General features: G+C 35.6%; 4 protein-coding genes across 13 annotated transcripts; 2 read left to right on the top strand and 2 right to left on the bottom strand.

The window, feature by feature from the left end:
- Positions 1 to 13,780: 13,780 nt before the first annotated feature.
- LOC106066304 (hypoxia-inducible factor 1-alpha-like) lies at positions 13,781 to 80,260 on the top strand. Of its 4 annotated transcripts, none has more exons than XM_056023257.1 (15): positions 36,314 to 36,438; positions 41,716 to 42,094; positions 48,370 to 48,563; positions 64,827 to 64,972; positions 66,010 to 66,207; positions 67,034 to 67,236; positions 68,145 to 68,251; positions 69,440 to 69,587; positions 70,874 to 71,133; positions 72,425 to 72,514; positions 72,925 to 73,040; positions 74,062 to 74,285; positions 75,628 to 75,890; positions 76,608 to 76,729; positions 77,835 to 80,260. In XM_056023257.1, the coding sequence occupies exons 2-15, from the start codon at positions 42,084 to 42,086 to the stop codon at positions 77,982 to 77,984; spliced, it is 2,232 nt and encodes a 743-aa protein (XP_055879232.1). In that variant the 5' UTR covers positions 36,314 to 36,438; positions 41,716 to 42,083; the 3' UTR covers positions 77,985 to 80,260. The 4 variants fall into 4 exon arrangements, with proteins under 4 accessions (XP_055879230.1, XP_055879232.1, XP_055879233.1 ...); XM_056023258.1 differs by lacking the exon at positions 36,314 to 36,438 and adding an exon at positions 36,492 to 36,626; XM_056023256.1 differs by lacking the exon at positions 36,314 to 36,438 and adding an exon at positions 40,127 to 40,341.
- Positions 80,261 to 84,482: 4,222 nt separating this feature from the next.
- On the bottom strand, positions 84,483 to 90,478 carry LOC106066302 (NPC intracellular cholesterol transporter 2 homolog a-like). The gene is made up of 4 exons (XM_013225287.2): positions 90,209 to 90,478; positions 88,835 to 88,945; positions 86,535 to 86,713; positions 84,483 to 85,563 (listed from the first exon to the last, which is right to left on the bottom strand). Exons 1-4 carry the CDS (start codon positions 90,348 to 90,350, stop codon positions 85,477 to 85,479), a joined length of 519 nt encoding a protein of 172 aa, XP_013080741.2. The 5' UTR covers positions 90,351 to 90,478; the 3' UTR covers positions 84,483 to 85,476.
- Positions 90,479 to 90,590: 112 nt separating this feature from the next.
- LOC106066303 (MAP3K12-binding inhibitory protein 1-like) lies at positions 90,591 to 99,758 on the top strand. 2 transcript variants are annotated; one of them, XM_013225288.2, is made up of 8 exons: positions 90,591 to 90,721; positions 93,496 to 93,656; positions 93,790 to 93,880; positions 95,645 to 95,878; positions 96,346 to 96,434; positions 96,545 to 96,619; positions 97,469 to 97,594; positions 99,319 to 99,758. In XM_013225288.2, the coding sequence occupies exons 2-7, from the start codon at positions 93,522 to 93,524 to the stop codon at positions 97,559 to 97,561; spliced, it is 717 nt and encodes a 238-aa protein (XP_013080742.2). In that variant the 5' UTR covers positions 90,591 to 90,721; positions 93,496 to 93,521; the 3' UTR covers positions 97,562 to 97,594; positions 99,319 to 99,758. The 2 variants fall into 2 exon arrangements, with proteins under 2 accessions (XP_013080742.2, XP_055879242.1); XM_056023267.1 differs by having other exon boundaries at positions 90,616 to 90,739.
- LOC106066301 (speedy protein A-like) lies at positions 98,781 to 106,440 on the bottom strand. Of its 6 annotated transcripts, none has more exons than XM_056023264.1 (7): positions 106,293 to 106,440; positions 103,126 to 103,507; positions 102,289 to 102,347; positions 101,887 to 101,972; positions 99,959 to 100,130; positions 99,456 to 99,669; positions 98,781 to 99,363 (listed from the first exon to the last, which is right to left on the bottom strand). In XM_056023264.1, exons 2-7 carry the CDS (start codon positions 103,499 to 103,501, stop codon positions 99,305 to 99,307), a joined length of 966 nt encoding a protein of 321 aa, XP_055879239.1. In that variant the 5' UTR covers positions 103,502 to 103,507; positions 106,293 to 106,440; the 3' UTR covers positions 98,781 to 99,304. The 6 variants fall into 6 exon arrangements, with proteins under 6 accessions (XP_055879239.1, XP_055879241.1, XP_055879238.1 ...); XM_056023266.1 differs by lacking the exon at positions 106,293 to 106,440 and adding an exon at positions 104,769 to 104,826; XM_056023263.1 differs by lacking the exon at positions 106,293 to 106,440 and adding an exon at positions 104,355 to 104,404.
- Positions 106,441 to 130,864: the final 24,424 nt, after the last annotated feature.

Here is a 130,864-nt window from a genome sequence, read left to right as displayed (position 1 = left end):
AGATGGCTGGTGTGTTATGCAATGATCTCAAATCGAGCCCTGCCCGCTTCCACCCCCACGCCATCCTGCAGGATGTTTGGGCTAGGATGTAATGATGTCTCAAGAGACCTCTGCAACTTATTTAACAAACGAAGTGCCTGTTGCGCTCGTCGCGTAACGTGGGATGTGTAGCTATCTGGCATAAACCACTTGGCTTCCTAACAAGAGAGCTCGAGTTCAAAACCAGTCTCAAGCAGGATTGAGTTTGCTGAACAAGGCAGCACGGAAATCTTCTCCCAGATAAAACCACACACACACAGTGGTCCACGAAGGAAATCGGACCACCACTGAGCATGCTCGGAAGTCTTCTCCCAGATACTCACACACACACACACACACACACTGGTCCACAAAGGAAATCGGACCACCACTGACCATGCTCGGAAGTCTTCTCCCAGATACTCACACACACACACACACACACACTGGTCCACAAAGGAAATCGGACCACCACTGAGCATGCTCGGAAGTCTTCTCCCAGATACTCACACACACACACACACACACTGGTCCACAAAGGAAATCGGACCACCACTGACCATGCTCGGAAGTCTTCTTCCAGATACTCACACACACACACTGGTCCACAAAGGAAATCGGACCACCACTGAGCATGCTCGGAAGTCTTCTCCCAGATACTCACACAAACACACACACACAGACACACACACTGGTCCACAAAGGAAAATGTACCACTGAGCACTGAGTATGCTAAAAGCATGAAGGTTTCGATATATCCGCGGTTCTCAACCTTTTTAGCTCCGCGACCCCCTCAAACAATATTCCACTAGGCGGCGACCCCTAACCATAATTTTTATTTTCGTTCATAGGCCTTGGTCCTAGGTAAATATGATTTAGCTCATGTTATAAAATCGTTATCAAAATGTATATATCTGGAATATTGGAAAAGGAGCAGACATCATTTCCTGGATTACCTGATTGATTAGACCATAAGGCATGTTAGCAGTGTCATTAGATATGGAAATTACCATAAATTTATTAATGAATTTGGTTCTAATTAAAACTCGAACAATGTCTTTTGTCGCTGCCATTGGTAAAGGTGTCAGGTCTCATAGCTCTGGCCATTCTCAGAGCCACCAAATAAGAAGCTTCAAGGGATGCTGTGTTTTATTTATTGTACTTGCCACCTGTGTCAAGTTTGAATTTAAATCAGCCTACAAAACTAAAATACTTAATATCATTATCACTAAAGCCCAGGCGTTAGTTTTGGCTTCATAAGTTCGTCAGATAGAACTTTCATTACAAATAACACATCGGAGTTTTTTCAATTCCTGCTTAAACTATTGAAGTAAAACCCTACTGCAAAGAAATGTCATTTTCAATTCTTAGCATTCATTTATTCGAAGTCCGCGTTCATTTTTCATAAAGAATTTCTTTCTTTCAATAATATAAACTATAATACGATGGCGTATTATTCATTAAATTTCCTTCACGACGGGATTAGATCTTCATCACAGAAATGTTTGATCCAGCAATGATATTACGATACAGATACATTTGATGGACGGCAATTTCAGCCGTTGAAAAATTTATTCTGCAACAACCAAGATGTCGTCTGCAACAACCAAGATGTCGTCTGCAACATCTATTTTCGAATGACAATGATAAAAAAAAAAAAAGTAAATACCAGTGCAAAAAAAATAAACCTTCAAACAATAATGTTACATTCACACCCAAAGTATCCTCTGGAAATGTGTCCGTGCTATAATTGTCACCCCCATCTTTTATTTTATTGTATCAATGCTTGACGATCATTTCAAAATTTATGTTATGCTAATGTAATCTAAGTAATGGGTACTTTATTATTACAAATGTCAATGTATATCAGCTATGGTTTAAATATGCTTGTTACAATACGAAGGGAAAAAATTCATATGAAAAATAAAATAAATGAATGAAACTTTTACAATGGTGTTAGGTGACCCCTGGCAAATGGTCACTCAACACCCAAAGGGTCTTGATCCACAGGTTGAGAACCCCTGCGATATGTAGTTGTTATTAATAAATGTACCCGTCAAGGGCCTATAAAATGTCTAAACAAGATGTTTATTAGCTTCGAAAAGTCATGATTAATTTCTCATAATACTAGAAATAACAACATAAGTTTTCCATAGTACTTAAGAGGTTTCTCGATCAATCTATACTCAATAACAGTGTTTCCCAAACTTTTTCCACAACGGAACACTTCGCACATTTGGAGTATCTAGCTATGCACTACTTATTTTATTAGGTTGGATTTTTTTCTATTTCTTTAATTTAAAAAAAAAGTTTAAAACCATATTCTAAATTAGGCTAATTTTTTCAAGGAATTAATGTTTAAAATATATGTATGTGTGTGGTTTAGAGACTTTTATGGTAGTATAATATCCTGGAAGAGCATAGCTTCTTGATAGTAGGCATCCTATCAGCATTCTGAATGTTTCATTGTGGAGTTCGAATCTAGATCGATGTGATGTTATAGAAATTTTGTGACCACGAATAACTAAAGCACAGTTTGAGAAACATTGTTCTATTATAATCTATAATGTTGGAACAGCTTATATTAGACACAGTATATAGTGGGACAATGCTAGTAGAGAAGTGATGGGAAGAAAGCATCAAGGAACGGACGGGAATGTCAGTGAAAGAGACTTATCTTCGGAATCGAAGACATTAGCATTTCATTCTGTACATCATCATCATCATTCCTTTGAGTTCCTCGTGGAACATTGGGCCTGTTCATACAATACAACACTAGCCCTGACCTGGTCGTGGGTCTATTGAATTTACACTAATAGGCCCACTGGATAAGTAACGGCACTGATATGGTCACCTGAGTCGAATGACCTGGAAATAGGACGGTGGAATGACCTGGTGGAATTTTTTTTCCAGATGAGAAAGATGGAGGTCAAAGTGAAATGGGACAGCAGTGACCACATTGGACCCACCTCTTTTCATCCTTCACCCGCTTTGCTCTACTTCTCTTATTGAAAAAAGGTTTTCGAATCACCCCCCCCCACTCCTCCTCGTGATAGATTTTAAAGAAGAAAAAAAAGGTATAAGCCTTATTTTTTTTTTTAAAAGCCTTCAGCTAAAAACCGTGGAGATGGAGGCGCGAAGCTCTAAAAACTCTCATCATTGTGGTAGTCATTTTGTGTATCCCGAAACAAGTGTGGGTTTGTGCTGGAAATGTGTGTTTGATGTGTAAATGTGTGTGTGTGTGTGTGCAAAAGTCGTGTGTGTGTGTGTGATTAAGGGAGACGGGAGTTCAAGGATGTGTCGAAGCATTAAGTCTCTCTTGAACCGTGACCCAGGAATTTCGGGACAGGGAATTAACGGACGTCCGATACGCCTGACTTGTGTTTCACTCGGCTGATACGATCGTAAATATTCTATTTATTTCTACTGTTTGAATTGAGTCTTGCGGAGCAGGGGAGAGAATACATAAAGGAATGGGGAGAGAGAGAGAGAGAATGTCATTAAATATAATAACATAATTTTTATTATATCATTTGTTTACCTTTTTTACGTAATTTTTTTCTTAAGGCGTCTAAATTTTTTAAGGACAGAATGTTGGTGTTCACTCTAAGGAAACGTGCTATTTAGAAAGTACCTAAACCTAAGTTATTTTTATTCATTTATACGTTTATATGTATATTTGTACTTGCATATAGAGAGTTCCCATTTACATTCTATAATATGGGAGTGTATGGTACTACACTCGTAGTACACAGGTGTAGCGTACTACAGACATATGTGCCATATTTTAAACAACTGTTTTTTAATCGATTTAAAGGATTTTAAAAAAACAAGAACACATTATTACTGGGATGGTAAATAATCAAAGTTCGTCTTAAAACCGCACATGTGCTTCTTTGTGTGACGTACAACCCTTCTGCTGTTCCATCAAAGAGACAAGTGTAATCTCTGCTTCAATAGCCAAATCATCACAGTAATCCGTGGCTCTGAATGCAATGTACTTAGTAATTTCTGCTTTCAATGCGCATGACATTTTTTAAAAACATTAAATGCTAGCAGTGAAAAGGAGATAAATCTAGGGGGAAAAAAGATAACAAGATGAGAGCCAAGTAGACACGGTATAAGAGACGATATAAGAGACGGCACAAGAGATGAGGAGGTTAAAAAATAAAGCTAAAGAAAAAGATAAAAATGTGTGCTAAAAACAACAACAGAAAACTGATCTATAGCCTGTGGGGTATCATATAAAAATGTTTTAGCTGTCAACTAAAAAATGAACTTTAAAAGCCACAATTAGCCTGAAGGTATAGACGTATACACTTACAATTGACACAGGTTCATGCTCTGGTCTGATTGTGCCAACTCTGAGCTCAGCTTGAGAGCCAGCTAACTCGGTATACAAAAGAACTATCAACTATCTTAGAAAGGGACAGAGAAAGAATTCTTAGAAGGATCGCTACGGAGACTCCAAGACTTTACCCACAATGAGAGACGCAAAAGACAAATGTATAACTGATCCAAAAGAAATTTTTAATACTTAAAATATGCCAACTATGTCTTCGTAATCAGTTAAAGGTCTATAATCTTCTACCATCTTCAGACAATGTCTTCCTAAGTGTGTAAATTACTTGCATTTTTTTTCAAATTAAACAAGAGCATAAAACTCAAATGCTATTTAACCTTGGTTAGGCAAATTATAGAATATTAGAATATGCTTCCACAACTGTAGAAAACCTAAAGAAACTAGAACAGGCGCATAATAGAGCCGTGAGATTTATAACAAGCGACGATTCACATTTGATTAGAGAAATACCATAATAATTTAATTTAGAGACACTTCAGGACAAAAAAACTCAAACGTGAAGTAGCAATAATAAATAAAACTCTGAACAGTCTAAACTTTAATTTACATATACAAAATCTAAACCTAATAAAATACTCAGAAAGACACCAAGTGCCATTAGAGAATGGAATGGGTTGCCTGAATCAGCCAGAGAAACCAACAGCTTATCTGAGTTAAAGTCACTGATAAACAAGCATGGCTAGAAATAGATATCATCTTCTCTTTTTGGCATAACGTCTGTAATTTATAAGATAGGCGCATAGGTTACCTGGAGCGTGGTCTACCATTGCACTGAAACTATACGCTGACTAGAAAATGTATGGAATTATTTTTTATGGGTGGGGGAAGCAAAGGTAGTTGGTCGTTGTGCTGGACACATGACACCCTTGTTAAAAGTGGGCCTTAGAAACAGTTGACCTTTCCAGCATCAGCCCCCATAGCTCGCAAAGAAAGGGTCAATCTGCTTACTTGTTTGAACCAACTACAGGAAACAACCGGAATGCCTGACATGTTCACCTCGTCGCCTGCCGGACAGAGGACACATCTCGAAAATGAGGACGTCTGATAAAGACACCTGGTAGTGTGGATAGCACTTTAGATTGTCATCTCGATGGCTTCGGGTTCGAAGTTTGAGCCCTGCCCGCTGCCATCCTGCGGTAGATTTGAACTAGTATAAAATAATCTTCAATTCTGAGAGAACAGCCGAAACATATAAAACAATAACAGCATGAAACAGAGCGAACGAACAAACCTAGATCTAGATTTTATTGACTTTTCTCTCTTTTTTTTTTTTTGGTTATCTTTTAGAAATTGGATAATTCTTCTAGCCTCAAGATGGGTTACCGGACACCTACACGCCCAGAGGACGGCAGAAAAGAGGACAAATCCTACAAAGGAGACTAGACCAAAAAACAAAACAAAGTAAACATGGAAAACTTGGCTTACAGTTTAATTGATGAAAAATAACATATGTCATAGCTGTGATACTACAGATATAGAGTATCCTATTGATCATATCATATTTCGAAGTGTTAGAAGAATACCTCGATGAGTTGATGGTAAGTCAGTTTCTCTCTTCTCACAGATATTGTTGAACTACGAGTTTCTTATGTACAGCTTTACATTTATACCAACACATTTGTTCACAGAGAACTTCTAAAAATATAAAGTGTCATCTTCAGGACCGGACTAGGCTAGTTGTGAAGTGTGGTTCTCCCAGATATTATATGTCAGTGATAAACAGGATTTTTAGATATCTAGAGAATTAGACGGAACTATAATATCGATACCAGCTCAGGCGTCAACTTTCTTTGGCTGACATAGAAGAGAGCATCTGGTTGCATGCGGCATCAGAAAGAGACAGCTGGAGGTCACTCACGAAGGCCGCGGGATACACATTTGAGACCAAAAGAAACTCTGCTGCAGAGGACAAACGCAGACGACGAAAAGAAAATCTAAATCGACCACCTGCGGACAATGGCTATGCTTGCCCTGGTTGTGGCAAAATATGTAGGTCACAGCTGGGACTGCGCAGCAACGGGAAATACTGCATACTTCGCTGATCTTCGGACTCGAAGACTAGCCTTATAATATCGATATATAGACTGTGAAATAATATAGATCTAAATAATGAATTTTAAATCGCTATTATTTTTAACAAACTTAAAAATGGAAACTCTGGTTAAAAAAAAAAAAAGAGAAAGTTCTTTTGACAAGCAGAATTTGTAAAGGCTTACTATTTCATCTTTTAAAACATGTTTAAAGGATAAAAGAATTATAATTAATAAAGATTTATAATAAACTAAAATATTTTCCTTCTTGTCTTTGTCACAGAAGAGTTACAGAGATTATCAAAGGATAAAGTTCACAGTAACTTTTTTTTTTGCACAATATAAAAGATGAACACAATTAGTCATCAGCTACTGTTGTGCTAAATTCATTTTGATGACCTGAGCAGCTGAAAAAAAAATCTTTCTCCAGAACACTTTGTAACGTTCATTTCTTTGAAACAAGCTGAACATTGTTTCTACACCTCGGAGTGCTAATTGAACAAGATCGTTGGATATAACTCAGTGGCGTAGCTAGGTTGTGGGTAGGGAGGTTCCAAATTTGAAAATCCTTACGGACCCCCCAAATGTGTGTTATGTATTTGTTTGCATTAAATATTAAAACGCCATGTTATCTTGCTATTCATGTTATGTAAATTAGAGACTCGTATGTATTTCACACATTAGGCTTATATATTTATTAAGTACAATATCTCATGTCATCAAAACAGTATTAGTAAAAGAAATGATAATGTTGTTTTTTTGTTGCGGTTGACCTTTAAAACTGTAAGTTTGGTTATTTTTTACAAATTTAAAATAGATGACATCTTTTCTCAACAGTAATTAGCCTTTGAATGCCTTTGATGAATGACCTTTCCATATATTATTTTCGTAGTACAATGACATAGAGAACTCTATTGACGTTTTAGTAACAAAAGTTTGCATTTTTTGTCACGAAAAAGTTGTTTTGAAAGTGAGTAGTTTAAACGGTATAACATATATAAAATGATTTTAAGATTTTTTTTTCTATATTTTAAAAAATTTAAAACAACAAATTACATTTTATTTATCTATTCAAAACACAATTGAAATTTTTTTTAGCATGCACATTTCTAATAAAAACCAGTACTACATTTAATAAGTTTTTTTTTTTATAAAACGTGAAGAAAATACCAATTCATTATACCAAGCGGAAAGTGTAAAAGGTGTACTAACCATAACTATTGAGAAACAGATGTGATAAATTATATGAATACAAAACAAAGACTGAACATTGATAAGAATTTTAATTAAATTGCAGTGCTATTCGTACTTAAAATGTTCCTCTTTCTATGACACTTTGATATTAATGACAGAATTATGTAGCCAACAATTAGCTTTATCTAAGTTAAACCCAATTTTAGACATGTAAGATATCCATAAAATTTGACAGTTTCGATATGCAGGGCATATATTCCGTATGGGGGAAAAACTTTTTGGCTAGATGAAAGATGATCTTATTTGATTAAATATAAAACCATATCGAAATGGAGCATTATGCAAGCAAGTCAAAGAACGGAAGCAAGATAAGTAAAATAAGAAATCAGCACTCTGATACATTAAGAACCCAAGACAACGAAATGAATAATGAGTCTAAAAAATGAGAACATGGGCAGACTTTTACAATTTTATTTAAATATTGTATCTTCTGTTGTTCTTATATTGAACATCAAACATAACCTCATGATATTTCAACGAACTTTTGAAAAACAAGAGTCACTTTTAAAAGTTAATATTTATGTACATAAATATATGATATATATGATATAAATATGTCATAAACATAAGTTTTAAACTTGTATGTTATTGCTTTTCAAATGTTGCAACAATTGTTATCCACCATAATTATCCATATGGACCGATATGGTACATGCTTGTGTAGTCTACAGACAAATATACTATAAAAACATAACATTGATAGAAATAAAAAGTAAGGAAATAATTAGAATGAAAATGGAGAATGAAAACCAGGACACCTAAAGGATGAAATATGTCATGAGTTCTCCCTTCTCCTTATAAGTATAATAAGACCTAGAACCTGAGCGACTCTATTAGACACTTGCAGGGAAATGCAGATATTGTTGAAAACCTACAATGACTCTACCAGAAGATTTGGCTATCGTGATGGTGTAAAAGACTTTATATACACCTCAAGGGAAGTAAACCAAAAATTGTCGACAGGTATTTCGAAGAGAAGATAAAAGTGGAACATGATTGAATACCAATATCGTTAATATGAGTATTGTTAGTACCAATTTGTCTGTTAATGCATCTGTGAATTTATTATGCACAAAAAAGGGGGAAAATATATTATCTAATGTACAGCTCCAGTTAGTGTTATGAGTTTATAAAATATTATAAGTTAAATGTTTAAAAGGTTATATGTCTATGGTTTCTATATAATTAATGCAGAGCACTAATTGGTATCATTAATTTCATAATGCCTTGGTTTCTACAATACAAAGTTTGATCTCTTATATTTACTTACATTTACTATTTTATTTACTATTTAGGCCTAAGCAGGGGCGGACTGGCTATATGGGCATTTGGGCAAATGCCCGGAGGGCCACCGAAATGGCCTGATCAAGTTGTTAAAGGTTTTTTAATATTCTTATTATTATTATAAAAGGCCCTCTGAGCGTGGTGTTAAAAAATCTTTCACAGACATTACAATGTAATACTCTTTTGATCGAACACATTTTCCGAAAATAAAATGTAGAATGTAGACAGTGCTACTAGTAGGCTTCATCTTTTTAGGGCCTACATAATTGCTGATTTAAAAAGATGCTATATTGCTTATTAAGATATAGAGTTCACTGTATGCATGCATATCGATACATTATCAAACTTAACAATGATTTTTAAGGATCTATACACCTAGAAATGGATGCCCATCACATGATTTAGAATTTGTGGGCCAAATTTTATAGAAATGTCCGGGGCAATTTTGACACCCAGTCCGCCCCTGGGCCTAAGTATATAAGTAGAAGTTAATCATGTCTTATACTTTTGGGCAATTCATTATATTTTCATTTTGTAAAATGTGGAAAGTTTTGTAATAAAAATAATAAATAAGCACATAAAAGGGGCAGAAAGGCCCAAAATGAGGCATTAAAGATTTCAATTCGCTTTTTTAATAGGCCTATGTCACCCAAATATTTAGAGTCTGCATTATCGTTATAATTTTGTTTGCAATACCTGTAGGTACAGATCAGCTGAGTATGAAGGTTTTCGGAATTAAAACTACTAATTAATAGTTATGAAATAGCGTCTTCGTGTACTGAAATTCACGAAGACTTTTAGAATTGGCAGATTTATTTATTAAAGCAGATAGTTTTAGCTTGTAAGATAAATTACGATACTATTATAATAATAATAAGGCTTGTCTTCGAGTCCGAAGATTAATGAGGAATACAGTATTTCCAGTGGCTGCGCACCCCCAGCTGTGACCTGCATATTTTTCCACATCCAGGGCAAGCATAACCATTGTCATCAGGTGGTCGAATTAGATTTTCTTTTCGTCGTCTGCGTTTGTCCTCGGCTGCGGATTTTCTTTTGGTCTCAAAATGTGTATCCCGCGGATTTCGTGAGTGACCTCCAGCTGTCTCGTTCTGAGGCCGCATGCAGCCAGGTGATCTCTTCTATGTCAGCCAACGAAAGTTGACGCCTAAGCTGGTCTTTGAAGCGTTTCCGTGGGGCGCCTCTGTTACGTCGACCACCTTTAAGCTCACCAAAAAAGACTGCCTTTGGCATATGTTCGTCTCCCATACGGGATACGTGCCCTACTGAAGCTCATTAAGGCTAGAAGCAGAAAATTCATGTTTCTTTCTTTATTTTTTTTTATAAATTCTCTTTAGTCTTTTAGTATATATTTATGACAGTTGCAAGTGTTTATTATTTAAAATATTCATCTGTTTCACAAGAGGGCCTTGCACAATACAACTCGCTCAAACCAAATTTAGGTCTTGCACTGTATATTGTCTTTTTGTTTCTTTATTTTTTTTACGTTATTAGTTTTATTCTTCCAAAAAATTATTGCTATTTAGAAAATACTGATTTAATTTTTTCTAATTTAAATATTTAGAAAGCAGGAGTTCTTCGAAATTCTTTGTTAAAAAGTTTGGGACACACTGCCCTACTGTCTATTTTGTCAGACACAAAATGCCCACTAGCTGATCTTTTCATCTTATATAATACAGACGTAGTTACCAGGGGCGTAACTAGGGATTTGGGGGCCCGGGGGGATCAACCTCTTTGGGGGCCCCTTACATTTTGACATTCGACATATAATGTACGCAAAAATATATACGCCCCAAATCAAATTGGTTCAGTATATCAGTAAACTTAACAAAAAGTAATCAAGACTCTTTTAATGAATAATACCTTTATTTATTAGTTAAATAATGCACAAGTGACAAATCTAAATTGATATCGCTTCACGTCGTGCATTCTGTGCAGCAAAGACATCTATAATATCAACTACATCGATACTTTCTAGTATTTGTGACTTCACTGACATTAAAGCCATGATAAGCCTTTCTTGTGTCATTGTGCCCCTGAGATAGCTTTTGATGAACTTGAACTTTGAGAATGATCTCTCACATGACGTAATGGAAGTGGCCTGAGTTAGCAGTATTTGGAGGAGGTTGCAAAGTTTGAGCACACGTAATTACCATATGAAGCCTGTTTCCTCAATATGTCTATTGGTGGTTGCATTACTGGTTTGTTGATGAAAAGTGCTCGTGCATCAATGATCATTGAAAAAGCGATTTGCCATTTATTTCATCATACAAACAGGAAAAGTAGCACAGTTTGTCATAAGCGGGTCTTCATCTAACAGGTGTCTTGGTTCAAGAAAAAACCCAAAGGTATCCATTTTCTTTCCAACCTCTGAAATCTGCTCTTCATCTCCATATGAAATCTGTTCAGCACTTCTGTCGCAACACGTTTGAATTGCAGTTCTATTGACAGTCCTACATTAGAACTCAACTTCCCATCTAGTCTTTTCTTTCTTCTGGTTGTTTTGATTACAGGGAATCCATAGTATTCACTACCTTCTTTTGCTTTTTCGATGGATTGGTTTTTTGTCAGTTTCTCATCATTTTGCAGAAAGCATGAAAGGGTACTAATTTCTTTAGCAGCTTCCGTATATGCAGTCCAGACTTTTGTAGTTTCTTCTGAACTATATTAATTGGGCGCAAGAGCTTTGACAAGAATTCAAGATAGGCAAAAAATTATTAATTTTCCACTGCATGAAGAAGATTCTTTGCTAATATTAGGCCTATATGGTATTACGTCATTGTTGGTTGTTTATGTTTTGTGCGCAAGAAAAAGGATTCAGAAAATACAAAAGTGGGAAAGATCCATATCTCGTTATGCTCGAGTATAGAAATACTCCGATAAGTGGACTGCCGTATTCACCATCACAACTGCTAACGAGTAGAAGACTAAGGGAATCATTCCAACTGATCCCAAACTATGGAAACCATCGGTAGCTGAAAATGCAGAGACATTACTCAACGAACGACAGATGAAAAGCAAAGTGAAATACAATGCAAAAGCAAGACTACCTAAAGATTATTCTGTCGGAGAGTTCGTCTAGGTCAAACATGGCAGAAAGCAGTTGTCATAAAAAAAAACATTCAGCACCCAGATCTTACATCATAAAGACAAACGGAAAAACATACAGAAGAAATCAAAGCTTTTTGAATAAGAGTTTTGATGAAGACATCTGTGAGTACTATGATACCGATGGAGACAACGAACTGCAAACTGTTGGAACATACGAAACAGACAGTTATAGAACAACGTCTAGAGAACTTGTTGTGCCAGTCAAGACAACCAGAAGTGGACGAATTGTTAAAGTTCCTAGTAGACAGGGCCTGCATTAGGCCACTGCAGCCTATGCGGTGGCAGTGGGCCCCGCGCTTTCATAGGCCCCGCGCTAATTCTAAGTGTACATTATTAAATTAAACCATTATAATGTATATAAAATAACAGGGTTTTCGTGACCTCCTGATTTTCCAGGGCCTCCAGGAAATCTCATGAAAGGCAAAATATACGATTAAGTCCTGAACTTTTTTTGAATTTATTCAAATCTCCTGAAGAATAGACGAAATTGAAATTTTGGGGTGCCTATAAATAAAAAGTGGCATTGCGAGCTTTCATTTGATAAAAATTTATTGCAAAGACGAAAGTAGGCCTATTTTCTAATTAAAAAAAAATAATTTTGACATTATGCTCATCCCTACCCAGACTAGGCCCCGCGCGATCCGTTTCGCATAGGGCCCAGCAAATGCTAGGGCGGCCCTGCTAGTAGATATCACTTTTAAGAACTTTAAAAGGAAGGATGTGATAATAACTTCAAAAGGAATGATGTGCTAATATTATATGATATTACATCATTGTTTGTTGTTTATGTTTTGTGCGAAAGCAAAAGGATTAGATGGAAATAAAAAGAGAGTTTCCATTGGATTGAGGAACGATGAATAGAAGGGTAACAACTCGAGTGTGAAGTTTAATTCTGAAATTATAGACGCCAAACCCGAATAATGGACTATTCTAGCATTATTAAGAATAACTTTTGGATCTGTTATACTCGATTCTGTAAATTTTGATTCCAGGTTAATTAGTGTAGCCATAAAATACTCGACATTTAGATCTATTATTAGTAAAGGTAACAAGATACCTGGAATTCGCTGTATATCATGCAGTTTTATTCGTGGTAACAAAGTTTAAAATGTAAAACCAACTTTTAAAAAACTTTGATCTCTGTGAGAAAATTTTTTTTTTAAATGTCAACAAAGTCAACGTACTGATAGACCAAGATCTAGGTTTAGTCTTTGTGATAAATTAAACCCATAAATGTTGAAAAAAAAAAGACACCCGTTGACACTATTTGTCAATCAAATATATTAATTTATGTATTTACAATAAATTTCGGACACCCATTTGGGGGCCCCCCCTAGGTGGGGGCCCGGGGGGATTTTAAAATTCTCCCCCCCCATCCCCCCCCCCCCTTAGTTACGCCACTGGTAGTTACTTCAAAAAAGAAGACGATTACGACCTACGCGTCATACATGTTAACGAATGGCATAGATGCTGCCAAGCTGATGGCTTACAAACATGGATTTTTATTTATTTATTTTAAAATACATTATGTTCTTTGAAAATTAAAAAAAAAAAGAATTGAACCTTGGAAGAAATATTTAATCTTCTTTTCTAAACAACACCCCATCCTCCTTCTTAGTCCCAAAGCCATTGTGAGTTGAGTGTGTTCTGTGTAAACTCAAACCTTGCACACTACACACATTCGGAACACTGTTGAAGTGGAAAGTTGCCCTGACCCGGAACCGGAATTCTTTATGACGTCTATTGCCATACTACAACATTGAAAGTGTGTTTTGAAGGATAATTTTCATTGTTTTCGTCAACTTCAAACGGTTTTTAATAGTTGGATGGTTCACCAGTAATGGCCAAAGACAAACGAAAGTAAGTAGAAAGTATTATATTGTTGAAACTATTCATAGTTTAGTAAAAATTGATGACTACTCTTAGAAGAAAATCTACTGACCTAATTTCGAATTTCCAGAGAGACAGTAGTCGTAGAGACAAGACTAAGAGTAGAGTAAGAGTGGGTCACGGAGTAAATGTACAGTCTATAGTATGGACTCTAGATCTAAATCTAGATGATAGATACATTATGAATTATAGATCTAGATATGTTCTATATAGATCTAGATATCTAGATCTAGTAGACAGATCTATAACTATAAGTATAACTTAGAACTTAGTCTTCTTAGATCTAGTCTAGATCTATATAATATTATTTCTAGAAGGTTCTGCTTTCTAATTTCTAGCATAGCCATCCTATACTTATACACTCTAAAGTTAAAGTTATAAAGTATAATCTATACCTATAGTATACCTATAGTTCTATAGCCTATGCCTATATTGGCCTATATTAATTATTATTATTATATTTTTATACTATTTATATTATAGATATATATACTATTATATAGTAATTTATTATTGTAGACTTAAACGGCTTGGCTTAATTGAACGTAAGCTTATCAAATAATCTACTCTAGATACTAGATGTAGATACTAGAAAATAGATCTATGTAAATGTAGAATCTAGATCTAGACTGGCTGGACAAAAGTTGTCAAAAGTCTAATAAAAATTTTAAAAATCTGTGAATAAATTTGGATGAATGATGAGAGTCTAGAATAGAAGCGTGGGAAGCATGGTCGAGAGGCTAAGTGCGCTTGAACTTGGCTTGGCTTGGCTACCTAGAAGCGGGCTCGAGGTTCGACACCCGACTCGGGCAGAGTTGTGTTTACTGAGCGCCTAAAGGCAGCACGGAAAACCTTCTCCCAGATACCCACCCCCCCCCAACAGGTCCACAAATGAGATTGGACCAAAGCGCTCTGAACATGCTATAAGCATGAAAGTAGCGCTATATAAAAGCTATAATAATAATAATAATAGAATTAGGAATAATCTAGATATAATATAAAATCTGAATCTAGATCATGGTAGTTTATTTCTAGAATCTAGATCAGATGTATATCTAGTAAACATATATTCCAAAGTGTTTTTGTGTCTAGAATCTTGATTATTCTCGATATAGATCTAATTATTTAATACTAATAATTACAGTATTAATACTGAATATGTTTAAAGTTTAAATCATTGTAATCTATACAGTACTATACTACTCTATAGACAGTTAAGTGTAATAAGGGTAATAGTGATATCACATGTAGTATGTCTGTTATTGTATTATTTTAAAAAGAATGGCTTGACCAATCTTGATGAAAATTTGACACAAACATTCTTTAGATCACAACAGAGACTGTAGTGAATGTCAGATGTCCCTCCCACAACTGGAGGACCCTTACATTAAAATAAAATAAAAAATAAGTAAATTTATTTCTATTAAAAGACACAACTTATTAACGAATCTGGTAAAATGTTTACAGTATTTTCATAGTAAACTTTCAATTTTGTGTGAAAATTAAAAAGTGTTTTTTTTTAAGGGATATAATATCTTGTCATGTTTGATATAGATCTAAATCCAATGCACTAGATCTAGATCAGTGATACACTTTTTTTTTTGTAAAAAAAAATAGGTGCCGGTACTCATTGGTGGATTGCCTAACTTTAACCACTGATAAATTAACAATAACCTTTCAAATACTAGAAAAGTAATATTTTTTCCCCACATTGAAAATAGTGCCAATGCGCAGTACCTGTGCAAATCGTCACAAAAAAACTTCAAGCATTATATTTATGTATATATATATATATTTATATATATATGGCTCATGGCTCAAGAGTTTGGACACCACGTAATGGAAAGATCACTCTATTATTTTTGCAAGTCGGACGGAGTAGAGTTACCATCCGTAATTTAAGAGACAAAAAAAAAAAGAGGGGGGGGGGACAAATAGTCACTAAATAGTAGGGCTGGACTTAACCATTGTGACCAAGAAATCATGGAAAGAGAACAAGTAATCTACTCTGTATTTACCCGTCACTAAATAGCAGAGCCAAATTTGGGTAGGGATACAGATAATAAGTGAAAATTAAGAGTTTGTATTAGAAAACAAATTTTCTTTGCATTTTATTCATTCTTTACAACGTACAGAATTAATTTACGAGCCTTGCGTGTAGTGAGGTCATACAGAATATCATAAAAATTCTATTTCCTACATAGCTCAATAGTAAGAATTACCAAATGTTTCAATCTATCTACGAGAATTATTGACCTCAAGTGATTCTATGGCGTTTTCCATATTGAATGCCACCACAAAATGACAATTTTGTCTATTAGATATATTTCAGGAGATTTGTATAAGTTTTCACAAGATTTTAATAATTTCAGGAGATTTCCAGGACTTTTTCGTATATTTTGCAATTTCAGGAGGTTTCCAGGAACTCATGGTAAATCGACAGGAGGCCTCGGGGAAATCTGTTATAAGTTATAAAATGGTTTAATTTAATAATTTATACACCTAGAATTAGCGCAGGTCCTATGAAAATGCGGGGCCCACTGCGGTCCCATAGGTTGTAGTGGCCGCTGTTCAACTAGTATATATATTGTTACGTATTTCTGAATCTTCTGGCTAGATGTATTAGTTGGCACACAAATAAAAACACTGCAAAGAACTTGACGACTAAACTTTCAGTTTCATATAACTTTAATGACTATTAACTCTAACAATTCGTCACTGTAACATGTAGCGTAGAAGACTGTACAATATCTGTCAGTTTACAGTTAGCTATACTTCGTTGTAATTCATCTCTTCACTTCGTTGCAATTCATCTCTTCTCAACTTCCATCGAGCCGTATTCCACAGAACAGACCAACGACACACTTCCCAGTGTCGCTCCAGGTCTCCTAAAGCTGAACCAAGTCGCACTCAAGTCTACCGAATCAGAGCCGCACACGTCTTACATCGACTGTATCGACTGTAACGGCTCAAGTCCACTGTAGTTCGCTGTATAGACTTTAACGACAGTAGTCCACTCCAGTTAACTCTACCCTAGTTAACTTGCACCGAGTCGTACACATTTCTCTTCCACAGAGCCGCACACGTCTTACATAGTCTGTATCGACTGTAACGGCTCACTCACGACTCCATACGACTGACTTTCACATTAACTCTCTGGCTTATATAGAGTCCCTAATCGCTTGTCCAAAGTTGCACAAACACGGCTAGTATTCTCTGAAATAACACGTGAGGAAACGTCACATCCTGTCTCTATTTATACACGTAGATTCCAGAAAACACTCGATGCAGTGTCATCAAGTCGGGGTCACACGTAGTGACCTTTATCTGTCACTGTTCATTAGTAACTGTCCCCCTACTTAGATCTGTTCGTCCCCTGGAACAACACGTGTGGACACGTCACATCCTGTCTTTGTTTGTACATGTAGATTCCAGGGAACACCAGCTGCTGTGTCATCTCGCCGGGGTCATACGTTGACCTCTACCTATCACTGTTCATTTGTAACACTGCCCCCTTCTTAGATCTGTTCGTCCCGAACAGATTCTACTTCATCACGATACTGATGAAATCGATCGACGATCAATTAGGAAGCTTTGGTGGTTGCCCCCCTTCTCAGAGATGTTCTTTCAATCTGGCAGTTGTCCATCTTCTTTCCATAGAAGAATGGGAGCCAAATCCTCATTTTTCAGCAGTTCCTCACAAATGTTTTCATCAATCTTGGTATGGAAACATCGACCTTCAGATGACTACATTGGGCACTCTTGTCGAGAAAATTCATCAGCATTCTAACGAGTTCGTGCTTCACTGGCTGAGTTTTACATTTTCAAGCATCTTTTTACAGAGCTTCTTCAGAGATAACTAGGTTCATCACACTACAGCAATATTCACATGCTCTTCTTTTAAACAACAGCAACTGACTTGGGTTTGTACGATGTTGGGTTGATCTTCTTGTACAGTTCTGTCACAGATGGTTACTCACTACAGTTCTGACATCTTAAACTACTTCTTTTCTGTCCTTCTTGCTTCTGACTTAATTAGCGTTCTTCTAAAACCTCTGTTATACTTCATCAACCTATTCTCATGAGGAATGTTCTTAGATTATTCATAAGTGGCTTCACACTTTCAACTGATTCGTAAGGCTTTCTTCTTTGGTCTGATGGTTCCGGATAGAATCTTTCTAAAAACATGGGCTGTGGAGTTTCATCAGTGCAGGTGGGGGTCTATCAGTGGGAGAAGTGGTGGGCTTGTTTTCTTACAACATGGGCTATGGAGTTTCATAAATGCAGGTGGGGGTCTATCAGTGGGAGAAGGGGTGGGTTTGTATCTTGATCTTGTTGGAGCCATCCACGTTGCACTCTGCATATGTCGCTTTCTCCGCCTCCTCAATTTGATATTTCTTTGGTTGCGTTGATGTTGTTGTCGTTGTCTTGCTTTCTTGTCGATCCATGCTGATGGCAGCGACTTAGCAGATAGGAAGGCATTGCATTTCATAGCTGTAGTCATCAAGACTGTTGATCTAACAAGTTGCTTCAGCATTATTCTTCGATGGGTGCTTTGCGAATGAGCTGCAAGTCCACTTGAAGGCAAGGTGTCAAACACGTCATCACCTTCATCCGAGTCTGGAGGACTCGACTGTGGGGCAGGTTGATAACATTCAACGTGCAAAGGTCCATCAACTTCAGCATCAGTTTCTATTGTAATTCCTTGACTATCACCAGGGCTTCTCGCGCCTACCTTGATAGCTGTACAAGCTTCTGTTAAGTCTAGAGCTTGTTGGTGTATTTCTTGGCATTCACAGTCTTCTTGTAAAGCTACGTACGTACAGTTCTTGTCAAACGCATGGGTGCAATAATCAAGCTTCGAGTTCCTCTCGCAGACACTGGCAGATAGAAGACAGAAGTCTTTAAGGCCCACAGCAATAGGCTTGGACGCAGACCCAACGTTGTCTTGATCTGTTTGGCTAGTTGAGGTACTCATATCAGGTATATCTGTAGCTAAAGCTTCGGTCAAACTATAGGTCTCTTCTATTGGTTCTTCAGCGGTCTCATTCTGCTTCTCGTTGAAATAGTAACAGCTACCGTCTCTTTTCATTTCTTGTGGGCCACATTCGTTTGGTTTACTATCACAGTCACAGACAGCACAACCATCACCAGTATCCCTATCGTAATTGTCTGTATCGCCACATTCTTGGTTGGACAATTGTTCGCTGTTCATCAATGGTGTAGTTCTTTCATCTGTCGACTCAATCTGATACTGCTGAGTGTTCAGTAGCTGGTTCATCATGATTCTCGTTTGATCTTTTATTGTATCTGTTTGTTCTTCTGTCTTGTTGGGCGTGGTAGCTATTTGTTCATTCTCATTCATGACTTTGATCAACTGGTTAAATGAAGAAAATCTAGTGTTGATTTCTGATTCTATCTCTTTAATGCTCTCGTTCACCGAGTTCATTTTGTATTGCAAAGTTCTCAGGAGCTCCGTCATATTAGGTTTGATTTCAAATTGGCAAGTGTCCGGATTCTCATCTTCTTCCAACAGGGCTTGTCTGAGACGTGCTGTTAGCGTTTCCTTATTTCCGTTAAGCTGTAGACCTCTGTCTCGAAGCTCTTGTCTAAGTTCTTTCATGTCAAGTTCAAATAGAAGTTTGATGGAACACATTCTAGCCAGAAAGATCCCACTTCTGACACCAATTGTTACGTATTTCTGAATCTTCTGGCTAGATGTATTAGTTGGCACACAAATAAAAACACTGCAAAGAACTTGACGACTAAACTTTCAGTTTCATATAACTTTAATGACTATTAACTCTAACAATTCGTCACTGTAACATGTAGCGTAGAAGACTGTACAATATCTGTCAGTTTACAGTTAGCTATACTTCGTTGTAATTCATCTCTTCACTTCGTTGCAATTCATCTCTTCTCAACTTCCATCGAGCCGTATTCCACAGAACAGACCAACGACACACTTCCCAGTGTCGCTCCAGGTCTCCTAAAGCTGAACCAAGTCGCACTCAAGTCTACCGAATCAGAGCCGCACACGTCTTACATCGACTGTATCGACTGTAACGGCTCAAGTCCACTGTAGTTCGCTGTATAGACTTTAACGACAGTAGTCCACTCCAGTTAACTCTACCCTAGTTAACTTGCACCGAGTCGTACACATTTCTCTTCCACAGAGCCGCACACGTCTTACATAGTCTGTATCGACTGTAACGGCTCACTCACGACTCCATACGACTGACTTTCACATTAACTCTCTGGCTTATATAGAGTCCCTAATCGCTTGTCCAAAGTTGCACAAACACGGCTAGTATTCTCTGAAATAACACGTGAGGAAACGTCACATCCTGTCTCTATTTATACACGTAGATTCCAGAAAACACTCGATGCAGTGTCATCAAGTCGGGGTCACACGTAGTGACCTTTATCTGTCACTGTTCATTAGTAACTGTCCCCCTACTTAGATCTGTTCGTCCCCTGGAACAACACGTGTGGACACGTCACATCCTGTCTTTGTTTGTACATGTAGATTCCAGGGAACACCAGCTGCTGTGTCATCTCGCCGGGGTCATACGTTGACCTCTACCTATCACTGTTCATTTGTAACACTATATATAATATATATATATATATATATATATATATATATATATACATTATATATATATATATACATTATATATATATATATATAATGAGCTTACTTTTTAGGTTAGCTAACTGCACTACAAATCACATTATTATTACTAATATTTTGTAGTTTGTAGGATCTATTTGTAAAGTCTAGTAGGTTCTAGTACTAGAATCTAGATCTGACAAATCTATCACTAGATGTGTTCTTTAAAATTTGAAACTTTCTAAAACCCAATAAAGTTAACTTGGCTTAGCTTTATCAGTCAGAATTTGATATATATATATATATATATATATATATATATATATATATATATATATATATATATATATATATATATGTGTGTAATAAATATAATCTAGTTTTGGATTTTTTAGATCTAGTCTAGATTCTTATCAGGATAAAACTGAGGTGAAAACTAGTGATGTGTGACTGAAATGAGGTGGAAATTGTCATGATTTTTTAATATATATATTTTATTGCACAATAGGTCAGATCAAGGCACATAGTAGTCAGATGACCTAGTTTATCTAGATATAATATAGTATTTGAAATCTAGAAACTCTTCAAGTGCCCCTGAACTATATTACTATCATTTATAAGGCTGTAGTCTTTTAGATTCTACTAGCTCCTATCTACTTAACTAGTCACGTGTATGCATTAATTAAATGAATATTTAGCCTCTTTCAGTCGTATAACGACGATAGTTCATCTCATAGAACAATTTTTCATGTGACTATGGAGTCCTATCAAACGAGATGAAAGCCTGGGCGTTATTTATTTGAGTCATAACATAATTTGTTAAAAAAATATATTCATATAATTGCCATAAATAATCTTTAATAGTACATGTAAAATGATTTAAAAAACAATAGGCAGTTATTGTTTTTTTAAATTGATATAAAACACCACCACCATCTCCTCTTGCTACCATAACACTGATCTCTATTAATAAGTAAATAGTATGCATTGATCTTAAAAGTAAAATATCATTTCTAGTTCTACTATTCTTTTAAATTTGTATTCAAATTATCAATATTACAATTATCAATATTGTCTTAGTACTATTTAAGTTATAACATATAATATCAGTTTTCGCATCAACAGGTAAAATGATACAATTTATCTCAATAATTTATCGTTAAATTCTTGGCATCCAAGCATTTTACCACCCAGCAAGACATCCCACTTGTAACAAACAAACCAGACAAACATGATGTTTTGTAAAACCTTTGCAAACAAACCGTACCGGTAATTACAAAGTGTCTAACAGACATTTGTGCTGATTGCCCTGCTTTTCAGTACACTAAAATTGGGGCACTTTTTTTTTCTAGAGACGCGGTGGCTGAGCGGTAAAGTGCTTGGCTTCTGAACTGGGGTCCGGTTTCAAAACCTGGTGCAGACTGGGTTTTTTAATTTCCGGATCTTCTGGTGCCTCTGAGTCCACCCAGCTCTAATGGGTACCTGACATTAGTTGGGGAGAAGTAAAGGCAGTTGGTCGTTATGCTGGCCACATGACACCCTCATAAACTGTAGGCCACAAAAACAGATGACCTTTACTTCATCTGCCCTATAGGCCTCAAGGTCTGAAAGGGAAACTTTACTTTTTTTTTTTTGCCATGTCAAAATCTATTTGCTTTTGTTTTAAAAAATCTTGAAACAGTAGCAGTCTATTAAAAATATATAAATGCTATAATAATTATTATTATTGTAACAAACAGGCTGTAAATACAACAAATGGGTTACCAAATTAAAGCTGGTTAATAGTTTTTAAAAACATTCAAATTGAATATTTAAACAGGAGGTACAAAGGATGTTTAACTTCAAAACAAAATTAGGTAAAAATTGCTGGAGAAAAAAAACAGCTTTAAATGCCATGGTCCAATCTCATTTGTGGACCAGTGTGGGGGGGAGGGGGGTATATGGGAGAAGGTTTTCCATGCTGCCTTATAAATAGCTCAATAGTTGTAATGTCTAGTACAATTGTACTATTGTATAATGAGAAGTTAGTGAATGTGTTATTGGGTTTGAGAATCTTATTGGTTTATTGTTTCCAATTAATTCAAGTTTATCATTAAAAGTTGTAACAAAAAAAAAATAAATCCTAAAACATAGTGAAACGAAAAAAAATTCTTTCTCAAGTGTGTTTAAAAATATTTCAACCTACTTTTTACTAAAAAAAAATATGGATTGGCATACATTGATTTTCTAAAGGCTAATGTAAAATAATTTGAATTCAGATAAATTGAGCTTCTAAAGAAACAAATATAAAAGTAGTAAATAAAATCAAATCTAGTCTAACAATGATGTCAGATTTGGTGACACCTCTAACACATAATATATATCTTCTATAGTCTAAGAAATTTTGGTTCGCTGTCAAAAGTGAGACTAAAATAGATTTCTAAGCAAAAAAAAAAAAAAAAAGCATTTTGTTTTGCTAATAGAAAAGACATTCTGTCCTGAACATGATAATAGTATTTATGACTATCTGTAGTATAAAGTATTTATGACTATCCTATAGTATAAGCCATAGCATTTAGGACTATCTGAAGTATAAGCCATAGCATTTAGGACTATCTGAAGTATAAGCCATAGCATTTAGGACTATCTGAAGTATAATCCATAGTATAAAGTATTTAGGACTATCTGCTCACTGACACAAAGATGTAGCAAAACAAACAACTTCTACTACTTTGCTTGGATTTAGATTATTTCTTTTTTCCCCCTTTAAATTGTTTTTTTTTAAGTAATGTCATGGTTTGTAATGTTATATAAACATTTAGATGTAAACCTTATGCTAATGATTCAAATCCCAGAAATCTAATTATTATTAAATCTTCTATGGCAACATTAGTACATGATTAATTCTTGGTCTATTCTTAGCCCTCTCGTCACCAGATGTTGGGTAGAATCAGAATATGGGGGGGGGGGGGGGCAGTTGTTAAATCCTTTTTTTTATGTTGTTGAAACCTGAAGTCAGTCTTTGTTAGGGTCAACAGCTTTTTGTGCCAGTTACTTACATTATCATCCAGTCGATCAGTCTGACCAGCACAGCCACTCATGTCATTGACCTCGTTATAGAGTTTTTGTTTTCTATTTCTGGTCTCTTGGTTTTGTTACATTCTCTTTAATAGTCTTGCTAATGTGCTCGACGTGCTGGTCTGGTTAGTAACGATTTGCTGACCTCTGATGTCAATGGTTCATTTGTCTGTCTTTCTGTGTCTTCATTTTGTTCATGTTTCCGTGTCTTCATTTTGTTCACCATCCTTAAGTAAATTTATAATACATTTCATTACACTTGGCTAAAATATTTTTAAATAAAACCTGGTTCGACTTTAATAGGAAAGGGAAACAGATTCTCAACTGATTTGATGATTTTGACCGCTTGTGAGAAATAGGAATGCTGGTCAAGTGTCCAATCCTTATACCTCTAGTTAATGGACATTGAAGCAGTGCTGTATGTCTTACTTATTTTACGTTGCATTGAACTGTTTAGCTTTGTGGCAAAGTACAATTTGAGGACAGTAATTTGATGAACTTGCGAACTGGTTTTCTATTTTAGTTTTAACCAGAAGCACGACAACAGCGTGGCCTTATTTATAGTCAGAAGCTAGAATCTTAATTAACCAACACCAAGAACTGGGCACTTTCAGTGTCAAAAAAAAAAAGACACTTGTGTTTTGGCAGCCCTTTGTTTCCATGAGGAAGTTTAGAAATAGCTGTACAGCAATTTGTTGTCTGATTGGGGAAATGGGAGGGGGAGGGGCAATAATAAAATAGATTAGTTGTAATTACCAGGCTGCTGATGTGAAATGTATACAGTGTAGAAGCTGCATGCCTTAGTCACAGGGTGCATTCGGTTTACTTTCTCGACCTTGCGGTGGGGGCACTTAGGGGTGCGCTCTGGAGAAAAAGATAATTTTTTTTTTTGTCCGCTGTCATGGCTTTTTTTTTTTTGTTGTTGTTGAACCTGCCCAGTTCGTGAGTACTTTCGTCCCAGTTCCCCCCACGCCACGTTTGTTATTGTTGTAGATTTATGACACTGCACTAGGTCTCCTTGCTAGTGATTGATTGTTTCTTATGTTTGTGTGTGTGCACGTATTGTGCTTTGGATGGTAGCGCCTCACAGAGCAGGGGGCTCTTTTCTTATCGTGCTACACCATTTCGGGGCGTTCTATTTGTTTTGCTACTTGAAGGGTTGGCATGGCCCCCGCATTGAAATCCTCCAATGCCACCCACGCGATGCCAACCAGTCGCTAGCGGTAGGTTCGGTTCGGACCACCTCATTGGCACGGCCAGATTTATTTACTTGTGGGATGGACTTTGCCTCGAATACAAAAAAAAAAAAAAAAAACTTAATTGAAGTGGTAACGTCTGGGTTTAAAAAAAAAGGGAGGGGTTGAGTTACTTCACGAACTGCCTGAATACTATATTTAGTGTAGGTCAATAACGAGCTTCAGATGAAGGACGTGGCTCTTGTTTGCTCCGCCTCTGGAACTAAAATTTAAATAAGCTGCCCCCCCCCCCCAACACACACCTTCACCCCAAGGCAAAACTTTCTCCTGTTGTAACTCATTAGTATAGTGTGATGAAAGGTTGACCAGGTCGCTGGCATAATTTTGAGACAAAGTGAGGGGGAGGGGAAGGAAAATATTGAATACTTTTCAATCATGTTTTATTTGCGTTCCCCCCCCCCCCCCCCCCCCATAAACCTTTAGCGTTGCCTTTATGAAGTAATGCTATCAAATAGTGCTAATTTTGTTAAAGAATTTCCCTGAAGTCTGTTGATGGATCTTGTGTTTGAAGTGTCCTTGAAATGATATTCCAACGGGTCTTGACTCTCCAATGAATACTCCTTAGTCCAAAACGTAGTTTCTACTTTGTTGACTGCATATAGCGATATTTCAATCCGTCTTTGACCACTCTGGTATACTTCTGTTCTATCGCCAGTTATCTGCTTTCTTATTTCATTAACCAACTTCCGATAAATAGTGATGACAAACTTGCAGGTTGATAACTTTTTGGTCCCAATGTAATTTTAAAACAAATTTGTTTCACGTATGTTTTATAAAAACATCGCCTATCTTTCTCTTTGATATGATTTCAGTTTATTAACCAGCTCTCTATGGTTGAAATACAAATCCTATTTGATCCTGTTTATAGAACCTTTGGTTGATAATTTTCATGTGTAGTTTCGTCCTCTCTTTCCCTGCGCGCTCCCATGTTTAGTTCTGGGAACATGCGCGATCTGACTGATCCTGGATCGTAGTGTGGGAACATTACAGCCCGCACTTGAGAAAGGGAAATATCTGTGCTGTGACACAACGGGCCGCGCCCCCCCCTTGTCATTGGTGTGTATGACAGGGTCATTAAGTAGAACAACCCTCTCTTATCACGCCAATTACATTACTACTAGCGGAAAGAACTTGCACTTTATTTTTTTTTGTGTGTGTTTTTCTAAGTATTAAGTGTCTTCACTTTCTAACTCTAGACTGGGAAGTACAAAGCGCAGAGCAGGAGGAGGACGTCGTGCTCTGGCCTTACAAACTGATGGGCACAGTCTCAATACAGGACTCGAGTATATCGATTCTGATCCGATGTTTGAGTGAATTGATTTCTAGTTAACTTGGCATCGATCTTATCTTCATCTTATATAATATAGACTTGACTTTAAAAAAGATGATTACGTCCTACGCGTTATGCATTCTCTCATGCATATTAACCAATGACTTAAATTTTGCCAAGTCACTGGTTTTCCTGGCTAGCTCAGGCAACCCATTCCATGCTCTAATAGCACTACGGAAGATGGAGTATTTGTACAAATTTGTCCTAGCATAGGTAGATCTTCATTGTCTTGGATGATCAAGGCCAGCAGATTAATCGAACTCTACTTAAAATTCGGTTAAATTTGGAGGAATCACACATATTTTGCATACTAGTTGAAAATTATTCCAAATAATTATTTGAAAAACAAAAAATTGCTGAAATGCGATTTAAAAAATGTATTGATTAATCTCCACCACCGAAATGATTTAGGCTCGATTTTGTATTTCCTCATCAGTGTTAGCACTACCTCAAAGTTTTAGTAGCTCTTAAGTTGTTCTCGGGTGATAGCCATACTTCGAGGCCGCGAACATTTCCGTTATCTACTGGCCCGCAAGAGTCTCGGGGTCAAGTCATCTGTAAACATTTGGGGGAAACTTCGGCTCTCGCCAGCATCCAACCACCCCCTCCTCACCCTGTCCTCGCGAAGTAGTGCTCCCGTTTTCAGTACCGTTTCTCATCGTGTAAGTTTCAAGTGGTTGGTGAGTCACGTGACTCTAGTTTTTTGAAGGTCAAGTGAACCCTTTGTCCTCCCCATTCCAAGGCTGTAGTCTTGCTTGCTGATGACGAGGGCGAGCTCAGAAAGTATTGTTACACTCTGAACAGGTTTCCGTAGCGCTCATTGTTACCCTAAGAAGTTGTTCCTAGTTTTAATAGTTATGGGGATGCATTCAATGGGAGCCGGTGTGGCAAAGATTTTTTTTTCGAAACAAAGTAAGGGGGAGGGGGTAAATTGACATTGATGTAGACCACCTACCTCCTCATTGACTCATTACGCCTTGATCCTACATTACATTTCCTACCAGCGCTATAAAATTAAAATTATTATCGGTATTATATCATCTTTTATTTTCATTCACTTTCTCTTGAAGACGGATCAAACTGGAAAGTAATGGGACCATGAAATCTGTTCAATGTTTTGAGCCTTGGGGTATTTTGGCTTGTAACAGTTCGACCGTTTTTTTGTTTTAAATAAAGTCCCAATTTATGAAGCTGATGGTGATCTATAATGACTGATGCTCTGTATTTCTTGTACTGCCTCATTATTGCAAGAAGTCCTTCCATCGGAACTTTGCACAATCAAGTTCTTCTATTAACAGTCCAGCTCATGATGTTACAAGGGCATGGGGACTGGAACGTCATGTCTGCACAGAGACGGCGCTCGAAATGCTCATGCACGTCTATTTATTTCTTCAACTCTTTACTGAATACAAAGAAACATTTAAGTCGAATGCGGGAATTCCCACTGAAGCCGTAATTTAAAAAAAAAAAGAGAAGTTAACGAAATTTAAGGATTTCATGATTTTGAAAAAAAAAAAAAAGATGAGGGTGAAACCAGTGGTTTCACTGTGTGGCCAATAAGCTAGTATTATTTTTGTTCCCAAAGATATACATAAACTCTCAAATTTCTAGGGGAATCCGTTAGAGCCGTTTTCGAACTACCCGTCCAACTTCCAGTTTTCACCTTTTACCCATGACGAGAATGCATGCTAATAGTAGGAATCGATGAATATTACGAGACCATATTTAAAGCTGGCCGAAGCTGTTTAGTTGATCTCAATAATAAAAGGTTTAGCAGCAACGCGGTAGACAGGATGTACTGATCGTGTAAGTACTAACAAACAGAAGATCAAACTGGGGGAGTTCATTGATGAATTTGGATCGAATGATTAGGAGTTGTTTTTTTCAAATGATGATTATTCTCTTTATTTTTATTAGAACTAAACATCTCCAGACTTCTAGCTTACCGAAGTCTTGGACTTGGTTTGGTCTTAGACCACAGTAGCCTTCGAAAAATAAAGTCCCACAGAAGCCTTTGAAATACTTTAAGGTTTCAACATAGATTCAAAACATGTTTATTCTTTTAGTCTCATTTGTTTCATTCGTAGTAAAAAAAAATTCTTAATATTTTTTTTTTTAATTTCCGTAGTACTGATTAACGGAACGTCTTAGTTGGAGTATTATTAGAATGTTATTCTTAATCTTCCAATCATTTATTTTCATGTAAAGTGTTTTCATTGTATAGAGACACAAAGCAAGCAGTGGATGTTGTGACGGAACTTGAGCAAATAGTTCAAAATAATACCTAGCACCCAACATTTTGGAATATTCCGTTGAACCTTGGAGTTTTGTGCAAAACACGAACGTCTCTCGGTATTTCTGGTTTGAATAACAAAATATCAGACACGGACGTAGATTTTGAATGTACACTAGCCTTGTCAAGTGTTGTATTTTAATTTTTTTTTAAACATCATTTGTTGGACTTTTCAAGTTGGTCTTCTCACTGGCTGTTTGTCTGTTGATGTCTGGGTGATATGTTTGTCTCTCCATGGCTACGTGATTTGGCCGAAGGTCGTAATGAAACCATCCACATTGAAACTTTACATTGTTTTATAGTGTTGTTTTTTTTAAATATTATTATTTTGTAGCAGTCCGTATAGTGCATTGATCTGCCTAAGTTGTTTGGGTGTTCATTTCAAACTAGGCTTTGATTTGAATCACGTTATTTCTATTAATACTGATGTTTATAAATGTATAGACATCGATTATACGCATCTTTAACGCATTTGTGTTAATCAGTGGTTCTCAACCATTTTCAAATACATGTTAAGGTGGGTTTTGTTTAAGTTGACAGAAACATCTACTATAATTTTTTTCTTCGATTTGGAAGTGGGCTGAGTGGGAAAGCGCTTGGCTTCTGAACCAGGGGTCCTGGGTTCGAATCCTGGTGAAGACTGGGCTATTTAATTTCGGGATCTTTGGGCGCCTCTGAGCACCCAGCTCTAATGGGTACCTGATATTAGTTGGGGAAAAGTAAAGGCGGTTGGTCATTGTGCTGGCCACATGACACCCTCGTTAAGCGTAGGCCACAGAAACAGATGACCTTTACACCCTTTGCCTTGTAGACCACAAGGTCTGAAAGGAGACCTTTATTTTACTTTACTCCTCCTGTGCTAGAATCGATTTAGCGACATCTCAAAATGTTCAGATATTAGAACCCATTCAGCTGCCAAACTAGTCGAAACTAAATACGATACCATAAGACATTGATGATGTATATTTGCATACTATGTATTCTATGGCAGCAAAAGTGCTTGGCGATGTCATAGTAGTTTGTCTTGATTATGTATACATAACATGTGTGTTGAACCAAAGGAGAAGATCATGTTTTGATTGAGTTGACCCATGAGAGTGTCTTGTTCTGAATATGCTAAATCTGGTTCCGCTCAGATCTGACAAGTGAGTGTATGCTTAGAACATATATGTAGAGGCCTGTTACCGATCCAGTCGCACACATACAACAAACTTCTAGACGTTGTTGTGCCCTTGAAAAATGACACATAAAGAATGGCTCTAGTTCTTGTTTATATTTTTTTTTGTTCTTCTAGTTGTAATTCAATCTATTTTAACCCATTCATACTCAACCTAATTGTGACTAATATTTATTGAGGTAACTCTGCACCACACCGGATTAAATGGTGCGCACTGGTGCACCGATAAGAACTGGTTCAAGACATCTGTGTTGTGGACGAGAGTTTCCTCCGGCCCAAGAGGAAAAGAGAAACAACCTCTTGGGCTATAGAGTTTAGTTCGTTCTGCCTGCAGTAGCAATGAATCATCGTCCTGACCAGCAAGGAGAGAAACAGTGGAAAGGTCGTTCCTATGGAGTAGAGTAGAAGACATCCATGGCGTGTTGGGAAGGCAACAGTTCCTGAGACTACCACAGAGCAGCACAAATGTCTGCTGAATCAATGGTAGTGGCGACAGAGGCGGCACCAGTCAACTGTGACCAGAGAACCAAAGACCCAGACTGACGTTTATTTTGTAGTATCATATCTCTCACAGTCTTTGTTGTTAATAAAGATTCGTCATCTAAACTTGCTTCTTCGTTCATCCTTCACTATCCCTTTGACGGTTGAATCGTTGGTACACCACACATGATCTGTCAATCTTCTTTCTCTATTCCTAGATGTCATCGCGGGACCCAATAGCTGTTGTCATCCTGTTTCTAATCTCTTCATGTGTCCATGAACAAGTAGCGCACCAGTCTGAGTGTCGTGGGCTTTCTCAATCTCTCCTATGTTACTGATGAGCAATAAATCGTCACTTTAAGCAGTAACGAGTCAACAACGATCCACACTTTGTGATGTGTTGAAGTTGAACTAGCGAAGTATTCACAAATCGCTCATCAGACTTGATTAGTTATTACAATGATTTCTTTGGATGAAAAGGCTAGCTCCAGTTTATGTATCTGAATTTGTATTGAGTGATAACACATGCACTTTGTAAGCTTAAGAAGGATTCGTCACAGATTAGAGGGACTTGCTCAAGTAAATAAACAATTCTAGTCTCCTTCCTCTCCAACTTTTTAGGCTACACGGAGAGAGAGTTTCGTGTGGTCTTAGTTTCGTAAGATGCCACCCTATGGTCTTAGCTTTTGAATTTGTCTTTGAATAAAAGTTACAATTATATTTAGCATTGCAGTAATGGTTAATTTAAGGTTAATACAAGAGTTAGGGTTAGATTGGTATTGTAGTGAATGTGTCATTATAATTTACGATATTAATAGGTTTAAAATTCTCGGTCTGTTTACTTTTTTTTCTTTTTACTCCCGCATCTAAAAAAAAAGTCCATAATTTGTAAGCCAAAGTGAATGACTAAGACATGGTTGTTTTTTTGACCGACTTGCTAGTCTGATGACCGAGAAAACACACACAAAAAGCATGCCAGTTATCAATGTTGTTTCATCTGCCTTTAAAACTAATTGTTGCCAACACAAAATAAATAAAAGTCTAGCATGTCCAGAAGAGATGAACAACAAGAGGTCGCCGTTATGACTGTGATGCGCAATTTCCAAATGTTTTTTTTTTTTTTTTTTCACTTTGGCGTATTCCTCCCCCTACCCCGCTAGCAACGTTTCACCCGTGAAACATGCATATGTAAACAGATGTATATCACACCGGAAGCTGGTCCATCTGTACACTGGATGTTATTTGCTTCACAAAGATCACGCGCTTCTTTGTGGAGATCGTCTGGGGAAATGGAAGAAATGAAAGAAAGAGATAAACAGAATACATATTCTTTTTAATTGACTTTGAAGTTTTCATGTCATTTGCATAAATGTGTAAGCGGAAGTGGTACGGGGCACGCATGCGCCTAGTTCATAAGAAGAAAAAAAAGAGCGTGATTTCTTTAATTTAATTATTTGTTCTTGTTTGACCAATTTACATTTAGTAACTCTTCTTTCTCGGGCGTGCTTCTAGAGCTATGGTGCTTAGAAGGAAAATTTTAAGGAGAGACCATTATCTTTTAATCTCGCCTGCCAATGACGCTTCGGTTGTAACTTTTTCAAGTCAACTTGTTATTTTCTACGTTCACGTTTACGACTCTGCGACTTCGCTTTCCAGCGGTGGCAGCTTTAGAGTTGAAAGCACCTTGCGACTGGAAACACGGAAACCAGCCGCGGAGCATGTCCCGGTCGCACTCCCACTCCCATCTTCTCATTTCACGAAGTGATTGTGCACCGGCCGTGCACTACAACGCAACAGACTGTCCAGCATTTCAGGGCGAACACTGTCATTTACTTTAGTATTGCGATAACGAAATGTCTGTCCCCGAGTCACAGTTGGTAGACTCGGTTGACTTAATGCCCATCCTTGAACGTCATTTCCTATGTGTATATATATATTTTTACACACACTTAACACGTCTTAAGAGGTGAGGCTAACAGCGGTGTGTGCAGTACACATTTGGGACTGATGACAGCTGATAAAATCACGCCTTCCAGTTATTGATTTTTCTTGGTAACTGAAACCGATTTGAAATATCTCTGTTGTCAGGAAGCTACTCGAATACTCTGTATTTGTTTTGTTTTAAATTGTGGTAGTCGTAGAAAAAATATATTAAAAAAAAAAGTGTGAAATAAAAACAACCCATAATATCCGGTTCAATATTTGACCTGCTCAATGGGTTTAGGTTATTGTATAAAATACAAAGGCAAAGAAACACTATATATTTGCCACTACTAAACACAAGATTCTTTGGAATGGTCCAATCAAGTATCAGATAAGAATACCAAGAGTAGTTAGCTTGAATGTATTAGAAAACCAGGGGGCTCACTGTTGATAGAAGGGAAAAGGAGGGAGGGGGGGCTGAGGTGTGACGTTTGCTTACCTGGCTATGAATGTCCCCTATGGACAGCCAGATCATTCGTTGAGATTATAAAGGTCTTTGACCCGGAGCGACAGAAACTACCCCGTCAGTCTTGTTAACAGTTTTTTTTTTCACTTAAAGTTACGATAGTGATAGTTTCAGTTTGTAGTTGACACATAATATAAAATATAGGGAAAAGGGGGTGGGTGGTTGGGAGGAAGTAAACTGCTAATGAAGATGATTTCTTGAGTTTGAAACTAGAAATTGTTTGTTGCTTAGTTGGGGCGTGACTGCCGTGTGGCTGCTGAACCAATGGTAAAACAAAATACCACCATCCCATTGAACCAGTCGCTTATTGGAACTGAAACAAATGCTGTTATACAATTGAGTCCAGTTAACTGAACCAGCTGGTTATTAGAATGAACGTGATGGCGTCCCAATGTGGTCCGATAAACCGGATTTGACTTTACATTCTGCTAGTTTTTTTTTTTTTTTATTAGCCAACCAACTCCTAATCCTGGGCTCTCTTTGCCGATGAAGTCCCTGACTATCAAGCAATTATTCCCAATAACTTTCAGAGTATATGGCTGACCTGGTAGCAGCCAACAGATAATCCAATACAATATGTCCGTGTTACTGTTCAATCTATTGGTTCACGTAAGATACACAATACATTGCTTATAAATGTCTTGGCTGGGATCAGCTCGGCATTTTGACATTTGCTATCTGACCCGGCCTGTCATTGTTTCAGTCATTCCAAACTAAAACGTTAATGGCTGCTTTCTTTTAAATGAACAAATCGTTTAAAATGTAAAATTAATATAGTTACGTTAAATAACATGAAAAACATACAGAATACTTTTTTTTAAATAAATAAAAAAAAGATTATAAAACAGTGTTTCTTTGCCTTTGTATTTTATACAATAACCTAAACTCATTTAGCACGTCAAATATTGAACCGGAGATAACAATAAAAAAAAACTATACAACTTGCTGTTGTAAGTTCGTCAGAGTTGCTGCCCCTGCTTTTATTAATTTACGTTATTTTGAGAGCATTGCATCTAGTTCTAGGATTTATTTGGAAACATTTTCAGGAGCTTTCATTCAATTTGTATATCTGATTGTTTAATGAGCTACACTATTGAACGAGACGGACCAAATGGACATTGGATTTGAAGATTTAGCTTGCTCTTAGCTTCCGTTTTAGGAGAACTTAATGTTTTATTTCTGCACCAATTTTAACATTTGATTTGTTTGAATAGTTTATACAGATTCAGAAACACGGTTAATTTTAAATATGTCGTAAGTTGATCTAAATCTGTGATAACATTATCCGACTCCTAGAATTCAGTTTCTTGTTTTTATCATTATTATTATTTTACTATTTCTATTATTAGCTTGCAAATTCTTCAGCGGTTTAAGAACCCGGATACGGAACTCGAAAACGGCTCTAACGACTTTTCTAGAAATTTGATAGTTGATGCATATCTTTTGGGGGAAAGAATTACTACTAACTCTGGTTAAACTGGTTAAAGTATAATGAACTTAAAATTATATTTGGTCTATTTTGAGCACACATGAATTCCCGCATGTGTTCAGTAGAAAATCACTTGTAATGACGCCATTGCTGGACCACTATACCATATTTTACCGTATAGAGAATCACGTGTAATGACGTCATTGCTGGACCACACGGCACAGTATTTTACCGTAGAGAAAAAATCATGCGTAATGACAGGGGAAAAAAAGGTAGTAATGGGCTGTTTTAAGTTGTGCGTTTCAAATCATGTCTCTTCTCGGTGTCCTCATGTCGACATTTGAGGTAAGCGACAGATTTACTTTGAAATTCTCTGACATTTAAAAGCTGTAACTAATGCCCGAGCAGGAGAGGCTATCAGTGCTGCATCGAGGATCAACCAAGTTGCCACTCGGAGTTTTTATCTTATCTCGATATCACTATCACACACACACACAAACGGCTTTATTTCCTCCTCCCCCCCCCCGGCATTTTTTTCCTTTAAAAAAAGTCTTGCCCGACATTGGAGTGAGTAGTTGATACTCGGTGTTGGTAGCTGTGGCGTGTGTGTGTGAGTTGGGGAATTGGTGAGCAGAACGAAGTGGATGTCGGTAGATATAGAGTTATTTCACGTGCTTCCTCCATTTCTCTCATCTCCGCATCTAATGGGTTGGGGGGGGGGGGAGCCCCATTTGTGAGTGTGTTTGTGAGTATTAAAGATTTAAAGGTGCTATTGCAAGGGGACTTTTTTTTTTGGTAATAGTCGTTCGGGGGTAGAGGGGGAGGGGAAGAGACAACCCCAAATGCGCCGTCCATTAGTCCCGTGTAACGCACGAAAGCGTCCGATGGCGTGACCTCTCTCCTCTCCACGTTTAACAGGTTCCACCAAAACAAACCTTTAGCCGAGTTATCACCCGTGTTTTTTTTTTTTTTTTTGTTCCTATCGTCTGCCGTTTTTATTTCCCTCCAAACCTCAAACCAGTTAATTGGACTTCAATAGCCAGATCTAGCTGCTTGTAAACAAATCTATGGGAATATGTCACTGAAGTCATTCTGGACTATTGTGAACAGTTTTGTTTATTTAATTAACAAAATAGTTTTTGTGATCTACAAGGTGATCTGGGGTGTGTGTGTGTGTTTTTCAGGTTCCCTCCCTTTTCATCGCGCAAAGTTAATCCCCTTGTAGCAAAACATATAAAGCTGGGGAAGCTATATGCCCATCGTTCTTAGTGCTGGTCACATGATTCACTCTTGGTCACAGAAACTCTACCTAACTAGACCACTGTGTTTGAGTTATTATTTTTTAAAATGGTGTCTCTAAAAGTAAATTTTCATTGTGTGTCACATCAGTATTGTTAATACATCCTTTGGCTTCTAATAATTCATTATCATCAAGAGCTCTTGATCTAAAAGAAAGTAAAGTGTTCGCTAGCCGCGACATTCATTATAAATGTCTGTGTTTTGAAGAGTATTGGTTCTAAATGTGTAAAGTTAATGTCTGTTGTTCTAATCATAACACTGAATGAACTACATTCCCAGCTATGCGGGACACTTAACCGTCTTCTTATATTCAATGAAATAAATCTATAAATACTTGCAACTGAAGCTCAGACAAGATTAGATCTATGTACATTGAAACATTGTGTTCGCTGTCTTAAAGTTTCTGAAATTCCAGGGCACACTATTGCACGTCCATTGTTGCTGTCTCTTGTCCTTAAATTTATTTTTTTTTTTCTTGTTTAAACCTCTTAAATAAAAGATAAATTTAGCTGTTTTCGATTGGTGGACATTGTAATTTTAAGGGGATTAATTGTGTTTGTGGACTTAACAATTCCAAGTCTGTGCCAGGTTCACAATATGGTTCAGCAAGCAGACGTAACCATGACCTTTGTTGTGGCCTTGAAAAATTACGCCACCTACTTTTTTTTTTTCCCTTCTGTTTCTGTCCAGACTGAGACTGTCTGTGGCAGAGGATCTAATGTATTCCTACACCTCGTTGGCTTCTGATTACTTGATTGCGGCATTTGGGCTACCACGAGTGTTACTTAACGCCGTGTGCACCCAACCTACTGAGCTACAAAACAAATTGGGACCCTGACCAAACTATGACATTGCGTGTTCTGGCGAGATCAGTGCCGGGCCACTGCGTCGCTTAAAAAAAAAAAAAATTTCGATTCGGATGGATGAGCACGGGGACAGCTACTTCAAAGCAGCTTGAACGCATGCTGCCAAAGTGATTCGGCTTGGTTTGTCTGGTGGTGATGAGCGCCACTACCACCCTCGTGTCTTCCACATTTTTTTTGTAACCATTTATTCATAAAGTTCTCCACCGAGTTTGAAGACGGTGCGGTATCAGCGGTTTCATCTTTCTCTTATCCTGTTTTTTTTTTACTTTACGTTCAAGCTGTGGCTACAGACAGTTGACCTTTGTACCAACTGCTTGCCTTTGCTCATTTTTTTCCCCTCTGTTTTGTGGTCTAGTATTTAGTTGTGCCACTTTTTTGTATATACTTTTTTTTTTATTGTCTTAAGGTAAGATAAGATTGTTTTTATCGAACTGTTATGGAAATGTAGATGATAGATTTCTTTATTAATGGAACTGTGTTTTGATAGATTTCTTTATTGATGAAACTGTGTTTTGATAGATTTCTTTATTAATGGAACTGTGTTTTGATAGATTTCTTTATTAATGGAACTGTGTTTTGATAGATTTCTTTATTAATGGAACTGTGTTTTGATAGATTTCTTCATTAATGGAATTGTGTTTTGATAGATTTCTTTATTGATGGAACTGTGTTTTGATAGATTTTTTAATTGATGGAACTGTGTTTTGATAGATTTCTTTATTGATGGAACTGTGTTTTGATAGATTTCTTTATTGATGCAACTGTGTTTTGATAGATTTCTTTATTAATGCAACTGTGTTTTGATATATTTCTTTATTAATGGAACTGTGTTTTGATAAATTTCTTTATTGATGGAACTGTGTTTTGATATATTTCTTTATTGATGAAACTGTGTTTTGATAGATTTCTTTATTGATGGAACTGTGTTTTGATAGATTTCTTTATTGATGGAACTGTGTTTTGATATATTTCTTTATTGATGGAACTGTGTTTTGATATATTTCTTTATTGATGGAATTGTGTTTTGATAGATTTCTTTATTGATGGAACTGTGTTTTGATAGATTTCTTTATTGATGGAACTGTGTTTTGATAGATTTCTTTATTGATGCAACTGTGTTTTGATAGATTTCTTCATTGATGGAACTGTGTTTTGATAGATTTCTTTATTGATGGAACTGTGTTTTGATATATTTCTTTATTGATGGAACTGTGTTTTGATAGATTTCTTTATTGATGGAACTGTGTTTTGATAGATTTCTTTATTGATGGAATTGTGTTTTGATAGATTTCTTTATTGATGGAACTGTGTTTTGATAGATTTCTTTATTGATGCAACTGTGTTTTGATAGATTTCTTTATTGATGGAATTGTGTTTTGATAGATTTCTTTATTGATGGAATTGTGTTTTGATAGATTTCTTTATTGATGGAACTGTGTTTTGATAGATTTCTTTATTGATGCAACTGTGTTTTGATATATTTCTTTATTGATGGAACTGTGTTTTGATAGATTTCTTTATTGATGGAATTGTGTTTTGATAGATTTCTTTATTGATGGAACTGTGTTTTGATAGATTTCTTTATTGATGCAACTGTGTTTTGATATATTTCTTTATTGATGGAACTGTGTTTTGATAGATTTCTTTATTGATGGAACTGTGTTTTGATAGATTTCTTTATTGATGCAACTGTGTTTTGATATATTTCTTTATTGATGGAACTGTGTTTTGATAGATTTCTTTATTGATGGAATTGTGTTTTGATAGATTTCTTTATTGATGGAACTGTGTTTTGATAGATTTCTTTATTGATGGAACTGTGTTTTGATAGATTTCTTTATTGATGCAACTGTGTTTTGATAGATTTCTTTATTGATGCAACTGTGTTTTGATAGATTTCTTTATTGATGGAACTGTGTTTTGATAGATTTCTTTATTGATGGAACTGTGTTTTGATAAATTTCTTTATTGATGGAACTGTGTTTTGATAGATTTCTTTATTGATGGAACTGTGTTTTGATAAATTTCTTTATTGATGGAACTGTGTTTTGATAAATTTCTTTATTGATGCAACTGTGTTTTGATAGATTTCTTTATTGATGGAACTGTGTTTTGATAGATTTCTTTATTGATGGAACTGTGTTTTGATAGATTTCTTTATTGATGGAAATGTGTTTTGATACATTTCTTTATTGATGGAATTGTGTTTTGATACATTTCTTTATTGATGCAACTGTGTTTTGATACATTTCTTTATTGATGGAACTGTGTTTTGATACATTTCTTTATTGATGGAACTGTGTTTTGATAGATTTCTTTATTGATGGAACTGTGTTTTGATAGATTTCTTTATTGATGCAACTGTGTTTTGATACATTTCTTTATTGATGCAACTGTGTTTTGATACATTTCTTTATTGATGCAACTGTGTTTTGATAGATTTCTTTATTGATGGAACTGTGTTTTGATAGATTTCTTTATTGATGCAACTGTGTTTTGATAGATTTCTTTATTGATGGAACTGTGTTTTGATAGATTTCTTTATTGATGGAACTGTGTTTTGATAGATTTCTTTATTGATGGAACTGTGTTTTGATAGATTTCTTTATTGATGGAAATGTGTTTTGATACATTTCTTTATTGATGGAACTGTGTTTTGATACATTTCTTTATTGATGCAACTGTTTTGATATATTTCTTTATTGATGGAACTGTGTTTTGATACATTTCTTTATTGATGGAACTGTGTTTTGATACATTTCTTTATTGATGGAACTGTGTTTTGATACATTTCTTTATTGATGGAACTGTGTTTTGATACATTTCTTTATTGATGGCAGATTGTCTTTATTGAACCATATATATATAAATGTTCAATCATGATAGTTATAACATCATTTGAAACAAAGAATTTTTTTTCTCGAGTTTACCCATTCACTAACACACACATCTACAAAACACTGACATATATTCTTTGACAGTCCAAGCACTTGGTTCATAGTGAGGAACAAGTGGGTCTCTTGCATCTTTCAGTTCTTGCCTTACTAGCATATGGTCAGCAACGTTCCAGTTCATTCTACTTCTTGGTCTCTAGATAGCGGACTAGCGTTGTTGTTTTGTTACTTATTGTATCCTGACGGGAGTATTTCCCGAGGCCATCTTTGTTGAACTAGACAGAGTCGTCAGTACTTACTTATTTTCTTTATTTATTGACTCTTTTTATAGCCGTGTTCCAGACATTTCTAGACGCTTTAATATTTTTGTTGTTGAGTAAAAGTAAATATTTTAAACCACTTGTCGAAAACAACAACAACAGTGTATCAACAACAACCACTTCTAATTTTTTTTTTTTTTTACCCTTTGAACGGTTAGTCGTAGATGTAATGAATAGGAAAGAATTCACGCATCATTTCCTGGCGGCTTTGATAGAAACGCGTTGCAGTTTTGTAGACCCGAAGTCTACGTCAAAGGAAACGTCTTGTTTTCTTGTATGGTATGCGGTATGTAACTCAACGTAATCGTGTTCTGTTCTTTTCTTGGGAATGTGATTCTGAATAGTTAGTTCCCTTGCACCGGCCGATGGAACGAGATTTTTTTTTTCTTTTTACAATTTCGGTTTAGGAAACCGTTGCTCAAAAAGGTGTTATTTGTCTAAAAATACAAAAAAAAAAAATATGGCTACTGAAATCCAGAGGTGGTTTTACGTTTCGTCCGTCGCCTATCATCGCAGTTCTATTCATACGTCTGTCACGCGAGACCAACGCTAAGTCAACTTTGAAGGTACCAGGAACAAGCCAGGGCCTGGGACCTGTCTTCTGATTGTCATTGGACGCTACATTGGACTGCAGTCCGTTAGATTTCTTCTTCATCATCAATTGTATTATTATTTTTTTTTGTGTGTGTGTTTGCTCCATATTTTGTAGGGATTTGTTTCTATTTCAATAGTTGGATGCCGGTGTTGAAATACAGACGTCATTGGCCGGTTGAGATCTGCACACGCGAAACTCCAATGTTTAATGGAGTGGAAGGCGAGAGGAGGAACTGGAGGGAGTTCATTCCACGTTAGGGATACATTTGATTACATTCTCAGATCGTGTTTCACGCTTAATATTAGGCTGACGGTAGGCTTCTCATAGGTTCATGTGAAATCATTCAATAGAAGAGCTTCATGGCTCTCAGAGGACTGAACGTTTGCATGTGTCTACTTTACAGAACTGAGAGTGGACTTTGTTGTTTAGTTTTACGTAGAGCCTTCTTTCATCTCTAAGGGCGTGAAGTTTGGTCCCGTTAGGTCCTCTCTCTCTTTCTCTCCTTCTCCCTCTCTTCATTTCTCTCTGTGTTCCGCTCTCTCTCTCTCTTTTTCTCTCTTCCTACCTCACATCTCTTTCTTTTCATTCCCCCCTCTCTCTCTTTTTTCATATCTTTCTCTTCTTCCCTTCCTCTTTCTCTTTCCCTACCTCTCTCCCTCCTTCCCTCTCGTCCTCCCTACTCTTTCTTTTCCTATCTCTTCTCTTTCTTTTCCTATCTCTTCCTCCTTCTCTTGCTCTCTCTCTCCCAGTTAGATTAATTTAGGAAATTGAATGTGAAAGTGACTGTTTAAAGCTTCGATTCGTGCATTTTATTTCTAAAGCCTTGGCCTCCACTTCGTGTTCACCTGTTTACTGGCGTTGTGAAACATGTTCAACTCTAGGATTTCATTGAACAATGAACATCTTTTCATTTCACATCTTTTATAACTGTTCGTTAGGCGTAGATCTCATTCCCATTTGATTACTACCGTGAAAGACTTGGCTTATGGAGGACTGTCCCCTATTATCTACAATTAGATCTTTCAAAACAAGTGCTTATTGAACAGATTCTTTCGTTGTCTTTTTACATACAAACATTTATCTCCAGTTCTTACCATGCATAAACATATTTATCTCCAGTTCTTACCATGCATAAACATATTTATCTCCAGTTCTTACCATGCATAAACATATTTATCTCCAGTTCTTACCACACACACACATATTTATCTCGTTCTTACCATACACACACATTCTGGTCAAGCGCTTGGGTTTCATCGTGTCACTTCGCGATGCGTATGTGTAGAAATAAGGCCCTGGGGCTCCCGGGCCTACTCTGTATTCAACAGACGGGGTCTTCCACGGGTCAAGTCTTATTATTATTAGCTAGGAAGAGAGCCTACCACCACATTTGTATATTGATAACATCGCGTATTGAACTATTTCTTTATAGTCACTCTACTCTCTCTCTCTCTCTCTCTCTCTCACACACACACACACACATCAAACACAGCTTTACAATTCATGCTTATATAAACCCCAAATCCTTGTTATATCGAGCTTGAAAACATTAAGTGTTAAGAGCGATAGCATATACCGTTCTTAATGCTATTTTTGTTAAATTTTTTTTTAAATCTACTAACCGCTGACTTGCTGCGATTGTGTTTCCCGTATATTTTCTCCAATTGTGTTTGTTCGCTGGTCTAGTTTGTGGCTTCAGTTCCTGGTCGGAAGGACAACAAAGCCTGCTCATTAAGAACAGTTTCACATTAATGGTTTGGTTGTAGAAAGCCCACCGTGCTATATAGTTTCTAATCAGTCGAGTGTTTTAACAGACTACTCCATTTCCTTGAATTCAAGCGGACTTAACCTCAACTTTGACTGGAGCAGGAGTAGCCATTTAAAAAAAAAAACTGCGAATAAAGCGAATTCTTTTCTTTCTGGTGGTTACCTGTGGATGGATATTTGGTTGCCACGGTCTAGTGAGTTCATACGGTCAATGGATTATATTTATATCGGCCGTGCCTGACTTACCGATGACCCCTAGGTGTGCCTACTAAGTGGACGCCTCTACCATGCCTTACAAGTAAGCTACCTCTTAGTGTTAATTTAAGTTTACTTACTAGTTTAATGTATAGCATGACTTTTAATTGGCATTTGCACGCGATCGCCGAGACGACTCTAGTCGTGTACAGCCCAGAAATCAATAGATCAGCCTATTAGTCTTAAACTGAACGCTTCCAAGCACTTTACCCTGATGTCGAGGTAATCACTAGGTTTAGGTCTTACACTTGTTTTATTGTCGCAGCTTGTCGTATCAAAAGCTTGTTGACATTCATCGTTTCAAATGTAAAACCGAAACTCCCTAGACGTACGATATCTCTACAACAATGTTTCAAACGCCTTGGCTATTATGCGTACAGTGTCGATGAATAGATCTTCGTCTTGCTTTTAGAGTCACCTCTGAGTGGTAGGTTTTCGAATCTCAGTTTGATGATTTCGGTTCCTACCTCCTTTAAAAAAAAATATTCTTATCTTTTGTCAGAATGCTGTTGATATGTTTTGGACTTCCCCCGTCTTTGTGTTTGTCAGACGTGTAGATCTACATTCTTTCGTTTGGCTTGTGTTATCTATTGAAACAATGGACATAGCTGTGTGAAATAGCGTCAATATTTGGATGGTGTCGTGAAGATAATTGGCCGGAAGATGAAGGCCAACGGTTGGTACAACAAAAAAAAAAAGGTTGCATGTGACGTAGCAGCTGTCAACATCGCATTACTTCGTCTGCTGAGATTTTTGGATAACTTCATTCCAGGCTGTGTTTACAAATAGGCTTAAGAGAACTTGCTGACAGCAGACTTGAACAACGCAGACCTGCTGGTGGGCATTGCCCGACACTGCTAATAAAACAAATATATAAATATCGGGATTTTATTACATTAAAAACTGGCTTTGACTTGCAGTAACAGGTCTCAGTCAAACTCATGAAATGAAACGTTTGAGCGTTATGTACCGTGTCTACTAACTTGCTAGTACGAAATTACATCCCCCAATACGTTTACTAAGGTGTAGATGAATTGTTTTATTTGCCTGATTTCGACTGCGACTACAAATAGATTTCATATTTAAAGGCACCGATTCAAATACGAAATGCTTTAATTTAATATGAAGACATGAATAATAAGGTGTTTGTTTTCGAGTCCGAAGACTAATCAGGAGTGCAGTATTTTACGTGGCTACGCAGCCCCAGCTACGACCTACATATTTTGCCACAAACAGCGCAGACATAACCGTTGTACACCGGTGGGACGATTTAGGTTCACTGTCCTCGGCAGTGCGCGGCATTTAGTGTAAAGAGTGGTATTGACCTGCGCCTATCATCACTTTAAAAATACTCAGCGGATGCTGGAAGGACATGATTATATTCCTGTTATTTACTTTGGAATTTTAAAAATATAGTTAGTAGTAGTTGAACATGTAATGCTCGAAAAGGTTTAATTTAAAAATGAGAGGATCTAAAGACAGTAATTCATTAAAATCGTAAATGAAGTTTTAATTGAAAACCCTTTCCTTCCATTCTCTGGGTTCTAGAGTTCCAATCCTGAAAAAAGATTTTGATCTTTGAATTTTATAGTTTTAGGGGAGGTCTTGAGATTGAGTACACTTTAATTTGGTGGGCACACTATATTTCTTGGGTCAGTTAAAGCTCACCCCTTATGACGCGTTACCTGTGTTGACTCAACGCATCGGATTGCTGGCTAACTTAAATTAACTTTTAAAAACATTATCTAAGCTAATTAACGAAAAACAATCATTCATCACTGCCTTCTTTCGTATAAAATAGTGGTCAAAGATTTTTAAATTTCAAAACTCTAATTCCATTTGAGAGTCATGTTTAGTATCTCTCCACACAACAGTCCATGGTCTTGTGTGTCCTATGTCTCTTGTAATGAGTGGGTGTACTATCTACTTTCTGCTCCAGTCACGAAATTCACACATGTCCGTTTCCAATTTCACCCAAACAATTTTTTCCCTTGCTCTTGTAGCCATCACTGTCTTGTTTACTCAGAACCACTTCTTGTGTTACTTCAGTGAAAATAGGGGAAAATGTTTCTAGAATGGGGAAAATGTTTCTAGAATGTGTAAAATGTTTCTAGAAGATCTACTCAATGGAAAAAAAATACTTCTAGATTGCATCTTGAGGCTTAGTGGCCGCGTGGTAAATCACTGGGGCTTTTGAGTTCGAATTCTTGCGGAATAATCCATTAATTTTAACTGCTTAAGTTTGGTGCTGATCTCTTGGCGTCCACGTCACCCAACACGCGACTGTTCACTGAAGTATTTTGTCTGTAAGAAAATATATTGAAAACTTGGTGACATCCTGAAGTTACATTTAACTCGGTTTTTTACTTTCAACTTTATTTTAAAAAAAAACACACACTAATGATCATGTAAGGTTATCTAAGTATTAGTCATGTTCATATTTGGAGGGAAACAAACAAAGAATGTCTATCTTCTTGGTGTATCCGGTGTAGGAGATAAAGACGTGGTTGAGAAGCTGTGCTACTTGAAGAGTAGATGCACAATTAGATTTTGTAAGCTCTACATTTGTGGTACGTTCTAATTTCCACGTGGCAGAGCCATTATTGAAACGTATTTAGAAACCAATGGGGGCCACTAACTAGCGGGAATAAAGGAGCCTGGACACGTAGATGAAGAGCCACGCTTAGAGATAGTGTTCAAATTAGAGCGCAATTCTTTTGTATTCAGTAGGTAACTGTGAACCTCAGTTTAGCGTCCTTGACATGGTGCAAGTTATTAAGACTTAGACATGAAACGATGATACAATGTTTATTACTTATACTTCATAGGGCTTATATATACCGGTCCCCCATAAACTGAAAATTGTCGATACAAATCTTATCAAGATTCTATTTTCACGTATGATTTTCTAAACTTTTGACATAAATTTTAAAAAGAAATTTATCAATATTAGTTTATAGTTTTACAAGGCACTTTATGATGCATCAACAACAAACACATTCACTTCAAGTTTTTTTTTTTGTTTTGTTTTTTTCTTAAACATATACTTTATTCGAGTCGGCCCGCGAAATGTGTGTCAGGTTGTTATCTGACACTCCAACCTGTTAGGCACCATTGCCTAATCGTTTTAATTCCTCCCCCGCACGACACATTGCAGGGAACAATTATTCACGGTGTTGAGAATCACTGCTGACAACAACGAAAAAAAAAGTGCAAACAAAACCAAGAGATAGTTGACCGGGCAATCTACGGCCTCGTCACTGACAGCAGGACTGTCTGGTCACGTTTTGGCCTTCTACTCACAGCACTGACCTACGTACGCCCTTCCGGTGCTGGTCACGTTTTGGTGTTTGTTTGTTTTGGGCGCCAGTCTTTAAGTTGAGCCAATCTTCCAAAAACACAGTGTGGCCTTGTTAGATAATGGCTTGTTGTTACAAACGTACACACCTTATCCCCGGTCATATTAGTTTCAGTTGTTGAAGGGTCTTTATATATAACGTCGAAAACAATACATAAGTAGAACCCCCAGAGGACAGAGGCTTTATCTGCATATATATATACAAACATACATACAGAAATACAATAAAGAACTGGAGGGGTGGGCGATATCAGAAATTAGAAGTCTATGTTTAGAAAAATGATCACATCTCATATAAGTTTTAACTAGTCGATATCAATACATTTTTAGAAATTGAGTCATTGAAGTATCTAACTTTCTGGGGCTTTGGTTCAAGAAAAAAAAAAGATTGTCGATTTCTGGAGACTTTTTTTTTATTGTAACCTACTTATCATTTATTGGCTGTAAAAGAAAACAAACAAGCTTTGTCAGTAAGCTATAGAATATTGTCAAAGGTGTACACGACCGTCACGTGTATCTCCTGACTAAAACAAAAAAGTGTAAGTTTTTAACTAGGATAAAATTGTTTTCATACATTTTGCATAATAAATATTGGTTTGGGCGTGCCCACCATCCGCCCAAAATAACAGTATCCCTAAGTCGTAGAACTAGAATGTGGCCAAGTTCAAATGGTACCACTCACACTGAACTCCACTAGTTCTTGGACTCCCATGCGAGTTCTCACCCTCTTGCCATCGCCGCCGCTCTGGGGTGGGCCTGTTGATTGTGTGGGTTAGGCCGAGACCACATTAGACATAGGTGGAATCTGGTTAAATGGAAGTACAAGATAAGCTCTCTGTGTACACATACGTGTGTACTGAAGTCTTTATAATTGTCCTTCTTGTTTCCTCTAGGACATTGTTGTACACATCGATTGAGCTGCTCGGTTTAATGTGTACACATGTTTTTTTCTTGGTAAAAATGTTCGTTATGAAAAGAGTATTTCTTTATTCTCACAATCATCAACAAGCAATAGTAGTTATAATGAGCTTCCCCCCCCCCAAAGACATTATTAAAATACATACAGAAGTTAGATGTTATTTTATTTATCGCCATTGTACCAAGTCTTTATAATTTCTTTTAATAATAATAATAATAATAATAATCTTTATTATCCATAATGAAATTCGTCTTACAATTTGTGCTTTACACCAAACAAAACATTATAAATATAGAAAACCAAAATATACATTCCCATCAGATTAGAAAGTGATTATTAATCCGAATCTCTGATCGCGTAACATATTGGAGCTTGCTCTAAATTTTTAAATATATTTCTTATAACTGACTTATACAACTGGGCAAAACTTGATTTGCTACGATGACGAAGAGAACACATTAATCTTGGAAAAGGTAAAGTAGATTCAGAAAGAAAAAAAAAGTAAGTGGTCTGGCATTATCTCCAAAATATGAAGAAATGGGATGCGGTCACTGAGGTTCGAATCTCACCGTGTGGTAGGATATCGTAGCTTTTGTTTTTCTAATTCCTATAATTAGCTCACACATACGTCATAGATAAAAGTCAAAGGAAGTTGGTCAAAAGACACTCTGTAAACAAAGGGAATTATTTAGTCGAAGCTAAAATTTCGCAATTAGTAGTACTAGTAGGCTTAGTTGATACAGCCGTCACATGAATGTGGTGGGTTCTATCCCTGTATTGGTCCTTTTATTTGTTCTTTGTCCTCTTCATTTTTCAAAGACAAATGCAATATGAATGTTTATTTCTTATCTATTATTTGACCATAAAGTAGGAATGGATTTACAAAACAACAACAATATATTACTAGTTGATAGTGAATCGAACAGACAGCGGGTAAACAAAAAAAGGTATTCAAGTTGAATGCTGTAGAATAAGTTATCCATAGTGAAACGAGGCACGTGACTTAAGCCTATCACAAGTACCTGTGACAAGATGGAAGATAACAATATCTATTTTCTGCCACATTTTGTAAGCGTTTCTCCACCGAAATGTAGCCTGCTGTGCAGGTGTAGGTTCCGGCTGGCCAGTTCTTATGTCATGTTCTAAAACCTCGCGAACCGTTGAAATGTTTACGTAATTGTAGGGCATATGTGTCTTTCTTTTAGTCGAAGCTAGGTTACTATATCCCGAGTCGTCCTTCCATTCCATAGTAGACACATTGATACGGAAAACTGAAGCCAGGGTAGCGTTATCCCCCATCCGCCCCTTTTGAGACAACCAATTGTAACCGAACCTTTTTGGTTGAATTCCAACGTCTTGCGTTTCGGATGATGTGGTGCGCTTTGCTGAACGCGGCAGTGTCGTCTTGCACCTGGAAATGCACACCACTCTGATTAATCTCTAAACGTTAGGCCAGATAATGTCATTCTCACAACTTGGACAGTTTTATCTTGGAGGATGAAAGAGCGGAGTGCGACGTAACGCGCGAGTTAATGAGACATTTCGCGTCTTCTAATGACTTGAACTTCACGTGCTAGTCTTCTGTTCAAAGTAAGGCCCTGTACTGACAAAGAAACACACACACACACACACACACCATGTATTCTGATGATTTTAAGACGTTGAAGAAAAAAAAGTGTTTGTAACTACGTCAATAGGTCCCTACCTGAAGCCACACTCTCCGAGTTTTTCGAGTTTCTTGTGCTCGAGAATTAAACAATTGAATGAATTTTTTTTTCTTATATTTTTAAATTAAACTTTTCTGACACCACGCATAGCCTTTACAAAATAGCCTTGAACATTCGTCATTCGTAGGTTAATTAACTTATTACACAGTCTTAAGCAGGTGTCAATATACTTTTAGCGACTAGGTATAAAGCAAATGTTTAATTTGTTGTCTGTTGTTGTTTTTTTCTCCATTCTTAATTTTTGAAAATTTAAATGTGTGTTTTTTTTTTTTGTTTTTTGTTTTTTTTTTTCAAAAAAATTATTTTTCTTTCAGGAACACGGAAAAACGTAAAGAAAAATCCCGAGATGCAGCGCGATGTCGTCGTGGCAAAGAAACGGAAGTCTTCACAGAGCTGGCCAGCTGTCTTCCAATCACAGAGAGCGTATGCAGTCAACTGGACAAGGCCTCCATTATGAGGCTGTCCATCAGTATGCTCAAGATCTACGGCATCACCAACAACAAAAGCGGTAAGTAAACCCGCAACTCCTCTAGTGAATTCGCACCCTCCTCAACCCAACGCCTCTGCCTGTGTTTGTTTGTTTGGGTTGACTCAATCAATTATCGTCTGCTGTGGCATTCGCGCCCTTCTCGATTCTGCTGTCGTGTCGCTCTGACCTTAAACTCACCTGGAGGCTTAGCACAAATGCAGGTCTAACTGGCTCACTTTGATGCGCCTCGTTTCGTGGGATGTTTCGGAATACATCGCGCAAAGGAAAATGTGTCTGGTGAGAGCCACGTCCCTTGATGGATTCGGTCGGATTCGGTCAAAAATATTTTTTTGAAAAGCCAAATGTATGAAAGATATGTCTTTGGAAACGGTATAAATCTTTGACCTGTATTTGAAACCCCCAATAGTGTCTTGAGTTTGGAATATTGTAGATGGTACTTTTTAGGGAACATGATGAAAGGTTTGAAAGAGAGTGTTTTATAGCTTCGTGTTGTGTCCCATTTGGATCTACACGAGCTTCAAAATAAAAATATAACGGAGACGTACAAAAAAGGTTGATGTGGAGTAAGGCTGACGTGTCTTCCTTAATGGTCTAATCATCTCAGATGGGGAGCAAGTGTTGCAATGGTAAAATAAAAAATATTAACAATCGGCATGTTATTGTATTCCATGGATACGAGGACTTCATGTCACTCCACTGTGTTAGTGGGGAAGTTGTCTTGGTAGCTTTTTTTTTAATCCAACACGCCATTTAATATGTTTCTATGAAAACACTGAGGGTGGTGACCGAGTGGTCTAGCTTTTTGGCATTAGTTATGGAAATAAAGATGGCCGTGTAGTTGTGCTGGCCATATCGTTGAAAGATGCCATTAAGGTGTTTCAATATCGGCGGGCTGACCGAGTGGTAGAGCGTCTGGCCTCTTGGTGGGAAAGTAAATACGGACAGGTCGTTGTGCTGGCCAGATAACACCCTCGTCAAGCCCCAGCCATGCGAAGAGATGACTTTTGACAACATCTGCTCCACGAACGAAGCTTGTGCGAGTGCAGACTCAGTGTGTTGCTGGCCCAAATCTGGCTCTTGTTCTTGCACAAAGCGTTACAAGTCCCTCTTGATGTGTGACACAGTGCTCTGGCAAAGATCTTATAACAGCAGGAAGCTTCACATTCTCATGTTTGCCAAATATACGTCTAAATATGTCCAGAAATCTGAGTCTTATTTTTTTTAAAGAGTGCGTTATACACACACTTCAGACGACACGACTGACCAGTTGGGGGACTCGAACTAATACAGAAAAGCCGAGAACACTTTGAAGTGTATTGGTAATGAATGGACGAATACTTGATAAAGTTAAATATATTTAATATCACTGTGGGTGTTCAATAAAATACCAATAAACGCAGTTACATAAGTATGCTTATAGTTTGTGAAACACTCTATTAATACAAGTCTTCCTGATATTTCAGCCAGGGCTCTTGTTTCTGTATTAAAATAACAACATTCTAACATAGGAGAGAAGAAAAAACAAAGATGATTATTTCATCCTGAGCTTTGTTTCTGCTTTGCTTAATAACCTTTTGATAATAAAGGACATGTAAACAGGCTCATACAACATTGACTTCTTAAATACTCACGTAAACATACGAAATGTGTACCGTCTTTGGGGGGTCGCCTGGAATGACCTCCCCCTCTGTCTTTCTGTATTCTTCGATCGACGCCCAACAGATAAGAAAAGGGTGCGCGCACATCTGTGAGTGTACATCACTGGCCCCGCCCCATCGCGTAATGTTTATGGCGCATAGCGGAAGGTTAGTTAGGAGCAAACGTTGACCCCCTAATCACGTGCACTGGTTTAATTGGGTCTAATAGAGGAAGGCTGTAGACCCACAGTACACATTCGTTGGACTTAATAGAGATGTGGTTGAAAGGTATTGAATGAAGTGACGCGTAACGTAGACTGATAATAGCCCAAAGGTTCATACAGATCGGGTGAGAATTCGTGTCTTCTTGTCAGATAGTCTCAGCTCTAGTCACAGACCTACATATATGTAATCATTACTGGACGTGCCGATCTCTCAACGCTAATGTCCTGAAACAAGGTGTTGGTTTGTAGCTATATGATGTATAGTTATTGTTGTTGTTTTTTTTTCTTCAAACCTACTAGCCTAGTGTTGTTACCGGTGGTTAACTTGTAGCACCAAACTAAACCGTTGAAGGCGTAATAAGTCTTAACTAATAAAATGTCTAACTTCAATAACTTCCTTATGAACAATAATATAGACAAAATCAAAATCAAAAAATGAAATAAATGTAGTAGACTTTAGCAATAATATTTTTTTTAAACAAAATCTAACTCACTACAATAAAACAACCTTCGTTCTCACGTTCTGCAGTCGTCTCCCCTAACTGACCAAGTGACGACAATGTCACTAATGTTGCATCATTCACAACCAGTCGCTAACCTTTTCCCACCGTCACTATATAAACACTCACATATACACTCCATAACTTATAATATGCTTGATATAGATCAAGTTGTATTAAAATGACAATGCCTTTCGATTTTTAGATCCAGAATCTAGACAAAGATCAAGAAAGATCTATTTAAGTATACACTCTAAAATCATAAGAGGATTCAAAGTAACAGGCTTGAAATATTTACATCTAGGATTGTCGAAACGCGACATTTTTTTGTAGAGGTCTATGGAAACTAAAAGGGGAATGAGCTTTATTTCATAGATTTGCTTGAATCTATAGTTCTGTGATGAATTGCGTCTGTGTTTTAAAATCCGTCAAAATGAGTTTGTATTATTTCTAATTTTTGAAAACTAAGATCATTACTTTTCCGACAGACAGAAGAGCGAGTTCCAAGATTCATAAGGCCAATTCCCTTACTGTGCCTTACAGCTTGAAAACAAAAAAGCTACGTACATAACGATCTGATTATGAAATGTGGCTGTTTCCAGTCGAGATCTAGTATATGTAGGTCTGTGATCTTCAGTGCTCTATTGAAGGCGAACAAGTAGAACAGTAAAGGAATAATCTCATTGCCGTGGGTCAATTTTTATTTCCCTTGTTGTTTTTGTTATGTCCCTACTTTTTTTTTTTTTAGCACAAATTTTTTTTTTTTATAAATTATTGAGTTATACAGTGGAGTCCTTGTAATCACAACTTCGGCAATCCGAAAGTCCGCTTAATCCGAAAACGAAATTATATTTTTAGGAATTATTAAAAAAAAAAACACTATGAAAGAACAGTGAATATAAGTGTATTGTGTACTAGAAATTATAGTACGTTTTAAAGATAGTGTAATAAACCAAACCGAACAATGTTCTATGTGCCATGTTTATGTTATTCACCGATGTGTGATAAAGTGTACTCAGTAACAGTCAGATACTGGTATTTTGTAGGCGCCCTTTGCTTTGTTTCTACCATGTACCAATCTGACAAAGGCACCCGTTTCCTCAATATTCTTTTTAAACCCAAAATGAACGGACTGCAATATAACGCACACATTCCCCAAACACAATTTTTCATCCAGTGAATCGTAGCAGTCCTTAAGAATAAAGGCCTATACAAAACTATCTATCATGATACACACTATTTATAGAATCTAGATCAAGTCTTTATTTAATACGAGTATAATAAAGTACTAGGAATACTAATAGATCTATAGCAAAATGCTACGAATACGAGTATAATAAAGTATTTCCGAACATTCCGGGCTCACATAGGTCTCACCAGCCACATAAGGAGGCATAAAACCCCATTGCAAAGCCCTCAGCCCCCTGGATGACAAAGTGGTCATCATCAAACCACGATGGACGAACTATAATAAAGTATTAGGAATACTAGTAGATCTATAGCAAAATACTACGAATACGAGTATAATAAAGCACTATGAATGCTAGTAAAGAAATTACTCTCCGCGTGTGTTTCCAGAGTGCTAATTAAAAGCCCTGGACCAAATATAGACTAAATTATTGACAGGTCGAGACAGTTACCACTATGTCATCAAGACACTTCCAAGGGTGTTTATTTTTAGCAACAAATGTTCCGTTTTGGTCGTCATCGAGGTCGTTAGGAAGGTGTCAAAATATCCTCTGTGCCAGATGCTAGTTGGCACACACGGGCCGATTTACCGTGGCTTCCAAGCCGTAGATAGCCTGGCCATTGACATGGACATTATCTAGGCTATTTACCTGTTGCCTAGGTCGCCGAGTCTAACTGAAGACGCTTAAAACACGTCCTTTGAAACACGCATACAAACAAAACATTTATTCTTTTATATATCTATTTCGAATAGCTTGCGAGTGCTCGCCCTTGTCTGCATAGGAAATGGGTGCGCCCCCTTTACGTAATTCGGAAAAAAAGCGACCATTTTTATTTTCCCTGTGAGTGTTATCATTGAGACGACGTTGGGTCCATGTCTGGGGAGCAGGGTCTGCCTTATGGCGATGCATAATATTGTGCAATGTACTACTCAAGATCAAGGTCAATTTTTGTTTCTTTCGCTGTATGTAAAGTAGGTTGTCGTTGAAATTCAGATTTAAAGCAATATACCGGTACATGCTGTTTTAAATCTAGCATTACTATTTGGATTACGTCTTCTTATAAATAATGTATGTTGATTATACTATCTGCAAACTCTGCCTCATTTCACCCCCCCCCCCCCCCCAGCCGTTCTAAAACCGAACAGAGCCTCCATGTATGTAGAAATGGCTGGAGCCTGGCAAAACACTCCAGTGATTTCTGACAAGACCTGTAACAGAGCTACGAATGAATCACCTGTAGATAGCTCAGAACCAGGCCTCAGCTTTTGCACTCAGCTGTCACGTCCAGTAAATCAGTGTCCAACCTTTTCCGGCCTAGGGCCCATAAAGATTTAAGACATGCGTGTCAAGGGCCGTATTACTGCAAAAAAAAAAAAATAATAATTATGTAAGCGAGTCGCTGCAGCTTTTTTGTGTACTATGGAGCAGACGTGTCGAATGGCGGCTATAGGAGCATCTCAGTAATACTAGATAATAAACGTACACTAGCTGGGTGCCATTTATCACTGGGTATCACCGAGACAATGGAGAAAATTGTGTGTGTGTGTGTACCATTTCTAGACATTGTAATTAAATTCATAAAAAATTAAATGCTTTTCTCTTAATTCGAATGTTGGAGAAAGTCGATGAAGAGAAGCAAGAAGGATACATAGTATAACTTGTATATTAATAGGCCTATCTTCCTGTTCTAAGAAGTAACCACAATCACCTTGTGTTTTTACACTAGCTCTTGGTTTTTATCAGAATCAGATTTAGACTTGATAAAGCCCTTTGCTATTTAACATATGGGGCCCATTGAAATTGACCCATTTATTCCTTTTTTTTTCCTAAAAAAAATAATTTTGCGCCCCCCCCCCTTCTGAAGCAAGTGGGGGCCCTAAGCTATAAATTGTGTTGCCTATAGGTAAATCCAGCACTGGATTGTGCAATTCATAAACTTTCTAGCTCAACCTTGGGGTGACGTCTTTGGTCTTTTAGTGTGACATGTATAGTCATTGATGTTTAGCTGCAGACGAAATCTAGGCCAATGTAAACATAGCGCTCACACAGATCTCGCACTCACACACACGCACGCGCGCACCGCTCACGTTGCGGCTCACGCACGGTTATGTTGCAATCGTTTTTTTTTCTAGATCACAACAGCAAAAAAAAAAAAAAAGTACCTTTCTGAAGTTACACAATACAATCTTTTAGAGTAAGATGCCAGCACATGGCCCAGAAGTTTCCATGGACTTGGAACTCTTGGGAAAACAGAGAGACTGTTTGTTGTGGAATAATACAGCCTGGCCTATTACCTGTAGGCTGGAATTGCACAATGAGTGCCCTATCTTCTGTAGACAATGACCTTTTTGTTGCCTTCAATCTACGTCCTACTTTTGATTTCATCCCTACACGCGTTTCACTTCAGTCACGTGTATTCTGCTTCACCATCCAGTCTTGTACCAGTTGTGTTCCTAATAATAATAATAAAAGTAATCCTGTCGGTATTTGGACTACGTTTAAAGATCTGGTCTTCAAAGAACCATTCAGGCACTTGGGCCATGGTATGACATGGAAACCAATGGGATTTCTGTGGACTGCATTCTCGTTGACTATTACTGTAAACTGTATGATGAACTAAATCCTTTCTGTCTAGATCATTAAACTAGCCAGGCCTGTACTCTACAGAAATACACAATTTGGATGAACGTGGGGGTCCAAGTTCGTCCCTCGTCTACCCCCCCTCCCCCGACCAGTCTTTGTAAAAATAAAAAAAAAAAGTAGATTTCAATCTTAAAAGATGTTGAAAAAGTTGTGTACATAAGTCAGCTTAGTGACTCCTTGAATGTTATAGAATAGAACAGGGTCATTTTATGTATAACAAAACTGTAACTCAGTGGTCGAACAATACAGACACTAGAAACACATGCAGTCCAAGCTGGAAGAGAAGTAGAAAATTAAACTTCATCATTTCCAGAGTTTTTTTTGTGTTTTTTTTTTAATTTTTCCGTTTAACGTTTATAAATTAACTTAAATTTTGATTGATTTCAATTCTCTAGTGATTTTATTTGAGTAATTTAGAATACATTCATTTCTAAACACACCTTCCAAGGCAGAGCACCATTTAGGTGGAAGGCAGTTTACATATGAGACATTTAGATAGAAAACAGCTTTGACGAGACATTTAGATAGAAAACAGCTTTGACGAGACATTTAGATAGAAGACAGCTTTGACGAGACATTTTGATAGAAGACAGCTTTGACGAGACATTTAGATAGAAGACAGCTTTGACGAGACATTTAGATAGAAAACAGCTTTGACGAGACATTTAGATATGTAGATACGAGAGATTGTTAGTTATTGTCACTAAAGAAGTAATTGCGCTATGTTCGTGACTTTGTAAAACTGTTGATTGTAACAGTCATATTATCATTAGATTAAGAATTCCGTTCATTTCCATGTCTGATCAAAGACGCGACTGTTCAAATACATCTAGATTCGACAGTTTAAATATACCTAGACTCGACTATTCATAGATATCTAGACTCTTAGTTTTGGTTTAATACAATAATACTATTTGCATTGTTTGACGTGTGATGGCATTTAGACATGGCAAGCACTTGACTGGTGCTAGATTGCCGAGTCAGATGTGGCTTATGATGTCATGTCAGATGTGGTGTAGATTGTGTTGTCTGATTTCGTGTAGATTGGGGTATCTGATGTGGTCTGTAATGTCAGGTGTGATGTAAACCCTGTGAAATCTCCACCCCGTAGTATGTATCAGCAGCCCGATAGACATCTCAGGAAACTGATGCACCGTACACCGGCTGAACCTGCGGTCAACCCGACTTAATGACTATACTCACATTGCTGCGATGTGACTTTACTGAGCAGGAAACCTCTGGGAGAGGAGATGGTTCAGAGTTTATCTAGGTCATCACAGATGCTTTGTACGGCTGTGGAAATTTGTATTTGGAAATAAAAGCGGCATGCAAAATTAAAGTGTTACACGGCTTAGAGTTACTAACAAAACTTACCTGGTGAAATATCGCCCCCCCCCCCCCCATGTTCTCTTGTAAACAGAAAGCAGATTGATCGGTTGACAAATTGAAAGGATCATCGCCGATCTGATCACATGACCAAGTGCTTAGAACTCTCGAAGTCTTAGTCTTGGAACCCTAACACGTTTAAGGTTTTAAGTCTATTTCGGTATGTTTGTCAGGTTTAGTAGTTGTCACACTTCATCCACACAGAAGAGTTTTGGGTGTGTCAAATATTGGCTCCAAGACTAACCTGATTCGAAGTGAATAATTGTATACCATTGTACTGGATGCTGCACCTACCCAAAGACTGTTTGCTGATAGGTTTTCATTAAAAATAATTTCAGTGCTGTCTTGTTGGTCGATAAATACAAATATAGAATGAAATTGAGAAACAACGACGGACGATGGAATCTGACTGATCTATTAATTCTAACGGAAATGTGAATTCAATGGTTGTCCATCATTTTCATTTTAAATGTATTAAAGAACTGTGACAGATTTCCGATCAGTTTGTTTTCACCACTTGCTGTTCTTGTTCTATTACCGTGCGATGCAATTGTCAAGGTTGTTTGAACCAAATTCCAAACTATGAAGGCGTCTGTTGTGATGTTAGCATTTCCATCAAACACCGAAGATCTAATGTGGCTGGATTGCCAAGTCAACGTAGTAGACCGAGTAGAAAAAAAAAAAGACCCGGAGTTCCAATCCCATTTATTGCTGGAATGTTTAATAGTTTTTTTAAACAGCAAACCTTCAAGATATAAAATTTTCAATGACATTAATGGACGAATGCAAAGCTAATCAATCGTTGTGTGAACTGAACATTTAAACAGAGAAAGCTTATATTGAAAGCCCTCAACTAGAGCATTAGGTCTTTAAGGAAAACTTTTTTTGTTACCTTTAATACTTTCACATGTTCATAAATCCTACAGTTCGACTGGACACTGGTCATTTTTTTTTTTCATATTTTTTTTGTTTTTTAAATATAAAAGTCTGTAATTTAAACTTTTGATTTTTTTTTTCATAGGCTGACATGGACCTAATTGTAGCAATATGTAGACCCCTCCCCCCTCCCTGTGGAACTGTGAGCTGCATATATTCAGTAGATAAACATGAGGGCGATGTATGTCTCCGTTATCTCACACAGCACGTGCGTCATTTCTGCAAGTCCTTAACTCTCTCACACTTTCTGCCTGCAAGGAATAAAATAAAGGGGGGAATGTGTCCTCCCTCTAGTCTCTCCACTATTCGGTCGTCCCCCCCCCCCCCAACGTCCCCATTTCAAGAAATACTCCTTATCTACCCCCATCCCAGCATTCTATTTAAAGTGTTGCATTCAAAGAAAATGGATTGATTTAGTGTTTTTGAGATCTCTTCTAAAGACTTATCCTTTACATTCATTTATCTACTGCTATAGATTTGGTCATCGTTAGAAGGATTAAACGCTTCGTGCCAACTTCTCTGCAGCTGATTCCCCCCCCCCCCACCCCAGTGTTTATACAGGCTACTTCCCTTGTTTCGGCTAGGAACTACATCTCTGACTGTATATGAGTGACCGTAAAGGTTGGAGCAATGAACAGGAGAGGAACTAACCAATAGCTAGTTCTTTCCGCAAAAACTTCTCACATTTCTTATTCATCTGTCTCTTTCTCTCTCTCTCTCTCTTTATCTCTATCTCTGTGTCTCTCTATCACCCTCTCTCTCTCTCTCTTTATCTCTATCTCTGTGTCTCTCTATCACCCTCTCTCTCTCTCTCTCTCTCTGTGTGTGTGTGTGTGTGTGTGTCTCTCTCTCCCTGTCTCTCTCTCTGTCTGTCTCCATATCTCTTGTCTCACTCTATCTCTCTTGTCTCTCTCTCTCTCTCTCTCCCTCACAAACACTCGTCGCTTTAAAATTCCTCATCTCTCAGATAATCCAGCATTTTGAAATAACGTCTAATTAACCACTGATCCCTTTTTATTTTCCTCACTGGATGTATTTCTAGACCACTCTTTCATTCTCTCTCCCTTGGCTCACCTCTCACCCTTTTCTCTACATTCATGTATTCTCTCCAAGACGTCCAAGAATCAGTCCCTACCGGTAGATAGACCCCGATCACAGTCCTGACGTTATCTTTAAAACTCGGTTAGTTTTCAGATAGCAATGATGTCTACGATCTCTGGACGTGGCATTGGGAAGGAGGGCAGTGTAGGGGAGCAGGTTACACCGATCTGTTGTATACAGGGGGGGGGGGGGGGGGGGCAATTTTCTCATGTGGAGATTGTGTACAACTAGCTGTTGATATATAAGAATCTAATCACGCTAACATGTAGTTTTTCTTATGCAGCCTTTTTTAAAAGCTAATGATATTCTTTAGCCAGGGAGAAGTTTGGTTCGAATCCAATACGTATCGATGTAAGATTTGTTTTGTGTTCCTTTATATACAAGGCTTGCATTGTGGTCACTGGTTCAATTGGTAGATCTGAGATAAATGTGTTGAAACAGTCTGAACTTCTGTTGTAGAAAGCTTGTCTAGAAAGTGCAGTTGAAAGATTCCAATTGCACTCACATTTAGTGGGGTGAAGGCAGTCCTACTTTGTACATACTGTAGTGCTAACAGATACATTGTTTAAAGGTGTGTGTGTATATAAAGTACATTTTTCTGTTGTTACTCAATGATGTTGTCATTTGCTGCCCAACAGTTGCCCACTATTGTCCTCTCCATTGACGACTGTATTCCCACGTTCCACATCCCAGCGCCTCAGTTCTTATGACGTCATTGACTCATTCTCCCCTCCCCCCGGCGTCTCATTGAGTTTGAAAGATACTGTTTCGTTGAAATGTGGTACGCGAGGCATGAATCTAATTATCTCGTCTCGACTGGATGGAAGTGAACTTTGACCCCTTGACTTGAAGTTTATTGAGACGTAGGTTTTTAAAAAATCCAGCTCCACCCCCCCCCCTTCTCTCTCTCTCTCTTTTGTTCTCCTTTACAATAATGTTTCTATTTGAACATACCCAAATAGAAAGTTGAGCTTTTAGATTCAAATCTATCCACAAAATATTTCTAGCAGTCTAGGCAAAAAAAGATTTCTTAATGCGACATTGATTTACGTATTTATTCGTATTCTATACATTAGATATGGATCAATAAAATACATTTCTGACTTAAAACGCGAGCGAATGTAATGCATTAGTTATTGGAAGTGTATTTCGGATTAATTCTAACGCGCAGTCCTTCAGTTTAGTCTCACACAACAAACTCAGCGTAAAGAGCAAGAAAACTGTTCCATAATACAATAGATTCCAGCACACGTTCTAATAGAAAGAATCTGACATACTGGCCAAATAGGGGGGAATGGATAAGCAGTCCAGAAATCCATAATACACTGTAAAATAAACCGAAAAAAAAAAACAACCATCTCTCACACAAACTTCAAGCAAAACGATCAATAGGAGTGAGGAGTGTCACCATAGAATACCGACCATGTCCTCCAAAGCTGCGTATTCTTTCGAGTGACCAGAACAAGACACAGGCCCCAAAACACCCAAGTAGAAGACAAAGTTAAGGAGAGCTGCCAGATCTGGACACCACAGCGCTGTTCATCTCTATATTAGGACTATGGGACTAGTTATTTAAACTTTCCATCATGAGAACGAAGAAGAAAAGGTCACACCCATTCTACCCTAAACACATTCAAGGCAGTTACCGTCTTTTCATTTGACTCTTGTCTTCATTCTGGTTTTGTGCCATGTAGGAACGTCTTTAAAAAAGAGTTGACGATCTTGTGACAGCTCTAGCAAAGCTTTGCTACGTAGCACTCGATTTATTTATTTTTTTAAAAATATTCTTGCAGTTTAGTTGCAGAAAAGATTTTATATCAAGAGATTAAAATAAATTGTCCTAACATCTTTGGTAAACATGGCGGACTGCCTTTTTTTTTAAAGCGAAATGTGAGCACATCGCTAGATATAGAGTGTAAATAAAGTGGAAAGATGTTTCACTAAATTGAGGTCCAGAGATAGCAGACACTGTACAAGTCGTAAAGGTGGGGCGATAACCAGGCAGAGATTACACTTGTCCAAAGATATTCATATTTATGAGCAAGTATCGTCTAACTTTTTGGATAGGCGGCTTGTATGTGCACGTCCGAACGACGTCTATTCAAGTTGAAGGACTGCTCTTAATTCTTTACTTTAATAGCTAGAATGTTAAAACAAGCGCGTGTAACATGAGCCACGGGTTTCAGCAAATGTATAACATCATACGTAGAGTGAATGTGTACGTTAGGTTTGTGTGGGTGTATTTAGTCTAGGTGTAATACCATATATACAAGCAAATGTTTTGATTTTTAAAAAAAATGGATTTAGGTCGACTAGATCCATTCACACTATCTTAACATTCACGTATTCGCTGTGCTTTAGTTTGTTTCATTGTTTCTAATACACTATATAAGTGACTATATCAGTGAAACGCAAATTAAATAGATAGAAACTGAACATTTCTTGAAGCAAAATAGCAGGTTTTGTGCACTTTGAAACGAGACGCTAATATTTTATTTTAGATCAAGACCTAAAAATAAAGTTTCTCTTAGCTCGAGGGCTGGGTTTAAATCCTGACTCTACTGTTAACGATAAATAAACCTAAACACAAAACTTGTTCCCCTCATCTTTGTACACACTCTGATCACGTGATGGAGACAAAAAACCTTCATTGAAAGCGATAGTGAGATGATTGCTAAGATTGTATAACTCTTAGTATTTGATTATTGGTTGTACAATATGGAAACTATTAAAATTGGTGGATCCCAAGTTCACCGATTCCCCAACGACCGATTTGAATAGATACCAAAGTATAGATAGATATATAGATATTACAAAGATCCAGCAACAAATGTATCTCTTAGGCCAGTCAGTAGTCTCTAGTCTTTGAGCTCAATAAATAAATACATTGACATGAAACAATTGTAGCATTGTGTACATCCTTAAGTTTCTAGGGTTAGGGTTGAATTTGTCTGCATAGTGTGTCCTAGCAGTTGTATGATCACATTGGTAAGCATGCCATATCCACTTCAGTATGTTGAGAGCCACTGACATAGAATGCAGCATATAAGATCCAGTTATGTTACCCTCGGGGTCATCGCATCTAGGGTAGGGTCATTGAGACGTGTGTCATTGTGATAAGTCAATTGTAAATCAGTTTGACACTCTGCTGGTCTGAACTATTTGCTTGTTTTTCGGACATGAATGAAATGTCACCAAAGGTCACCTCTCTCCCACTGCCTCTGCCGGAAACATCAACTTATGCGCGCGCGCTTTGTTCAGGCTCTGCTGACCCTGCTGTCTCTATCAAATTGACTGATTTCTGATGCAGGGCACTCGTCATTGGACCCATTACCTAACACCTGCATTGACGTGACACAGCTCCAATAGTCTGACTTTTATTTCAATTGGTTGGCAGTTTAGAATAAAATTAGGACCGAAATATTTCCGGTCTGATGCATTTGGTTTAACTTATAGAATTTAGATGATATCTTTGCCAGAAGCATTGAGTGCTCGACCAACGTAACCGATGTCAGAAATCCACCTTAAGAAGCCAGATTTAGGGAACTGGTTCTCGCTTCTTAACTGCTGAGCAGAAACCTTTCAAAGTCCTTTGCCTGGCGTGGAGTCCAAAGAAAACCTAAAAAGGACGATTGGAAATAAATTGTGAAAGTTGAACTCGAAGATTTCAATATCATTAATTAGTTTGAAAAGTTGACAAAGGATCATGTGTTAATCATCCACGTGTTAAGATTTAAAAGGAAAGTGTGTGACCCAGTAAATAAAACCAGATTCAATATATCAGTTGATCAGGTCTGCACAGCTCTTGCTACACCGCATTTCGTCATTCCCTGCCATTCTGTCTCTCGTGGCTTGATATTTCGTAATACCGGTACCCTACCATTTTTTTTTCACTTCTATGCCCCTGCTTTTTTTTTTTCAACTCAATATTTAATCACTTCTAGACCCCTGCAAGTTTTCACTCATATTTGTATGTATCTTAATCTCTTGCAATGTTCTCAGTCATAAGTGTACAACTGGTAATACCCGACAGTGATGTCCCTCGTAATGTCCTAACTCACAAATGCACCAACTATTTTGTTTTCACCTCATTATTTGTGTGTCATGTGTGAAGCGCCAGTTGTGGAATCACATTTTGTGTGTCGTGTGAGAGGCGCCAGTTGTGGAATCACATTGTATGTGTGTCCTGTGAGAGGCGCCAGTTGTGGAATCACATTGTGTGTGTGTCCTGTGAGAGGCGCCATTTGTGGAATCACATTGTGTGTGTGTCCTGTGAGAGGCGCCAGTTGTGGAATCACATTGTGTGTGTGTCCTGTGAGAGGCGCCAGTTGTGGAAACACATTTAGTATTTATGATGAGGTTTGTGAGCAGTCTAGTTTTTGGTCGTCACGTAAGGGCGTGTCCTCAGCCCAGGTCCCTGTCAGACAGTACGTTCATCTCGAGTCCTTGGGTCAACGTGACCCAGTCGTTTGTTGTACTAGTGAACGAGAGATGGAGAGAGGAGAAGAGATAGGGATAAGTTAGGGTTGCTAGTTGTTTTAGTAGAGTTGCTGTAGATCGGGGCGTGGAAGGAGGGGGTCGTTTCTAGTTCGTGCATGTGTGTGTGTGTGACCTTACCTCCAAGTTGTCTTGACCCACGAACTCACCCCCCTCCCCTCTTAGGAGCCTGCTAAGATGTTTGGTTCTTGACGTCATCCTTTTGTAAAGTTCTCGGGGTCAATCGTGAGCGCAGACGCGTGACCTCTTGGTGCAGGCAATTACAGTTGTGTTTATAATGTCTAAAGTAGGTTACAGCGCAAGTAAGGTCAGTTGCTGGTGTCCTCCACCTTTTTAGGTTTGTCCAGACTCCAACAAGGTGTCTAATTGTCAGCCTCACTTTGTACGCTTTTAAAGCAGCTTTCAACCCTACAGGGGAAAAAAAAACAAATATAAATATATGCAGATGGAAACACTTGAGAAATAGTTTCCTCTGAATTCTGAACTTGTGTCACATTTTTTACAAAACCTATATCAACTCACGCGCTGTCTGTCTGGTACAAACTTGGAATAAGTTATTTCTCTCACAACCATTCTTGGATTAAGTTGAAACAGTGCTGAATTACACATTGGTTAAGATAATACATCAATAAAAAAAATTAACCAACTAATTAATTACTGGTAATTAATTATTTGGTTTGATACCATCGAGGGAAATTAATTCTTCAGTATTCAGATATATGGCTAAATATGTGGGATTTTGGCCCCTTTGATGGTTGTACATGTTATTTCTCCCACACCCATTCTTAGATCAAGTTGAAACTTTAAACAGTTATTTCTGGTACCTAACAAAACATGAATCAATCAATGAATTAACCAATTACTCAATTAATTATTGTCAATTAATTATTTTGTTTGATATAAAAAGGGAAATAACACTACATCATTGAGAGATATTGTTGTTAATGTGAAGTTCTTCCCCTCAAATACACACACACACACACACATATATATATATATATATATATATATATATATATATATATATATATATATATATATATATATATATATATATATATATATATATATATATATATATATATATATATATATATTGCTAGAAATGTTTCCCTAGAAACAATCTTTCTCTTATCTTTTAGTTTTACAGTCAGGTCTGAATTTGATATATTAAAAATATCCATCTCTTTACAACGTTGGTAATGGCTTCCAGTTTCAGTGTATCCTATTTAATAAGGTTAAGCATAAAGATTAACTTCGTCTGAGGCTGAGGTGAAATTTTAAAGAAAACTATTTTCTTGAAGTTAAAAAAAAAAATAAAGCTTTAAAGCAAAAACACCTCAAGGGAGGTGAAACACTCCTGAAGAACATTTTAAAAACTATTGCAGTGCTATGAAACCCAGTTTTATATCTTGATAACTAAGATGATTACAAACAAAACTGCTGTCATAGGCTGGTGTAGGAATAAGCAAAGGCATTATATATGCACTCCTTATGTCAGGAAGGGAATATAGTGGCTCCCAGGTCACCCTACTTTCTTGCTGCTGCTCTTCATGACTCTCAAGCATGGGGTCTCAGGACCTCAGTACACAGGCCTCTGTACATAGGCCTCAGTACACAGACCTCAGTACACAAGCCTCAGTACATAGGCCAGCTTAATATGATTTTACATTTTATTGCTCTTAAAGTAGAATGTATACATGTTGCAAATACTTGCATTCATACTGGCAGCTACCATATTTATTTCACCAATTGTCTCTCATTTAAACAAATTTTGTTCTCTAAAATGCTCATAGAATAGGACATACTATATTTATTATTTCACCACTTAGCTTTACAATTTCTAAAGTACTTAGTAGGGCCTCTGCAGTGAGTATGCCATAGGCAAGAAAGGTGTGCTTGGGAATGGCAATTATAAAGTGCATTTTATTGTTTTAAAACAAATGATAGCTAGAAGAACACTAGAGTGTTTCCAAAAATCCTAGTTAAATGGAATTTAATTGGTTAATCCTAATATTGAGCTCCATTTGTTGGTGGCAACTTGAACTGGGTGGATGCATGGTCATGTGAAATGCTAGACTAATCCTTCAAGTTCAGAAGTGAAGACAAATGTCTATAGATTGCTTTTATTGGCTTCCATTCATTAGCAGTTTCTTTTTGTTTTCAGAGGCTAAAAACTGTAAAAATGCTAAGGGAGAGAAGCTGGACCACTTGTGCCAAAAAGCTTTGGAAGGATTTGCCTTTATCCTGTCCCCTGAGGGCGACATAGTGTACCTGACAGAGAATGTGACTAAATATCTGGGCCTCCAGCAGGTACTTCTTGACCATTTTGTCCTTTGTAGATTAGTCAGCTGGCTCAACCTCCAGGACAACCTACACTGTATATATAATTATTGGACAGGAACCAAGTAGCAAATGTATTTGATAGTTCTTATCATGACCACTATCAAAAGTTCCACTAAGTACATGTCATTGGCTGAGGACCACCTATCATTACTGGACTAGAACCAACAAATCTTAGTGTAATTTTGATCTCTTTTCCTTAAATTTCCTACTTTTTATTTTTGTTATTATTGACCTTGATCATGTTACAAGTCAATCTATTCATTGGATTTGATAGTTCAAACAAATCAACATTTCATGTATATTGTTTTTTTTATATCTGCTGACAAGATGAAGACTCTTGTTGTAGCATGACAGTGCCACACTTTGGTGCATGTGTGTTAAGTTTATCTCACAAGTACCATTTAGATATCCAATCCTCTACTAATCTGCCAGGTCCATTTAGAACCAGTGATTCAAACATTTTCTCCATTCTCTCAAAACCAGACAGAATTTTTTTCTTACCATTTTTTTGTTCTTGCTTTTCTACTTTGAAAAACTTGGCTGTGTGAGATTTAGCTCTTGAGGGAAAATGACCCTTGAAGGATTATGGGCATGATATGGCCTAAATTGTGCTGATGTGCCAAAAATATCAAATTTCAAAATATCTTCTTTGAAATGATTGTTGTCCATCATCAAATGTCTACAGATTGTTGCTAGAAAATTAAGTTTGCTAATTAACTCTTAGACACTCTGCTGCTTTACAATTACTGCTGACAGAAAAAAAATATTGCTTGTCTAATGAAACAAAATTAAAAAGAAAGTAATTTAGATTAGTGACTCTCATAAGCAAGACATTGTAGTGCTGCTATTTTGTTTGATGTAGACTTAGAAACATTTTGTCAAATAAAAATAGTTAAAAGCTGCTTTTATCCAATCAGGATTTTGAACCCAGACATATGACCTACTTCTGAAAAAAATATCTTTGTTAGATATCTCTATGTTGAATGTTGTTTACTCCATGGCAGATTGAGTTAATGGGTCAGAGTGTTTACGAGTTCACTCACCCGTGTGACCATGATGAGATCAAAGAGATACTCACCAACAAGCAAGCCTCTCAGCAAAAGAGCTCTTCTCAACCTGAAAACAAGATATTCTTTCTGCGGATGAAATGCACTCTCACAGCCAAAGGCCGAAATGTCAACTTGAAGTCTGCAACTTTCAAGGTCGGTACCTGTCATAAAGTCATTATTACCCTGCCCCTTCAACTCACCCATCTCAGCTCATCTTTGCATTTGGTCCTATTTTACAGTAGTGAGAAATGTCTAAAAACCATGATCATTAGTTTAAAAGTGCATATCCTTAATGCTAAGGAAATGTGGAATTCAAATATTTTTCTTAACATTTGTCTAAAGCTCAAATTAATTGCACAGAAATATGGATTTTTTATTTTTTTTTGCTAACTGACTTGTTCAAAGGTGTGTATGTGAAAAGGGGGGAAGAAGCGGGTAATTGTTAACATTTTTTAGTGCCAATAAAAATATATCGACATTTTCATGATTCATTTGATCTTGGCCTAATATTGCACCTTGAAAATGATAAAATATGTCTTTTTCAAAACTATAAAAGAATTGGAGATTTTTCATTGAAGTACTAGATGTAGTGAGGCGCAGTGACAGAGTGTTAAAGCGCTTGGCTTCTGACACAGGGTTCGAATCATGGGATTTTTTATTTCGGGTTCTTCAGGAGCCTCGGTCCACCCAGCTCTAATGGGTGCCTGACATTAGTTGGGGAAAAGTAAAAGCGGTTGGTCGTTGTGCGGGCCACATAACACCCTCGTTAACCGTAGGCCACAAAACCAGATGACCTTTACATCATCTTCCCTATAGACCACAAGGTCTGACAAGGGAACCTTTTAACTGTTACTAGATACGTAACCATAACTGAATGATGAAAACTACAGAATACTGTCTCCAATTAACATCCATGGAATAGGTTTAATTTTTCTTTATGGCTTGAGTTTAAATCTCTCTTGTGACTTTCTCCTTGTAGGTTATGAGATGTACTGGACGTTTGGTCACTAAAGAGGCAGACATTGTTGACCTGACCCTGGAGAACTCCTGTCCTGCTGTCCCTTACCTGGTAGGCATTGCCGAGCCCATCCCCCACCCAGTGAACATAGAGGTCCCCCTGGACAGCAAGACTTTCCTGTCTAAGCACAGTATGGACATGCACTTCACATTTTGTGATGAAAGGTTAGTAGGTGTGAGTTCAAGTCCGAGTTTTGTTCAGGTGTGAGGTCAAGGCATGCCCATAATTTCACAAAAGTATTGATTCAATTTGTGTACATACACCAAAATATTACTCTAAAGAGAAAAAAAAAAAATAAAAAAAATTTACAAATGATTCTGACTCATTCAATAGTTTGGAATGGTTATTAGTTCCTAGTTTTATTTATCAGAAGTTGATAAAAATTAATTAATAAAACCTTTTTGCTTGAGAGATTTCAAAGGCTGAGATCCAGAAAATAATATTTAGAATGAAAAGAAAAAAACTAACAAAATAATTTTCAATCAATAACAGCGTGGATAGACAGTTGAATGGGTTTTTTTTAAACAGGAGATAGTAATCACACACAAAATGCTTTAAAAAGGTTTTGACTTTTGGTGTTGTTTTTTTTATCTAAAAAATATAGATTTATGTATTCTTATTGTTTTCGGCCTATTTCTATTCCATCTACCTATTCCATTACTTGTATGATTTTTAGGTGCTTTACACATATAATAGGCTACTTGCTTACTCAACTTAAAATTGTTCATTTGTTTTTTAATGAAATTTAATTTTTTTTTTTTTTATTTGATTTTTTTTTTTTTGAAGAAAAAAACAACACATTTCAATAAATATGTATTTTTAGCCCTGCATGATAACATAACTTATCTAGACAACCTTAAAACGTGGTTGAATGTCATCCGAAGTTTCATATATTAAGAGTAGTTGGCATTTCTTATTATATATGTTTATACAATTTCTATGGTTCATGGCAGAAGATGATTAAATAGATTTCTGTGCCTATTTGAACTTTGGTTGCTATGCCATCATGTCTGGTAGCAGACAAGATAAAAGGTGGGGATGTACCTTTTATAAATTTGACCTACGCTTTCAGAATTGAAGAGTTGGCAGGCTATAACAGTGATGAGATGATTGGCCAATCAATGTATGACTTCCATCATGCACTGGATTCTGATGTCATTGACAAAGCTTTCAAAGATTGTAAGTTTTTTGGGGTTGTTTTTTTTTTTTTGTCATCTACTAGTTTAAAGTGTCAACTACATGAATAACTTTTGTTATGATACCCCAGCTTTGTTGCTTGAATTACTTTGTACATTTTATGTTCATTGAATGAAACTTGAGAAGTAATTGAACTAGTATACCTTTACCTGTGAGGTTCATTGGAACTAGATGTAAATACTGCAAGGAACATTGTGACTGCTGCCTGCCTCAAGTCTGAAGAAAGCTTGAGACACAAGTCTCTTTGATCTTCAGTCTATATTTTCTTTAACTCTTATGGGCACTGGATATTGGTTGGCTAAAGCAAAATTTGATCCGTTGTTTGCTGCCGGGTGATATCAACAACTCTTTGCCATGGAAACATGGACATCTTTACACCTAAAACATTTAGACATCTTTACACTAAAACACATGCATCTTTACACCTAAAGCACATACATCTTTACACCTGAAACATTTAGACATCTTTACACCTAAAAATGTATATTTAATTGAGACTCATTTTGCAAAATGAAACAATATCAGGCTCGTTGGGGTTTTTATGCAATTTGTCTTCTCATCAATTAAGGAATTCTTTTTTTTATTTTTTTTGCACCAATTCAATTACCTTTTCCTTGTTAAGAGTATATTTCTCTAACCTCATTATGATTAGCAAAAATAAAAAAAAAAACAAAAACTTTTGTCCAGTTCTTATCTGGCTTCTGTTGGAAACATTACAAGTTCCTTTGGTTGAGAAATCTGGTGGTTGCTGTTGGGATTCATTTAAACACATGGACATTGATTGAGTTTGTTCTAGAACTAGGGCTCCAGTCACATTTGTTGGCACACATTACCTATATATTACATATGTATTATTTTTAAATACATTTTTTTTTTTTTCATATTTTAGTGGGCTTTTCTTTTTTTGTTCAACTTTACATGATAACAGTATGATGTGAAAATAGGTTGTTTTTTTTAAGACTGTGAATGAAGCTTTAAGTAAAATATATAAAACATTTTGTGCAAGTTGTTTTGCTTTTTTGGAGGTAAAAACAACAAACTAATGGGTAATGTTTAAGAAAGATAACTCTATATAACCTGCTCATTTGTTGTTGTTTTTTAAGGAAAAGAGAACTCTTTATTTACAAGTCTCGCTAAGCTAACAATAAATGAGTTGTTTTCTCTTTCTAGTATTTGCCAAGGGTCAAACAATGACTGGAGCATACAGGTTTCTAGCCAAAGAGGGTGGCTATATATGGGTTATCACCCAGGCAACCATCATCAATAACAGTAGGACACAGAAGCCCCAGTGGGTTGTGTGTGTGCACTATGTCCTAAGGTAAGCAGAAGAGTGAGGTTTTTTGTGGTATTGGAATTCATGAAGTTAGGGTCAAGCTGGAGAGTGTATGGTCAGTGGTAAAACAATTCACATTTAAAATGAATGAACCATATTGTTAGGAACCTGACCTACAGTCACTTGGATGCTGTACAAATATCATCATCCACTTACATTATTTGAATTTTAATTAGGAAGTTCTAATGGAAAAAGTTCACTTTCACCTATCCCTTTGTTGGACAGTTGTGGCACCACACAAGATTTGTCAATTGTTTTTCTCCATTACTCGCTGTCTTTTGCTTTGGATAGAACCTACCTCTTTCAATGGCAGGCCTGTCCATTTTTTTTATTTTGTCTTCCCATCTGCCTCTTTTTCTTTTTCCTGGTACTGTTCCCTGAAGGTAGACTCTCTGCGAGCCCTGAGGACATTGTAATATGGTCATAGAATTTTAATTAGTGTTTTTTTAACAGTAGTTAGCAGGTCATCATGGGGTCCAATGGCTGTAATAACCATGTCTCTAATCTGTTTTTTGTGATTCTGTCTTTAAATGTAATACCTCCGATCTTTCTTAAGCATCTCAATTCCATTGCTAGGATCGTTCTCTTTTGTTCTGCTGTCAATGTCCAAGACTGGCAAGCATATAAGAATGTGGCCATGACCAGGGAGCGCATCAGTCTGATTTTGGATAAAGTTATCAATTCCAATTTGTATATCTTGGACTGATTTTTAGAGTAGTGGATCCCAACCCCTTGAATTAGGGCCCAGTTAGATCAAGCCTCCAACAGGATCTCTTAGATTGTGGCACTATTGTTTCTAGTCAGAGGCTTTCTTATGATGTATTCATATAATAGGTTGCATAAGTTTTATGATATAGTTCTTGATCTACTTTTTAGTAAACTACTGATTTAGAGGTGGTCAATAATGAGTAGTCAAGCAGAGTTTTAAAGCCATCAACATACATAGGATGTTTTGTTGCCAGTGATTTCTCTCAAGGATATACATTAAGTTCTAGATAACCTCAATCCAGATTATCTTGTGCCAGGCCCTGCTTTGTTTGATAATAACTCCACCAATCTTGATAGAAGAACATCAAATAAGGTCTTACATTAGAGCATGAATTCAACATAACCTCTTTCAATGATACTTAAGGTTAAGTGTTAGTGTTCTTGAAGCTGATTTTTTATTATTATATTATTTGATCCTATTACAATAACAATGAAACACATATTTCATTTCTCATGCGTCAGCCTCCAAACCCACCTAATTATCCACACTTGTGAAATTTCAGTTGTATAGAAGAGAAAGGGGCTATCCTGTCCCATGTACAACACAACTCTGAAGCCAAGGCCAAGCAGGCTGATGTACTTCCAGCAAAACTGGAACTGACCCCTGAGAACATGTTCATGCCACAAAAAGTAGAACTTAGTACTGAGAACATTTTCATGCCACCCAAAGTGGAGCTGAGTACTGAGAACATTTTCATCCCTAAGACTAAAGAAATGGACACAGGCTACTTTATTCCTCCAGAACTGAAAAGCACAATGACCTGTAAGTAATGACCTGCTTGCTTGACAAGCAACTACTAAACTTAAATACTGTTGTGCCTGTTTAATACTCTATCTTCAGTATTTGTGATCTATTGTTCAACCTAGTCATTCACATGATAGAACTGGCTTTGTGAGTCTTCATCTTTGTTTTATTTCTGACTTTGACTTAAAAGATTTGTTAAAAGAGTCTTTAAAGTTCATTAAATTTTGTACTTGTAATTTGTCCTAGATTCTCTTGAGTCTCTGCTTTTGTTATTCAATAAATAATCTTCTTTGTAAATATAAACATGCCAAGTCAATTATTGTAAGTCTTAGAAGCTAAGAGACACTGTATCATCTCAAGGATCCAAACACAAAGGGAGGAGCTGACATATCTAATGGAATGGCCCCATGGAGAAAGACTGTGAAAGTGCATTGCAGCTGGTGATCTCTCAGAGAGCTGCAGAGCAGAAAGAGGAGTATTAGAGATAGCAAATATCATGCTTCAACCACCCAAGCATGCCGAACAGCCAGATTGTCTTCTTTCCTGAGGCAGTCTGTTAGGCCTGAAAAACAATGATGCTTCCTATAATAGACTTGTCAGGGCAGCTCTTGTAACACTCTACAGCAAGGCAAGTGTTCTTCAATGGATGGATACCTGCAAACATTAAAATAGAAGGCAATGAAAAAGCAGACACATTGGCCAAAAATGGGAGAATGACTAAACCACCAAAAATGTTACTCTCTACCCAAAAGAAATGAAGAAAAACTAGAGAGTGTCAAGAGACTTTATAGAGAACAAACAAGAAATGGAGACATCTCAGCCAGATTTCAAGAAACACCATGCCTATTACAAGCTGTTCCAATATGATACATACATACAATATTTCAACTCAAAACAGATTGAGTCAACACATGTTCCAGAAGCTAAAAACAAGACTAGTGAAATTCACCTTTGTGGAGCGTCACCAGAGAATGCTTAACCTGTTCTTCAAAGCTGCATACTCTATTGTGAGGCCCAAAGAAGACGCTGGCCCAAAAACATCCCTATAGAAAAAACACTAAATGGAGAGCTGTCACATCTGGACACCACTGCGCAGTTATCCCAGATATAGAACTACTCATCTGAACATAAGAATGAGAACAATAAGAAGACATGTTATCACTATATGTTGTGCCTCTGGGGTGTATAGCATTATTTGAAATTTGGAAATTATATTGTTCATTTAATATTTTTTTTTAGGACATGAATTTCAAGATTTGAATGCTATGTGCAACAAGCTAACTCTCATACTTTGTCTTTTACACTTTAGTTATCAATGATGAACCTGAAGATCTGTCCTACTTGGCACCCAATCCTGGAGATGAGAGTGTTCCACTTATATTTACTTATGGACGGGATGGTTAGTATTAAGTAGTAATGATGCATTCATTTAGTCATTCATGTTTATAACAGATTTCATTCTTGAGTTGCTAGTTTTCCTGGCTGATTATTGCTTGAATATTACGAAGATATACCTGTGTTGTATATGGCAGATATTCATTTTTTAATGACTCATGGTATTTACTTTATCAACCAAATAATCTGTGACATTTCTGAATTTCAGAAAATCCAGTCTGTGATATTTCTAAATGTGACTAATGCAATTATGACTTAAGCCAGTGTCTTAAATTCTTTTTTGATTACAAAGGCAATTTTGACTTAAGCCAGTGTCATGGATTCACAAATGCAATTATGCCTAATTCTAGTATTGGTTGTGTAGGAAAACATTGGCTCTCTTTCATATCACTCATTTATTTGTTTTTATTTCAGTATTGCTCTCCCCTGCACCAGTTTTAAAGAAGGAGCCAAGAACTTCAACCCCTGACCTTTGCTACAGGAAAGATGCATCTCCTGCCTCTCTGATGTCCTCCACATCCTCATCACGGGTGAGTCTGTGACAACAAACCAGAGAGAAGATAAAAAGTACTTATAGACTGACATGTATATATAATGTGTTTGTTTTTGTTTGTTTACCCATTAGCCTGCGTATATTTCTTTTTTGTTTTAAGAGTGTATCTATTTATAGGTTTGCAGTCTAGAATTTTAAAATCCTGAGCCTGATAAACCTTAAAGTATTCAGTTCACTAAATGACTTTTTGTGACTTAGTTCCATATGGTAATGACATTTAGTTCCATACAGTAATGACACTTAATTCCTTACAGTATTGACATTTAGTTCCATACAGTAATGACACTTAGTTCCATACAGTAATGACACTTAGTTCCATACAGTAATGACACTTAGTTCCATACAGTAATGACACTTAGTTCCATACAGTAATGGCACTTAGTTCCATACAGTAATGACACTTAGTTCCATACAGTAATGACACTTAGTTCCATACAGTAATGACACTTAGTTCCATACAGTAATGACACTTAGTTCCATACAGTAATGACACTTAGTTCCATACAGTAATGACACTTAGTTCCATACAGTAATGACAGTTCCATACAGTAATGACACTTAGTTCCATACAGTAATGACACTTAGTTCCATACAGTAATGACACTTAGTTCCATACAGTAATGACACTTAGTTCCATACGGTAATATGACACTTAGTTAGTTTCATGCAGTAGTGACACATCTGACTCTTCTTTTTTTTCCCACAAACTGATAGTTTATTCATATTTTTCTAAGTTACCAAGTGTCTATAATTCAACCCAACTTAATGTTTCCAACAAATAGGCTAACATTTAAAGGAGGATAAGAAAAAAACAATTTTCTTAAACAAGGCATTAGGAGCTTGCCCTCAATTCCAAACTAATAAAACTTTTTTTTGACAAATAACATTCAAAGGCTCAAATTTGAGTTGTAACTGTGTCTGGCTTAGTCATTCTAGACCATACAAACAATAGCTGTCTCAACTTAACCAGTGGTTCGAATAAACTTGTATATATTTAGATCCCCAGCCCTAGTGACTATCTCAGTTTTGCTGTCCCTGGAGATGTAGAGGCCATGGATCAGTTCTTCCAGTCTATCAAGGCAGGGGACAATGACCAGGATGTAGAAGAGATAGACTTTGACATGAGGGCACCGTACATCCCTATGGATGCTGAGGAAGATCTAGGCCTGTTACCGCCTTCATCCAATGTTCTATTTAACCTGACATCAGACATCAACCCTGGGTAAGTGGTCAGATAAAGTCAGCAGTGTGCTGCCTTGATATTTAAATTATTAATTCTTTTTTATTTTAGAAATTTTACTCCAATGTTGAACACTTATTGTCATTAAAATTTAGCTATAGCACTATTTATTGTTGTTTAGAAGGATACTGTATAAATCAATGGTTTTTATTGAATTAATTGTTTCTCCTGCATCTTCTTATTCTCTGCACTTCTATTTGTACATCTGTCTAAAGCTATCCCATGAAACATTTTGTTCCAGTAGGTAGTGCACATCTCTAAATATACTAAAATTTTCTTTGCTGCTTATTAATTCACTCTGTGACTATTTGTTTTAAATGGGGTTAATATTGATCATCAGATATCTGAACCCACCTGTTCTCTCTCGCTAACAGACAACCAGTTGAGCTAGGAAGTCATTAGGACTATGCAAAACTCTTCTTGTAACATAACCATTTCACTTCACACCTTCACCTAACCCTTAATCTATATGACTGTTGAGGCATCATGCGATTGTGGGAAGCGTGGTTGAGAGGCTAAGTACGCTTGAACTTGGCTTGTCTTGACTACCTATGAAGGAAGCTCAAGGTTCGACACCCGACCTGAGCAGAGTTGTGTTTACTGAGCAACAGCACGGAAAACCTTCTCCCAGAAACCCCCTCCCACTGGTCCACAAATGAGATTGGACCATAGCGCTCTGAGCATGTTATAAGCATGAAAGTAGCGCTATATAAAAGCTATAAATATATATATATATATATATAAGATCTGTTGACTGTCTTTCTCTATTCTTCTCTTTTGTCTAGTCTAGGTTCTCTTTTAATGACAGGCCTGTCCATCCATCCTGTCTTTCATTCTTTTATGTCGTCTTTCTATTGCTTTTTCTATCTGCTTCTTCTTATCTTGGTACTGTTCCCTGAAGACTTTGTGATATGGCCATAGAGTTTTAGTTTGAGATTTTTTACAGTAGTTAGCAGGTCATTGTGTGGAGTTGGGGCTGAATTGCTGCATTAATCCTGTTTCTAATTTCTTTGTTGGTAATGCAGTCTTTGAATGTGAAACCTAGGATCTTTCAATAGCATCTCAATTCCATTGCTAGGATCCTCCTCTCTAATTCTTTAGTCAGCGTCCAAGATTCGCAAGCATTTAGCAATGTGGCCATGACAAGGGAGCGCATCAGTCTCATTTTTGTATCAAGTGCTATGTCTTTGTCTTTGAGATTGAGTTTTGCACTGATAACCAAAGCCTCCTATTCTCGATGAAACTTACTATGTCTGTATATCACTATGTCTGTATTTCAGTCTAATAGTTTAATGTTAATGAAATGTTTTATTGTATCTACCAGTTTGTTTGGACAAACAGAGTCGGTCTTTGAGCCCAAGCACTCCCTATTCGATGAAGTCCCACAGCCTCCAAAACAAAGTGTACGGGACATGTTGAGTGGTAGTACCACTGTGGCCAGTATAGAGCAACCACCTGATACTATGTACCTGCAGTTAAAAAGACCTCTGGACATGAACAGCCTTGAGAATGGTCCGCCGCGAAACAAGGTCTCAAGACTAGAGCCTGGTTCCCTGGTTGTCCAGACTGACAGCCTCCCTGTAACAGGTGGAAACTGTAATACTGTAGCATTACTTTTTTCTCTCTGAAATTTGTATTTATTCTTAAAACTTTTGAGATTGGATAAGATTGGTATCATGAGCTTTATCATCAGTGCATTTTTGTGTTACTTTTTTATATCACTTACTTCCTGTGGGATTAACAGTTTCATTCCATTAGCATGATTAATTACACACACCTCACACACATTATTATAGAAAGCATTACCAAAAACTAGTACAGAAACTACATTATATAGTGTAAAAAAAAAAAAAAAAGTAAAAATATTGTAACTATCGGGGGGGGAGGGGGCATACTTGCTAATAAAAATTTAAGTTTTAGTTATAAAAAAAATTTAGTTCTAAAACTAGAAATTTATAGGAAATTGTGTTGACCTATTTTCCAAGCTAAAAAAAAAATAAAGTCTTAAATCAGAGTACAGCAGGTTTGTGTTTACATTTACTATTAGACATTGTTTTCTTTAGACTTGACATTATTTGATGGCTTGGTCTCACAAAACTTGTTAAGTGAGTTGTTTCATAAAATGAGAGAGGAGGACATATATTTTTATACAGCGGGAAAGGAGAAATGAAAAGCTTAATTACATTATTCTTATTTGTACATTTACATCAAATAATCTTCCAGTGATCATTGTATATTGACTTTTTGTAAGCCTGGAAAATACTCTGGATAAATTGATCATGATGTTCCAATGTTGGTCCACAGGATCAGAGACGCGTCTAATCAATAAAGACAGTGTACTTTTGAACTTGTTACTACGAGGGGAAGACAGAGTGTATGGTTACAAAGTTAACAACATGAGTGGCAACAACAAAAATAATCATTTGGTAAGTGTTCAGAGGGCCAAGTGTTACATTGTGTCCATTGTTTAACTTAGTAGTGTCCATTGTTTAACTTAGTTGTGTCCATTGTTGGACTTAGTTGTGTCCATTGTTTAACTTGGTTGTGTCCATTATTTAACTTGGTTGTGTCCATTGTTTAACATAGTTGTGTCCATTGTTGGACTTAGTTGTGTCCATTGTTTAACTTGGTTGTGTCCATTATTTAACTTGGTTGTGTCCATTGTTTAACATATTTGTGTCCATTATTTAACTTAGTAGTGTCCATTGTTTAACATAGTTGTGTCCATTGTTGGACTTAGTTGTGTCCATTATTTAACTTGGTTGTGTCCATTGTTTAACTTAGTTGTGTTCATTGTTGGACTTAGTTGTGTCCATTGTTTAACTTGGTTGTGTCCATTATTTAACTTAGTAGTGTCCATTGTTTAACATAGTTATGTCCATTGTTGGACTTAGTTGTGTCCATTATTTAACTTGGTTGTGTCCATTATTTAACTTAGTAGTGTCCATTGTTTAACTTAGTTGTGTCCATTGTTGGACTTAGTTGTGTCCATTGTTTAACTTGGTTGTGTCCATTATTTAACTTAGTAGTGTCCATTGTTTAACATAGTTGTGTCCATTGTTGGACTTAGTTGTGTCCATTATTTAACTTGGTTGTGTCCATTGTTTAACATAGTTGTGTCCATTGTTGAACTTGGTTGTGTTCATTGTTAAACTTCAGCATTTTGTGTGCACACAAATGGTGCCCTGAAAGGATATATATTTAAATTTTGCATTGTGCTTGTCTTGATGGAAATTCAAAAATTAATATGGCAAAACTTTGTTTCTATTTGATGTTTTACAGTACACACTAAATTAAAATATATGCTTTTGCCTCAATAACTTTAACATGTCTATGGAGTCAATGGTCCAATAAAATGCACCCAAAACAAAGTGTTTTTTAACCCTATACTTTATTATACATGCAAGGATGTTTTTACTGATTTTTTCTTGCTTTGAAAAAGTATTTGATTTCTCTATTGACTAGATTTAGTTAAAACAAATGTGTTTTTTGGTTATTTTGTATTTTAAACTCATTTTTTTGATGTTTCAGGGTCTGCTACCAAACTTAACCAGTCACGACTGTGAGGTCAATGCCCCTATAGCGGCCAATCATCTTCTACAAGGAAGTGAACTTCTGCATGCCCTGGAGGCCCTCACTTCTTCAAAATTAGCTCCAAAAGTCATCCGCCCACACCTTTGAAATATTTTTTTTTATTTTGCTTCTCCTTCAATATAGAAAAGAAAGACTGCTTCCAGAGTTTTTTGTTTTTAGTGTTCACATTAGAACATGACAGAGGCAAGGGGGAAAACAAACAAACAAAGAGTTAAAATATAAATAAAGACATTCAGAGGCAGAGAGTTCAAGGACACTTCATTGACCCAGCAAGAGATGAGCTCAATGTTCCAGATTCAACATCCAAGACTTTTTTACATTCTCTGGCATGTATGCTGGAGGCCAGTTGTTATTGTTTGTTTTTTTTTAATTATTAGTTCTGAGGTTTATTTTTGCCAGACTTAGTTTAGAACTTATTTGCATTTTTTTTTTGTGTATTTCAAGGAAGAGATAGAAGTGTGGCTGGTTTGTAGAGATATTGTACTGGCCGATTGATTCAGCTACTGTAAACATAAGTGTTTGGTCTTCAATGGGTGCTGATTGCTAACATCATTCAGCTTAAAGAATTCAGCATAAAGAATTCAAAAGTTTTGTAAATCTTGAGTTGATTCAAACCAAAAGGGACTTGAGCAAAAGCTTTTCAGCTTTCTTTTTAGTTAGAGCTAGTCTAATGCTGTTGGAATGAAATAGTTGGTTATCATGAGAAATGCAACTTTTAGTTTGATTTTGGCACCAATTAATTGTCAGTGTAAATTAACAATACGAAATTTTGTGGAACGGAGATATGATACATAATACTTAAGTATAATATTTTTTTAAATAATTACCAGGAGAAAAATCTTCATTTCTTTGAAATGAAGAAAAAAATGCAAGCAAATAAATATTTAAATTAATTTAATATTTTAATTTTGTGAACCCATATACATTCTTACAATCATTTGCAAAGGTTAAGATAAAGCAGAATATTATTGAGATGCTATGGATTGGAATTTGTAAAATTTAAATCTATCAAAAGAAAGAATGCTTAAAACTTTTGAAGATAATGATGCAGTATTTAGCATGAAAAGAAAAGGTTAGGTTGACATCATGTCCAGTACTGAAAAAGTTAAGATTAGTATTTAGGGCAGCAATTAAAAAGCAAAGATGGGGGCAGTCTTATTGGGAAGTTGTTTTTTCTTTGTAAATCATTGTTTTATTTTAAAATTATTGTTTTACTTTTTGTTTAGTTTTGTCTTTTCTGAATTTTGTTGTGGCTTCCCCTTGAAAGGGGGAACAACTGATAGCAGCTTTATGTAACTCTCCAATGTTGAAGGCATGCTCTTTTTGTTATCTACTCTTGTACTCATGACATCACTCATTGTTGCTCCTCTTGTTCTCATGGACTTTTCTCCCAATGCTGCGTAGGTCTCTCACATTCTAGATCACTAGCATTTTCATCTTTTTTTTTTTATATTATCAGAAGCTTTAAAAAAAAATGCCAAAAAAAAAAATTAAAAAAGAAAATGTGAAAAAAAAAAAAGTAAAGAATATAAAAAAGAAATATAAAAAAAAAAGGAACACTATAAAATCCCTCACAAAATGGAAGAACAAAAGTTCTGCTTCTTCTGTAATGTGAAAACTACTTTTAACAAAATGCTTGTAAAAAAAAAAAATACTGGGTTAAACATTGTTTTCCCTTTTTTTTGTTTCTTGTTTTAACTGTTTGTGAGTAAGCCTAACCTATATATATTTTGTTTTGTTCTTTTTCAATGTGTCTGTAAACCTAACCTATATATTTTGTCTGTTTTCTTCATTCTCACAATAATAATTTGTAGGAGTTTTTAAAAAAGAAAAGGTATTTGGTGAGCTGCTTTCATTTCAAGAATGAATCAGATCTGAGCTTTCTATTATATACATCATACCTAGTGTTTCGATGTAGTGGTTTAGAATAACCCTATCAAATAGCAAGATGTTGTGTTTGTTTTTTTTTTAATTAAGGTCAATATTTTGTATCGAATAGTTTAATTAGCTGCACATAGAGTTACATTTCCATCACCTACGGCTAGACTAAGGCTATTTCATTTATATCTAGGGCACAGAATAAGTTAATCAAATGTATGCTTGTGTTCCGTTCATCTATAAGTGATTATTGACCATGTACTAGCATAGCCTCTTTTTTTTTAAAGAAGTTTTGGTAATTGGTGAGGCATCCTTAGCTTCTTCTGCCATGGCACTACTTCGGCATAAGCAATGTTGTTCCTAACCCTAAATAGTATTAGCTTGAACAGCATTAGACTATTGGTTCACCTCCATCAACGTAGCTAAGTACAGTAATCAGATCGTTCATACTGTTTGCAGTATATATAAATATATATATATATATATAATTAAATAATAAAAATAATTGCATGCATTATTGTTGTGTAAAAAAAAAAAAGTTTTTACATTTCCAACCGTCTGTGATTCAGTTTTTTGCTTCTTTATCTCTTTTCATTTGAGGTTTTCCTGGTTTTAGAAGCAAGTTTTTTTTTTTTCTCAAAGCATAAAGTTGAATTTCTTGTTAATAATTTCTATTAGGCCCAGCTCTATCTTGATAGGTACCACTGACCTTGAACTTTAACAGCTGCATTATGTCAACAGTGCAAGAAAGAGATTATTTTTCTTTGGATTGATATTAACTAATGACTAGACTTATCTCTGACATTATTTTCATATAATTAATCTCTTTTTGTGTGTGTGTGTTCTCATGAACTTGCTAACTGCTACAGTTGCAACACCTGGGGCTTCAATCCTGTCATTTCTTTAGTACATTTTACACTATTTTTTTAAGACTTGATTGGGAAATGTGTTGAAACTACTTTTAAAGTAGCTGATCCTAAAATTGAGAGCCATTAATTTACCTTGAGTTATTTAAATACATAAATACATGCAGACTATTGTTGCATTTTGGGGAAGGGGGGGGGGGGGACCTGAACCCCATTTTTGTGTTGCTTTGTTCAACTTGAGCTTCTAAGCTTGATTTGTATTTAGTTATGAATTATATGTGAAGTTTGGTTCAGCCATTGACTAACTCCAGCTTTTTTTTTGTCAAATCTGAAGAAGTGCTTTGAAATAATTAGGACATTTTTTAATGGGTAAAATAGATCAAACAAAGCTTCAAGAGTCCTTTAAATCAACTCAGTTCTTTCAAAACCATCAATGTTTTCATCAAACAACACCCATTAATATGTTCTGCTTTACTACTATCTACTAATGACTCCTGCACATTTCAAGTATCTAGCATGTACATTTGTTCTTACGTAACTGGTGTGGCTTTGAATAGTACTTGTCATTTTTCTGTTTAATTGATGCTTCTTATTGCCCCCCCTTACAACGTTATGTCTAATTTTACCAGTCGTGTTGATTACACTTGGTATGCTTAAGGTTTAATTCAATGTTTCGTAAAGGCTTTAGTAGCTACTTACAAATAGAAATACCTTTTTTTTTTCTCTTTTAGATCATTCAGAATTTTTAGTTTCTTAAATTTTAGAAAACTCAAATTTGGAATCAAAGGCCATATTATTGTATTTCGTCATTTTTTTAAAATCCCCATGTATACCAATATGTTGACAATATCCCCCACATTGATCTATAACCGATATATGTTGTACATAGTGTCTCTGTTTCATTATTGGCTTTGTTGTTATGCTCTGTCATAGTCATGTCTTATATACATCGTCAGCTTTCATGGACATCTATTAACTAGTTATCTAGGTAGCTAATTCTTTTTGTGCTTGTTTTTTTTTTTTAAAAAACAACCAATGTTTCTTTAATGTTTCAGGCAATATTTTTTTTATGTATTTGGCAATATTTAAATTTTTAAGAGTTGATCTTATGTGCTGCGCATTTGATCATAGGAAGATAAAGGATAACATTTATGTAGACAAATAAGTGGGGTGGTGTAGAGGAAGAGGGGGGTCTCGGGGGTTGTGGGTCCCACTGCCAAATCTTGTTGTATATAGTGTTAGTCACATGAGTGATTTTTGTGCCTTCAACGTTGTTTCTGTCGAGTCTAGGTCTTAAACCAACAAACTTTATTTCAATGTTAAGATCAGATCATGTGACAATGTTTACTGTATGTTGTTTCAATCCATCATTCTTTAGTTGTAGTTGATTTATTGATTTCAGTTTTTGTTGAACTGTTTGGTATACTCACTAGATAGATTTTAATTGAAATGAAAAAAAAATATCTAAAAATGTGAAGAATTGGCAAGTTTTTGTTTGTTTTACAAGATGTTGGCCTTTACAGAGCTTTACTGGACTAAAATTAAATGACAATTTTTACAATTTTTTTTTAGATTCTATAAGAATATCCTAATGTAAAAGTTTTCTGTTCTTAACTGTTTATGTACTAATAATAAAAATTATCATTTATCTTGGTTAGTTAGAACTATAAAAAAAAAGAACATGTCACTATTGTCATTTGACCATTAAAGAAGTTACAAAAAAATATCTTGGTTTTATTTTGTTTTTCCATGGAAAATGTTGACCAGCATCCTCTAGAAACAAGAGTGTTTATTTCTTAATTTTAAAATTCAGCTTGCAAATTCATCGGCTCCATAAACTTGACACATATCTCAGCTCTAACGTTTTGGGAAAAGAATTACTAGCTATTTGACCACACTGGGAAAACTCTAGTTTGACCCTTATAATCTTTCAAAGAATACAATAATTAAGTTTGGCTAGATAAGTAAACAATCTATCTTGAACAGATATCTTTTGATATTTCTGCATTAAGGCCCTATTAATGAAAGAGTTTAATAAATTAATAGAGGTGGAACTTTTTTGCACACTGTATCATTAGAATTTTATTTACGCTGACGCAAGAAAAATTTTATACATACGCTTAACCCTATTTTGTTTGTTTGTAGGTGTGGGGAATCTTCCAATCTTGTTCAAATCTATCATTCATTAGTTATTAACAATATTCACTCCTAACACAACACTCATAAGCTTCATAAAAGAGGAATTGTATATTTATTTTTTTTCAAAGTATTTTGAGTAGATTTTACTTATTTTTATGTTGAAAAATAAAACAGAAACAGGTTTTAACTTTTATAGAAAAAAACGTATACTTGGCTCCTCGTAACAACCGCTTGACAAATGAGGTAATTTAGGTCATCCATGCATATTTGTTACTCTCAGTCATGAACAGAAGGTTGAAATTTTCAACACAGCCATAAAAATCAGTAGCAGAACAAAGAGATATATAATTTACAGGCCTGGACTTAGACATGCGTGGGTCATGTGCAAGAAGGTTTATTATGATTAAATGAACTGGCTTGTTAAGAGACTCTAGGGTCCTGGTAGAGCTCTGTGAGCAGCCAACAGTAAAATGCTGCATTTTGAGCTGCAGAAATGCATTGTTTCGGATATAAAAAAAACATTGCAGAGTATAAATGAATATAACACATTTTTAAAACTCACAGGTGGAGTTTTTGAAACATGCATGTAATTATGAAAATAAAGGAAGCAGAGTGATATTTGATTTTATTTTACATAGTGTGAGCTGAGTACAGCCAGTGACTTCAGCTCTACTCTGGTGAATGCTCACTGATTGTTCTCTTTTGCCTTTATTGTTTATGCCAAGGCCCCCACACACAACAATGGAACTTAGCATGTCAAAGTAAAGCCCCTAAAGCACTCTTGGTTTCTTAGTACTGGCAAAAAACTGTATCTCATGGCTTTAAAAAAAATGTCTAGGTCCTTTAACATTTAAATCACATACACACTTCCCACATCTTTGTTCAGAACTGATATAAGCACACACAAAAAAATGTATACTAAAGATAGAAAGTTTAGACTCAAGTACTGAATATAAATGATGGTTATTAACAACCTTTACAGATGACAAACAAAATAGATTTGGCTTAAAACAAAACTGTTTCATTCCTGCCATGATGTTCAGACAAATAGAAAATATCCAAGAAACTGGAAATTGTTAACTTAAGTAAGAACAGCAACTCAAAATATTTTAAACTAATCAAACTTGAATGTTGCTGGACATCCATTCTATTACTGATTATTAACAGCACATTAATAGTTTAATGTTAGAACTTCAAAGGCCTGTTACTAATAGATCCTACATTCTACTTACAAATGTAGAGATGTAAATACATGGTCCACATCACAGTATTAATCTTTTTTTTTTATTATCTCTAAATGAGGCTGAACGATAAGGAGTTGAGCCATTGGGACCTTGTGTTTTAATAGCATTTTTTTTTTGCTAAGGAAATTTTAAAATCTTTGAGGTTGACATAGGGAAATGGCATCTCTCTAGGAACTGGCATATTTATTTATTCTAGCTTCAAGTTCCCATATATAAACATTTTGTTTTCTCATTGTACTTCTTAATATCGGTAATGTCTCATCCTTATGGAGTTGGACTTGATCTAAGTACTTTGAAGATAAGTGGCATAGAATTTTGTTCATTTTGTTGACATGATTGGTGCTAATTTAAAATGTACACTTTCAAAGCTAAATATATGAGTGTAATAGTTTTTAATTGTATGGCCAGGAAATGTGATTATAACAAATTAGACACACACACTAACAAAAGATTCTTCATTAAATAAGAAACTGCTTTAATAATTTGGCGTACAAAATATTCCTTTCAATAAGAGATTCATTTCAAATACAAAGCATAGAAAACAAATTGTTGACAGATCAATTAGTACATTCACTACAAAAGTGCTGTGGTTATGGAAAGTAATGGTAAGGTGCACTTAGATTTTGATGTCTACAATTTTAACCTTATCTTATAAATTACAGACACTCCTTCAAAACAGAAGATAATTAACGTCCTATGCATAACCATGTGTTAATGTAGTTGTATATTTAATTAAACTTGAACTTTTCTTACTCAAACTTCATTTCTTTATTTTTTCACCTCTTTCCTATTGTGCATTCAGTAGTGCATTCAGTTTGCTAATAGCAAGCAATAGAAAGGGAGATGACTCACAGTAACATGCATTACAGTAAGTTTATTATTTACACAATTTCTACATTTTTGTATGATAAGGGTGATAATGTGTCAGAAATGTACATTTCCTTTTGAACATAACATCTTGTGGACATTCTCAAGAAACATTTTCGCACAAATTTATTTCATGCTTAACTTAAAACAATTAAAGTTAACATTGTTACAAGCATTCAAATAAAAGTGTTCAAAAAAACATAATCGTAAGGCACACATCATATAAAACAAGTCAATACAAATTGGATTTATCAACAGGGTTAGGGTTCTCGAAAAGTTTTATTGATTGAGCAACACACAGAGATTATCATTAAAAAAAAACAACAACTTACAAAACTTTTAAAATAAGAAAAATAAAACGACAAAAACTAATTATGGATATAAATATATATAAAAAAAAATGAAGATCTTTATCTTTCTTGTCCTGCTTACCCTATTTTTAGAAGAGAGACAAAATGGTAAACAGGACATAACAGATTTATATATATATATATATAAAAATAGTCTCAATTTGATGCCTAGCTTACTACTAGTACAAGAAAAGCATAAATAAAGGAATGTGCTCTGTGCTTGTGTAAAGAGACCTTAGCTAGTGATGGTCGCTGGGATCAATGCACAAAAAACATCATCGCCAGCCTTGTTTTGAAGCTCCCACTTGACTATCACATTCACCTGTTTGGGTTGAGGAAGAAAACGGTGAGACCATAAGAACAACATGTTACACTGGTAAAAATGTCAAGGAGGATGTTTGAAGAATGCAAATGAAGCTATAGACTAAAGAAAAATTATATTGCAGAGTAGCTAATAAGTGATTATGCACTTTATAAATTACTTTATTATTATTATTGGAGCAATGTATAAACCTGTCAAAGGTTGTACAAAACAAATGAGCAGTGAATTGTCAGCAACATTAGTGAAAACAAGGAAAGAAGTTCTGATCATTAAAAAATAACTCAGTAATGACTTTTCCTGGCTTTTTTTTTTTTTTTTACTTCCTGAGGAGCTTTTGAAAAATGGCTCACTATTCAGAATCATATAACTACAAACTAAAGTATTGAACTTCCTTGATTTTCTAAAGGAGAGAGAAACCATGATATACTTTTTTTTTTTTTAATTCAGACTATGCTAGTTAGAAAAACTATTTAAGTACCTAAAGGCTCTGTACAATTATCCATGTTTTCCTCAGAAAGTAATAATAAAATTATCAAAACAATACTAAAAAAAAAAAAAATTTTATTCCACAAAAGATGGAAAACTGCTAGTTTCTTTCCTGAAGAGAAAGTGTTACAGATGACATTTTTTTTTTAAACTATTTAGCAAAGAAAAATGTTAACAGCTTCAAATTTTTATGAACAATCTTTCTCTCTCTCTCTCTTTTGAACCAGCTCTAATCAAATGTACAAATCTTATATGCATTGTTTAGCACATTACTCCTTCAATGATCTATTAGACGAGTTGACAAAACAAAACATTCTTAACAATATTTAAAGGATGTTAACTGCTCTGATCATACAGGTTGCTAAGGTTAACTAAGCACAAAATAAAAACATTTCCCCCAATAAATATTTTAAAGTTTTGAAGTTATAAAAGGGCCTACAAAAGTAAATGTTAAAGCAATTGTGAAATTGTGAAAATAGACTCACTGAAGGATATGTTGAAAGTACATTTAAAACAGGGAGGTAATCTAGCTGCACTCCATTTTTAATAGGGCAAGTCAGACCAGAATCCTTGCAAGCATCAGGATTGTCCAGTGGAAATGGAACAAAAGGAAGATCTGAAATTTTACCGTGCACTATGGATTTCAAAGTATCTTCAACTTGATCTGAGGAAAATATACACATGAAATAAACATTTAATGGAATAAATATTTTATGAAATAAACATTTAATGAAATAAACAATTATTATAAACTTTTATTTTGACTTCATTAATTAATTTTTTTTGCACACTCCTGGTATATTTAATGCATTGATGGATTTCTTTCCTTCATTTCATATTTAATAAGCCAAAGTTCATGTTTCCAGTGAAACTAAAAAACATACTATCTGTGCTATTATTGATCTAGATCAGTGATGCCCAAAATACGGCCCGCGGGCCACATCCGGCCCGCGACGTGGTTATATCCGGCCCGCCGAAATGTCGGCACAAAGTGTAGAAAATTCATTGTCCAAAAAAAGTTTTAAAAATATCTTTCACTACATAGATTAAATGGATTGGTATCGATAGTAAGGGGTAGAGTAAATGTATTGGTATCGATAGTAAGCCAAAATATTTGTTTATATAAAGAAAGAGTGGCTCTTTTTCAACAGCTTTAGGAAATCAAACAAATAAGGCAACATTCTTGGTTTGAGACGCCATAGTTCGATTACACCTAAACTGGAGGATTGATGAGAATAGTTACCTAAAAGAGAAGAAAATGAGTCGGATGTATGTTTATTGTCTGTTGCCACTGACGAGTTTAGCGACATATCTGATACCGCTCAAAATTTTGGTATTTATTCGCGATAAAAACAACAGTTTTGAAATCCGAAAATGAGTAGCTATTTGGAGCATGCATGGATCGCCAGTGGCGTAGCACTGACAAAAAAGTTTCAACCATCACAGAGAATCTTTTTTCCTTGGAGAAATAAGTGGGAGTTACTACTGATAGTGTCAAAACTATGCTTTTTAGAGGTCAAATGGAACCGAGCCTCTGTGGTCTCTGCGAATTATTCACCAACAAAATCTACGGACCATGTGATGATGATAGTGTTCAGTACTGTTCAGATTGAACAATATTCGTCGTTTCTAAAATCCATCTGCCGCCAGTGTGTCAATCGCCCAGACAGAGCTACAACTGAAACCGATAGACTTACAAACTAAACATCCTTGCTTGATAAAGTTCAAGTGATGCAGACTATTGATTTCTAATACGTGTTTCTTGCATTAACTTTTCGAAATCTACGAAAACAAGTGTTATGGATGATCACAATAATTGACTTACTGACTTCATCCTGTGCACTCCCAGGGGAGCATAGGTCCGCAACCTCTCCACCGAACTCGGTTCTGAGCAGTTTTCTTCATCTGCTCCCAATAATTACAAGGACTTATTAGTGGGACAAACTTTTTCAGTGATGAATCGTGCGACACCAATGCTACGTAATCGTAACGTCTCTTAGACAAAAATCTAGAATTCTAGATTCAGTTCTTCAACTTGGCATCTCAACTATACAGCCGGATATTTAAAAGTAGTTTAGGATAAACTTCTCACAAATGTAAATACTAGATTTACGAGTTTCTAAAATAAAAATTAATTAATTGTATAATTCCCTTTTTTTTTTCACTTATTCTTCATGTGGCCCGCGACTCGAGTGTCGGATATTAAAATGGCCCGCCGTCCGAGTGAGGTTGAGCATCACTGATCTAGATATTATAATTAAAAAGTTAACTGAAATTGAACTGGAAAAATGTGTTTAAACATTGACTCATTAGATAAGGGACAGAGAACAAGCAATATATTAAAATGTTGGACTTTGTAGACCAATAGCTGGCTGATTGCAAATGTTCCTAAACAAATGTCTTTTACATATTGAATAGTTGTGTTTATATTTTAATTAATATTGCTGTAACCCTGTTCCTCCTCTGTTGGGCATAAATGACCTTAACTAGTGGGATTGTTTTCTTAAATTTATGTTAGTGAATCAGAATATGTAAATTTGATATGGAGATTGTGACATTATTTCTTTTTACCGGGGATATTGATTGATCATAGTTGGATTGTGCTACTGTAATCAGAGAGATACCATCGATCTGAGAATCGATGAGTTATATTCTTTAGTTCAATCTCACGTCATAACAATATTTATACAGCCATAATCTTACTATAATAAAACAAATTTGTTGGCTTTACTATACACTGTTGACAGCTTGTTTTTTAAATGACTTACGATGACCCACTACTCACTTGATATGAAGGAAAAGTCAATGCTGACAATTGTTCCTCTCTTCAATACCGCAATTCCACTATTGCAAGTGCCATTGTAAGTGGCAGATTTTAAAGATCCAGACTTTGAACCTGTGAGGTGAATTAAAAAATATAAAGTATCATCACATTAAACTTCCTTTAGCTTTGGTTCTCTAAGGATTTCAATTTACAACATTGAGTGAGGATTTCACTTCTCTCCTGCTCATTGCTATGAAGAGTGTTGGCTTTCAAGAACAATGTTCCAATGACTTTCCACATCAACAAAGCTCAAGCATTTCAAGGAGGGGCTGCATTTTTAGTGGTTTTCCAAAATAATCTAAATTAATGCATATGGCGTCACCTTGATAGCTGGATTTAATATGAAGGGGAGGGATTAACATGAAGAGATCCTTTTAAAGGCAATAAATAATTAGAGCTCTACTATTCTAGATGAAATAGTACAAAGTAGAAAAAGGGACAGAGTAAGTCTTGAGCCTTGTGATTTTCTTTATTAAATAAATAATTAATAAATCTAAGCCACTTTTATTGATAATAATATTTTATATATTATATATTTATAAATTTAGATATTTAATATAAAAATAAATCTAGATTGTTTTACATGTTTCGGAAGTTCTTTCAGAGTTGAAGAGAATGTACTTCCTAGTTCGAACTGGGGGATGGGAGCGGGAAGGGTTAGAACCCAGGACCATCAATAAGTCTGAACGACAGTCCAGCATGCAAACTGCATGACCAGACAGATAATTTTGTTATTTAGAACCTAGATCTATCTATTCTATTTTCTATAAAATAAACACTTATAACACTGAATAAGAGTTATAGATTTAAATATTATGTAGCTGCTGTAACATATCAGTCTGTGAGTATGACTATGAGTGAAACCCTATGATAGTCTATCAATAATAATATTAATAATATCAATCATAACAACATATAATTTAGATCTATGTCTGATAATAAGATCTACATCATATAGATATATAAATTAATATAATATAATATATATACATCTTAGAATCTATAATTAGCATTAATAGTATGACTGATTTAATCATTTGATGATCTAATAATCCTGGAGTACTAGATTTATAATTAAACTATTTAAACTATTCATAATTTCATTGTATAGACTACTATCTAGATTCTATAGATTTATTATAATAATAATTAATATAGATAATAATAGATCTAGATTTAGATCTATATAATTATAAACTTATAAAGTATTATAAAGTAATTATATAGATAGATTTAGATTCTAGATCTAGTATATTTTTTATAAATATTGTATAATAATAAATATAGGTATAGTATATAATATTGTATTGTATTGACTTCAGTTCATGTACATACCGCAATCTTTGAAACTAAGCTGACAATTTTGAAATTTGTCTTTCTGATCAACTTCAAATCGTCGTACGCCATGACTAGCACAGGTAAAGCTTAATAAACAGCTAAGAAATACAAAAAAAGTAAAGAAGCTTTTAATAAACATTTTCAAAACTTAAAAAGATGTTGAGCTAGAATTAGAATTTATAATCTAATTATTCATTCAAACAATGATCATTAATGAAATCTTAACAAGTCGACTTTTTTATCTAGTCTAGCAACACAAGTAACATCACGTGATTATATGGATCATGTGATTCAAACTATATAGGATTCCCAAAGCTGGATTTTTCCACCCCAAAAAAAAACACATCTTTTCTTTTGACTATTCTACATGTCGGTGTGTATTACCCATTGAGTTTCTAGATATCTAGGTTTTACGTTTTTTTTAAAGACTGATGCCCATTGATGTACTTTTAAAATTACTCAAACTGGGAGAAACTGTAGCCCTTCACTTAATGATTAATCTTGACTCAGGTAGACAGTCATGTCCATGTAAATAAATAAAAATATTATCTGTCTCTATAGATCTAGATCTAGATTGCATAGATCTACTTCAGACTCATAGCCTAGATCAGATTCTAGAATCTAGATCTATAGAATTATAGATCTAGAATAGACAATAAGAATACTAATAATGCCTGCCTTAATCAACTTAAACTTAATGGCTAATAACTAATAAATTACTAAACTAATTATATTATAATTAGTAATACTAATAATTTAAATAATGTAATAACTTAAATTAAGTCTGACTTAAACTTAAATAACTTAAGTTAAGTCTTAAGAAGTAAAGTCGTAATAAGTTTAAATCTAAATTTCTAAATCTAGTAGTATGCTAACCTTACAATCTATAAAATTAAATGATTAGATGCTTGCACTGTGGTGTGCACTCCAGCCTCTATTTCCATCATGGCTCATCATCCTCATAAGTCACATATCATCATATGGTTGCAAGACCGCATTACAAACAGTGAATGACAATGAGTGATGTCCTTGTGAAGGCTGGTATGAACAGTATAGAGTTATACCTATAGACTAATAGAGGGCCTTCTTATGGTCCGACAGTTACGCTGGGCAGGGCATGTATCCCGTATTGGAGATGAACGTATGCCAAGAGCAGTCTTTTTTAGTGAGCTAAAAGGTGGTTGACGTAACAGGTGCCCTATGGAAAGGCTTTAAAGACAAGCTTAGGTGCCTACTTGCCTTAGCTGACATAGAAGAGAGCACCTGGTTGCATGCGGCTTCATAAGGAGACAGCTGGAGGTCACTCACAAAGGTCATGGGATACACATTTGAAACCAAAGAAAATCTGCTGCCAAGGACAGACGCAGACGGCGAAAAGAAAATCTTAATTGTTTGCCCTGGATGTGGCAAAATATGTAGGTCACAGCTGGGGCTGTGTAGTCACAGGAAATACTGCACTCTTCATTAATCTTTGGGCTCGAAGAACAGCCTTTTTATGATTATAGACTTCATTCGTATCTTTACTACTAGACTAGTTAATAAAGATCTAAGTGATCTACTCAGACGACTCTCTACTACTAGACTCTACTTCTAGATCTAGAGTTAAGAGTCTGTTAGAGCACCTAGATTCTACTTTCAACTAGATTTAATATATAGATTCTAGATCTAGAATCTTGATCTTCTTATCTAGTTATAGACTCAGGTAGTAGTAAGTAGTAATCTAAATCTATAATTTTATATTGTTATTTATAGTATAATATAGTTTATATTATACTTACAGTGTATAGATCACTATCTAGATCTATAATAACTAAAGATTAATCTAGATTCTAGATCTCTACTGATCTAGTATTTTAGATATATACTAAATATAGATCTAGATTTATAGATTATAATATATTAAATTCTATTTATTTCTAGTTTGTCCACTGTGGTTCAATGATGACCACTTTTGATATCATGTAGGGGACTGACAGCTTTGCACTGGGGTTTTGTGCCTCCTCATCTTGTCATGTGGCTGGTTAACCCCTAATGTTTGGCTGCACATTGGGCAGGTTATTCCAGATGGAGCTAGACCAGATCTTGATCTAGCATCATTGGCCATGCCATGGTCAATTAAAAATAGGTTGTAAAAGAAAATGCTTCAGGGACACCCTCAAAGCATCTCTGAAAGCCTTCAGCATTGATCCTGCCACCAGGGAGACAAAAGCACATGATAGACTTAGAGCATCATGACGTCACGCTGTGGCACAAACATTGCAGAGGACAAGATCGCTGACAGGGGGAAAGTGTCTAGACTCGTCTCTAGATCTAAAATTGCTACGTAGACTCAACTACTATTTAAGACTGTTAATTATTATTAGTATTAAGAGCATTTATTTCTTTTTGATTTAAATTGAAAAACATTATATGTTTAACAAATCATAATCATACTGATTAATAATGATTAAAATAAAGTCATAGATCTATTCTAGGTCTATAATATGGATTATTCTAATCTAAAAAGTACATATCTACTAATCTAGAACTAAAATGCTGCATTTCTAATCCTTTGTGTAGGCCTACTGTGGTGTGCCCCCTAAAAAGTACAGCTTGTATTTCAATTCAGATTTATTACTGAACTCCTAAATTCTAAGATTTTGTAAAGTTAAAAATATATTTTTAACAGCTTGAGAATTTTGTATATAACATTGAATAATTGTTTTACAAAGCTTATTTTAAATTGTTCTTACTGCTTAATAGACTGCTCATGTGCCTTCAGTTCTGCAGCATAAAAGCTGTTTAAAAATGGAAGAAAAAAAATTTCCTTTGTGTTAATACTTTGTCGTTTGTTTGTTGCTCCAAACAGCTAGTACTACTGTAACTAAACCAATCTTGAAGTAAAAAAAAAAAGTTCCCCTTTCAGACCTTGTGATCTATAGTGCAGATGATGTTAAGGTCATCTCTGTGTCCAACAGTTAACGAGCAGGGTGTCATGTGGCCAGCACAATGACCAACTGCCTTTATTTTCCCCAACTTAAGTCAAGTACCAATTAGAGTTGGGTGGGCTCAAGGGCACTCTAACCTAAAAATCCTGAAATTCAAAATCCCAGTCTCCATCGAATTTGAATCCAGGACCCCAGGTTCAGAAGCCAAGTGCTTAACCACTCAGCCAATTCTTAATATTTAACTTGAACAGACAAATTTTCTTTAAAATGTAATAGGGAATAATTGAAACTTTAGTTCACCTTGCTATTAGAAAAAGTTTTTTTGTGGTATAGATTCTATTTACATTTACTTATCAGGGCATCTTAAAGACTTGTGTTCTTAAATGGCTGCAAACAGTGAAGCAGAATTAGCAGTTAGTGCATCAACAAATATTGGTGAAAGCACAAATGACTCTGACTATTGTATGAAGAGATTCAATCCTGAGTTAATTCAAATCAAAGCAGTAAATGAAGAAGAGGTAATTTTGTTAATATTAAAACAGTATTTTTTAATTGTAGCTTTCTGAGATGCATCAAATATTGTGCCAACTCTTGTGTACAATTCAATAAAAAAAAACACTTATATATATATATTTATAATTTTAATTGCAGGTTTTAAGGCGAATAGATGCTTTTATACGAAATAAGCGAATGGAGGTAAATGAACGCAACATCCGGGAGTTTATTTCACCAGTTTTAGCAGGTAGTTTTATTTATAATTAAAAGATAACTAAACTTATTTACTTAAGTTTGCATTAATTAACATTACTAAGAGTCATTAGAAATGTGCATGGCATGTGTAAGATCCAAAGTTCAATTTAGCTTATCTCCCACATTTATGTTATAAATCTTCTTATCTTATAAATTAAGATGTTCCTTCCAAAAAATAAGAAAATTATTATGTTCAAAGTGTATCCATGTTTTAACCTAGTACATTAGAGATTTAAACTCTACTAAGCCATGTTTCCCTTGCTGCTTCAGGCAAACCATTCCATGCTCAAATGGCAGTAGGAATAAGAAATGAGCCATTATCTTAATGTCTTTCATCTAAGTATTATACATTATTTTATTATGTATTATTGGTTTTAGTTTTAGTTTTCTTGTCCTAAATTGTCTCTGTGTCTTAGAGATTTTACTTATCCTGTTACTTTAGTCAAATGTGAGTTATATTAATAAAATGCTTATGGCAATGGCTCTATTTAGCTGCTGTTCTAAATTCTTTAAAGTTTTCTTGGGTTGAGGGGTCCTAAACAGAGGATGCATATTAATTAATTTGTAAAATTTAAGTAAACCTTAAAGCTTTGTTTTATTTATTTGATAAATCAGGGATTTCATAATTTTTCATTCCTTATAACACATAGGTATTTTGGGGTTTTAGTCACGATAACTGGTTTATCATGAATAATATGAGTAGTTTTCATTGGTGTTTTGTGTGTGTGTGTGTTGGCTCTTAATATTACATTTTCATTAATACATTTCTCCAACCTCTATTTAAATGATTATTTTGAAAATAGCTTTGTGTTACTTAGCAATCCTCTAGCCCTGTTTGCTCCAATTTTTTTTCTCTATAAAGAAAAATATACATCTATGCAGATTAGTATTTCACCTGCTGAAATCACAATTGCCTCCACTCTGTTTGTGGCATCGAGTGGGGTAAAGTGCAAAGTTCCTGCACAAGTGCTGTTACTTGCCAACAATTTTAAGAATAGCTAAAAAGTGTAGGCTTCCCATTGCCAATGTATAATTAAAATCAATGCTTCTCAACCTTTTAATGTACAGGTTGTGAAAGGGTAATATCAATTAAAATTTCCTGATGTATCATTCAATTATATTTTAACGATAGTTTATAACAAGTGTTTCTCTAACTGTGTGTTGTTTTGCCTTTTTTCCTTAGTGTGTCAAATATTTTGTTTCATATTCTCATTGACATACAAGTCTTTGAATTTTTAGTCTTTATTTATTGTGTTTGTATTGTTTAAAGGAAACAAACCTAGCCTTGATAATATTGTAATGGAACATGTGTGTGTATGTGTGTGTTTGCAAGGTTAGGTGAAGAAAGGTGGCTTTAGTTTTGTTCACATAAGAAGTTTATTCATGTTATTTCAAGTTCTATAAATTAAAATATTATTATAATCCATCATTGGTTTAGCTGTTTACTAGCAATCTAATGCTATAAGTTAACAACTGACCTCAATAAATATACTACTCTTGATTTAAAAAAAATAAAGATAATCTCAATTTTCAACAGCTTTCTCCACCCTGAGCATACCATCTTTCTGATGGCCAATGTTTTGATGCACAAGCTTTTCTCTTGTTCCTCTATGCCAGCCTTTACCTGTTCCATTTTGCAAGTGGACTATTTTAAAATTTCAATGATTAGATAATTATCTCAGATAATAGAATCCTGAATTTTCATCAGTAATAAAACATTTTGGTATCAATTTTGTTTCATTCTTCCTACCTCTAGAGTCTGATACAAGCTGCGCTAGAACAGAAGCAATTTATGTTCACAGGGAAGGGGAAAAAAGTCACATCAGTTTGAAAAAAGTAGATAACTCTTACGGCCCACAAACTACTCGTCCAGCTGAAGATGAGGATTATGACCATAGATCCTACAGACACTTACCTATTGATGTCCAGAGAGCTGACGCAGTGGAAGAAAGATTACGAAACATGGAAATTCATTTGAGTCTTGATTCTGGTTAGTAGTGAAGAAGCATACCATTTATAGTAGTAGATAAAGACTAAGATGTCTACATGTTATGGTTACCAAGCTCTGATGTTTACCCAACATCTTTTAGGAGAGTAAAAGGAGGTGTTGGTCATAATTTGTTACATTTCTTGGCCACATTCATTTGTAAGACAACTGTTTGGCTATTTTTGTTTCCCACACAGAAGTACTCCCCTCTCCAAAGGAAAAAAACAGAAATAGCCAGTCGATTAAGTTAGGTGTCAGCAGTGCTACGGGTCTGCCAGTATGCTTCAGTCTGTCTACGGGTCCCCAGCTCCTTATTTTTTTCTTAGGATTGACTCTCAAAGTCTTTCCCTTTTTGGGTTTAGCTACAAGGCTACACTCATAACATCAAACAAAGGATGTATAAAAAAAATAACAAAAATGACCTATTTTCATAATAATTATAACAATGTAGGTAACTTTTTTTATTTCAGAAAGTACAAATATTTTTTCAAGGATCAAAGCACTTGAGCAACGGATCAGTTTTTTAGAAGGAGTATCTCCAGAATATTTTACTCGAGGAGTGAGTTCTATTTTATAACTGAGATACTCTCGTAGATTTGAATTTTTTAAAAATTCTTTCCTAACAGAAATTTTATTAATGCATTTTTTTACTCTTTAAAAATCATATAGGTTCCTGTAATTAATGAAAAATCTCCAGAACAATCCCTAGATGAAAGGAGCTCTGTAGTTACAAATGTCAAACAGGTAATTTTAATTTGTATGTACAGCCCAAATGTAGATGCTTTTAAAAAAAAAAAATTCTTTCTGCCATCTATTCATTTCCTAAACATATTATTGGCATTTTGCCAATACATTAGAATACAGATAATTTGAAATTGCATAAATTGAAGCTCAGCTGAATTGGAATTCGCTTCATTGTTTGCTTTTTCTTCCTTGATTTTGAAGTGGTGTCCAATTCCTGATAAATTGAATAAAACATCAAACAGTTTCTGGCAACTGTGCTCCTTTTTTTTTCATCCACCCATAACTAGTGGGCTGGCAGTTATTTCATTTGTAACTCACTTTGAATGGGTTTACCTATATCCTATGTAAGACAATATTGACCCACTATACAACAATGAAGTTGGTAACATTCAGTTTTTTTTTCTAGAAAGTCTTTACTTCATGAAAAATGGGGTCTTTAATATTCTTTCCAGTGGCTAAAGTATAAAAAAGGTCATTTTATAATTGTGGCAGAAGAGAAAAGAGAATTAAGGCTGTAAATTGTTAGTAGAATCGTCTGGCATTATCTTCAGTTTTTTGCCATATTACTAGTGTCATTATTTTCAATATTTTCATAGAATTTATAGTTTCAAGAGGTGGACTATTTATACAGCACTGTTAGATGAAAAGTTCACTCACCACTACCCCACAAATACACACCCAGGACACCTGCTCTTGAGTAGACTCATCAACTCTCAAATCAGCAATACTTCCAGACTCTTGGAATATGCTGGTGGTTTGTGACAGAGACAAGTGTATATGTAAATAGTTAATTTTATATTTGATTTTGCTTTAAGCTAATTCTTATGATGTATTTCTTCCAAATGGCAGAGTGAAAATCTAAATGACATCAACAGGAGAATCAGTCAGTTGAAACAAGTGCTGAAAAGCAAAGCTCACTTCATCAATTGTTATGCAGACTAATCAGCTTACATAATGCAAACAGTGGATTGATAGGTAATAAACTAATAATAAGGCTTGTTCATGTTGCTATGCAGACTTAACCTGCCTACATATTCTGCTTCATTCAAAGCTATTTTCTGTGGGTTGATCTAGGATTTTTTATTTTCTTTTTGCATCTTCACTTTTCTTTGGACAGTATTTTCCTTTGGGTCCTAAATTGATTTGTAATACATCCAGCTGTCTTTTAAAACACTAATGTAAAAGTTAAGCACTCTTTGCAAAGTTTTAACAGAAAGTTTTGGAAAAGCAGTATCTTAGTTTAATATTATAGTGCACAGCACATAAACACCTAAAGTTGTTTTTTTTTGTATACTTAAAGAAAAAATTACTTATTTTTAAAACTGAAATTGTGCTTGGTTATGTATTAATTCTGAAAAATTATTGCTCTTCTGGCATTTTAAGAATCAATCAAATTGAAACCATTTATTATGATGCCCCAAAAAAATCTGCTCTTACAAAGTGGGGGCCTGGTGGCTGAGTGGTAAAGCTCTTCACTTCTGAATTGAGGAGTCTCTGTTCAAAACCCAATGTTTGAATTTCAGGATTTTTAGTCCACTCAACTTTAATGGGTACCAAACATTAGATGGGGGAAAAGTAAAGGCAGTTGGTCATTGTGCTAATCACATGACACCCTCCTTAATTATGGGCCACTGAAACAGATTACCTGGACATCATCTCTTATATAGATTGCAAGGTCTGAAAGGGGTGCTTTACTTATGGTACTTTATTTATGATGCCTTTCTTGTGGTTGCATAATTACTGATATATCTCATAAAGCTAAAAATCATAAGTTACAGAAAATAAGATGGTATTCTATAAGCCAGTGTTTCCCAAACTGTGTTACAATGGTTCTGCGAGACCTGAATAGGTGTTCAACAAACTTTCTGGAATTATTTACTAGTATGCCACCACGTGAATTAATATCTCTAAAAAAAATAAAGTGTTCTGCTAAATACTCAGAATGTGCGAAGTGTTCCTTTAAGGAAAAAGTTTGGGAAACAACACTATAAACTATTGCCATTTCCTTTTTTTGCATGAGGTAATGTAGATTGAATTCAAACTTAATTTGACAGTTCAAATAATTAACCATGCTGTAGTATCTTTAGGAGAAAGTGGGTAAATTAACATACCAGTGAAATAAAAAACAAATGGTGAAAACAACAAATGACATAAGTAAATTTTTTTTCTTTTATTGTGAATGTATTTCTTATGTGATAATTGGTATTGGTATGATCAAAATGGTTATAAAATTCATTCATTTCTGTAATAAATATAATTAGGGTTGCAATTAGATAATTATAATAGCTTACATCCTATTTAAAAAAAATGAAAATAACTAGACTTTACAATTTTTATGTTACTTAGACTTTTGATAAGTCAAAAAGTATCTCTATTGACATTTTTTGTTGTTGTTTTTTTAGTAAAAGGTTTGACTTTGAAATAAATTATTAATTTCATAGCAATACTTCCAGTTTCTCCCTATCAATAATACCTAGTAGATAACCAATGTAGAATATATCACAGATATAATTAATAATTATCACAGCAACTGTTATCAAAATTGCTAAAGTTATCACCAGTGCAGTTACAGAATATATTATCTTTGGCATCCACAGACAGAAGAATGTTGTCTGAACCAAATTTTAATCCTAAAAAATAGACAAGGGTATGTCATGTTGAACTGATTATATATATATATAACTTTCACTCTTCCACAGACGGCCATATGTCATCTTGGCTCTTAGGTAGAGTCTTCTTCATTTCTGAAAGGGGAAGAGAAAATCAAAAGATTACAGAATGCTGGAACAGACATGAATGAAATGCTATCATATTAAATAAGGAAGCTGTGTCGTACCTATATTATCTCTTGATGAAAAACACAGTTTAGAGTGTTGAGTGTACTGGCCTACATCTGGCACATCGCAGGCAGCGCAGTAATGAGGTGTGGCGTTAGGGCCTCTGGGATAGCCATCTTCATTTGGGTCTTTCATGTAGCTTCGAGTGGCTCCTCCATGATGACTTAGCCTCTCCCTCCTCCATAACAAACTGCTTGGCTCAATAGCCATTATCTGTCAATGTTTATATATAATGATGCTTTATGTACAATATCATGTAAAAACAAATGTAATATAATTCAAAAGTATTTTTCAAAGCTAAATTTGTGTTTTATTAGTTTATACCAGAAATTTGTTTTGTTAATAATGATACTCCAATCTCTATTGTTACACTAACCCCCTAACTTTTTTTTTTCAAGCTCAATATTTGAAGGAACAAAATTAAAGCTTGATAATAATATATTGGTTGAAGACTAAATACCTTCAAACTTTACACCTGACTAAAATGACAAGTCTGACTTACTTCATCACAACAACGTCGACTTATTATGGCTTTGAAATCAATTCTTTTCAGGAGCTGGTCTCTCATTTTAAGAAAATGGGAGTATTTAGTTCTCCAATTTTTCCCAAGCACCCATGGAAAAATTTCATATTTAATTTCCTCCTCATCTTCTTCCACATCATTTGCTAAATAGCTGAAATTTAAAATAAAATCATGGATAATTTCTTTTTTTTTTCAAGACTGTTGCAACAAATATTCAATAGTATGCACTAAATTGAAGTCTAATATTCAAGATTACTGCTAGAAACAAACAAAATAAATTAAAAGTGTTAAACATTACAAGTTAGCAGTTTCACACCTTTCTTGATACTGGTAATAGAAAAAAAAAAGTGTACTGTATGATAAACAACATTAGACTAAATAACTGCATTAGCTCTGAATAATTAGATATTCGAATTATTACCTCAGATCTTTTTAGATTCAAGCTTGCAAGTTTTTAAATGTGTGTGTGTAGCAAATTTGTATGCTTATATCATGATCAGTGCATTATGGTCCAATCTCTTTTGGACATGTAAGGCTAGGGGGTATCTGGGAGGTTTCTGTATCACCTTTAGGCTCTCAGCAAACAACTCAGCTTTCTTGATAGGTAATCAAGCAGTTTATACCACTCGGCCACACACCCATAGCTGCTCAATAGTGGTGGCCACATTACGCCCTAGTAAAACATTGTTAAAGGGAAACTCCTAAGGTTTTGATGATTTTTGATATAATATGTATTTTGATTTACAGAAAATGAATATATTATTCATTTTATTTTCAATAATAACTTAGAATTTTAGTGACTGATATTTTCCTGACATAATTTTCTGCGCATCCAAAACTGTCAGATATTCACCAGATTTCTATGTGACGTCACACAAACCAATTAATTTCACCTGTTGACTTACAGTATAACAGAAAACCATACAGTAAAGTTTACTATCTCATAAAAGAAATAGATCTAGGTCTATGCAGTTAGATCTAGATCTTGTTAGAGTAGATCTACATGCTTGCCATGGTTTTGACTAACCATGGCAGTATTTTCTTGCCTGACCAGTCATCACACAACAAACACTATCACTTGGTTGTCTTGTCATGACCGACTACACGCAGCCTAAGCTAGCCTTACACTGACCAGTTTGTTAGAATCGTCAGACACACAATCTATTAACTTTTTGGGACAGGGAGGGGTGTAGATGAAAATGTTACTTTTTTTCTCAAGTTATCCTAATGCTTTTAGATCTATCTATATATAACTGTACCATAGCTCTGGACTAGGCAGTCACTAAGCCTAACAGCCACTGTAAGAATGAAGCGATACGACTGGTTAGATCTAGATTTACTTTCAGTATAATTGAGGGAAGGGACAGATGCCTAACCTAAAAACAAAATTTCTAAGAATCCCCCTTTTTTTTTTTTTGAGATGTCAAGAATTTACTGTCTAATTTATTTAATATAAATAAAAAATGGTAAAATGTTTACTTTTACAACTTTTTACGCAGAATTTAAATATGTCAATAACTCAAATTTAAAAAAAACATCTGAGTTTCCCTTTAAGAAAAACAGGTGAACTACGCTTCCCTTACCTCAAAGATCTGTAGGTCTTCAAAGGAGAAACTTTCAGTCTTAACAGTTTGTTTCCTATTTAATTCCAGTGATTGAATTTATTAATTTTTTATTTTTTTTTGGGTAGGCTTATGGATTATTTCAATAAACTAAAGAAAGGTCTTTATCAGAAAGCCTGACGTTTGATACTTGTTTGTCTAAAGGAGCAACTCCTCACCTAACAGAAATTAATCCAATCTTAATCTCTAAACATAAAACTTATTAGTTAAACAAATATATTTTATATGTGCTAATAAGTCTGTAAAAAAAAAAAAGGAAATAAATTCAACAATGTGTACACTTACAGGGCCAAGAAAAAATTCATTCTAGTGTAGTCTTGTAGTGAAAAGTCAGCTCTTTTGAAGTAAGCAAATACCATGGCTATCAGATACTAAATAAAAATACACAGAATTCAACTTTTTTCAATGCTAAATTTAATTTTAAAGGTATAAAAGAAAAAAAAATGACTTGATTTGCAACAGAACATTTTTAATGACTCAAACTTATTTTAAAGGTCAAGAATATATTTTGAAATATTGCATGGTTCTTTTATTAATTTTCTATAAAATAATTTGTAGGCATAAATATATAAAATATAAAAAAAATCAATTATAAAATTTAAATTAAAAGGGCAACTAGTTAAGCTTAGAATAGCATTAATCTAAATTAAAGAAGTCAAAATACTTATCTCTCCATTTTTTACATACCTTGTCTGCAATTCTTTTACAACTGTCCATGCGCAGAAAGTCTTGAATGACACTGTCATCTGTATTTAATTTTACAGAAGAATTTTTTTTAAATGTGTGTGACAACAATATCAAAAGCCTGCTTTTTTTTTTTTTTTATTTCTTTGTTAAAAAAATTTAAGCAAATTTTTTTTTTTTACTTTTTATCAAAGATACTTAGACATTTCAAATATCTTAATGGTTGAAACAGATAAGATTAAATGTTGACCCAATAAAATAATTTTCTTTTTGGGTAAAAGCTCTTGTAAAATAACAAACTGATTTGAATGAATATACTTTTACAATACGATAATTTATGAGTGCATCAATAGACAATAGAACTTCCTTATATCATAGGAAGTCAAGTCATCTTGAAACCAGTTTAGCTCTGGTTAATAAAACAGTTATAGTATAGACAAAGGAAAATTATAGCAATGATTGCACATCAACAATTTGTAAATAATTTATAATAAAAAATGATGCAAAGGATATAGATTTATATAAAAAATATTAATATTCTTTTTTTCTAATATACTTTTGTATATTGAAACTATAGCATACTCAGTGTCCTACTGTCCAATTTCTTTTGTGAAATGTGGGTAGGGAGGTATCTGGCAGCAAGTTTCCATGTTGCCTATAGCACTCATCATATGTGGTTAATGCCACACATCCCATACAAATTTAAAATAGTTTTGAGTTTTTGGCACATCAGCACAATTTAGGCCATGTCGTGCCCGTAAATTTAAAAGGAAATAATACCAACATATTGTCATATAGTTGTGGAAACAACTTTTCATATGTGTAGGTGGACATAATTACCAGTAAGCTTGAAAAAATCATTCATTTCTTTTTTCTTCACCACGAATCGAGAACTATCACAATTTATTTTCTGTGCTGGCTTTACCAAGTTCTGTTTATTGGTGCTGAGAAAGATGTGATCTTGGGGAACAGCACAGCTGCAGTCAATACATGGGTACGCCAAAGATCTTATTGGCTGAAAGCGTTTGTCTTTTCTTCCTTTCCTGTGCTTGGAAAACTTCTGAACAGCCAAATTTATAGCTAATTTATCTCCACAAATGTCTCGGAAATTACAAACTCCATGATGAACATTTCCAAGCAGCTCACTGGGCTGGTGTACCTTCATTGAATGCACTATTGCTGAGTCATCCAAAAAACTTGACAATTTGGACACCATTTTAACCTTTTTCAAAATAAAAAAGGAACCATTAAGCATATTGCAAAAAACCAATGGATCTCTATAGACCTAGAAATACCTAGATTAGATATTGAATACTCCTAGATCTAGATAGTAGATCTAAAATAGGCATACTTAGAAAGACACAGATTAGATGTGTGTTGAATGTTTGTGTTTTTTGTTTATTAATGTAATAAATTTCTAATACAGATGATCTTTTGTAGTATAGTACAGGTTAGGATAGCTATTCTTGCCTAAATATCTGAAGTGAATCCTCTATATTATATATTTAGTTTATTGATGCCTAAATATAGAGACTGTCTGAAATAAATTATGGTGTCCGGAATCAAATAATGGGTCAAATTTGTCTGAATTAAATGAAAACACATGTAAGTAGTCATCCTTATTCTCCTTAAACTAAAGAAGATTTTGATACTTCATTTTCTTTTCTATGTCGAACCATTGTCAAATAATGCGCTGTCTTCTTATCTTATATAATACAGACGTTACTTCAAAAAAGAAGATGATTACGTCCTACGCGTCATGCATTTAGTCATGCATATTAACCAATGACTTAAATTCTGCCAAGTCACTGGTTTTCCCCTGGCTAGCTCAGGCAACCCATTTTCTTTTCTATCAATCTATGTCGAACCATTGTCAAATAATGCGCTGTCAAATTGATATCTAGTCAGTCTAGTGTGCTAAATGCATTGTAGTCTTAATGATTGTATGCAAGTTGTAGGCTATATAGATCTTAATAGATCTAGATCTAGGCTCTAGATCTAGATTAGATCTTCTATTTCTAAATGTTTACAGAGAGAATAATTTCTTCGTCTAAGTCTAACTCTCTTACTTAAGGAAATCGATTTAGACAGGAAAGTTGCAGCGGACGTGAATTTTTTCTTTTAATGTTAAAAGTAAGGCTTTTTTTTTCGCCTTTTGCGTTCAAAAAATTTAATGTAGGTCTAGGATAATTTGATATGTAATTATTTTTTAAATATAAAGCTATTTAAGAAAAAATATGTATACAATTTAAGCCTTTCATCATAATGCTTCATTTAAGTTGTATTAAGCTTTATGCGATATTAATTATTATCAAGATTCTTAAACGCTCAAATACACAGCAGGCCTAAATGTAGGCTATTGTCAGTAGTATTAGGCCTATTGATCTGGTCACTTGACCCTCCCTTTGAAAAAAAAGTCTATTTGTAAGCAAAGTTATAGTCTATACTTCTTTATGTTTACCACTAGATCTATAATACTATACCTTGTCTCTGCAATGATCTAATTCACAAATCGTTATTCTCTTATAAATTGCAGACGTTACTTTAGTTTAAAAGAGAAGATACGTCCCATCATCCTTTGCAAATCCTTGTGTTAATCTAGTCAGCATGCTCGCTGCTAAGTCGTTGTTTTTTCTTAGTTAATTCGGGCGACTTATTCCATGCTCTAATGGCACTAGGGAAGAATTTTAAGGAGGAATTGTATGAATTTGTACTATTTTAATTTAGGGTGAAGGGGAAATAGGCGTGCTAAGTATGTCAGAATGGACAGTTCTTGTCAAGCTCAATTAGGCCTACTATCTTCCACTCCAATTTCTCTAAGAAAAAACAAATAAACTGTACAATGCTCCAAAGCTTTCGCAACATCTCCATTAAAACTCCGAACCTACAATGTCTCTCTGTATTGTTCTGTAGTCCCATAAAAGCTATTTCAAATTATTTGGCGTTACACTTATGGATGCTGCAAGAAAAGATACGTGCAAAAAAAAAAAGTTCTGATGAAATATTCCCTAAAAAAAAGGGCTATTTTTATGTATTTTACTTGTTTGTTGATTATTTAGTTTAGCTCATTGTTTTAACATGAAACAAATAACGTCGCAGATATAACAGAGCTTCGACATAGTGGGAAGATAATACCGGGTCCGGGTATCTTCAGTGTAAACTATACAACCTGATAAATACTTACAACCAACAAAAAACAAAAGATTGCCGGGAGTGTCGGCCTTTTTAAATAAGTTAAATTAAGAGCCAATGACAATTTTTTAAATTAAATTAAAATAAAATAGAAATGTAATCATCAGGGATCTATATAAAAAAAAAAAATTAATAGATCTAAATGTGACTTAGAAAAAGCTTCATTTAGTAGGCTACACTTGGGCTAGGCTGTGTGCTTTTGTTTAGGAAATAAGATGATCCTAGTAGGCCTATATACAGCTTAATTAGTAGAGATTTAGTCGGAATTTAAAATAAAGAAAAAAAATTTTTGTTCACATATTAGGCTATTCGCTATCAAGCGAACTTTTACAAATAATAGGACTAAAATAGGCCCTATAAGTTGTAGACCATATACATAGGCCTGTCGTGAGCAAGAATGAGCATAATTTTTAAGCGTGGTCGAGAGGCTAAGTGCGCTTAAACTTGGCTTGTCTTGGCTACATAGAAGGGGGCTCGAGGTTCGACACCCGACTCGGCCAGAGTTGCGTTTTCTGAGCGCCTAAAGGCAGCACGGAAAGCCAACTCCTAGATACCCCTTCCCCCCCCCCCCCCCCCCCCCACTGGTCCACAAACGAGATTGGACCAAAGCGCCCTGAGCATGCTATAAGCATGAAAGTAGCGCTATATAAAAGCTATAATAATAATATAATAATAATAATATAGCCTTTTAAAAGTTATAGACTATTATATAGTTATAGTGCCTACAAATCTTAGTGTGTTGTTTTTTTTTTTTACCTAAGACAAAAAAAATGGTAAGCCTATGTAGATCAAATCAATCTAGATAACTTCCCTACCTTGTATTATAATAATTGCAATTTGATTAATTTTTGTTGTATAAATGATTGTATGGTTTCCAAAATGAATTGTATGAAGATAACTCGACAGTTCGATATATAGGCCTGCTGTATTAACTTCATCTAGTTGCACACATTGTAGTCAACTATAACAACGACTACCATTCTTCACTTTCCAGGTTCAATGGTTATGTTATGTCATTAAGCGGATTTAGACGACCTGTAGATGACCAGATGACCTCATAAGTTGACCTAGTTAGTGCACCATTTACTAGCCTATATCTAGTAGGCTTACCCTACGTTCTCGTCTAGTTCTATTCCCTTCCACACTGCATTCCATGGAGATTTAAAAAAAACACAACATTTTTACAACATATCTCTATAATTCAATCTAAGCATCTTCAACTTCAGTTGTTTTAGACATGATACATAGAGAAATCTTAGGTAGGCCTACATCATCTCTTCTTATCTTATATAATACAGACGTTACTTCATAAAAAAGATGATTACGTCATACGCGTCATGCATTCAGTCATGCAAATTAACCAATGACCTAATTTCTACCAAGTCACTGGTTTTCCTGGCTGGCTCAGGCAACCCATTTCGTGCACTAATAGCACTAGGGAAGAAGGAGTAGGCTATTTGTACAAATTGGTCCTAGCATATGGAACGAGGAATGTGCCTTTATCTTTGTGTCTTTCTGAGTTTAAATGACATCTTATAAATGACATCGACGTTCATTGAGAGAAGATATATATGCCTTTATTATTGTGTCTTTCTAAGTATTGTTTTAGATTTTTGTGGAAGTATTGGCCTATAGCCCTACATTTAATCAAAAACTTAAACACAAATAAATTCACTGAACTCTTGGACTCAAAGACTGTTTGACAACGTGGGATGTATGGTTACGTTTTTAAGTTTCATAAACCGTACTTGGCTATCTATCAATGGCACACGAGTTCGAGCATTTTATAGCATGATCCTCATAACTTCTGTTATCTTTTGTTGATTAGAAGTCCAGTCTTTTTCGCTATTTTTGAGAGTTTGGTCTGAGCATTTGGTTGTGTATGGGAGAGGAGGCAGATGTGATCGACGTAATCCAGGTCCTCTAAATTTTGTGTTAGTGTCCATTGTAGGCCCCTTTTAGGCCTATTATCTAAACAAAAAAAAATTAGAATGCATTTTTATTAATATTAACAAACATAACCATGGACACCCGCAGGATTTTTTGCAGGGGGAAGGGTGCCTCCCATGGCTCAAAGTCGTAGCCTCAACTTTCTTGTTATAATATTATAGAAAAGAACTGCCCCTTATTCGTTATTATTGTTAATTTTATCCGTGAGGACCGTGCTTCCCTACGTTCAATCAAACAAAAACTCCAAACGTTGACTGTGGCTGGCGAAATCGTCAATAGCTTTACTAATGCATTGCTTTTCGTCGCGTTGGACAAGCTGGCGATGAACGCTTATCGTGCAGTTCTGATATTCTTCTTTGCATTGCAGCATTTAGGGTAAAGACAAAACAAGTTGAACTGACAATTATTATTGCTCGAAAAGCGAGACGTAATGAAGGAACTTTAGAATCAAGAGATGTAATGTAAAGCCGTGTTCTGTAATAACTCGCAAAATACAAACATGTTTTCTTAGTGTGTCTATTGACTGCGAATTCTCGGCAGAAGCAACTCAATATCCGGTATCAGGTTTTTCTGCCAGCAGTCTCTCCTTCCTCAGGATGCCTTAAGATGACATCTTTGACGTGTTCGTCAGAATGGTAAATGGTTTTTGCTTATGTCATTAAGGATGTGTTGTTGAGCGGCCACTATGTTAAGTTGGAAAGACCGCAACACCGTGGAAATTGGTTCAAGAACAGATGACTTATTAACGACAATGAAAAGACAAATCAGAAACAAGAAGAGAAGACATTTACTTCACATGTGCAGTTTGTTTGGTTTCAGTTGCAGTCGTTATTTTAAGATCCGCCAAAGTCAAAGATCTCATAGTTGAGACTTAAATCTCGAATGGGTTCGTAATTATCAGTTGATTGTGTCTCACACAAAAGAGGTAAATTTAGCACCAACGCTATCGTTAGGGGCAGTTACGGAAAAAGAATACGGCTTATTAGCCATAAAGGGGCAGCCTTAGCCAAGTATTTTGTCAATATCTAGACTGTACTATGACATTAAACACATGCAGTGCGTCTCTGAACAACAGGAACTAAACCAATGAAGTCGAATACTATCGCAATCAACAAAAGGAATACTTAAAGACATCTGCTCAGTGCCTGAGATATATACAATTTCTTCACTAAAATACCCAGCAAATGCAGTTAGTTAATGATATTATTTTTTTTTCTTGATGCTGCCAGTGCTCCGTTGATCCAAATCAACGATTTGACTTCGTTGCTGGCATGTGAAGAACTTTCTTGTACCTTTTCTTTGGTAAACTGGTCAACGTGTTTCAACTGATATTTTATCAAGCGCTGACACCGACCGCAAGACGTTAATACATTTACACTCTACTTTTGTTCAAAGAAACTAGAACATTTATCACATCGAAATATAATTGGCAATGATTTCTACTCCAAGGCAAAAAAAAAAAAAAAAAAATACTAGACCTTAACTAAATATTATAAAAAGTAATTGTGGCATTTTACGTCTCGAGACGATTTTTTTCCCTTTGCAACTTCTTGTTTGACTAAAGAGACCAATCCTTTGTAGGCTACTTTCACCCTTCTTTCTACAACTTTTGAGTATGACATCTGCAATCCAGGACCTTTCCTTTAATGCTCGCCACTTTTTCCCACTTTATGCCACTTTTTCCCAGCTGTTAGTATCGATTTTGAAGAGCTTTATGTCGCGTTTGCATACATCAGCTTAGCAGTGGACGACCAGCGGATCTCCTGCCTCCTGTTGTATCCCCATACAGAATGTCTTGTGAAAGTCGACCTTGTGACATTCATATTACTAAATCTATGTGCAAATGAAAACAAATCGTCACGACTAACATGCTATGGAATATTCGACACACTTTATAGTGCAAAGAATTGCAAGCCTATAATAAATCGTACATGGTAAGAACATGAACTTCATATTTGCCTATTCTAGTTATAATAATAGCATATCTTTACAACTGTATTTCAGTGGAGGCTCTACTTGTTAAGTTACTACAATTTATAATATTTCAATGATAGGCCGTTAGATTTAGACTTAGAAGACGATGCGCAAAATTTTCTTGAACATTAATTTATTAAACTCTTGAATCAATAATACATGGTGCTGCACTTGCAACCCCCCCCCCCCCCCAACTGAATTCTGACTAAATCTACATCTACGTAATAAAAACAAAACAGATCTGGAAGAAGTTTTTCATTATAAAATTTAAAAAATTGGCTGAAAGGTGGCCAACTCAGATTTCAAAGGCGTGCACGTACATGGTTGGTCATCAATTCCTGATACATGAACATAACCATACCGATATTTACAAGAAAGAATAGTCTATTATATTCCTAAAGTAAGTCTATAGTTTTACCTACTTAGAACTATATACATCATGTCATGTACATTTTATTAAATGAAAACAATAGCAAATTTTAAACAACATAAGCCTAGTGTTTTTTAATGTGTAAAAGTGTTTTAACAGAACAGGCAGTTTTGAGAAACGGGACTTTCAAGTCAATCTGTAGGAGAATATAACCATGTCAACGTGATAACAGGAGGGAAAATGTGTTTTTGTTATGCAGTAAGTTAGTAAATTAGCTGGCTAAAGAGGGAGGGGTCTTCTAAAATACTGTAACAAATCTCACTATCCAGGCTCTTTGAAAACTGCACCACACACCACCAACTAAAAGAACTTGACAACTAAGGTCACCAAAGTAACGTAACACTTTAATAGTCGAATAAATCTAAGCCAATACTGTACAATTGGCAGCACGTAACACTGGCTGTATATATATTTCTCCGTTAAGGCTAGAACAGAAAGATTTTATAACTCTTTTACTCCACTTTCTGTCAGTGTGTTTCATGGTCATTTGTCACATCACTAAGAAACTTAGTTCATTAAGCACTGGCTGTGTAAGACTGTGTGTTTGTATATTAAATGTGTGTGAATGTTGTTCCTGTTTGCATCTATATTATCATTAGTGGTAATCCTGAGGATAATTGTAATCAAACTGAATTTTCATTTGTTTGGATCTTATCTCGTGAGAATTTTAAACTTGATTATCTGCTCTTTGCTTACTTTTTTTATTTTAAAGTACATTCTAAAAGTAATACAATACATAAAGATAGAAAAAGAAGAGCAAACAATATAGAGATTGGCTGAGGCAATATAAAGAAAGTGAGATCAAATAAAAAAAATATAAAAAAGAATAAACCTAGAGATTTTTAAACAATCTAAACAGTCTTTGCAGCTATTTGGAAACAATCTAAACAGTCTCTGCAGCTTTGGAAAGATTGCTATTGCCAACTAAACAAAACAAATTAGTTTGGACTACAAGCAAAAGAACTTAGAAATTTGTGATTTTATTTATCTAACTTCTATAGCAGAATTTTCACTCTAAATATTAAAGCTTTCTGTATTCTGTACACCAGATACACTAAATAGCTAGGTATTTATAGTTTTTTGGCATAATTGAAAATCTCCAATAAATTCCTTAGACTTTAAAGGCTTAATAAACTTTACAGTTTGTTTCACTTGATTAGGGTAGTTATTCTTTGCTGCTGTAGTAGTTGTCTTGGGTGTATTTTTTTTCTTTAAAGTTTATTCATAAAATACTAAGTTAAAACATAAAGTCAAAGCTGCATCATCAGAATAGTTTTATTGAACATGAAAATAAAAGCAATAGAAGAATTTATTTTTTTTCCTTTTCAAGGCAAAAATTTTTCTTTTTTTTTTCTTGTTCTTATTTAGACCAACATGATGAAAGGTAGACAACATGAAGATGTAAACCAACATGAAGATGTAAACCAACATGAAGATGTAGACCAACATGATAAAGATCTAGACCAACATGATGATGTAGACTGACATGAAGATGAAATGTAAAACAAAATATTGATCAAGAATAGGGAATAAGATGGTAAGCAATGCTGTGTATATCTCTTTATATTTTCTTAAAGAAAATATAAACTAAACCCCTAAGAAAAGCTTTGCCAAGTTTTGTGTTTCACTGACTCAGAAAATGTTTTGATCAATTGTTGTTCTCTTGACAGTGAACATCTTGAGAAGTAAAACAATTCCTAGAGGCCAAGACACAGACACAGTAGATACATTAGAGATTGTTTCCTTTTCTAATCATTTAGAGTGTTCCTTCTGCTCGAAGGGAACCTGCCATTATCTTTTGATAGCTCATTGTCAGTGAAGATGTTTTTACATACCTAGTGCATGGCTGCCTGGTCGTGCGGTTTGCGCGCTGGACTGTCGTTCGGATTTATTGACGGTCGAGGGTTCAAACCCTGCCTGCTCCCATCCCCCATCGTCCTGTGGGAGGTTTGGACTAGGAAGTTAACTATCTTCAACTCTGAAGGAACATCCAAAATATGTAAAACATTTTACAAAACATTTTACAGCATCTGAAAGAAATGAACATTTCACTGATGCTTCTTCAAAACCAAACCTTCTCAAGACAATCTTAGTGACCAAGCTGCACTACAGGACCCAGTAGGAAACAATAATCCTCTCAACTTCAAGTTGAGTATCCATGATCACCTACTAGAGTGGAGACACATACTTCTCCTACGCCCACAGTTATACATTCTGAACCCTGTAACTCAACCTCACAACATGGTTACATTACTAGAAGTGGTCCTGAAGTTAGGAAAACTAAAAGATACAATGAATAGAACAATAATTTCTAACACAGGTACAACTAGTCAAGTGATGTAATTTGTAAGAACTAATTAGTTGGAATTACCATAATTTACTAGTATCTTGTTCTATATTTAGGTACATCTTTGACAATCAGTCCAGTCATTTGTTCATTTTTTTCACCTCAATCTTCTTGTTTCAGTTAAATGTTTTTATATTTTTTTGTTTTTGGAGGAGGGAAGTTCTATGGTATAGTACCATTATTATTATTGTATTAAGCAAACTTGTATATGTATGTTTATTCATGAATACTAATGAACATCACTTTTGGGTCATTTACCAAAAATGTTGTAAACACTATACATGTCTTCAGTTAACCTTGGATATTCTATAGAGTCACAACACCAAAGCCTTGCTACATTATGCTTATTTCATTTTATTATCTCGCCTGTTTTTGTGTGCCATCATATCGGTTCATTAGTCTCACATCCCTGCACAATTTGTTCTATGCTCTTTATGGTGTAAATAGTGACTTGACATTATTTAGCTCTACTAAAATATTGTTATATTATTATATTTAAAATAAAACTTAACATTTACTATGTTGTTATTAATATGAAAGCTATGCTGTGTTGCTATAAATGCATTTTTGAGGTTTAGTCTAAGGGCATCATAGATGAGAAATGTAGTTACTCACCTTCACAGTTACAAATAAAATACATGTTCCATAAATAAAGATTCATATTTTCATATGAAAAAATTCATATAAAAATTCATATTTACTATTTGGTATTGACAGACTTCACCCAAGCATTGAGCTCATCCCCTTAGTCTATTTAATTTTTAAAACTTTAAAATACTAATTCACTTTGTCTTATCTAATGGTGATCATGGGGTATCCACTTTGTCATCTCCATTGCATTGTCTCTGGTGTGAACACTCACTGTCCTGTTGGAGGTTAGGGCTAGGATGTAATCTCTATTTCTGATGGAACACATGTAAAACCAACAGTAGACCTAGACTTTATTAACAGGTCATGCAAACATTTTTTTCTTCTCTGGCTCTCCCAGAGCTATTTTTATGTATTTTTATTTTTACTACTTTTGTAGGCTAGTGCTAAGCTGTATACTGTTTATTATTATTATTATTATTATATGGGTTAGTGCAATGCTGTTTCCTGTACTGTTGACCAGTGGTCTGTATGTCAGTTTTAATTATTCTGTACCTGGGACTTTGCTGTTATTTTTCTTTTTTTTTTCTTTTTTTTTTTTTAAATTTTACTATGTGTATATCTATTATTTAATTTTTTAGCAATATATGTTACATTATTTTTCTAATTGGACTGGAACAACTGTCAAAATAGTTGACAATATGTTTTTAAAAATATGGCCAAGCCCCGCCCAGTGCTGTCATAATTGCCACTTCTAATGTTTATGTACTAGATCTTGTCCTTATTTTTTTTTTAGCTGCAGTGTTTTGTAACTGCTGCTTTAGTCATTTAAATTAAAGTCTCATTTTTTTTTATTTCTTCTCTGTTTCTTGATTTCTTTTAATTTGCTAGATTTGTTTAGTTGAGTTGTCTGGTTGCTTAGGTGACTCAAGCCCCTTGGCCACAGACCGAGGTGAACTGATACAACCCACCCAGTAGCGTTACCTTCTGGCAACTGTAACTTCTTGTTAGCCCAGGCTAGACATGACTAGGGCCCCCGCCATGCTAACATAATACTAATACTCTCTTAAATCATTGAAGACAGTATTGAGACCACCCCTGTCCCTAACAAGACAGAATTATCTTTTGCTTTAGTTGTAGAAGGAAAGGGGAGCAAACAGTCTAAAGCTTCCCTAGAATTCACTTGGAGCTTGTGGTGGCTGAGGGGTAAAGTACTTGGATTAGGATTCCAAACATGGGTCCAGGGTTTGAAAACTATGATTTTGAATTTTAGGGCTATTAGGCACCTTTAAGTTCACCCAGCTCTAATGGGTTCCTGACATTTGTAAAGGGAGTTGGTCATTGTGCTGGCCACCTGACACACCCATTGACCACGGGACACAGAAACAAATGAGCTTTATATCATCTGCCCTACAGATTGTAAAGTTTGGAAGGGGAAGTTACATTTGAAAAAAATTCGCTCTACATCAAAAAGCTTCCATTTTTTGTTTGTCATTCACTTCATCTTTGAAATGATTGAATATAGAGGTCAAATTAGATTTGTTGACTAAGAGTTTGTATTATAGAGGATAATCACTGACTAAATCTTAATAGCGCTGCCTGTCATATCTTTTTAGTCATTTTCCATTCCATCGCTGATTAAAATTCTTCATGTTCATTGAAGTAATTGCTGTGCATTTCAAGGTGTATTGAGGCCATCACAATGACCTGCTCCAGTTACTTCCCTTTATTATTAAGTTTCAAATACATTAATAGTTATCTCAAAAATATGAATTCAGTAACATGTATATGCAGACCAAACCTCGATGATACATATATATAAATGTAAAAAGACTTGTATACATATTATTTATCCAAGAGGTTGTTTAGTTACTTTTAAGTTAGAGGTATGTCCTTTTGAAACAGTTATGATACCAATTTGTTTAGCCAAATATTGTGCTAAAAAATTCTCTTTGTGTACTACATATTTAAAGACCTGATACTCAAAGGGATTCAAAGATCAAGATTCTTCATGTTGCAGGTTTTCATTGATATATTTATTTTATAAGCAGCTTATTATTGTATTAGAACAAAGTTACGATTTGTTTTTCTTTGTGAAGCTGCAGTAGCATAGCCCTACAATATAGTTGATTCATCATATCAATTCTAGAACAAGCTTTTAAAAAAATTATTTAAACATGTGTTAAGCTAATTAGACCTGGTTCCATAAGGTTGGAATTGTTAGTAGTGATATGGATATAAGCACCCTACTACCAGTACATACATGAAATCAGAAGCTAGCAACTCTTAGACAGTTTGAAGCATACAGTGCTAATCCCTTGCAGAGCCTGCGATCTCAATTGTAGTGGCATTTGCCATTCCTTCCAATAGCTGCATGGAGAGGGGGAAACTGCTGAGTAAGGGGACATCATTCCAACCAAAGCTGATGCCTGGGAAATGAGATAATCCTTCGCCATAGACTCAGATCAAAGTTTGAGATTTGCTGATAGTTTAGACAGAAACTTGCTCAAAGACTATTGTTACAAAGCAAGTAGCTAAAAAACCTGTTTGTAAGAAGTTTTTAGTGACAGAAGGAAAAGAATGCTTGAAATTAGTACAATTTTAGAATAACTAAATCTAAGTGTTGCTGGGGGGGGGGGTAAAAGCAGCCATTTTGTTTAGTACCAGTACCTGGTAAATATGTCAATCAACACATTGGACTAGGGTAAGTTATATAGCTTAAAGACATCCATACAACTTTTTAAAAAAATAAAATATCAGACTTCATTGTCAGTGTGACATAATGGGGAACTAACTATTTTTGATTACTTGTAAAGTTAGGAGTGATTCCCTTTATGTAGTTTATAAAAGGCCTTGCAAACTGTGCTTAGTTGCCACTTGCTCCTGAGTTACCAGCTTGACCACTTGACCTGTGTTGTGAATAGTATTTTTTTCTGTTAGTGGTCGTGTGTCATGGGGTACTCAGAGAAGTGTCCCCTGCTCTGGAGATCTTTGGGCTAAGTATATCTTTAGTATTATTGTATTTTGTGTAATGTATACTTATTAGTAGATATAGCCTCAAATGATTTCCAGGCAGTATATTTTTACCCTGATGTTCTGCATCCTGGGGTACTCCCAAATGTGACATATTTTTGTAGCCTTTCTCTGAGGGATTCAACCTGTATTGAATCATCAGAGGGGTTTACTTTTTTTTTATAGCCTTGTCTCTGAGGGATTCAACCTGTATTGAATCATCAGATGGGCTTTACCAAACGGATGTCTATAGGTGGGATTCTATGAAGCTTGTAGGCTCATAGGTTTCCCTGAAGCCTATAGTTCATCATGACCATTTTGTTGTGTTTTTTTTTTTGGCTAAAAGTGGCTAGTGTAAGCCTGAAGTTTGTAACCCTAGAGTAGCAAAAAGTGGTCGTGTTTCGACCTGAGGCCTGTGACCTTCAGTTGGCTGTGTAAGCCGAAAGTTTGTAACCCAGTGGTCAAAAGTGTTCATGTGTTGACCTGAGGCCTGTGACCTTTATTTTACTCTTGTAAATGTGTATTCTCCAGAATGTGACGATAATGTAACATATGACTAGGGCTGTGTGCCATACTATTTTTGAGTATCTTTTGTTTACTTTGTGTTGTGTCGGCCTGTGAGTGGATGGCCCTTTTACACATTTATTTTACTCATGTAAATAAACTTTGTATATATGTTTATCTGCGACTATGTAAAGTCTTTTGTTGCATACATTAGTTGAATTGTATACCTGGAGGTTATACCTAATAACCTAGGCAGTACAAGAAGGGACCAGTAGACATCTGGACGAACGTGCCAGCACACTTTTAACACTGATTTGTTGATCTAAAGTACCTAAGTCTAGCTATAATTCTAATAGAATATTTTTAGCTATACCCGCTACTAGGTAATGTGAACTGATCATATTGGTTCATGAATCCTCTTTAGGTCACAGTCAGCCTGTGAGACTCAAATCCTCTAGCTAAAGAATTGGACTGAAATCCAGCTGAAGTGCTTCCTAGCTCTGTTGAACAGCAAATATTAATGCAACATGGTTTCCTCTACCTGCACTGGGGCACTGTGATTTTCAAATTTGGCCTATAAACTGCATGAAATCCAGGATATCTGGCATAAACCAGTGTCAAGGGGGCTTGAGTTCAAATCCTGATTTGTTTTTGCTGAGCAAAGAAATGTCAGAAATATCATTTCCCCATATAGGCAATATAAAAATAATTTGAACAAAAAAATATTTAGCACAGACTACTTACAATTTAAAAAAAAAAAAAGCAAAATGGTTATAATATTGTAAAATGAAGGCCACTTTATTACAAGATATACATAAATATAAAAATGAGTCAATAAAATCAATATAAAAGAGGCACAGCTTATTTAAAGTTAAAAATCAACTTTTTGGAATGTCACGATAAAACTGAAACTGCTGCTTAAATAAATGTTTATTGGTGGTCCTGATATTACTTTTAGTAGTAAAAGATTGTGTAGAATCAAAATTGAAAGGGAGACAATTCAATTAGAAGTTATACTACCTAGAATTTTTTAAAAAATTTGACAATATATATTATCTTATCTTGTATAATACAGACGTTACTTCAAAAAAGAAGATGATTACGTCCTACGCGTCATGCATTTAGTCATGCATATTAACCAATGACTTAAATTCTGCCAAGTCACTGGTTTTCCTGGCTAGCTCAGGCAACCCATTCCATGCTCTAATAGCACTAGGGAAGAAGGAGTATTTGTACAAATTTGTCCTAGCATATGGGACAAGGAATGTGCCTTTATTTTTGTGTCTTTCTGAGTATTTTATTAAATTTTGCTTTTGTATTTGAAGATTATGGTTCAGTGTTTTATGTATAATTGCTACTTTACTTTTGAGTCTTCTGTACTGAAAGCTTTCTAAATTTAGTGATTTTACTAATGGTGTTACTCTAGTCAAATGTGAATATTCGTTTGTTATGAATCTCACTGCTCTATTTTGTGTTTGTTCCAGTTTCTTAATGTTTTCTTGAGTTGAGGGGTCCCAAATGGAGGATGCATATTCTATTATTGGCCTAACCAAGGTTAAATAACATTCTAGTTCTATGTTCTTATTCGATTTATAGAAATTTCTTTTAATAAACCCTAATGCTTGGATTTTTTTATAGTTTCATCAATATGTGGATTCCATGACAGTCTTTCATTTATTATAACACCTAGGTATTTTACTGTAGAAAGATACAAAGGGATAAAACTAAATATCAATTGTTATTCTTAAAATAAATAAAAAAATGTATAAAAATATAAACTTGATCAGAATATTTTATTGTCAAAGATATTATTGCTAGAGTTGTATACCCTTAACCTCTTACATAGATATTTGTTCTGTCAAAACCATATTTTAAAAGCTAATCAGCATGCTGATCTATTGGTTCACATGGTATAAAACTCTGCCAGGTCATTGTTTAATGAACAATGTAGTGAACACCCAGAACTATACTTAAATATTTGATGTAAACTTAATAACATTGACACTACCAACAAGGTTCAATGTACAAAGAATCTCCACTGCAGTCTGTAAATAACTATAAAAACTATTATGTAAGTAAATAAATGCCTTTAATATGATATTCATATTCTACAAATATACAAACATAACAAAATTATTATAAATTATCCAAAAGTTTTAAAAATTATTCAGTGCAGAAACTACATTAAATTTAAGATGTTTTTATATATAGCTGTAAAAAACTTAATTCTATTATACAAACAAATATGCCATTGTACAATATTTCATTTACAAAACATAATTGAATAAAATCTAGTAATTTAGCAGTGTTCAGAAGTAACATTTTCATATAGAATTCTTCAAAGAAAACTACAGTTGATATTGCAGATAGGTATTAAAAAGTGTTAGTAACAAGTTAAATACATGCCAGTGGTTTCAAATAAAAAAATATATCCAGTTATCATTTGTTCCTAGGTCTAAATATGTATACTGGTAAACTTTGTTCAAAAAAGATTCTACATAAAGAATATGTAATCTCAAAAATTTAATTTTTTATATTTTCTTCGCATTTTATATTTTTGATGGACTCCTGTGATTGATTAACTTTACTTATGTTATTCAACCACAGAATTCCATCAAAAGCTCTTAATTTCTTTAAGACATTATCTTGTTGAAAAGTACAGTTAGCTGTGTCAACTCTCTTTAATGCCCATGGTCATTAACAAATATACCTCAAAGAAATCTTTGTTTAATTTCTAACTTAAAGTCAACAGTCAAAGTAAATGAATAGCAGGTACCAGTACCTGGCAAATTTAAATTAAATAACAAAACGTTGTAAGTTTTTTCTCTAAGTGTTTTACGAGTCCAGATTCAAAGACAAAGTTTATTAACATGTTCGTCCTACATTTGTAAAACAAAAAATATGGTTAATGTCTTTAAACTCATACAAAACACAAGGGAAATTTAACACTGTCACAGCATAAAAAAAACTCCAATTAACCTTTGACCATATCTTTCTTGGACACTCTCAGTATAAAGAAAACTAAACCATTCATGAACAGTATTGTCTTGAGCATCAAAATGTAAGTGTTATGTGGTGACTACTAAAACTTGTGTATAATTAATCTTTTATCACTAAATGGATAGAAATCTTTCTGCTAGACAAGTAAGCAATGGATTTCAGATATCCCTCACAGCTTCTGTGGTTGAATAATACCCGGAAAAAAAAGCTGCTTGTAATAATATCTGTTGAGCTTGACCATTACTTAGGGTGACAGGCACTATATTAAAAAAAAAAAGATTAAACTAAACAGAATTGACAGGCAATGTGTTATTAAAAAAAGACACTTTCTAACTTTAGAATCTATAAACATTATATAGATAGTAGAAAAGTAAGCTATTCAGTTGCCTACTTTTTCTTGTTTTAATACCGGCATCTTTGATTTTCATTGCATTCTACTTATCTTATAATCATGAATATCTTTAATTATCTTAGTCATTGAGGCTTGTACAGGACATGCAATACTTAGATAATTGTCAGTAACATAATGTTAGGCTATATAAATATCCAGTCTAAGTGAGCCTTGGTACAGCAGGCATATCTAAACACAAGTGAGTAGCCTTCTTCTGTAAGGTACTTGTGTAGTTAAGGAGGATCTCATATTTGTAAACAGGCCAACATTTTAGGCTCCTTAGCTGACAAATCTTTTGGACATTCTAGAAGAAAATAAATGCAATCAGGGTTTAATATAAATATCATCATCTCTTGAAATTCTTTTTGCAGAAGCTAAGAAAGAGACATCTCAAATAAGATAAGATGATCTCATAAAAAGATAATATAGATCCCAAATTATGTCACATAGATCTTAAACAAGATAAAATAGATCTCAAACAAGATAAAATAGATCACAAATTAGATCAGAAAGATCTTCACAAGATAAAAAAAAATATATAAAAAATATAAGATAGATCACAAGTTAAATCACATAGCTCTTAAATAAGAAAAAAAAAGATCTTAAACATGATTAGATAGATCTCAAACAATATAGATCTCAAGCAAGATAAGATAATAATGAAACGTGACATCAAACATAAAAGCAGCTTCTTGAGAAGAAGGTGAAGAAACTGTAGTAATACATAGATAAGCCACAAGGAGGACTCGAACTTTGGACCTCAGAACCATCCCCAACGCATAGCAGTGACCAGATGCACGTCTTCTTCTTCTTCGTTCTCATTTTATAGATGAAGTTGCGTGTCAATGTGTTTTGTGCCAGGAGGCCCATTGACTCCGACTTCAGCCTGCTTTTCTTTCTGGGTGGGTGTGCTCCCATAGTCTTTGATCATCCAAGATCATCTGCAAGGCAGCAGGTGTTTATTTTCTGAGCTTTCTCTCATAGATGAACTGCTATCCCTATCTAACGAGCTTTATCTACCCGGTTTAGAGTTAAAGCGCCCTATACTCACTTTTTGCAATCATTTCCCTAGATATCTTAGATGTTTTTAGTAAATATTCTAACCATTGGAATACTCCACCTCATCCTCAATGACTGCAAACCAGTTGGTCCGCAGCTGTTTATTTGGTATTCACAGCTAACCCTTATATCTAAGGGTCCTTTCTCTATCCGCCACCTGGGGAGGCGCTTAGTAGAAGGTGCATGACGTTACTACATGATATTGGCCACGAAGCAGTTCAAGTATACAATACATTCCAGTGGACGGACGATGAGTGTGAAGACTGCGATATCAGCAAGTCTTTTCATACACTGAATTGCATTTGAAACAAGTTTGAACAATACTGCCTTCCGAGGAACAATGTAACGATTGAAAGGCATATTTTTTTCCAGAGAAGTCAAAATGAAGGAGAAACCTTTAACCTTTTTTGACCGACCTCAAACTCAAGGCAAGGTCTTGTGAATTTGAGTCACTAAGAGATTCACTAATTAAAGACCAAATAGTCGGCGGTATAAGCAATGACAGCACAAGAGCAAGACTTTTAAGAGAACCTGATCTGAACATTATCAAAACTGAAAGCATTTGCCGAGCAGCGGAAGCAACTGAATGGCAACTAAAAGTCATGAAAAAAGAATGTGACGTTCAAGCGGTGTCTTCAGCTACAAAGAACTTTAGTAGAACGAAATTAACCTTGAACTGCGGCAATTGTGGCAGACAACATTTACCAAAGCAGTGTCCAGCATACGGTATAATATGTTACAAATGCGACAAAATTAACCATTTTTCTAGTGTATGCAGATCAAATAACATCCAGTTCATCAATTACAAGACTGAAGCTACAGATGATAAGACATACAAAGTCTGAAACTTCTTTAATATGCAGTATAGGTTCACCAAACCAGTGTAGGCTAATGAGTGGAATCCAGTTATCACTCTAGAAAACAAACATATGTGAGCTTGCGCTCCCAGAGCTATATTTTTATATATTTTATTTTTATAGGCTAGTGCCAAACTTATTTGTACTTCCGCTTTTTGTGTATAAAAAGTGATGCCACGCTGTTTTAAAACAGTTCAGTGTACAGTTGACCAGTGGTCAGTACCATATCTGTCTGTGTGACAGCTGAATATCGTTGTGGTCTGTCGTCTAATTATATTTTTATTTCTGTACCTGGGACGGCCTGCTATTGTTACTGCTGTGTAACTGCTGTGTAACTGCTGTGTTACTGCTTTTAACTGCTGCTTTTAACTGCTGCTGTTGAATATTACTGCTAATAACTGCTGTTGTTAGATCTAATTCTAGGGAAGCTTAAGCTAGTGTTATTTTGTTTCTTTATTATCGCCTTAGTAAACTTAGTTATATTTATAGTCTGTTTCTCAGTTCTGTTCTTAGTGAATAATATGGTACTGAGCCTAAGGATAAGATATTCTTGTTTTAGTGTTAGTGTTATGAGTGAAATAGTAGGATATTGCAGATCTAGACTAGTTTATTGTAGTGTGTTTATTGTAGATCTAGGTCTAGTGTAGTAGTTTTAGTGATTTAGTTTAGTTAGATAGTTGGTTTGGTTAGTTTGTTAGTGTTTGTAGTGTAGTGGTGTAGATTTAGAGGGTTTTAGTTAGTTGATGGGTTCAGTAGTAGTGATTAGTCAAGTTAGTGTATATATTATTTTTTATTATTGATTTATTTTTGTATGTAAATAAAGTTTCATTTTGTTTATTTATACTAAACTAAAGTTTGTTATCTTGTTTCCATTTAGTTTAGTTTAGTATGTCTGGTTACTTAGGTGACTCTAGCCCCTTGGTCGTAGACTGAGGTGTCACAGATGAGCCCACCCAGTAGCGCAAACATCGGCCTACTGTTAGGTAAAATTTAATGTTGAGCAGCAGAGCATAGGTCATCTCTCTCTATCCACTCGCGCCTGCCTGACCTGCCCACATTTTTGGTGTCAGAAGTGGGATCTGTGCTTGAGTGACCAGACTTGTATTTTTTTATTGGGATAGATTAGGTTTGCGTAGGAGTTTAGGCATTGATAGGCGGTATAGATAGTGTTAGTTTAGTTGTTTTTTTGGGTATTGTTATTGAGAGGTTATTAGGCTTTAGTTTTGTTGAGTAGTTACGTAGATGAACAGCGAAGCAGCAGCAGCAGCAAGAATGCAGCCGTCTCAGACAGTGATCTTGGTGCCTAGGACAGAGATGAGTATCCGGCGCTTCCATGGTGATGGTCCTGCCAGGGAAGTGGAGGAGTTCCTTCAAAATGTTGAGAGAGCTTGGAAGTCTCAACACATGGTGCATCCAGAGGAAAAATGTGACTTCCTCTTTGCACATCTGGGGGAGTCAGTGAAGGCTGAGCTTGGTTTTTACCCTCAAACAACCAGGGAGTCTCCAGAGGCATTGACCCAACTGTTACGGTCAGCCTATGGTGAGAGGAGGAGTGTCTCTCAGCTTATGGGAGAACTCTACCGCATCAGTCAACGCCCAGGAGAGCTTATTCGCTCCTACTCGCATCGGCTACAGCAATCATTCAAAGCAGTGGTAGACAGACAGAGAGCCATTTCAGCGACAGTCCTTGATGAAACTGTCCTGAGAGATCATTTTGTGGAAAATCTCAACGACAGAGCCCTTAGGAGAGATTTACTAGAGAGGCTGCTTGAACGACCAGACATTAGCTTTTTGTCCATAAGGGACATAGCCATCAGATGGGCTGAAGATGAACATGTAACCTCTCAAGCCACAACCAATGTGACATGCAGTGAGATAAAGATTGAAGGCCAGCTAGCTGCGCTCTCCAAGCAAGTGGAAGAGCTTGCAGCCCAGATTGTGCTCCTACAACTTTCGGGACAACAGAACTCTAACTGTCCCCACTGTAACCACCATCAACCTGATCACATTAGCGGCAAGGTGAGACAGATTGCCTCACAACCAAAGCGCACTCTTAACCATAAATGGCCAACGATGAAGAACAGGAAATGCTACACATGTGGCAAACCTGGCCATCTTGCAAGAAATTGCAGGCTGCAGAACAGGTTCCAAGGTCAGCGAAAGAAGCCAGGGAACCAGGCCCACCAGCAACACCCTTCTAGAAGCAACTGCTCAAATTGTGGAAGCCGGGACCATTTCACCCGAGCTTGCCCTGATGTCACTGCAGCAGTGAATCACGTTCAGGTTGCCTCAGTTGAACAACCACAGGCAGTACAACTGCAACCTGCCCCCAAGCCAACAGAATTGTCGGTTGAGGTGCCACAGAATCCTAGGCGATCCAACACTGCTCCTGATTCAATTGTTCGCAGAAACCAACCCGCAGTGGCAGAAATGATGTCGATTCATTCAGAAGTTGCCTCACCTGACACTTCCGGTAATCATGCAGAAGGAGGTAGGGAAACAAATCCTTTCCTACAGTTTCATCCGGTCCAACCAGAATCCACCTTGCTTTCCCATGAGGTTCCTGAGTTGCAGAAGAAAAGGAACGACCTTCTGAACATTGGGTGCAGAGTTCTTGTCGAACAGAGAGTCAGAGGCCAGGGAAGAATGTTCATGCAGTATGAACCCTCGTGTTTTGTAATTACTGCAGTACCCAAGTATGCTTCTGGCTGGTACATGGTGGAGGCAGAAGACGGCAGTACTTACCGATATGTAAGAGAGGAGGAAATGAAGTTTGTTTCCTCACCATACTAGCACAATTCTTCATTTGTATATTTGTAATTTTTATTTAATATGTTGGTTGCATTCCAATGTATCAAGATGTATTAGTTTGTAATAACTCTATGAGTACATGTTATCTACATGTGTATTTGAAAGCTTTTTTTCAAAAGTTTAGTAGTTGCTAAACCTATTTCAGAATGTACAGAATCAAGAGTATTTTCTTGTGTTTTTAGCTGATGAAGTGTATATTTTTTTTGCTTTTGTCCTTGTAAAGAAATATAATTTAAGTCATGTCATGGAGATGTATATTTTTGTGTGAAATCGATTTTAGTGTGTATTTTCTTTGATGGTATAATATGTCAGCAGTATGTATGTAATGCATTTTAAGTAGTTTGTTAGTATTTTGTTTTGCGAGGACGCAAAAATTTAAGGCGGGATGAATGTGAGCTTGCGCTCCCAGAGCTATATTTTTATATATTTTATTTTTATAGGCTAGTGCCAAACTTATTTGTACTTCCGCTTTTTGTGTATAAAAAGTGATGCCACGCTGTTTTAAAACAGTTCAGTGTACAGTTGACCAGTGGTCAGTACCACATCTGTCTGTGTGACAGCTGAATATCGTTGTGGTCTGTCGTCTAATTATATTTTTATTTCTGTACCTGGGACGGCCTGCTATTGTTACTGCTGTGTAACTGCTGTGTTACTGCTTTTAACTGCTGCTTTTAACTGCTGCTGTTGAATATTACTGCTAATAACTGCTGTTGTTAGATCTAATTCTAGGGAAGCTTAAGCTAGTGTTATTTTGTTTCTTTATTATCGCCTTAGTAAACTTAGTTATATTTATAGTCTGTTTCTCAGTTCTGTTCTTAGTGAATAATATGGTACTGAGCCTAAGGATAAGATATTCTTGTTTTAGTGTTAGTGTTATGAGTGAAATAGTAGGATATTGCAGATCTAGACTAGTTTATTGTAGTGTGTTTATTGTAGATCTAGGTCTAGTGTAGTAGTTTTAGTGATTTAGTTTAGTTAGATAGTTGGTTTGGTTAGTTTGTTAGTGTTTGTAGTGTAGTGGTGTAGATTTAGAGGGTTTTAGTTAGTTGATGGGTTCAGTAGTAGTGATTAGTCAAGTTAGTGTATATATTATTTTTTATTATTGATTTATTTTTGTATGTAAATAAAGTTTCATTTTGTTTATTTATACTAAACTAAAGTTTGTTATCTTGTTTCCATTTAGTTTAGTTTAGTATGTCTGGTTACTTAGGTGACTCTAGCCCCTTGGTCGTAGACTGAGGTGTCACAGATGAGCCCACCCAGTAGCGCAAACATCGGCCTACTGTTAGGTAAAATTTAATGTTGAGCAGCAGAGCATAGGTCATCTCTCTCTATCCACTCGCGCCTGCCTGACCTGCTCACACATATAACATTTATATTGGATACAGGAGCACAAGTCAACATTCTTCCTTATAGGATTTTCAATTAACTTAGAAGAAAGAATCTCCAGAAGTCATCATCAAGACTTACTACATACAATGGTGAACATTTAAAGGTTGTTGGCAAAACACACAAATGTTCAGTAAAAGAAAAAACTGCATGGATAGAGTTTCAAGTAGTAGATACAAACTCCAAACCAATTTTGGGTCTACCAGGTTGCCAGCAGATGAACCTTATTCAGAGAGTAGATTTTTTAGAAGATGAAACATTAAACAACTATGCTGATGATTTTACTGGCCTTGGATGCTTGAAAGAAGAGTATACAATCAAAGTTGATCCAAACATAAGACCAGTGGTACACGCAGCAAGAAAGGTTCCAGCGGCACTTCGAGAAGAATTGAAAAAAGAAGCTAAAACATCTGGTCAAGACCCATATTTAGCTATGCCACAGTTCAGAAATGCCCAAAGTCCAGATGGACCTTCACCAGCAAGGCTGCTCATGGGCAGACGTTTGAGAACTAATCTTCCGACAAGAAATACGTATCTCAGACCACAGGTTCCAGACCAGAAAGAAATGGCAGATGTATGGAGAAAGATAAAGAATGATCAAAGAAAATATTATGACAGAACGGCTAGATGCACTGAAAGACAACAGTTTCATCCTGGAAACAAGGTCTTTAAATGCAAAAGTATCCAGGAAGTCAATGGAAGCCAGCCACGGTCATCTCAGAAGCTTCAACGCCAAGATCATATTTTGTACAGACACCTGAAGGGGCCACATACAGAAGAAATAGAAAAATGTTAAGAATGACATTTTCTAAGCCAAACGAGACTCCAGATGTATTTGAATGGGACAATTCTGATACATCCTACGAAACGCAAGTTACAGAACCCGAGACTGCGATTGCTAGTACAGCGCCTGTTGTAACACAATACGGCCCAGCCCCAGTGGTTACACTCTATGGCAGACCAGTAAGACCACCAAACGTTTTCCTGATGTAGATATTTAGACATTTACTATTTAGACATTCATTATTTGAAATGCAGCCTACTGTGTAAAAGGCTTTATGATGTTTTCTTACATTATATTATATAAATATTTAAACAACTGTAAACCATTACTTGCAACTTGTAAACATAATAGCTATGTTAGAATTTTATAATGTGAATGTTTCAACTTTGAATAGTTACATTGAAATGCCTATTGATCATCTATGTTAGATGTAAATATTTTGTACTAGAATGTAGAAATAGTTTTATAGATGTTTTATCATTGACTGTTTGTAAGAAGGGAGATGTGATAGTAAATGTGATTGTTTTGTCAGGCCCGTCCTGTTATTGTAACCCAGTAACTCACATTGCTGGCATGTTGAAAGAAATTGCTAATTAACAGATCTAACATGAATAAAGCAGCATTTAAACAGACAAGAAAGTGTTTGTTAGTGTCTACTAGCCTACTATTACAGGTGGTAGCTCCCCCAAGCAGATGCAAGTCAAACTCTTTCTTGACAGGGTGTCAAGGAGTGGCGGAAGGCAAGCTTAGAAACCAGAACTGTTGAGATGACAGTCCAGAGTGTATACCACAAGCAGCAATTCTTGACACATTTTTTTTAATAAAGAAAAACATTCAGCATACGTAACTAATGTCAATAATGATTTTCAAGGTATTTCAAATGTTACAAGGTCAAAATTCTGGATCACACAAAAATTATAATAATGACAAATGTCTTTTCCTGTGAATATTAAGGATGAGTGGAGTGTTTCAGGTGACTAGAGACAAACCCATCTGGACAGAATTATACAGATATATAGAACACTAACTTCAAATCACATAATTTGTGTATCAGGATAATGACAAAAGTGAAAAAGAAAATCATTTTACACAGATACAGAATGGCATTTGACAATATATAGTATTAGTATTTATATTACAGTCAAATTCCATGTGAAAAATTTGCATGTTTTGAAATAAAAGACAAATAATAGTCAACTTTAGTATTTATATTCATAATTATCATAAAATCAGACCATCAGTATTTATATTACAGTGAAATTCCATGTGAAAAATTTGCATGTTTTGAAATTAAAGACACATAATAGTCAACTTTAGTATTTATATTCATAATTATCATAAAATGAGGTTGCGTGTCAATGTGTTATGCGCCAGGAGGCCCATTGACTCCGACTTCAGCCTGCTTTTCTTTCTGGGTGTGCTCCCATAGCCTTTGATCATCCAAGATCATCTGCAAGGCAGCAGGTGTTTATTTTCTGAGCTTTCTCTCATAGATGAACTGCTATCCCTATCTAACGAGCTTTATCTAACTTGAAAAAATTACTCTGGAATCCTCGATACACTATAATGAATCTCCACCCTGGGACGAAAGCCCTCTTCCTACTATAAGGGACCATATTGAAAACATAAAAAGAAAATCTGATTACAGACCAACAGAGCTCAAGGAAATAGTGAACTGTTTTCTACATACCAATTACCCTAGCAATCAGTGGATCAGAGTTTACACGGATGGCTCATCCCATAAAGCCACCACAAATGGAGGAGCTGGAATACTTATCGAATGGCCAGATGGAGGAAAACTAGAAAAATCCATTGCAACTGGAGAGCTCTCTGACAGTCACAGAGCAGAAAGGGAAGCACTAGCACTAGCTGCTACCATGCTAGCAAATCATCCAAGTTCCCCTCACAGTCAGATTGTCTTTCTAACAGACGCGAAAACAACCCTCCAAAGCTTGCAAAACTCTGATTCCCCTTATATTAAAAACCTCAGAACAGCACTTACAAAGCTCAACAACAACAGCAAAAAAAACTGTTATTCAATGGATACCAGCTCTCATACAACTAGAAGGGAATGAGAAGACTGACACACTCACCAAGAGTGGGAGAAACAAACTCACAAGTAAACTCTGCACTCTATCCAGAAGAAATGAAGAAATTAATTGTAGATAAAATAAATGAGAAATGGACGAGCTCTCATCCAAATCACAAGAAAGATGACGCTTACTATAAGCTATCCCGACAAGACCAACGTATAATCTTTCGACTCAGGACCGGACACAACAGAATGCGACAACACATGTTCCGGAAGCTCAAAATTGGAACCAGTGAAATCTGCCCATGTGGAGTATCACCAGAAAATGCCGACCACGTCCTCCAAAACTGCTCTCTCTACCAAGAGGCCCGTATAAGACATTGGCCCCAAATCACCCCAATAGAAAGAAAACTATATGGAGAGCTCCCTGATTTGGAAACCACTGCGCAGTTCATCTCATGTATTGGTCTAGTCATATGAACACTCCAACATAACAATGAGAACGATGAAGAAGAAGAAGAATCATAAAATCAGACTGGTCAACATTTTTATATGCATATATAATATGAATCTGAGATTATGACTGCAGAACTAGAGAGGAGGATCCTAGCAATGGAATTGAGATGCTACTGAAAGATCCTAGGAATTACATACAATGACCTCATCACAAGCAAAGTGATTAAAAACAGGATTAATACAGCAATTGAATAAAAAAACAACCTCAAAATTAAACTCTATGGCAATATCACATTGTCCTCAGGGCTCAAAAAGACCTTCCTTCAAGGAACAGTTCCAAGAAAAAGAGGCAGACAACATAAAAGAATGGACAGGCCTTTTATTGAAAGAAATTATAGGCCTATCCAAGACAAAAGACAGATAGGAATGGAGAAAGACATTCAACAGATCTTGTGAGGTGCCCCAACAGACTAAGGGATAGGAGAAGGTGAATGTTACAGACCATATCAAGGTGAGAAATCATCAGTCAAAACAGAAATTTGAAAAAAAAAAAAAAGCAAAATAATAGCAAGCAGTTTGAAACAAATATAAACCAATCTAACTAAACAACTAAACCCATGTTTTTAATTCTGACTTGCCACTTATTTAAAACCTCCTTCCTTCTTTTGGGCACGCTTTCTTAGACTGTTTTAAATCTTTTAATTTTTCTCGGCATGTTCATCTGCAGATGAAATAAACTAAGAGCATTCATAAGCCCCCCCCCCCCCTCTAGTGCCATCTTTTTGCATTATCTCTTCGTCTTATCTTATAAATACAGATGATTATGTCCTACACGTGTCCCTAGGTCGATGCAGTCATCAATGACTTATATTCTGCCACTGGTTTTACCGGCTGACTCAGGCAACCCATGCCATGCTCTAATAGCACTAGGGAAGAAGGGGTATAAATTTGTCTTACCCTATAGAACAAGGAATGTGCGTTTGTCTTTCTTGAGTATTTTATTAGGTTTGTATTTGAAGATAATGGTTCAGTGTTGTATGTATTAAATAAAAAAAATAAAACGTTGTATTTTTTTTTCTCTAAGTGTCTTTCCCCTTCGTGTTGCTAACTCTTTTATCCTTAAGTGTTTCTTAATTCAACAATTTTACTTAACGTGTTACTATAATCAAATGTGAATATCTGTTTTTTTATGAATCTTACTGCTAGAAGACCGTTGATCTTTGTGACTGTACAGGGCACTCCCATTAACATTGGTCAGTGATACAGTTATACCGGTACTCAAAATTTAATAACTCCGTAAAACTGTAGTTTCTCAATACAGACAAAAAAAAAAGATATTATTGCTAAAGCTGTGTACCCTGAATCTCTTACAACAGATATTCATTCTGTCTAAACCAGCTAATTGAAATGCTGATCTATTGGTTCACATGGTATAAAAACACTGCCCAGGGATTTTAAATGAACAATGTAGTAACACCCAGGACTATAGGCCTACTTGATATAAACATAAGCCCTACCTCTAAGACTAAGGTAACTTTGTCCCATAGGCCTAGAGGTTGATTACAAACTATTTATTAGATAAATGTATTCAGTCTAAGACTTAATATTTTCACACCTGTCAGATTGGAGGTAATAATTGGTGAACAAGTGCCGTTATATCTGCATGGTTTACGATATTCACAAATGTTGCCATAACCTGTAGAGCAATGGTTGAATTTGAGGATGGTATCCGCATGATTATAGAATCTGTCAATACAGAATCTAAAAAGTGGAAAATCTTGACTGTAAATAAAATCTAGCTAG

This window comes from Biomphalaria glabrata, chromosome 3 (genome assembly GCF_947242115.1).
Source record: "Biomphalaria glabrata chromosome 3, xgBioGlab47.1, whole genome shotgun sequence".
NCBI classification, from domain to species: domain Eukaryota; kingdom Metazoa; phylum Mollusca; class Gastropoda; family Planorbidae; genus Biomphalaria; species Biomphalaria glabrata.
The sequence above is the reverse complement of the archived record's forward strand: the minus strand, read 5'-3'. Positions and strand labels throughout refer to the sequence as shown.

Bases quoted from the DNA above. Each gene is read 5' to 3' on its own strand.
- LOC106066304 (XM_056023255.1), top strand. From the start codon at position 13,919: ATGGCCAAAGACAAACGAAA. The intron at 73,041-74,061 runs GTGAGTCTGTGA...GTATATATTTAG, and splicing joins CCTCCACATCCTCATCACGG to ATCCCCAGCCCTAGTGACTA. The intron at 75,891-76,607 runs GTGGAAACTGTA...GTTGGTCCACAG, and splicing joins TGACAGCCTCCCTGTAACAG to GATCAGAGACGCGTCTAATC.
- LOC106066302 (XM_013225287.2), bottom strand. From the start codon at position 90,350: ATGTTTATTAAAAGCTTCTTTACTTTTTTTGTATTTCTTAGCTGTTTA. The intron at 88,946-90,208 runs GTATGTACATGA...TTCACCTCACAG, and splicing joins GCTTAGTTTCAAAGATTGCG to GTTCAAAGTCTGGATCTTTA. The intron at 86,714-88,834 runs GTGAGTAGTGGG...TATTTTCCTCAG, and splicing joins TGACTTTTCCTTCATATCAA to ATCAAGTTGAAGATACTTTG.
- LOC106066303 (XM_013225288.2), top strand. From the start codon at position 93,522: ATGGCTGCAAACAGTGAAGCAGAATTAGCAGTTAGTGCATCAACAAAT. The intron at 96,435-96,544 runs GTGAGTTCTATT...AAAATCATATAG, and splicing joins CAGAATATTTTACTCGAGGA to GTTCCTGTAATTAATGAAAA. The intron at 96,620-97,468 runs GTAATTTTAATT...TCCAAATGGCAG, and splicing joins TAGTTACAAATGTCAAACAG to AGTGAAAATCTAAATGACAT.
- LOC106066301 (XM_056023261.1), bottom strand. From the start codon at position 103,964: ATGGTTCGACATAGAAAAGAAAATGAA. The intron at 101,973-102,288 runs GTATGTAAAAAA...ATTTTTATTTAG, and splicing joins GTAAAAGAATTGCAGACAAG to TATCTGATAGCCATGGTATT. The intron at 100,131-101,886 runs GTAAGTGTACAC...TTTAAATTTCAG, and splicing joins ATGAATTTTTTCTTGGCCCT to CTATTTAGCAAATGATGTGG.